The 117517-nt window shown below is 37.8% G+C and overlaps 1 protein-coding gene and 1 pseudogene across 5 annotated transcripts; one reads left to right on the forward strand and one right to left on the reverse strand.

Moving 5' to 3' along the window:
- Positions 1–16476: 16476 nt before the first annotated feature.
- On the forward strand, positions 16477–109304 carry LOC120417976 (zinc finger protein 768-like). Of its 5 annotated transcripts, none has more exons than XM_052709116.1 (7): positions 16477–18136; positions 68280–68317; positions 99221–99866; positions 99948–100680; positions 105065–105624; positions 105694–105795; positions 106506–109304. In XM_052709116.1, exons 3-7 carry the CDS (start codon positions 99405–99407, stop codon positions 107055–107057), a joined length of 2409 nt encoding a protein of 802 aa, XP_052565076.1. In that variant the 5' UTR covers positions 16477–18136; positions 68280–68317; positions 99221–99404; the 3' UTR covers positions 107058–109304. The 5 variants fall into 5 exon arrangements, with proteins under 5 accessions (XP_052565076.1, XP_052565075.1, XP_052565073.1 ...); XM_052709115.1 differs by having other exon boundaries at positions 16478–18136; positions 105694–105798; positions 106506–109303; XM_052709113.1 differs by having other exon boundaries at positions 16480–18136; positions 99948–100770; positions 105694–105798; positions 106506–109300.
- Positions 24886–26764, reverse strand: LOC120417977 (protein LTV1 homolog; annotated as a pseudogene).
- Positions 109305–117517: the final 8213 nt, after the last annotated feature.

Raw genomic sequence — 117517 nt, forward strand, 5'->3', positions numbered from 1 at the left:
GCGTTGTTCCGCCCGTACGGATTAATCGGACCGCGCACTGGTCTCGCAATCCAGAGGTCGCCGGTTCGAATCCTGCGGTGAGTGCCCTATAATTCCAAGTGTCTCAATATGGGTACTCAGCGCCTTTGCTCCGTGCCATACTCTCGTACACTTGGGAGCCCGGGGCGGTGAAGTCCTTGTTGATCAAAGGAAGACAGCTTTTCAGTGATTCGAAATCGAAACCGAAAATTTAGTGTCAAACAGATTTTTTTGTTAAATTGATCGCCCGATTTGATGGCGTACCTACTCAAAATTTCGAAAAAATGTATATATTTTTTCACAAAAAAAGTTCATTTTATACTTTTTGAATCTGCAATAATTCAGTGAGGTGACACAAAAAACATTATAAAATCACTTTACAGGGTTTTTTCTAAGTGTTTAAAAATGTAGAGAAGAAAATTACAAAAAATTGATGTATTCCTCACAAGTTATTTGAATTTCACGATTTTTTTTTGAAAAATTGATGATTGATCATTTTTAACAGATTTTTCTTGAGATTTTCAAAGTTTGAACCAATCGTGTGCTTTTGAAACGATTTTTTGTCGGAAAGTTCAGCAATTTTTGCATAAGATTGACGCATAGACGTTTTTGTGGCCCGTGCATTGCTTGATTGACAAGACTTTGCATACTTATTTTCACATAAAATATAGGAAATGTTAGTGTCATATTTTTTTTTCAAAATTAATGATTGAAAAGCAACTGTACTGATGTGTTATGTCTTATAAAGTATGACCCATAATCAATAGAGAGCCTGGAGATTATTAGAGAATTCAAACCAATAGTACCAATCGAAGCACGAGAACTGTCAAATGGAGGTACCAATCGAGCATAAAACAAAGGATTTTGCTTGATTGGTACCTCCGTTTGACACTGCTCGTGCTTCGATTCGTACTTTTGGTTTGAGATGACAGTTCTCTAATAAGCTCCAGGCTCTCTAATAACCAACTCTAAAATGGTTTAGAATTTTTAAATCCAAGATGGCGGCCAAAATGACGATGGTAACATATTGAAAAAATGCTTTTTTTCAATTCAAAAGGCAATAAATATTCAAATTAGACTATATTGGGGTAGCAGAACTCGAATTTGATATTTAATGTAAGAAAATAAAAAAAAAAACTATGATTTTTTGACGAAGAACTTCGTCTTAGGGCTCTATACAGGGTAGCAATCCAAAATTTCGCGAAGCGAAATGAAACGCTTTGGTTTCACCTTCCCCTCTCGGCAAATTTCCCCTCTTCTTAGCGCACGCTGGTTGGTTGAACAAACGTTTCCCAATCAGTCAATCGAGAGACGTGAGATTGATGTATCTAAAATCACCCCCACTCTACCTCATAATTTTCGGATCGTCGACGGGGCAACAAAACTAAACCTAAACCAACAAAACTCGGCTCGGTCGGTCCCGAAAATTCATTCTGTTGCTGGACGTCGACGAGTCAACATCAGGAGCAGATGGCCTGGAGGCCCGGTAGCAGACGGCTTGGAGGCCCGGGAGCGGATGGCTTGGAGACCCTAGAGCAGATGGCCTGGAGGCATGGACACGCCAAGACATGCCAGCCGGCATGAGCGGGAGTTGATTATTGGAACTGGCAACCACCTGGAGTGGCCGGAGGCCCCGGAGATGTTCCGATAAGGGGACATTTGGTGGAACCATAAGAGTTTTGCAATATGGGTATCAAACTTTAGGGATTTTGATACTGGACATGGAATTTGACATGTTGGCAGTAGTGGCCACCACCTGAAGTGGCCGGAGGCCCCGGGGATGTTCCGATAAGGGGACATTTGCGGAACCATAAGAATTGGGGCAATATGGGTATCAAACTTTAGGGATTTTGATACTGGACATGAAATTTGACATTTTGGCAGTAGTGGCCACCACCTGGAGTGGCCGGAGGCCCCGGGGTTGTTCCGATAAGGGGACATTTGCGGAACCATAAGAGTTGGGGCAATATGGGTATCAAACTTTAGGGATTTTGATACTGGACATGAAATTTGACATTTTGGCAGTAGTGGCCACCACCTAGAGTGGCCGGAGGCCCCGGGGATGTTCCGATAAGGGGACATTTGCGGAACCATAAGAGTTGGGGCAATATGGGTATCAAACTTTAGGGATTTTGATAATGGACATGAAATTTGACATTTTGGCAGTAGTGGCCACCACCTGGAGTGGCCGGAGGCCCCGGGGATGTTCCGATAAGGGGACATTTGGTGGAACCATAAGAGTTGGGGCAATGTGGGTATCAAACTTTAGGGATTTTGATACTGGACATGAAATTTGACATTTTGGCAGTAGTGGCCACCACCTAGAGTGGCCGGAGGCCCCGGGGATGTTCCGATAAGGGGACATTTGCGGAACCATAAGAGTTGGGGCAATATGGGTATCAAACTTTAGGGATTTTGATACTGGACATGAAATTTGACATTTTGGCAGTAATGGCCACCACCTGAAGTGGCCGGTGGCCCCAGGGATGTTCCGATAAGGGGACATTTGGTGGAACCATAAGAGTTGGGGCAATATGGGTATCAAACTTTAGGGATTTTGATAATGGACATGAAATTTGACATTTTGGCAGTAGTGGCCACCACCTAGAGTGGCCGGAGGCCCCGGGGATGTTCCGATAAGGGGACATTTGCGGAACCATAAGAGTTGGGGCAATATGGGTATCAAACTTTAGGGATTTTGATACTGGACATGAAATTTGACATTTTGGCAGTAATGGCCACCACCTGAAGTGGCCGGTGGCCCCAGGGATGTTCCGATAAGGGGACATTTGCGGAACCATAAGAGTTGGGGCAATATGGGTATCAAACTTTAGGGATTTTGATACTGGACATGAAATTTGACATTTTGGCAGTAATGGCCACCACCTGGAGTGGCCGGAGGCCCCGGGGATGTTCCGATAAGGGGACATTTGGCGGAACCATAAGAGTTGGGGCAATATGGGTATCAAACTTTAGGGATTTTGATACTGGACATGAAATTTGACATTTTGGCAGTAGTGGCCACCACCTGAAGTGGCCGGAGGCCCCGGGTATGTTCCGATAAGGGGACATTTGGCGGAACCATAAGAGTTGGGGCAATATGGGTATCAAACTTTAGGGATTTTGATACTGGACATGAAATTTGACATTTTGGCAGTAGTGGCCACCACCTGGAGTGGCCGGAGGCCCCGGGGATGTTCCGATAAGGGGACATTTGGCGGAACCATAAGAGTTGGGGCAATGTGGGTATCAAACTTTAGGGATTTTGATACTGGACATGAAATTTGACATTTTGGCAGTAATGGCCACCACCTGGAGTGGCCGGAGGCCCCGGGGGATGTTCCAATAAGGGGACATTTGCGGAACCATAAGAGTTGGGGCAATATGGGTATCAAACTTTAGGGATTTTGATACTGGACATAAAATTTGACATTTTCACAGTAATGGCCACCAGCTGAAGTGGCCGGAGGCCCCGGGGATGTTCCGATAAGGGGACATTTGGCGGAACCATAAGAGTTGGGGCAATATGGGTATCAAACTTTAGGGATTTTGATACTGGACATGAAATTTGACATTTTGGCAGTAATGGCCACCACCTGGAGTGGCCGGAGGCCCCGGGGGATGTTCCAATAAGGGAACATTTGCGGAACCATAAGAGTTGGGGCAATATGGGTATCAAACTTTAGGGATTTTGATACTGGACATGACATTTGACATTTTGTGGGTTTGTGTGTTGTGTCTTTAACACATGGTTCAGAATGACTCTCTGTAATACATTTTATTGCTTGCAAAATATTTTTTGAAAATTGTTCAATGCCGAAAATTTAACAGAGAATTGATGAAATGATTTCATATAAACTGGCTCGAAAATTTTGCTATTATGATTAGCTGAAGAAGCGTTTGAAAGTTTTAATTGATATCAAACGTCAAAATACCACGAGACCATCTTTAAGCAAAAATAAATAGATCTTACGAAATAACTATTTTGACGTAGACTTACGTCTTTGTCGAAGGTACTGGGGTGCCATTTCAAAAAACCCGGGCCGAAGGCCCTGGATTACTGCGTCATCCGTCAAACGCTTATATCTTCCTTCCCTCTAATCGAATCGACACGATTTATGCGCCATTCGATTCGAAAATTATTCAGCAATTTGCTATAAAACTTTCATTGTTGGCAAAATAGTTTAACTATTGAAACAATTGAATGTTTTAAAATGTTTTCAAAATGCAGAGGGGTAATTCTCCGCCAACTCACACAGCAGTTGCCCCGACCCCTCTTCGATTTGCGTGAAACTTTGTCCTAAGGGGTAACTTTTGTCCCTGATCACGAATCCGAGGTCCGTTTTTTGATATCTCGTGACGGAGGGGCGGTACGACCCCTTCCATTTTTGCACATGCGAAAAAAGAGGTGTTTTTCAATAATTTGCAGCCTGAAACGGTGATGAGATAGAAATTTGGTGTCAAAGGGACTTTTATGTAAAATTAGACGCCCGATTTGATGGCGTAATCAGAATTCCGAAAAAACGTATTTTTCATCGAAAAAAACACTAAAAAAGTTTTAAAAATTCTCCCATTTTCCGTTACTCGACTGTAAAAATTTTTGGAACATGTCATTTTATGGGAAATTTAATGTACTTTTCGAATCTACATTGTCCCAGAAGGGTCATTTTTTCATTTAGAACAAAATTTTTCATTTTAAAATTTCGTGTTTTTTCTAACTTTGCAGGGTTATTTTTTAGAGTGTAACAATGTTCTACAAAGTTGTAGAGCAGACAATTACAAAAATTTTGATATATATACATAAGGGGTTTGCTTATAAACATCACAAGTTATCACGATTTTACGAAAAAAAGTTTTAAAAAAGTTGGTCGTCATCGATCATGGCCGTTCATGGTCACCCGCGACAGACACGGACGACGAAACAAAGAGAAACGCAAAAAGTAACTTTTTCAAAACTTTTTTTCGTAAAATCGCGATAACTTGTGATGTTTATAAGCAAACCCCTAATGTCTATATATCAAAATTTTTGTAATTGTCTGCTCTACTACTTTGTAGAACATTGTTACACTCTAAAAAATAACCCTGCAAAGTTAGAAAAAACACGAAATTTTAAAATGAAAAATTTTGTTCTAAATGAAAAAATGACCCTTCTGGGACAATGTAGATTCGAAAAGTACATTAAATTTCCCATAAAATGACATGTTCCAAAATTTTTTACAGTCGAGTAACGGAAAATGGGAGAATTTTTAAAACTTTTTTATTGTTTTTTTCGATGAAAAATACGTTTTTTCGGAATTCTGAGTACGTCATCAAATCGGGCGTCTAATTTTACATAAAAGTCCCTTTGATGCCAAATTTCTATCTCATCACCGTTTCAGGCTGCAAATTATTGAAAAACACCTCTTTTTTCGCATGTTCAAAAATGGAAGGGGTCGTACCGCCCCTCCGTCACGAGATATCAAAAAACGGACCTCGGATTCGTGATCAGGGACAAAAGTTACCCCTTAGGACAAAGTTTCACGCAAATCGAAGAGGGGTCGGGGCAACTTTTCCCGATTTCGTGTGAGTTGGTAGAGAATTACCCAGAGATTTTGCAAGCAAAATGAGCGCTTCCCACTCACGGACGGGAATGTCAAGTACCTATTTTGAGGGGAAAATCATCCGAGCAACGCGACCGAGTGTCGGTCGCGAAAAAGGAGGGGAAGTAGCCGGCCGAAAGGCTATATAAGAACGCGCGCCAGAGCCCATTCTATCATTCACGTCTCAGACGTCGGACCGGCAGCAGCAGCAGGAAAGCTCAGCCCAGAGCAGCAGCAGCAGGAGAGAGACCAGAGCAGCAGCAGCAGGAGAGAGAGGGACCAGAACTGGAAAAGAAGCGCGCATCGCCTTCTCGTCGTCACCGTCAGCTAGCTGCCTCTCGATGGCCGGACCGTTTGGATCTTTCGTGGTTGCCGTGGTTCGGAGTTGCCCTAGGAGTTGCCTCACTCCCCGTCTCTCGTCCCACCCGGGACGAGGCATCAATGAGATGAGGCGCGCGCCTGCTGCCTTCCTCTGAAGAGCCTCTCGTGGGTCAAGCCGTGGTTGTGAAACAATCAAGACATCCAACTAGCTCGTCGCAGTCGCGGCGAGCGCTTCTGAAATTACGTCGTGTCCAATTCCAAACTGTTGAAAGAGTTGCCCTCATCCCTCGTTCCACCCGGGACAAGGCAGCGAGCTAATTTCAATTTAAATTTCATCGCCTTCTCGTCGTCACCGTCAGCCAGTTGCCTCTCGATGGCTGGACCGTTTGGATCTTTCGTGGTAGGGGGTGAGGATTTCCCAACTCTTCGGAGTTACCTCACCCCCCGTCCCTCGTCCCACCCAGGGCTGCCTTCTCGCCGAACAGTTGCCTCACGTGGGTCAAGCCGTGGTTGTGAAACAATCAGGTAGGGGATGAAGACTTGCCAACTCTTCGGAGTTGCCTCACTCCCCGTCTCTCGTCCCACCCGTGATGAGTCGGTGAAATGCCTTTCAGTAACTAGTGTTGGTCTTCGGGGGTGACGGATTGCACAGCTTTTTGAACCCCTCTCTCCCCCACATTATGGTACCAAACTTTCATTCGGTTCGCGAAAAAATCGTTTTTCGTTTTGACGTAGACTTACGTCTTTGTCGAAGGTACTGGGGTGTCATTCCAAAAAACCCGGGCCGAAGGCCCTGGATTACTGCGTCATCCGTCAAACGCTTATATCTTCCTTCCCTCTAATCGAATCGACACGATTTATGTGCCATTCGATTCGAAAATTATTCAGCAATTTGCTATAAAACTTTCATTGTTGGCAAAATAGTTTAACTATTGAAACAATTGAATGTTTTAAAATGTTTTCAAAATGCAGAGATTTTGCAAGCAAAATGAGCGCTTCCCACTCACGGACGGGAATGTCAAGTACCTATTTTGAGGGGAAAATCATCCGAGCAACGCGACCGAGTGTCGGTCGCGAAAAAGGAGGGGAAGTAGCGGGCCGAAATCATACATAAGAACGCGCGCCAGAGCCCATTCCATCATTCACGTCTCAGGCGTCGGACCGGCAGCAGCAGCAGCAGCAGCAGGAAAGCTCAGCCCAGAGCAGCAGCAGCAGGAGAGAGGGACCAGAACTGGAAAAGAAGTGCGCATCGCCTTCTCGTCGTCACCGTCAGCCAGTTGCCTCTCGATGGCCGGACCGTTAGGATCTTTCGTGGTTGCTGTGGTTCGGAGGTGCTTCAATCCCCATCCCTCGTCCCACCCGGGACGAGGCATCAACAAGATGAGGCGCGCGCCTGCTGCCTTCCGCCGAAAAGCCTCTCGTGGGTCAAGCCTTGGTTGTTAAACAATCGGGACATCCAACTAGCTCGTCGCATTCGCGGCGAGCGCTTCTGAAAGATTTACGTCTCATCAAATTCTAGTGTTGAAAGAGTTGCCCTCGTCCCACCCGGGACGAGGCAGCGAGCTAATTTGAATTTAAATTTCAGGAACAAATTTTGGTCTTCGGGGGCGACGGATTGCACAGCTTTCTGAGGCTGCTCTCGCCCCCAACCCCTATGCCCCCTCTCCCCCTTTCCCCATTCGGCTCGCTAAAATTCCTTCGTCTCTTTCTTTCCTCTCTTTGCCGTTCGTTCGTCTTCGACGGCCATGCCTCACGATCTTGAGCAGTTAAGTGAGGAACATGATCCAATTTTACTCGAGGCTGATTCGTTTGGGGATATTTGTGCCACAAAAGTTTCAGAAAATGGGATTCAAACATTGTTTGTTGTTGTGTATATTTCGCCAAGTGCAACATACAAACAGAAAATTTCTTTCTTGATCCGGAATTTGTTCTGGTATGCAAAGCAGGACATCCGCATTGTTGTGTCTGGGGATTTTAACATTGATATCCTCAAACCGGAAAATTTGAAATTTGTTGATTTTATGAATTATGAAAGAGTACCTCAAGCTTGATCTGCTTTCCAATCCTTTGGGCGCACATGCCTTGACCTTGTTTTTGGTAGAAATGTTCTGACACAGTCACGAAGGTATGTTTCGTATTTTAGTTATCATCGGCCGATTTTGACTTTGGTTGATACACCAGCCTAATATAAATTTCGCACCACAATCATTTGCAAATACTACACGCTTTCCTAAACAACTTTGTCGGTTTCGCATCCATCAACAACGCCAGCACCTGCAGCATCCACCGCGGCCTATCACCCATCTGGACAGAACATCTCCCGGCTGCAGCCTTGCGACCAACGCCACCATCCAACTCTAATCGGTCCTTTTTAGGGCCACCAATTTTCTCACGAAAGAGTTCTTCTTGTTCATCATTCCCACCAAACACTACCACCCCGAAATCCATCTCCCATTCATGATCATACTCCGTAAATCTATTTAAAGAATATAGCTAATTCTTCAAATTAATATATGGAAAACCCACATGTCCACATATCTAAATTTTACGTAAGTCTACGCCATTCCGGTTATGTCTGTGACATAACTACTTTGACTTTCTTGATTGATTTTGTGGCCAAGAAAAGCAAATATTAAAAACTCTAAAAATTTCATTTACTTTTGTGTCCGAAGTTCTTCGTCATGATGGTTATGCCTGTAGGATTACCACTGCACCTTTTTTTATCATGATTCGATTATTTAAAGTCCCATACGAACCTTTGGATAATCGAACTTTGGATAATCGAAACTTCCGATAATCGAGTCTGGACCAGGCTTGCCACACGTACAGATATTTTTGGCACATACCAAACACTCAATCAAGTATAACTTTAAAGAAAAACATTTTTATCAAAAACTAAACAAGTAAAAAGATGCAAAAAATGTTTATCTTTTTAGTGCAGTTTACAAAAACTACTCAAGTGTATTTTAACTGTAAAAATAATTCGTTTGAGTGTTTGGTTTGTGCCAAAAATATCTGTACTTGTGGCAACGCTGGTCTGGACTAATTTTTGTTTTAATTTTCAAGGTCGCGTTTTCTTCGAAACGTCTATACGGCGGGTGCTACAAAATATCTCGGTTAAGCCAAAATCTTCAATGTATTTTTTTTAGGAATTTAAGAAAAAAAAATGTTCTAACCATGCGCAACTTTAATTTTTTATTCGAAAATAGTGTTTTGCGCTGATTTTTTTTTATTTCAGCATTTAATTAAAAAAATATAGTGCATTAATATTTTAACTAGGTATCAAGCTAGGTATATTAGGAAAAACATCGATCACAATGTAAGCTTAGTTGCGAATTTCGTAAAAAAAAATATGAATGGTGTTGTTTTTACATAACGCAATTACATTTTAAATCTTTCAATCAAAATAATGTCCCTCTCTCTCCTCTTACAACTTATATGCCTTCAATTCACGCGCCCATAATCAAAGAACTCGTCTCGTAGACAGATCGAGAGTGTTCGCCGAGTCATGGTGCGATTTGCATGGCTCGCGAGCGCAACACACGCGGCGTCAAAGCCAAGCAGCAAGCCGAAAACCGACCGCGAAGCTGTGTGTGACAACCCAACCAAACTGAACTCACACCGGCTGAGGGCCAGAGGTGGTACCGGCAGGAGGAAATGCCGGCACACGCGGGAAAGAATAAAATGTCTAAAATAACAAATCGAACGCGCATGGTCAGAACGAGCGCGTCCAAACGAGCAACAAAAAATCAGTCCTCGCGAATGATGATGATACTGATTGTCGAAAAAAAAATAAAAATAAAAAAAAACTCGTTCGCCAAAAAGGAACCAACATCGCACACAACAACAGAAAAACAACGCGATTCAGTGCATTAAAAAAAAACGCACACATGTGATGTGTTGCACACAAGTGCAATGCCGCCCGCCGTCTGGGGGTGTATTGGGCAGAGCTGAGATTTGCTTTCGGAGCAGCGAGGAACGAGCAATTTTGGAGCAAAGAGAGCTCAAAAAGATAGAGTTCGGAATTCGGAGAATGAGCGCATCGGGAGCTCAAATTTTCCCCTTTTTGTGTGGAAGCTGAAACTTTTGATGCTCTTATCAGTTGGAAAAAATAAGGATGGTATTCATTGACCAATATAAGCGAAATATATTTGTATACAAATAGCAAACCTTGCAGAATATTTTCCCCCGTCCCTTCCTTATATTAAAATCAAAAAGATCAAAAAGTTTATAGTAGAACTTAAGATATAGAAAATATTGAGTTTCGATTACACAAATCAACATTTTTGAAGTTGGCGTACTTTAACATTACATTGTAGGGGAAATATGCCCTTTCTAATCGAACACCTATCTTCGTCATATGGAGAGTTTGATGCTCGATTAAAGCTCCAAAAATGCTATTTAGGCTATAAACTTACCAGCAACAGTACCGCCTCAAGTAAGCATGCAAATTTATGCCATTTACTAGCCAAAAAGATCAAATTTATTGCACTTTTGATCATAATTTCTATTTTGCGAAAAAATTCATTCACACGCAAGATGATAGGTTAACTGCTTAACGAAAGCTGCCATCAATATCTTTTCTCTTGCGTTAACGATTTCAAAGCGCTTAAGATATAAAATGGCTTCCAACTACCGGCAACATGTTCTTTTGCACATTAGTTTGTCACTCACTTGAAAAATAATCCCGAAACATGTAAATAATTAGCAGGCGCCATAAAAAAACAAACGTGCCAAGTCTTTTGACGTTTGAATTTTGACAACCCATTCGAGAAGCGAAGGTAAATAAAGAACAAAGGGTGGCCACCAACACCACCAGCAGCGCCTGTTGGAGTGAGCCAGTGATGCCAGGAAATTTTCTCTATAAATGCAACTTTTCCTGAGTGTTCGGTAAAATTTCATCAATTTTGGCAGCACTAAGCAGAGCGCTTGAAGAAAAAGAACTAAGCTGAAAATAGGAAAATGGGCGTGGCCCAATGCACTCGACTGATTATAATGCATTTGATAAATTTTATTTTTAAATGCTTTTAAAAGGAATAGCATAACTTTTAATAAAAGTGAAAATAAACAGAAATGTCCACAAAAAGTTGCTCTACTTGTTGGTGAACTTTGTTTTAGTGAATTTCAAGGAACACTCCAGATTATCCAGCATCATTCAAACACGACCACTTATTAGGCTTAAAATGGGTATATGTCCCCTACAAAACTGCAAGTTTAAGAGACTCTATCAAATCAATTAGCAGTCCAGTCAACAAAGGATGAAAGGTAGAAATGTAGGAAATTTTCTCAACTTTTAGAAAATATTTGTTGCAGTGGTGCTTTTTATAGACACACCAAATCGATATCAGAAAATCCGTTCTGATTTCCGAATATTTACATGCCCCTTTTGCATGACCAACCATGTATGAGAAAACAAGTGATACAAAATGACTTTTTTACATAGGTAGTGGATGTAAAAAAAATTGGCTTAATAAAAATACAAATTAAAGTGCATTTTTGAAAACGTATACAGAAGCTCTATTTTGATACGTACTAAACCTATTTAAAGGAAGGAATTGGTCGACAACTGTCTTACGGTTCACTTTAAGGCCGTTGCAAATATTTTTTTGAATTTTATGTCCCTCGACTCTGACTGAAAAAATGAATTTACAGGGTTTCAACATTTGAATGAAAAAAGTGTTTTTAATGCATACACCTGTCCAGTTGTTTTGCATTCATAAGTTACGAAAATTTCCAAGTATTGACGATTTTTTTTTTTGCGAGAAAAAAAGTTTTTGCGTTGCTATACATTGTAATTTCATTAAAGTTCTAAATAGTTTTAAACGAGCCCAAACATGCTATGTATGATAATCATTATAGTTGATTAGACTTCCATTTCCACTGAAATTTTCAAGTATTTTGAAAAAAAAATTAAAAGGTGGTGGGGGGGGGGACATAAACTTTGAAAATTATTTGGGGGTCTGAAACCCCATTTTCATTGTAGCGTGATATAAGATTTCTCCGTATGGTGTGAATTGTGCAATATTGTTTGACAATTTATTTATTTACAACAATTTAGTTTGGTTTTTTTATTGAATACTTCTACAAAACATTTAATTCATTTAATAATTGCCGTATTTAAACCTTTTGGATTGAAATAAAGATTATATTCGATTATCCGAAGTTCGATTAACCGAAGTTTTGTATAAAACTTCGGATAACCGAATCACGAATAATTTTTTTTTTTTTTGCTTGTAACATCGAATTTGAGTTTTGCGACCCAGTCGAATATGATTGATTTTCAATATTTCATCACCATCATTTTGGCTGCCATCATGGATTTAAAAAATCTAAATCATTTAAGAGTAGTTTAAAAGAATAAGACAACGAAAACCATTTTTTCGTGATTCTATTATCCGAAGTGATTTTTTCGGGGCCTTCGGATAATCGAGTCAGAACAGTTTATTAATTTTCCAATCGATAATAAATATTAAAATCAATCTACAGTATGTTAAAAAAGTATTTACACCCCTTGGGCACAATGCACATTTTGTGATAAAACATGTAAACAATTTAAAGCTTGATAGAAACCTAGTACTACGTTTTGTTCAGAAACTCATGCTGAACATTTTGCTACAAAAATCTCATGAAAAGATGATTTCTATAAAAAGTTATATAACAAATACTATCACAAAAATAAAAAAAAGGTACAAAAAAAGTTTGCACACCTCTCGAAAAATTAACATAAATAAAGTTATTTCTTTACAAATCACCATGAATCCAGTCTCCCAACTCCAAATAGGCATCCTTGATCGATTAAAAAAATAAATTTGATCGAATATAAAGTTTTCTTATGACTTAGTATAAAAGTTTATATAACTCTGGAAATTCTATATAAAACTTATCTAAACTTTATTATGTAAACATTTAATTTAACTAAATGTCAATATATTACCATAGAGTTGCTAAATAAACATTTTGGAGTGGGCAAAACATCGTTTTGGGGGTCTTTGTATCGATAGAATAGATTTTTCGTTGGAATTTCGTACCAACCCGAAATCACATCGTCGGAAAATCCGCCAGCATCCGAACCGGTCCACAATTCACAAGTCAACCTATGTGGCATCGTAAAGGGCATAACATTTCCGGTCTTTTGATACTCATACATATAGGTTTTATATAAAACCTACGTTTTTAAATATCTGGGCAAAAACGTTGTTATGGTTTCGTTTGAACAACCTGCCAAAAATGTATGGACTTACGTAATTTTTGTTCTCGTGGATAAAACTTACTTTTTGCCCAGGTATTTAAAAACGTGGGTTTTATAGAAACCCTAGATGTTTGGGTATCAAAAGATCGGAAATTGTATGCCCTTTCCGATGCCACATAGGTTGACTTGTGAATCGTGGACCGGTTTGAATGCCGGCGGATTTTCCGACGACGTAATTCCGGGTTGGTACGAAATTCCAATGAAAAATCTATTCTATCGATACAAAGACCCCTAAAACGGTGTTATACCCCTATGGTAATATATTGACATTTAGTTAAATTTTAGGTTAGCAAAATTCAGTTTGGATAAGTTTTACATAGAATTTACAGAGTTATATAAACTTTTATACTAAGTAGTTGGTAAACTTTATGTTCAATCCAAGTTCAATCCAAATTATTTTTTTTCATCAGTCAAGGATGTCTATTTGGAGTTGGGAGACTGGATTTATGGTGATTTGTCAACAAATAACATTATTTATGTTAATTTTTCGAAAGGTGTACAAACTTTTTTTGCACCTTTTTTGATTTTTGTAATAGTATTTGTTATATAACATTTTATAGAAATCATTTTTCCATGAGCTTTTTGTAGAAAAATGTTCGGCATGAGTTTCTGAACAAAACGAAGTACTAGGTTTCTGTCAAACTTTTTAAATGTTTACATGTTTCATCAAAAATGTGCATTGTGCCCAAGGGGTGTAAATACTTTTTTTTATACTGTACTTAAAAGTAATCTCTGGAATTCCAAATTACCTACTTCTCAAAATTTCTGATTTTGTTATTTTATTGGGTTGTCCCTTTGTCTAAAGAAGCCATCATGCGATCATCAGTTTTTCGAAACAATTATCCATACAACTTTGCGATCTGGTGTTTTCAAACAAAGCGGGTATGTGCATTTCAGAAGGGGTTTCGATTTGATGTCTGCCGCACAGTTGTAGTTTATGATAAGAACTTTTTAGAAAAAAATAAATGCTGAAAAAAACAGATCTCGATTTTCGATTCCCTTTATATCACTAAACAATATTTTTTTATTTTTAAATTTGTTTTATATCAGGGGTGACCAAAGTAAGGCCCGCGGGCCAAACGTGGCCCGCGAGGTCATTTTTTGTGGCCCGCGGACCCATTTTGGATGATCATGTAAAATGGCCCTTTAAGGTGAAGCCGTTGATCATTTTCAAAGATAATTGATCATCACTCTAAAATGCACTGTATTGAATTAAATTTTAGGAAATTCTGCACCAAAATGAATCAGCATGTGCCGGTTGTTGCCTTCTTGAAGCCACTGAAGGAACTTTCGATCTAAATCAAATGTGTTTCAAAATTTATATAATGTTGTGCTACAATCACTGACGTCCTAGTTGGCAATCATTGATTAATGACGATTTCCATAACTTTGCAAGGATAATCGTTACCAAAAGGAATCAGCATGTGTAGGGCACTATTCTAAACAACTTGTAGAAGGAATTTCGTCAAAATATTGATAGGGACGCAAAATTTATATTATTGAACGAAAAATCATGGCAATGATGGAATTCTTCACGTTAAATGATTTTATAATTCCTGGAAATTAAGGTTACGTTTATGCCTATTTTAACACGTTCCGTAACTGGTTTAAATGTGGTTAAAAAGAGTAAATTATGTCAAAATTTTCATCAAACATTTATTGAAATTTTATTAAAATTGGGTACTAAAGCCCTACGTCAATTTTTATGTACAACGGTAAAAAACACGATCAAAAACCATTTCAAATCCCTTTTTTCAATTTTAATGCAAAAAAAATGTCAAGACAACATTTTTTCGATGGATCAACTATGGTTCCCATGAAACGAGGTGTCAAGTAGGAACTTTTCTGTCAAGAAGGACCGCGAGGTTAAATTTTCCAAATTGATTTAAAAATCCATTTTAAACTCTTTGTGGTCGTACAAAGGGTCATTGTACTCAGAAAAATAAGCTTTATCGCTGTAAACAACAATATCAGCAATCTAAGCTTCATTTTAAGACCCAATTGGAGCAATAATTTTTGAAAAATCCTTAAGCAAAATTTTTAAAATAAAGATTGCACAAAATTTAAATAAAAATACACACTTTTACAAAGTTTGTGTCATCCCTTCTGAAATATATTTAAAAAATTAATTTAAAAAAATCAATTTAAATACAACTTTAAAAATAACATTATATTGGTGAAATCACGATTTCAACAATCGTGATTTCACCAATATATGAAAGATTTTATGATTTTTATAAAAAAAATCCAATTGATTGGAGGCTTTTTTGTACAAAACTGTTTATTTTTTTTTGTTTTCTAATATTTTGTTTTTAGTTTTTATTGATTTAAATTTAAAAATATTTTTTTTCTCATATGGCCCGCAAGCTCATGTGAGCTTCAAATTTGGCCCGCCATTCAAAAACTTTGAGCACCCCTGTTTTATATGTTTAAAGGGACCAAAAACGATTTTGCGATAGGACAGTGCACAATCTGGAACAAGAGTTAATAATATGCCTATATTAAACAATTAAAATATTTTGAAAATATCGAACATGTCGTCATTTGAATGTAAATATTTATTCAAAATTTGGGATTTTCGGCCACTTTGACTTCTTGAATTTAAAAACTTCAAATCACTTTAGAGTAGTTTAGTAGCCATGCTTAAAAGCTCAACAATAAAAAAAATTAGATAACGAAAAACATTTGTTTTTGTTATTTAATTATCCGAAAAGATTGAGCTTACGGCCATCGCCTTGTAAGCGGTGGTGGTTGCGATTCCTGGCTGGCTTGGCAAAGTGAGATCCCTTCAAAGAGTTAATTTGCTCAATGGGAATTCTGACAAGTAGGGGATGGGCTTACTAGATTTCCAATCCAGAGGTTGTAAGTCCGATTCTCGTACAAGGAAAATGAAGTAAAAAAATGGAATCGAATCCTTAACCTGCCAAACAGATAAGGGTTTCCCTCTTGTTTTTTGTTATTTAGAAATCACAAGAGACAAAAAGTTTTTTTTGTCAATTTGCATTTTCGCCAACTTTTTGTAAACAAAGTCCTCAACCACTCACTGCAATTGCCTGTTGAAAGTCCTTTCTTGACCCCCCTCAAAAGAGCTCCCCGTTTGGTCGAGAGAACCCCACTCAAGCTCCCCTTTCTCTCTCTCTGTCTCTTTCGAATCTCCCCATGTGAAGATTACTCTTCTTTTTTCTCTCTCGCGAGTAGGTCGCGCGACTCCAAAACAACACACACCGCAACCGCACAACCACAGCTGCATTTTCGCACGTATCAAAAAATCTTCTCGCGCGAGACGTGAACGCGCGTCGTCGCCGCCGCTGCCGCCGCGCAAAACAGTTTGTAATGTACTCTTTATCCGTTCGGTCGTGTCCGGTGTGTCTCCGCACCTTAGGAAAAAAAACTTTTATTATTTTGTTCTGAAAGTCTGCAGCAAAATTCAAACACCCAAATGAAACTTGAATATTTTGCACCATTGAAGAAAGGAAGAGAAGCCGTTTGTAGAAAAGCAGTCTCCGTTTTTCCCTGAGTGCATTTTACACCGTTCATTGTGTACTTTTTTGTGCGCTGAAGAGAGATTTTCCTCCCGTCATCGTCGAGTTTTCCCGTTTTTCTCTGTTTTTCCACACCGTGGTGTGATGCACACAAAGCGTTTTCCACGCCACACCAGTAAAAGAAGAAAAAAAGTGATGTAAAAAAAACAAAATTGACGACGAGTTTTTTCCTTCATTTTCCTGCAAGAAAAAGAAAAGAGGCAGTCTCGAGGAAAAGCGATTTTCTTTTGTTCACCGTGAGCGATATTCCTTTATTACTTTTTGAGGCCATTGGAGGACACACAGCTGAGGAGCAGGAAAAAAATCGAGCCAGAATACAAAAAAAGTTGAGAGTGTGATTCAGCGAGAAAAAAGACCTTCTAACAATCAACAAGAGTGCGAGAGAAAAAATGTCCCAGAAAGCTTCAGGAATAACGCGGAAAATGGATTTGGCACGAAATCAGTACTAAAAATGCGAAATCGCAGCTCTGTATGCATTTGTAGAGCGGACTAAGGGCTAATAAGCACTTTAACACGACGTGAACTTCTTTTTGGAGCCCTTGAAAATGCATCGTTAGTAAGGAGGAAAATCCCCTTGTATGTGTGCCACAAACTTTTGCTCACTGTTTGAAGAAAAGGAAAACCCATTTTCCGACATGGATTAAATTCGCTGTTTTCGAGGTGCATCTCTGTGTGATTTATCGGTTCGGTTGCTCAAAGGTGGAAAAATCAGAAAAATGTAAACAGTTACGAAAAGAACTTCAGTTGAACACCTTTTTTGTTCAGTTTTTGACGCGTTTCGATCATCAAAAGTAAAACAAGGAGACACACGGTTCGGACAAAGTTTTTGTGTTCAGTTTTTAAGTGTGAACAATTTTTGAAGTGAAGACAAAAATTAACCACTTTCGGATACTCAAAGAAACACATTTTGTAAATATAACCTACTCAAAAAAATATCAAGCAAAAATAATCGCTAAGTGTTTGTAACCAACTGTCAAAACTAGTAAACTTTGGCGTCAAATATTATCAGTGTAACTCGTAACGTTTGGAAACACTAACCAAAATATCTAGATTTAGAGGAAAAAAAATAAAAATTAAAAAAAAATCGCAGCATCAACATAATCAACACACATCTCAAAACCCCCAGACAGACCGGCAAAAGTGTACGTGTGTGTGTGTCCAACGTTTATGTACAAAACAATTTCTCGTCTGTATTAGAAGTGACGACGACGACGACGCGTGTCTGTGTCGTGTGTTGATGCTGTTGTTATTGTTGGTTTCGTTGAAATCTCCCGCGCGCGCGGTGTGAAGAAGAACAACGACGACGGCGAAGGCTCTCTGGACAGAATATCGATTTTCTGTTCGCTTGCATGGTTTGAACTTTGCCAAGACGACGACGAAACAGCTGATGAATTAGGCAGGCCAAGTGCGTAGTCAAGTGCAGCAAGGTGAGATGATGGAATGTTTGTGCATGAAATGAGGATGTGAATTTTCAAATTATTTATGTGAACAAAAACCGTGTGATTCTTTTATGAATTTAGAGAATTAAATCTTAGAAGAACTATTTCAAAGTAATTGATAAAAAAATTTATATATGTCAAACAAATTTCAAATTCTCTAAAGTTTAGTTACAGTTCGTGTATCTGCTAAAATAAAGCTCTACAGTAGGGGAAAGTGAGGAGACTTGATCCCCGGATGCACTTGATCCCATGCCTGTATCTTGTCAGCATGTGGGTAAAAAAATAGCTATGTTCTAGAAAGTTGTGAAAACAAAAAAAAATTAAAAATTGTTTGGATTGAGTTACACACATTTTCCTAAAAAGTGCTACAAAAAACCTCCAAGAGATCTTTTTTCCTTGTTTTGATATGTATAGAAATCCATAAAAAATATTCAAAAAAATATGTTTATACATGAATTGTTTGATAAACTTTTCAACTACAAAACCCTTACGCATTCGACGTCAAATTTTCCGTCATACTATTTTTACAATCAATTGCATAAAAAGTGCGTTTTGGGAGACTTGATTCCTCCATTTTTACAGTCACTGGAATCAGCCTCAAGCTTAATGAATTAATTTGGTTTTTCGTACATGGTTTTCTTTAGTATAGTTGTAGATGACTTAGTTGTAGATGACTTTGAAAACGAATATTTTAAGTATTTAAATATTTTACATTCAAGCTTATTATATTTTTAACACAAACGTACAGGTTTTCAAGAAGCCCCTTCAATCAAGAAGAATCAGAATCAAGAAATTGCTGTAAGGGACCATTCATAAACCACGTGCACACCTAAGGAGGGGGAGGGGTCTGAGATTTCAAAAAAGTTTCCACGTGGTTTATGGATGGACCCTAACTTATAGAAAATCAAAAGTTTTGATGAATAAGAAACATTTTGCTTAAGAGCGAGTTTTTCACCGATGTGAAACAGGTCATATCGAGGTGCTCCGATTTGGATGAAACTTTCAGGGTTTGTTTGTCTATACATGAGATGAACTCATGCCAAATATGAGCCCTCTACGACAAAGGGAAGTGGGGTAAAACGGGCATTGAAGTTTGAGGTCCAAAAAACATGAAAAATCTTAAAATTGCTCGCATTTCCGTAAAACTTCATCTTAGATGCATCTCTTAGATGCATTCGAATGGTCTTTTGAAGCCCTTCAAAATGTGCTATAGACATCCAGGATTGGTTTGACTTTTTCTCATAGCTTTTGCAAATTACTGTTAAAAATTGATTTTTTTAAAACCTTAATAACTTTTTGCAACAGCCTCCAACACCCATACTCCCATAGGTCAAAAGTTAGGAAATTTTATTGACTATAAGCCTACAGTATTAACTTTTTGGCCAATCGCAGTTTTTCTCATAGTTTTACGATTTTTCTATAACAAACATTTTACAACGTTGGTTTTTGCCCTGTAGGCTTCCATAGCGGCACATTTTGGTCTCAATGTTAACATATTCGGAATCCTCAGAAAATTTTACAATAGATTGAGGTGTTGGAATTTTGAATTTGATTGGAAAAAATGCCATTTAGAATTAATTAAAATATTATTGAGCATTTTGTCGGATTATGAGTAAAACAGGTTTTCGCCTACTTGATACAGCATTTGACGTATTAAACACAGGGTATGAAAAATCTAACTTTTTTCATAAATGTTTTATTTGATTATTTTCTTAATCAAATTCATAACTCCAACATCTCAATCTAATGTAAAATTTCCTGAGGATTCCGAATATGTCAACATTGAGACCAAAAAGTGCCGCTATGGAAGTCTACAGGGCAAAAACCAACGTTGTAGCAAGTTTCTATCAAAAGTTTTGCAAAATTTGTTGTTTAAATAGTGAAAATGAGCAAATTGGACGAAACTAGGAGCGAGGACATGCCAAACATACTAGAATTTCTACACCCAACCGGCGGACGCACGATTGTGATGCACGGCGGCATGAAAGTATATCAGAATCTGCTTGAAATCTGTCCTCATGCATTTTTTGCGATATAAAGGAGAAAATTGTGACGTCAGAAATGAACTCAAATCACTCAAAGTTCATTTTGTGAGTGACTTTAACATTTTGGCCTAGTTTGACAGCTACCTCGTTCCCAGGTTTTCTGTGGGTGAGAAAAGGAGGCGAATACTTTATGAAAACCATACCTGTCAAAATTCCTAGCCTCAAAATTTTGTCGCGAGTTGCTTTTCTCCTCTATAGGGGTATGACATTTTTGCCCGTTACCGACAATTATCGACATTACCGACAGCTTTTTGGTTGTATTTCACAAAAAAAAACTCTAAACAGAACGAGGGTCGAACCACCAACTTCTTGGTTATAGATCCGACACGCTACCACCGCGCCATGGACGCTTGATGAAATGTGAGTGAAAGAGCACCAACATATGCTTCTCTTTGGAGTGTTGCTCGGGGACGGGCCAGCATTATATGTGTTGGTGAGAACTGCAGATCGCTGAAATGTTTACACGCGGGCAAAAATGAGCTATGAGCTTACTGCAAAAAATGTTATAAAATGTGACATTTTCTGCAGCAAATCCACTGTTGCAGATTATGAGATATATTTTTCCTTTGGGTGTAGGTAATCTCGAAAACACAAAACTTTAAAATTCGATATCTCTGGAACGAAACATATTCATTTTTGTCGATAAGTGATTCTTATGTAAAATTGGCCGGGGAACACGATGGTGAGGTCAAATTAAAAAAAATAAGTTGGGGTGTTTTGAGATATGGCCGTTTAAAGTTTTCAATTGCGCCCCGAAATGGATATCAGTTTGCCAATAAGGTTTTGCATTTGGTCTGTGGGGTGAGATTGGGTCGTACAAAAATGCTGAAATTTGTATGACCTAATCTCACTCCCCAGACCCAATGTCACCCCTGATGACGGTATGTGAATATCCAATTTCTAAGTCTTTGTTTTCTTTGGTTAAGGCCGATGCAAATATTTAAAAATGTTTGGGGGGGCAAAAAAATAAAAAAATATAAAAATTTAAATAACAAGCCATAGTCTTCACATTTAAATGTAAAAAGTGTTTTAAAATGCATTTTACACTAGTTCAGTTGTTTTGCAATCATTAGTTTTCAAAAAATCTAAGATCTGACAAAAACAAAAATTGTATCGAAAAAAAGATTTTGCATCGAAAATTTTCAAAAAATCTTAAGATTTTTTAATAAACCCAAACATGCTAAAAATGATTTTAAACGCAGGAGAATGTATTTTAATTTGATTTCAGTTGGTTGCACTTGAATTTTCATTGAAATTTTGAAGTTTATTGTAAAAAATTTTTTTTGCCCCCTGATTTTTCGGACCAAAAAATAAAAATATTTGTACCAGCCTAATTTGAAAAAAACATCGGATATCCAAATCTAACTAAATCTTGTAATATCAAACTTTCTTTCAAAAGAATTGAAAACAATACCTAAAACTCACCGGTTCTCATCAATATTTCTCTGAATTTTTAATTTCAAAATTGTAAAAATAACGCAGTACGTTGTGATTTTTTGGCTGTTAGAAATTTAAGAATGGGGGCAAAAAATCTAAATTTTCCAATTTTCGCCTGATTTTAGACATTTTGAAACGCAATGTGTCATAAAATCGAACCTTTTATGTTGCAAAATAGCGTTAAATTTATGATAATATTTTTTTCGTTAACATTAGGTTTTGTGCCAAACTGTGGTTTTTAAAGACTTTGTTCAATTTAAAATGCATAAATAATATCTGTACAATGTTTTGAATGATTGGCAATCGATTTAAAGGTAGGTATTTTGAATGATAATCCCAATTGTTTTTTTGATAAATTTTCAATTCTATGAAATTTGTGTCAGATCGAAATGTTGTTTTCATTTGTTTATTGCAATAAAAATACGGTATGGTCATAAATAAATAAATCAAACTTCAACTTAAAAGAGTCTAATCACTCATATTTGTAATTTTTACCTTATGTTATTCTTAATAAAGAAAAGAGCACGGATGGTTGTATCCAACAGTATTTAAAATCTATTAAATGAACTTGAATAAAATCTTCAGATCGACAAAAAACACATAACTTACATGAACTAGAATCCGTCAAATAACTCACGCTCCACTAGCTAGAAAAAAGGATCGAAAGTCTTCCCCAGCCTTCCAAGAAGGCTCAGAAAGAGGCCTCAGTAGACACATTTCACTTTCTCCATCTGATGGTGGGCCACTCATGGGTGTTGGCAGACGCTACGCTTGACCTTTCTCGGAATTTATTGATCTAGACCCATTTTATGAAGAACATGAACGTGATTCGTGTTATTAGATGGTCTGCTCACAATATAACAAATATTTGCTCAACATGTAAAAAAAATGCAAATTTAAATAACAAAGAAATTTATTCCATGATAATCAAATACTGAGAGTGAGAGTCAAAACATCTGTTACCGAGCAGTCCCGGGAGCGCACTTCTAAATCTAGTCTTGAAATTGTAATAAAAAGCTAGTAAAGGGAAGCTTCTACAGCGTCGTCCAATAAACTGTGCAAATAAAGTTAATCAAGTGCACTGATATGGTTGTGGTGAAGCAGTTTTGTACGTACAGTTTGTACAGTTGTGTCACTACAATGCAAAATGTTCAGATTTTTTATGAAGATTGTTTACAAGAAATGTTCGAGTACATATTTTTTAAACAAATAAAACAGGGATTGGGTTTCAAATATCCAAGAAACGCTTAAATTTTCGTTGTAATACTTAAAAGTTTGAAAAAATCACGCCCCTGAGGCCAGTGTGAAATCCAATCCGAAGCATGCCCTCCTCTCCAATATGTCCAACTGCAATTGACCAACTTTCCCCCACACGCACCCTCAAATCAATTTCTTTATCTTGTCGCCAGGGTCCGATCACCTGCGGCGGTGTTCAAAGTTATCGCCGCGAATCTTCCGCGAAAGTTCGCCGGTCCGGTTTTGGCTCGAGCACTCTAATATTGGTCCCCTCGGGTACGCAATGACCACGACCTGGGGGGACAAATTTGCCTGGACCCAGCCGAGGGTCTTCTGGAACGACTGCGCGTTTCCACCCATCGCCGGTTCGTTTTCCACCGATTATCAGTTGCGAAAAGGGGACTTTCTGTGGCAAATAAATCAACCCCAGACCCCGGGACCAGCGGCGAAACCACGAGTTAGCCGACCGCGTGCCGTGCTCTAATAGTGCAACGCCATGCTGGGCGAAAAATTGTCATTTATTTCCAGTTCCTTTTCCATGAATGAAACCATGAATGAATCGAGTGACAACACAAGTGTGCGATTTGCAATGGTTCTTTTTTTTCTCCAACTATGTCCAACTTGTGTATATGAATCGGTTGTACGTGTCCGTAGTACGTTTTCGAATAAATCAAAAGTTTCACCTCATTCTTTGGAGCGTTTGAAACTTGGCACTTTTAAACATTGTAAACCAAATAATCTGAAAAAAAAATGCAATCCAAAATAAAATGAGACGCAGAAAATGTACGTTATCATCACGTAAATGAGAAAATTATTGCTGCCAGTAATACTGTGTCGAAAACCCTTAAATTATGCTTTCGGCAAATATCAATTAGGGGCACGCACAGTTCGGAGAGATATCGCATTGCAAGGAGGAATGTGAAAGGACATGTTAGGAACTGCAACTTTGTTTCGTTGAAAAAGGGTATTAAATTCATATTAGAGATAGAGATAAGGATGAACTGGAATCAAAGCAACTGATTTTATTTTTTATTTTTTAAGGAAATAATAATGTAAAAGAAAAAAGTGTAAATATATGATAATTCCGAAAACAGAAAAATGGAACACAGAACTGAAGATTTATATCAAATAAATCTTCTGCTTCCTCTAAACAAGTTCTTCATTAAAAAAATCTTTTTAAAATACCTAAAAAAAATAACGAAATTTGCGGTGCAATAAGCTGAAAACATTTAAAAATGCATTCCCCTGCGTTGATAAACATTTTCAACATGTTTAAGTTCGTTTAAAAATATATTGAATTATAGTAAATTTTCTATGTACAGCACTACAAAAAGTTTTTTCGCATTTTTCTAAATTAATTATTGAAAACCTACAATACTAGTGTATAATGCATTTTCCAACATTTTTTTATCAAAATGTTTAAATTGTGACTTTAAATTTTAATATTTATATATTTTTCATTTTATGCCGTCCTTATATTTTGCATTTTGAACTAAGATTAACATTTCAAAAGGGCCAAACATTAAATATTACGTCCTTTTGAAATGTTAGTTTTGATACACCCTTAAAAAATGTTTGTTTTTATTAAAAAAATTTGAAAATATTGTTTTCGAAAATATCGGAAAATTTCACGAATGTTTTACTTTTCAACATTTAAAATTGGACCATTAGTTGCTGACACATCGGTATTGAAAACTGGAGAGTTGTTTGGGTTAGACTTAAAAAACTTCAACTTTTCTATTACTTTTTCTTTAAGCCACTTTATCTCAGCAACCAGAGGTCCAATTTTTAATGTCTCTTTGACAATTTAATAGCAAATTTTCTGAACTGGAATAGAATACTATTTTTGAAAAAAAATAGGAAAACTGCAAATATTTCACTGAAATCAAACTTTCGGTGACTAGGGGAAATTCTCGTATGTTTGGCAGGTTAAGCACTTCCCGGGCAGACGGTAATAACAAAATTCATGTCATTTCAATAACAGATTTTGTTAAAATAACAGAAACTGTTATTGAATATTCTTGCAAATAAAATTTGGAAGACAAAATAATAACAGTTTCTGTTATTTTAACAAAGAATGTTATTGGGATGATATTCAATTTGAAATGCGGAATAAGATAATAATAACAATTTATGTTATGTTTTTCTATTTAATTCCATAATAACAGAAACTGTTATTGGTTTGATATTCCATTGGAAATGTGAAATAAGATGATAATAACAGCTTAAGTTATGTTTTTCCATTTTATTCCATAATAACAGAAACTGTTATTGGTTTGATATTCCAATATATCCTTTTCGTTTTTTTGTAACATCATAAATACTGAGTTTGTTAAATTACGAAAATAAAGTTTACGGCTCAGTTATGTTTTTTTTGGGTTTCAAATGTGAAAGTCATTTACTGCACAGGGACTGACAAGAGATCTTGACCCTCGTGTTTCATTAGAATATGGCCAATTGCTATTCATAATGAAACGATTATTTTGTCATTTTCTATATTCCATGTAAATTTTTAAATTAGTTTGGTTTAAAAGTGCGAACCTAAGAATAAAAGATAAAATAGGAAATTAAATATGAGCAATTTCTTACATGTAACACATGTCGACGTCAGAATACTAGTACGATCTCTTTTAAGGGGCCATCCATAAACCACGTAAGCACTTTTTTGAAATCGCAGACCCCCCCTCGTGGAAACTTTCCATACAACACAAATCTTTTTGTATGAAGCCTGGAGCCTGGACAACCGTTGAACCTCTACCCCTAGGTATCCACGTGGTTTATGGATGGTCCATACCTCCCAGCAGCCGTTGCGTTTGAATTTTGTTCTGGCGCAAGGTTTCTTTGAAGTTGAATCAATTCTAAAAAACACTCCATTAGTTTTCTTCAAGAGAAAAGTAAAAAACCATTTGTTTGATTTAACAATGTATTCCATAAATTTAGTGTGTGTAAGTGTATGTGTGTGTGTGTTCGTGTCCTTCACAAATTCGATCCTTACGCCCGCGTTGACGCGGCTGTTCAGTTGTCTCTTCTCCTGCTGCTTCTCCTCATCCTTGACCGTGAGCGTGTTGACCTTGCGCTCTATTCGCCGCTCCACGCGGTACTCCTTCAGCAGTTTCTTGCTCCTCGGGCGATTCGTCTTTTGGCCGGATCGACAACACGCTCAGCGTGGAGATTACACTGCCGTTGCACCGGCCGATGGGACCGGGCGACTTGACCCTGACGGTCGCACCGAGCACGTTCATCGGCAGGCCAGTTTTCGGGTTGATGCTACGCCACTTCGTACAGAGCTCGTTCCTCCAGATCACGCTACTACTCATCGAGTATTCCGTGAAGCATGACTTGGTCTCCTCCTGGTCAAGCGCCAGCGGTCTAAATCTGTCCCGCTCCTCGTCTTCGTCGGACATTCCGGCCTCATTCGAGTCTACTCCCTAGTCCTCCTCCCCTTCACCGAAGTAATCGTCCTCTTCCTTCCCTCCCATGGCCAGTTCAATAAAATTATCTTCCAACGCATTATCCGGGTTCTCGAAGTCAAAATCCTCGTCCGGATCCCAATCCGGTCACAGCCCAGGCCCCATGTGTGCCTTTTTCTTCATCAACCCCTCCACCTTCGACGCAAACATCGAGCTGGGCAGCTTGGTGCTGACCTTCTCCGCCCGGCCGTCTTCGCCGGCTGCACAGGTTCCCAGTAGACTTCGTTCCTTTCGGATTCCAGATGCTGCAGGTAGTTGTAATCTTCGTCAAAATACACCCCAAACTTGGCCTGCTCCTGTTTGCGCTTTTCTAGCTCGACCTTGCTGGCGGAAGTATACGCTCGAGACGGGGCACGCGGATCGTTCTGTACTTTTGATTCGCCAACAGTCAATCCATCCGGAACCCCTCCGGCACGGGCCGGGCACCATTACCTAGTGGCTCACTTCTGGCATCTGCAGCAGCTTTTGACACGAATTATCCCAGACAGCAGCCAAGATAGCAACATTTCACCAAACACTGACGAGTTTCTCAAAAAATTCAAGCACAAACACGGAACGGTCTGCTGGGATTGTTTTGATCTTTTTTTTTTTCTTGACGTTTTCGCTGTCATGCAATTAGGCATTTTTTTTTACAGATTTCTTAAACATTTCCTACAGATATTATATAATGGGCAAATCATTTACCCAATTTTGAGTAATTGATGATAAACTCAGTTTTAGATAATGGTGAATAAAATTCCAGAGTTTTTTTTTTTTGAATAGGTCCTATAAACATATGAAACATAATAGTTTATTGGACCTTTTTAAAAAAAGCTATTGTGTTGCATATGTTTATAGGACTTGATAAAAAAAATTCTAGAAATCTATAATATAAATGTAAAATTGAATAATAAATGTTGTAAGCTAGATTATTAAATAAGGATTGCGAAAGTCTGATAAGTTTTTTTGACGAAGAACTTCGTCTTAGGGCTCTATACAGGGTAGCAATCCAAAATTTCGCGAAGCGAAATGAAACGCTTTGGTTTCACCTTCCCCTCTCGGCAAATTTCCCCTCTTCTTAGCGCACGCTGGTTGGTTGAACAAACGTTTCCCAATCAGTCAATCGAGAGACGTGAGATTGATGTATCTAAAATCACCCCCACTCTACCTCATAATTTTCGGATCGTCGACGGGGCAACAAAACTAAACCTAAACCAACAAAACTCGGCTCGGTCGGTCCCGAAAATTCATTCTGTTGCTGGACGTCGACGAGTCAACATCAGGAGCAGATGGCCTGGAGGCCCGGTAGCAGACGGCTTGGAGGCCCGGGAGCGGATGGCTTGGAGACCCTAGAGCAGATGGCCTGGAGGCATGGACACGCCAAGACATGCCAGCCGGCATGAGCGGGAGTTGATTATTGGAACTGGCAACCACCTGGAGTGGCCGGAGGCCCCGGAGATGTTCCGATAAGGGGACATTTGGTGGAACCATAAGAGTTTTGCAATATGGGTATCAAACTTTAGGGATTTTGATACTGGACATGGAATTTGACATGTTGGCAGTAGTGGCCACCACCTGAAGTGGCCGGAGGCCCCGGGGATGTTCCGATAAGGGGACATTTGCGGAACCATAAGAATTGGGGCAATATGGGTATCAAACTTTAGGGATTTTGATACTGGACATGAAATTTGACATTTTGGCAGTAGTGGCCACCACCTGGAGTGGCCGGAGGCCCCGGGGTTGTTCCGATAAGGGGACATTTGCGGAACCATAAGAGTTGGGGCAATATGGGTATCAAACTTTAGGGATTTTGATACTGGACATGAAATTTGACATTTTGGCAGTAGTGGCCACCACCTAGAGTGGCCGGAGGCCCCGGGGATGTTCCGATAAGGGGACATTTGCGGAACCATAAGAGTTGGGGCAATATGGGTATCAAACTTTAGGGATTTTGATAATGGACATGAAATTTGACATTTTGGCAGTAGTGGCCACCACCTGGAGTGGCCGGAGGCCCCGGGGATGTTCCGATAAGGGGACATTTGGTGGAACCATAAGAGTTGGGGCAATGTGGGTATCAAACTTTAGGGATTTTGATACTGGACATGAAATTTGACATTTTGGCAGTAGTGGCCACCACCTAGAGTGGCCGGAGGCCCCGGGGATGTTCCGATAAGGGGACATTTGCGGAACCATAAGAGTTGGGGCAATATGGGTATCAAACTTTAGGGATTTTGATACTGGACATGAAATTTGACATTTTGGCAGTAATGGCCACCACCTGAAGTGGCCGGTGGCCCCAGGGATGTTCCGATAAGGGGACATTTGGTGGAACCATAAGAGTTGGGGCAATATGGGTATCAAACTTTAGGGATTTTGATAATGGACATGAAATTTGACATTTTGGCAGTAGTGGCCACCACCTAGAGTGGCCGGAGGCCCCGGGGATGTTCCGATAAGGGGACATTTGCGGAACCATAAGAGTTGGGGCAATATGGGTATCAAACTTTAGGGATTTTGATACTGGACATGAAATTTGACATTTTGGCAGTAATGGCCACCACCTGAAGTGGCCGGTGGCCCCAGGGATGTTCCGATAAGGGGACATTTGCGGAACCATAAGAGTTGGGGCAATATGGGTATCAAACTTTAGGGATTTTGATACTGGACATGAAATTTGACATTTTGGCAGTAATGGCCACCACCTGGAGTGGCCGGAGGCCCCGGGGATGTTCCGATAAGGGGACATTTGGCGGAACCATAAGAGTTGGGGCAATATGGGTATCAAACTTTAGGGATTTTGATACTGGACATGAAATTTGACATTTTGGCAGTAGTGGCCACCACCTGAAGTGGCCGGAGGCCCCGGGTATGTTCCGATAAGGGGACATTTGGCGGAACCATAAGAGTTGGGGCAATATGGGTATCAAACTTTAGGGATTTTGATACTGGACATGAAATTTGACATTTTGGCAGTAGTGGCCACCACCTGGAGTGGCCGGAGGCCCCGGGGATGTTCCGATAAGGGGACATTTGGCGGAACCATAAGAGTTGGGGCAATGTGGGTATCAAACTTTAGGGATTTTGATACTGGACATGAAATTTGACATTTTGGCAGTAATGGCCACCACCTGGAGTGGCCGGAGGCCCCGGGGGATGTTCCAATAAGGGGACATTTGCGGAACCATAAGAGTTGGGGCAATATGGGTATCAAACTTTAGGGATTTTGATACTGGACATAAAATTTGACATTTTCACAGTAATGGCCACCAGCTGAAGTGGCCGGAGGCCCCGGGGATGTTCCGATAAGGGGACATTTGGCGGAACCATAAGAGTTGGGGCAATATGGGTATCAAACTTTAGGGATTTTGATACTGGACATGAAATTTGACATTTTGGCAGTAATGGCCACCACCTGGAGTGGCCGGAGGCCCCGGGGGATGTTCCAATAAGGGAACATTTGCGGAACCATAAGAGTTGGGGCAATATGGGTATCAAACTTTAGGGATTTTGATACTGGACATGACATTTGACATTTTGTGGGTTTGTGTGTTGTGTCTTTAACACATGGTTCAGAATGACTCTCTGTAATACATTTTATTGCTTGCAAAATATTTTTTGAAAATTGTTCAATGCCGAAAATTTAACAGAGAATTGATGAAATGATTTCATATAAACTGGCTCGAAAATTTTGCTATTATGATTAGCTGAAGAAGCGTTTGAAAGTTTTAATTGATATCAAACGTCAAAATACCACGAGACCATCTTTAAGCAAAAATAAATAGATCTTACGAAATAACTATTTTGACGTAGACTTACGTCTTTGTCGAAGGTACTGGGGTGCCATTTCAAAAAACCCGGGCCGAAGGCCCTGGATTACTGCGTCATCCGTCAAACGCTTATATCTTCCTTCCCTCTAATCGAATCGACACGATTTATGCGCCATTCGATTCGAAAATTATTCAGCAATTTGCTATAAAACTTTCATTGTTGGCAAAATAGTTTAACTATTGAAACAATTGAATGTTTTAAAATGTTTTCAAAATGCAGAGGGGTAATTCTCCGCCAACTCACACAGCAGTTGCCCCGACCCCTCTTCGATTTGCGTGAAACTTTGTCCTAAGGGGTAACTTTTGTCCCTGATCACGAATCCGAGGTCCGTTTTTTGATATCTCGTGACGGAGGGGCGGTACGACCCCTTCCATTTTTGCACATGCGAAAAAAGAGGTGTTTTTCAATAATTTGCAGCCTGAAACGGTGATGAGATAGAAATTTGGTGTCAAAGGGACTTTTATGTAAAATTAGACGCCCGATTTGATGGCGTAATCAGAATTCCGAAAAAACGTATTTTTCATCGAAAAAAACACTAAAAAAGTTTTAAAAATTCTCCCATTTTCCGTTACTCGACTGTAAAAATTTTTGGAACATGTCATTTTATGGGAAATTTAATGTACTTTTCGAATCTACATTGTCCCAGAAGGGTCATTTTTTCATTTAGAACAAAATTTTTCATTTTAAAATTTCGTGTTTTTTCTAACTTTGCAGGGTTATTTTTTAGAGTGTAACAATGTTCTACAAAGTTGTAGAGCAGACAATTACAAAAATTTTGATATATATACATAAGGGGTTTGCTTATAAACATCACAAGTTATCACGATTTTACGAAAAAAAGTTTTAAAAAAGTTGGTCGTCATCGATCATGGCCGTTCATGGTCACCCGCGACAGACACGGACGACGAAACAAAGAGAAACGCAAAAAGTAACTTTTTCAAAACTTTTTTTCGTAAAATCGCGATAACTTGTGATGTTTATAAGCAAACCCCTAATGTCTATATATCAAAATTTTTGTAATTGTCTGCTCTACTACTTTGTAGAACATTGTTACACTCTAAAAAATAACCCTGCAAAGTTAGAAAAAACACGAAATTTTAAAATGAAAAATTTTGTTCTAAATGAAAAAATGACCCTTCTGGGACAATGTAGATTCGAAAAGTACATTAAATTTCCCATAAAATGACATGTTCCAAAATTTTTTACAGTCGAGTAACGGAAAATGGGAGAATTTTTAAAACTTTTTTATTGTTTTTTTCGATGAAAAATACGTTTTTTCGGAATTCTGAGTACGTCATCAAATCGGGCGTCTAATTTTACATAAAAGTCCCTTTGATGCCAAATTTCTATCTCATCACCGTTTCAGGCTGCAAATTATTGAAAAACACCTCTTTTTTCGCATGTTCAAAAATGGAAGGGGTCGTACCGCCCCTCCGTCACGAGATATCAAAAAACGGACCTCGGATTCGTGATCAGGGACAAAAGTTACCCCTTAGGACAAAGTTTCACGCAAATCGAAGAGGGGTCGGGGCAACTTTTCCCGATTTCGTGTGAGTTGGTAGAGAATTACCCAGAGATTTTGCAAGCAAAATGAGCGCTTCCCACTCACGGACGGGAATGTCAAGTACCTATTTTGAGGGGAAAATCATCCGAGCAACGCGACCGAGTGTCGGTCGCGAAAAAGGAGGGGAAGTAGCCGGCCGAAAGGCTATATAAGAACGCGCGCCAGAGCCCATTCTATCATTCACGTCTCAGACGTCGGACCGGCAGCAGCAGCAGGAAAGCTCAGCCCAGAGCAGCAGCAGCAGGAGAGAGACCAGAGCAGCAGCAGCAGGAGAGAGAGGGACCAGAACTGGAAAAGAAGCGCGCATCGCCTTCTCGTCGTCACCGTCAGCTAGCTGCCTCTCGATGGCCGGACCGTTTGGATCTTTCGTGGTTGCCGTGGTTCGGAGTTGCCCTAGGAGTTGCCTCACTCCCCGTCTCTCGTCCCACCCGGGACGAGGCATCAATGAGATGAGGCGCGCGCCTGCTGCCTTCCTCTGAAGAGCCTCTCGTGGGTCAAGCCGTGGTTGTGAAACAATCAAGACATCCAACTAGCTCGTCGCAGTCGCGGCGAGCGCTTCTGAAATTACGTCGTGTCCAATTCCAAACTGTTGAAAGAGTTGCCCTCATCCCTCGTTCCACCCGGGACAAGGCAGCGAGCTAATTTCAATTTAAATTTCATCGCCTTCTCGTCGTCACCGTCAGCCAGTTGCCTCTCGATGGCTGGACCGTTTGGATCTTTCGTGGTAGGGGGTGAGGATTTCCCAACTCTTCGGAGTTACCTCACCCCCCGTCCCTCGTCCCACCCAGGGCTGCCTTCTCGCCGAACAGTTGCCTCACGTGGGTCAAGCCGTGGTTGTGAAACAATCAGGTAGGGGATGAAGACTTGCCAACTCTTCGGAGTTGCCTCACTCCCCGTCTCTCGTCCCACCCGTGATGAGTCGGTGAAATGCCTTTCAGTAACTAGTGTTGGTCTTCGGGGGTGACGGATTGCACAGCTTTTTGAACCCCTCTCTCCCCCACATTATGGTACCAAACTTTCATTCGGTTCGCGAAAAAATCGTTTTTCGTTTTGACGTAGACTTACGTCTTTGTCGAAGGTACTGGGGTGTCATTCCAAAAAACCCGGGCCGAAGGCCCTGGATTACTGCGTCATCCGTCAAACGCTTATATCTTCCTTCCCTCTAATCGAATCGACACGATTTATGTGCCATTCGATTCGAAAATTATTCAGCAATTTGCTATAAAACTTTCATTGTTGGCAAAATAGTTTAACTATTGAAACAATTGAATGTTTTAAAATGTTTTCAAAATGCAGAGATTTTGCAAGCAAAATGAGCGCTTCCCACTCACGGACGGGAATGTCAAGTACCTATTTTGAGGGGAAAATCATCCGAGCAACGCGACCGAGTGTCGGTCGCGAAAAAGGAGGGGAAGTAGCGGGCCGAAATCATACATAAGAACGCGCGCCAGAGCCCATTCCATCATTCACGTCTCAGGCGTCGGACCGGCAGCAGCAGCAGCAGCAGCAGGAAAGCTCAGCCCAGAGCAGCAGCAGCAGGAGAGAGGGACCAGAACTGGAAAAGAAGTGCGCATCGCCTTCTCGTCGTCACCGTCAGCCAGTTGCCTCTCGATGGCCGGACCGTTAGGATCTTTCGTGGTTGCTGTGGTTCGGAGGTGCTTCAATCCCCATCCCTCGTCCCACCCGGGACGAGGCATCAACAAGATGAGGCGCGCGCCTGCTGCCTTCCGCCGAAAAGCCTCTCGTGGGTCAAGCCTTGGTTGTTAAACAATCGGGACATCCAACTAGCTCGTCGCATTCGCGGCGAGCGCTTCTGAAAGATTTACGTCTCATCAAATTCTAGTGTTGAAAGAGTTGCCCTCGTCCCACCCGGGACGAGGCAGCGAGCTAATTTGAATTTAAATTTCAGGAACAAATTTTGGTCTTCGGGGGCGACGGATTGCACAGCTTTCTGAGGCTGCTCTCGCCCCCAACCCCTATGCCCCCTCTCCCCCTTTCCCCATTCGGCTCGCTAAAATTCCTTCGTCTCTTTCTTTCCTCTCTTTGCCGTTCGTTCGTCTTCGACGGCCATGCCTCACGATCTTGAGCAGTTAAGTGAGGAACATGATCCAATTTTACTCGAGGCTGATTCGTTTGGGGATATTTGTGCCACAAAAGTTTCAGAAAATGGGATTCAAACATTGTTTGTTGTTGTGTATATTTCGCCAAGTGCAACATACAAACAGAAAATTTCTTTCTTGATCCGGAATTTGTTCTGGTATGCAAAGCAGGACATCCGCATTGTTGTGTCTGGGGATTTTAACATTGATATCCTCAAACCGGAAAATTTGAAATTTGTTGATTTTATGAATTATGAAAGAGTACCTCAAGCTTGATCTGCTTTCCAATCCTTTGGGCGCACATGCCTTGACCTTGTTTTTGGTAGAAATGTTCTGACACAGTCACGAAGGTATGTTTCGTATTTTAGTTATCATCGGCCGATTTTGACTTTGGTTGATACACCAGCCTAATATAAATTTCGCACCACAATCATTTGCAAATACTACACGCTTTCCTAAACAACTTTGTCGGTTTCGCATCCATCAACAACGCCAGCACCTGCAGCATCCACCGCGGCCTATCACCCATCTGGACAGAACATCTCCCGGCTGCAGCCTTGCGACCAACGCCACCATCCAACTCTAATCGGTCCTTTTTAGGGCCACCAATTTTCTCACGAAAGAGTTCTTCTTGTTCATCATTCCCACCAAACACTACCACCCCGAAATCCATCTCCCATTCATGATCATACTCCGTAAATCTATTTAAAGAATATAGCTAATTCTTCAAATTAATATATGGAAAACCCACATGTCCACATATCTAAATTTTACGTAAGTCTACGCCATTCCGGTTATGTCTGTGACATAACTACTTTGACTTTCTTGATTGATTTTGTGGCCAAGAAAAGCAAATATTAAAAACTCTAAAAATTTCATTTACTTTTGTGTCCGAAGTTCTTCGTCATGATGGTTATGCCTGTAGGATTACCACTGCACCTTTTTTTCATGACGCGATATTTGTTGTTTGGAACCTCGTTTGGAACCATCCTACAACCCGTGCTCCGCTGAGCTGTCAAAACAATCAAAACAAACTTCAAGCAAAACAATGTAAAGGGGCCAATGTGACTTTGTAAACAAAGAGTCTATCCTGCTCACGTCAGTGGATGTTTACATTAGAAGTGAGCAGGATAGACTCTTTGTTTACAAACTCACATTGGCCCCTTTACATTGTTTTGCTTGACTTCTTGCAAACTTCAGCAAAGATGGCCTCTCGTGTACGGTCAAAGCAAGTAAAGCTATTTGGGAGCAAAACAATGTAAATTGGGTTTTAAAATTTAGCTTAAATGTTAAATAAAAAAATACTTTTGAAATTTATGACCGAATTGATATGGCGATTGTTAACAATTAAATTCATCATTGATTTTTTTTAAATATAAAAACAATTTTACTGCATTTTAATTTTGCTTGCAACGCGCAACACTTTTCGCACTCTCTCTCTCTTTCATTCGCTTCTCCAGCGCGAAACGTCAAAACGGTCACAACAAAACAGAAAATGCGATCGAGCGGATCGAGTCGCGGTTTGTTTATCATCAGTCGGTTTTTATTTCGTTTCGTCGGGAATCGCGGGTGCAGAACCGAGTTTTATTACGGTTGTGCTTGTGTTTACTTTCAGCGAAACCAAAAAACATATCGATCGGTGTGAAAAATTATCAACAATTTGTTGCAGGTGGATAAATTTGGCTAAGGAAACGGTGGGCCGGTACACCGAAAACATCACCGAGCTAAACCTGATCATCTTCCCGGACGAGGGCAATTGCAAGGGTTGCCGGTGTTGCTCAACTTAAAGGTAGGTTCCTTTCGGTTTGATAAAAAGTGTTTTGAATTTCCACGGGAAGCTCTGGCAATAATGCTTTCAAGTTTGAATTGGCCGATGCCTGAAGCGATTTGTTTACCTTTTTCGGCACCCTCCGCAAACGTCAGACCATACAAAAATGCTGCCGGATCTTTTCCGGGAGAGATCCGGAAAAAGATCCGGCAGCATTTTGTGTTGATTTGACGTTTGCTGAGGGTACCAAAAACTTTGAAAATGTTCTTCTTGCAAAAGACAATGGTTCTTTCTTTTTTGCTTGAAAAGTTAACAGCTATTTCAGCTTTGTTTACTTGAGCATCTGGAACGCTTCCGGAAATTAGAAAAAATGGGTGGTTGCAATGTTTATGTTTATGATTTCGCCTTTCTAATTGGTTGCAATGTTTATGTTTATGATTTCGCATTTCTAATTGATTTTCAGATATGGAATAAATCTGATCGCAATCTGAAAAAGTCGCCTTTGGGCCATGACGACAGCTGGCATTGGACGAAGGCTTCGAATAAGAAGAAGACGATCACATCTAGGCCCAAGTGCATCAACCTTTTGGGGCACCGGAGGTAATTTAATAGCGGGCGGCATCTACCTGCAGAACGACTACGACGAAGGAAAAAGGATTTCGAGGTGAGTTGTCTCGTCGGCAAAGCTGCTGGAAAGTAAACAAACTATTATTATAATATATTTTCGATTTTAGATTGGAATGCGGCCATGTCAGCTGGATTCAGAACTATTGGTCAGTCGATAACGCAGACGTTTTTTGCCAGCACAAAGTCTGGAGCTCTTTTCCACGGCCAAACTCGAGCTGTAGTTTGAACTGTCCAGCGACAACATCACTGTTCTCCTGCCGCATATATTTCCGGAAGCTCCGTTAAGTCGCTCATAACCAGCGGCAGCCGAAGAAGTTGGAGTTTGCTTTTAGATAAGTGTATGTATTTAAAGGAACATGACACTTTGTGATATATTTTTTTTCTTTTATAGGTGAATTCAATATTTAACGGAGGATAATATCTCAGCCGGCAGTAAAATTATCTAGCTGTCTACTAGGCTTTCCAGCAGAACATCAAACATTTGGTTTGGGTGAGTAATTTATTCATTTCAATCTAAGACAAAGTATTCTACTTTTCAGAAAAGAAAAAAAAACATGAAACGTGCTAAAAGGATTAAATTAAACTATTGAAACTAAACTTTCATTAATTAAAAACGTTAATTTTATACAACAAACATGCCTTCATTGTTATGGCTTCTTTCTGCTAAGCAAATTACAAGTCAGATCAAATCTGCCTTTAGTAACACATGCCAACAAAAATGGAAAAAGAGTTTACTTTATTTGGTGAACTTCGTACGCATTTTTAACAAAGAGATCGGTGTAATATTCTGCTAGGGATATAGCTTTCCATGTGATAAAATAATAACACTTTTTGTTATGCAATCAATCCATACAAATAACAGTTTTTGTTATTTGGGTGCTCCCCATCCACCGCTCAGAATAACTAACCTTGTTATTGTATTGTTCTGGATTCTATGTTATTAGTATGTTATTGCAATAACAGAGCAATAACAATTTGAGTTATTTTTCGAACAAATCTTTGTTATTGAAATTTGTTATTTTAACAACTAATCCGATCATTCCAATAACGGATTTTGATCTTCTCACAATATCAAAAACTGACCTTCCCAAGTTATTTCCGTCTGCTCGGGTTGCTCCTAACTCCATCTAATCTGCTGATTTGCACTATTTAAACAACTAATTTTGCAAAACTTTTGATAGAAGCTTGCTTGCTCACTTCTTATAGGGCTATTTATTACTCAATTTCAGTTGAAAACGCTTTTAATTAGCTTTAATTTAATGTCAATGTTCTGATCTGCCAACATTAGAGGCACGCTGGAATTAGATGCTGTTCCCCTAAATCTTGCCACTTTATCAAAAATCTGTAAAGTACTTTTCGTTTGCAAATTCGATTTTTTTAAATAAAATATGAATTTATTTTTTTTTCCAAAAAAATACTATTTTTTCAAAAATTCACAGCTTGGCAGCAAATTTTTACCATACTTTTCAATGACTCAAAACCTAAAAAAATACCAATTTTGGAAAATTAAGGTTTTGTGAAAAAAAAATCATTAAAAATCGGCAAGATATTTTTTTCCGTGTATTTATTTTTGTCCGAACAGTCCTTATCAATACAACTTTGCCGGAGTCACCAAATTGATCAGAAAATTCACGGACAGCTGCCAAAATTGTGTGGAGACTTGTATGGATAAACCAAAGACACAAAATGGCTTCTTTGATCAGAGGGAAGACCACGACAAAGTTTGAGCCAAATAAAAAAAATACAAATAAAATTCATTTCTAGTTTTGGTAGAGAATTGCTTATTTATATATTTTTTGGGAAGCTTTGAAGGAACAATAACCTGGTATAAATATGCATTGTTCTGGTTACTGAAAAACATCTTTACATTTTTAAAACCAGAATCTTGGCCTCCGTTTACTTTCAAAATAGTATTATATCAATAACTTTTTCTTCTATCCCGAGCAGACGGAAATATCTTGGGAACAACATTTTGTGATTTTTGAAAATACTAAGCCAATTATATTGTATGTTATTTATAACAAGATTTATTATTTGTCGTTATGATTTTTTTGTTATTCGATTGTTATTGCAATAACAGTAACAGTAACATTTTCAGTTACTCTTCGTACAAATCTTCGTTATTAATTTTTGTTATTTTAACAACTAATCCGATCATCCCAAAAATAGTTGGAGGTATTCTGCCATGACAAAAAATGTTATTTCAAAGTTGTTTTGGCTTTCAATCAATATCAGACCAAAAAAATGTATTGTTAAAACATTAACTGTTAATCAACTCTTATGCAAAATTGATTTATCAAGAAGAATCCATAACAATTTCTGTTATTTTAACAGTATTTGTTATTAAAATGGCATGAAACTATTTCAATTTGATTAATTCGGCAATCCGATTATTATTAAAATTTATCTGGCTTGAGTATCGTTTAGTGTGAATGTGTCTATGAATAAAGAATGTGCTAGAACATTGGTGGTCGATGCTGTTCAATTGAAAAATCTTGAATACTAACAATTTATCATCAGTCCTTATTACCTCTTATGCTGAGATAATAGAACACCGTTTGCTTATTTGTTTTTTTTTTGTTTAATGACTTGTATATTGAATCTGCTTCTTAAATTATTCAAAAAATGCCACAGAAATTTTACAAAAAAAAATAAACCAATTCATCTATTCCAACTCCACGTTTTAATCCGGTTGGAATTCTATTTTGTTTGCTGCGTTGCGTAATTCGAAACTAGTGGTAGTTCCTAACAAGCTGTGATTTCGCACTATAAAGGGAGTTCGCACTTTTTTGTGAGAACTATTAATTTTCCTCCCCACCAAACCCCCCAATTCAACTCTTCCTGTTGTAGGGGTAGCATTCCGGGTCGCATCATGCCTGATAGCAACATCAACGGCAGCAGGCAGATTGCAAATTATTTCCGATATATTTTTCGATCCGAGGCTAGAGACACGAGCGGGGAAAAAGCAACACCGACAAGTTCATTCAATTTATTCGTTTCCAATATTAAATTTATTTTTTTCCCTCGACCTCTCTATCGACCGACCATTCGTCGGATGATGCATTCGTGTGTCGGAACTGGCGGACTCCGGAGTGGCCGACCGTTGCCAGGGTTCATCTCGTTGCAGAATGCCATCAGCAAAGAGTATTGATTTTACCAACCTCCTGCCTCCTGCCACTCTCTCGCGAGTGTGTGTGTGATGGTCAAATCTACAACATGATGAAAAGCAAGGACACTACCTCGTCCCAACCGTTTCCAGGCCCCCTCATTTGGTCCAGTCGAGCATTTTCCCGGGTTTTCCCTCAAAATGCGTATGTACTCTCGCTCATGTGCACATACTCAACATATACCTTTTTATACTTGAGCTACCCCACCTCCAGTGGTCAGTTGTTCAGCTGCCCCCCTCGCGCAAACACCGGGAAACAACCTTCCGCGTGAGGACCATCACCGCGTCCGGATATTTTTTGTGATATTTTATTTCCCGCACACGAAAGCCTGCCCGGTCCAACATATCGATAAACTCGAGCGTTCCCTGATGAGGCGGGAGACTGGGGTGCGATTTAGTGCCCAATTTAAGCTCATTTTTAATAATATACACCAATTCCATTTGAAAAGAGCCTAAACCGAAAAAAAAGTTTATTTTGAGACTTACAATGTTTTATTGCTGTTGTTTTTGGCTTTTTTGTGCTGCATACGTCAAATTCGAGTTCAAATTTTATCAATATTTCAACATCGTCATTTTGACCTGTTTATTGGATTTACAAATTCTAATCACTTTAGAGAAGTTAACGGGTCATAATTCAGCTCGACAATCAAAAATAAGAAAACGACAAAAAAATATTTTTTCGTGATTCAATCAGAGGCTTTTAGAGATTTAGCAACTTCGAGTTTGCTTCCGAATCGATTTCTTCTCCACAGCTCTGAACGCTATGATAAATCATAGATCGCTTTGAAACTTTTCAAAGATTTTCTAACTTTGAATGATCACGAGAAAGATTACTACATATTTCTTAACATGGCTATCTCTTGAACACCTTGAATACCTAACTTTTGTGTGACTTTTATTTGAGGAAAACTCATTTTTCTTCCTCTGTTACCCATTTTACTTAACCTTATACTGTTAATTGTTTTTTAAGGTTTTTTTTCAATTCTCTTGTGTTTAGGGATATTATTTTGGGCAATTTTTGTTCTACGAAAAACTTACCTTCTCTTGTTTTTTACTTATTTTTGTTTTCTTTATTAATTTAAAGTTAGATTTTATCTTGTTGAGTTACATCTATTTTATCATAGTAGAGAAGAGTCTGAATACTTGACCCCTAGCCTGGAACCTCTACACCCAAAATTAGAGGCCGCGAGCGGATAGTCCGCCCGAAAAGATTCGTGAGGAAAGTACTATTTTGCGAGAGTATAGACCTCTCGCGTGTTCATTCGTTCATTGAAACAGTTCATCCCATTGAATGGCTTATATGGACAAATGACCGCCACTTAGTCACCGAACCATGGTGGCCCATACGGCAAAGGTACAGTTCACTATGCCAAAGGTATTGGGTTCGAGTCTCGGTACAGGTACTTTTTATTGGTAGATAAACTTTTTTGATAAATGAACCTATGAGTGAAGTTCTCTCGGTAATTTCGGGATTCATCCTCTCCGTTCACACACAGGGTACCATTTTAGTACCAAACCGTGCTCTTTATCTTCTCGTATGCCGATGTATGTAAACATTAGGGTGTTCCAACCAAACAAAAATGTTCTCAAATTACGGCAAACTGAGGTTCCCTTTGTAGAGAATACCCATAGAGACTCTCATGCTAAATATTAGCCCATTTGGTTGAGAATTGGCCTGTCCCCAGCGGTTTAAAGTTTACATGAAAATTACTATGGGATTTTTGAGCTTTTCGTTCAATCGTTCCTACAGGTCTGGCATGGGGCGTCGTGGTTTTTAACTAGCCGTCATAGCATACTAAGGAAATGTGATGCTTTTGAAGGGTGAATGGTTGATTCTGGAGACACCGGACGTCCATCCAATGCGCACCTTGGGGATAGAATGGACAAGCCTAATTCCTTCTGGAATATGTTCATTGGATCATCCCTTACACACCTGTCTTTATTCCAAGTGAAACCATGTTGCCCCAGACCAGTAGAAACGATTGAACGAAAAGCACAAAAATCCGATAGTAATTTTCATGTAAACTTTAAACCGCTGGGGACAGGCCAATTCTCAACTAAATGGGCTGATATTTAGCATGAAAGTCCCTATGGGTATTCTCTACAAGGGGAACGTCAGTTTGCCGTAATCTGAGAACTTTTTTGTTTGGTTGGAACACCCTAGTAAACCTGTTATTTCAAATAAATGGAAATTATTTCCAAATGTTAACCAGAATCCCAAAATAGCCAACACTTGAAAAGCTATTCCAAACATGGACAGCGAAAACCAAATATGAAATGAAGATCATTAAAAACGGCACTTCGGAAAACAATTCTGGTTTGGCTCAACCAATAAACAAAGGCAAAAAAAAGTCAACTTATTAAATTATAACAAATTATCAAACAAAAAAGCGTCGGAACAATACCACACCGATAGAAATCTTGTAAGCAAATCTGGTAACTCTATGTTTTCGAATTTGTAAACAATGAAATGTTTCCAAAATCATCAACATATTTTCGATATTTCTTTTTCTAAATTGACAACATTGTTGTTCAAAATTGGGAAAAATGTTAACGATTTTGAAAACATTTCATTGTTTACAAATGCGACAACATAGAGTTACCGGGTCAGCTTACAGGATTTCTATCTATGAAGGAGTTGTATCAATCAAAATAACAATAGAAAAAAGTTGAATAACCTTTAGAAACTGAGATTAAAACATTGCGATGCATTTATTAAAACTAAAATCCTTCCCCACTATCTCCTACGATCCACATTGGCCAACGCACACACTCCCGCGCAACCGGGGCAGGGTAATCTGACGCACCCTTTCGCTCACCGTGCATCCCGAGTTGAGTTTTTATTTTCCCCTGCCAAAATCGAGCGGGATGAAAAATAAATATAACAAGCTTTTGCGCGAAAAACACTGAGTATGTGCTCCGCAACCCCCACCCTGAAGTGGGTGGAAAATGGACGCCACGAAAAAATCCGCGGGGTGGTGGCCAATTTCGTGCAACATAACCCTTTCCTCTGCACCCCCACTCCCCTTTGTTGAGCCATGTGCCACTGTTAAAATGATGAATATAGATTGCTTTTAAGTCGTGTGTCCCCGCGCCGAAATTCAGTCGCATGCAATTTCCTCCAGCGCGGGGGTGGTGGCTCATTGATGATGCAAAATGGGAGTGGGGAGGAGGGGGTGGGGGGAACTGAAACAACAAACGGGAAGAGATTGGCAGAAAGAATGACACGGGCTGGGGGTGGGTAGGGGCGTTTAGAGAGGGTGGTTTTGTGCGCGAAAGTTGGCAGGATAAATTGGAAAGGGTGCATTATCGGAAATGATTCCATGTGCAGCTGGATATTTTTATAATTTTATCATTTTAATTATGTGTTTGTTTTTCTCTGTTTTGCATGACTGCAATGTTTTTGCAAACAGATAAATTATTGAAGCAAATGAAATTTTCTGGAGACAAATAAGTTTTCATTATGTGCCTTATAATTTAACAGTTTAACTTACTTCTTATTTCTTACTTCTTACTTCTTACTTCTTACTTCTTACTTCTTACTTCTTACTTCTTACTTCTTACTTCATACTTCATACTTCTTACTTCTTACTTCTTACTTCTTACTTCTTACTTCTTACTTCTTACTTCTTACTTCTTACTTCTTACTTCTTACTTCTTACTTCTTACTTCTTACTTCTTACTTCTTACTTCTTACTTCTTACCTCTTACTTCTTACTTCTTACTTCTTACTTCTTACTTCTTACTTCTTACTTCTTACTTCTTACTTCTTACTTCTTACTTCTTACTTCTTACTAATCTTTAAAAAAAATCATTTCATTTCATTTCATTTTTTATTTTGGTGGGCAAAAAGCTCCCTTGAGCTGTGTCAGAAAAAATGTACGGAAAAACTAGTTTTTCTGCGATTTTATCAGTATCTGGCATTGTTTTAATTTAAATATTATCAAATATTAAATTTGTATTGGGAATTCTAATCAAAAAAGAAGGCGCGAATTTTAATTGCGAATTCTGAACATACCCTAGCGCAGTCAATCTTTCAAAGTGATAATTGAGAAAGCCTTAGGTTAGATTACGCCTAGCTTTCTTCCAGGGCTGTGGAGTCGGAGCCGGAGTCGGAGCCGAAGTCGGAGCCGAAGTCGGTGGAGTCGGGTCTTTTTGGGGACCTGGAGTCAGAGTCGGAGTCGCCAAAACTCGCACAGCTGGAGTCGGAGCCGGAGTCGGCTAAATTTTATGAGCTGGAGTCGGAGTCGGAGTTGGAGCCGAAAATTTCTGGTAACCCAGAGTCGGAGTCGGAGTCGGAGTCGGAGCTAACTTAAATTCAACAAAAAATATGTTTTTTTTTTATTTTTCTGTACTTGCTATAAATAGCTTTATTTACAAAACTTCTTATATGTTTGATTGTTTCTGGAGTTGCATGCACCAAGTTTCCACTTTTTATTTCTTTTATGATATTTAAAAATAAATTTGCTATTAACTAAAAAACTAACTTAATCCACCTATGTGGTTGGAGCCTTCCTCACTCATTACCAACAGTGGCTGATTTGATGGGGTTGTACACAAACTTCATCTATTTTTTAGGTTCGGATTAAGAAAGTACATAAATATCACTTAAATGGCCATATCTCGAGACAGGGTTGCCAGATCTTCAATGTTTTGGACTTGTTGGAAAGGTCTTTTGATAACCTATCCAACGATGGGTCGGATGATGGATCCGGACATAGTTTACATACATTTAAGTGAGATCCGGCTACAAAAAAGTACATAAATATCACTTAAATGGGCATATCTCGAGACAGGGTTGCCAGATCTTCAATGTTTTGGACTCGTTGGAAAGGTCTTTTGACAACCTATCCAACAATGGGTCGGATGGTGGATCCGGTCATAGTTTACATACATTTAAGTGAGATCCGGCTTCCAAAAAGTGCATAAATATCACATAAGTGGACATATCTCGAGACAGGATTGCCAGATCTTCAATGTTTTGGACTCGTTGGAAAGGTCTTTTGATAACCTATTCAACGATGGGTCGGATGGTGGATCCGGACATAGTTTACATACATTTAAGTGAGATCCGGCTTCCAAAAAGTGCATAAATATCACTTAAGTGGACATATCTCGAGACAGGGTTGCCAGATCTTCAATGTTTTGGACTCGTTGGAAAGGTCTTTTGACAACCTATCCAACGATGGGTCGGATGGTGGATCCGGACATAGTTTACATACATTTAAGTGAGATCCGGCTTCCAAAAAGTGCATAAATATCACTTAAGTGGACATATCTCGAGACAGGGTTGCCAGATCTTCAATGATTTGGACTCGTTGGAAAGGTCTTTAGATAACCTAACCAACGATGGGTCGGATGGTGGATCCGGACATAGTTTACATACATTTAAGTGAGATCCGGCTTCCAAAAAGTGCATAAATATTACTTAAATGGCCATATCTCGAGACAGGATTGCCAGATCTTCAATGTTTTGGACTCGTTGGAAAGGTCTTTTGATAACCTATCCAACGATGGGTCGGATGGTGGATCCGGACATAGTTTACATACATTTAAGTGAGATCCGGCTTCCAAAAAGTGCATAAATATCACTTAAGTGGACATATCTCGAGACAGGGTTGCCAGATCTTCAATGTTTTAGACTGGTTGGAAAGGTCTTTTGATAACCTAACCAACGATGGGTCGGATGGTGGATCCGAACATAGTTTACATACATTTAAATCAGTGTTGCAAAAGAGTGATAGAAAAGCTATCAATAGATTATCTCTGCACCAAAAATATCCGAGAGTATAGCGGCCGTCACTATAGCTTGTGAGATCTCTTATTGTGTCTCGTGATTCCCAACGATGTCATTCTCTCTCTATCACTCCTTCCCTTTTCCTCGACTATGCGCTCTCACCGCTGAGTCTCTCAACCTCTCCGAAAACTGCAATGAGAGAACGCGAGATGGCGATTAGGAGCCGACCACGCATGGCGCCCCTTCAAACTGCGTTTGCAAAATTGGTTTTGTGGCGGCTTTTGTGGTTAAACGCTGTTGCGGTAGGATGATCGTGGAAGCGAGAATGAGAGAGAAAAGGAAAATGTCAATCGCGAGTGGGTAAACACAAAAACGTGTTCGGCTATGTTCGGCGCTGAGAATTTCAATGAAGAGAGAAGAGCAGTTGTATTTGAGGCATGAATATTCAGGCGAGATAATTGTAGTTGCTGAGAGGTGATATTTTGATATTTTAACAACCCTGATTTAAATGAGACCCGGCTACAAAAAATACATAAATATCACTTAAGTGGACATATCTCGAGACAGGGTTGCCAGATCTTCAATGTTTTGGACTCGTTGGAAAGATTTTTTGATAACCTATCCAACGATGGGTCGGATGGTGGATCCGGACATAGTTTACATACATTTAAGTGAGATCCAGATATATGTGAAAACACATTTTTATACATAACTTTTGAACTACTTATCGAAACTTCAATCTTTATAAAACTCGATCTATGGGACCCTTAACCAAGTCGAATGCAACAGGTTCGGGTCAAATCGGTTCAGCCAGTGCCGAGAAACATGAGCTAGTTTGTTGGTCACATACATACATACACACACACATACACACACACATACACACACACATACACACAGACATTTGTTCAGTTTTCGATTCTGAGTCGATATGTATACATGAAGGTGGGTCTACGACGTTTTTATACAAAGTTTATTTTTAGAGCAGGATTATAGCCTTACCTCAGTGAGGAAGGCAAAATCACCAAAAAATAAGGATCAACTCGGATCGTATTGCACCCTTAAGCAAAGTTGCAGGGAATTGAATTTTCTACAAGAATTTCACACTTTGACAATTTTAATTCATTTTGGGTGAGACCCGCGCCACCTGGCAAAAAAACTGAAACTATGTGGGTAATTCTCTACCAACTCACATGAAATCGGGAAAAGTTGCCCCGACCCTAGGGTGGTCCAAATCTGGACTTTTTTGGGGCTACCCTCTGAAATCAAAGATTAACCCATCACTAGGCTAAATTCCAAATTTGAGTTCATTCTGACCACGGGAACCTCTCCCTCCAATCGCTTAAAGTTTGTATGGGAAAAATCGTCAAAATGTATGGAGAAAAGCAACTGTTTTACTTTTTTACCTGTGGAAGGCGCCATAGTTATCCGATGCTTACCATTTCTCAAATGTAGAACCTTCATTAAATTTAGACCAACTTTCCCGAAGACACCATATTTTTAGGATTTTTTCCCGCGAAGTTATTAGCGCCCAAAACTGACCATTTTTGCGCGGCCAGCTGTAAGGGGCTACCTAACAACGATGTTTATTTCCAATTCGTGCACGCACGTGCTCTCTCTCAGGTTCAAACTCTCTCACGAGCTTGCTCGCCTGCCTGCCTGCCTGTTTACCTGCAAGCGCGCGCTGTTTCTCTGCTTGGACTTTTGTCGTCGTCGTCGTTTTCGTTTGCTATCCGCTGCGCTGCGTTCCTGGCATGTTTATTATAATTTTCAAGATATATTTCGATATTTATTTCGAGATATAAAATTAAATGTAATATGTGATTAACAATAGATATCATATTATCAGAGCGTGTGTGAGAGAATACAAATATCGATAAATTAGTTCCTCCATGAATTGTCATCTGTTATGTTATGTAATTGAAATTTATTTCTAGTTTTGGTATCATACCAAACTCAAGGCTGGGATTTTAACTCTTCTAGAAAAAATATAAGACTTTGTTTCAACTTAGTCAATTCGCAATTCGCAATTCGCAATTTTCAGTGTAAGAACGGGCCTTGACCGATCTTATGCACTAGGTTCCCAACGAACACGCACTGCCCTTACACCTACATCTCACCCTTGCTCTGAGTCAGTACGAGCAACACGCTAGAACACGCTTTGAGTGTTCGTGCCAGGCATGCACACCTTCTTTTCCGGTTACGCATTTTAACTCGGCCGGGGGTGGTACATTACGTAGGGTTTGATGTAAGTATAAGCGCCTAACCATTTATAGTGTGCCTAACAACTTTCATTAAAGCAAAAACTGTTTTATTTTTAGTTTGAATTCAAAAACTAGTTGTTATTTACTGTGTTTTGTTTTCTCCTGAAATCTTTCCTAGTGTTGAGTCGTGTTTTTATGTTGCTATTTCTTTTGTCGCGGTGTTTTGTTACAATTTTGGTCCTAAGCATTTTATAAAAGTTTTTCAAAAGAACAATAGTAATATTTGTGTTAATTCTTTGATCACTCCAAAAAATGAGTAAGGGCTCGAACCTCATTTGTTTGAAGAAAAGGGTAAAGATTGAAAACAATGGACAGTGAAAGAAATATACTATTTGAAGAATTAATAGTAAAAGAAAGATAGTTATTTATAAAGTAGATAAAGAAATTAACAATAATTAATAAATAGAGGTAAAAAAACAAGCTTAGATTGTATTGAGGGCAATTTATAGGCCCAAATTTGAATATTGGCCCAAAATGAATATTGAATTATTCAAATAGACAAATAAAGAAAAAGCACATGATAAACAAAATTTACTGCCAAATTAAGGATTGATTGATTGATTGATTGGTTGGGAAGGGGGAAAGCAGGGAAAGCAGAAAGTATGTTACAGCAGCATCAATTGGTAAAATAGAGTGAAAAAGCGTTGAGAAATAAGAGAATCAAATGAGTAAAATCGAAATGGAGGATAGTAAACAGAGCCGCGTTAGAAAATCAGTGAAACAAAATAAGCAGAAGATAGGTGGTAGATGAAATGGAAAGAAGAGAAACCCCGTTGTGCGATGTTTCAGGTACATCCACAGCAGTTGACTCAACATACTGCGAATCAAAACAATACCGTCTACAATCACAAATTACTTCCCTTTCCCACATTGTCGCGCCCCTTTCTTTTAGCCGTCTCGACTTTGACCCACGGTGGTCAAAGGTTTACGATCCGTTTCCACAGGCCACCAGCTAGGTCATCATGAAAACCAAGCCAACGTGGAGGTAAGAAAATAGGACACTTGCAAGGAACCAGAGCTATACTGTCTTGATCAAGTATGATCTAACAGGACTACGGACGTAGTCAGTGACGCTCCTTCCAGGATGTTCCTCGCCTGAGCGTCAACTGAAGAGGTATCATCAGCATCATTCGCACTTGGCCTGCTTGTTTCAACTTAGTCAAGTATAGATTTCAGGAAGAACAATACACTTAGACAATTCATCGATTTTGGGAACTGTTTTTTCCACTTTTGTATACCGTAATCTGGGGCGAATCGGGACTACAGTCTGAATAGGGACAGCAGTTTTTAGAGCACTTAAAGCTTTTAAATATGGAAATGGATGTACACATTTTGTTGGTCGGAGTCTGTTCTAACCGAAACCAACCAGAAAAATCACAATATTGTCTTCCAACATGGTTAAAACTGCTGTCCCAATTCGCCCCATGTGTCCCGATTGACCCCAGTTTACGGTACTATCAAACAAGCTTAAAAAGAAAACATTTGAAGTTTTTTCGTAGCCCTATGATCACGATTATTTTTCATTCCATACAAAATATTTTTATCTGCCGAAAATATAAAAAAACTTCCTTACAACAAATTGCGGTATATTTTGCCTTTGACGATTATTAGAAGTTTACGATTCCGAAACATCCAAAAAGTGCAACGATGTCTAAAAGAAAAGCCTCAAAAATAGAGATTGTTGAGCTAGCTAGTTTGAAATCTGTAATCAAATCGCCTTCGAATTGACAAGCAGTTGGTCGGACAAAATTTGTATTACCTGAAGATTTTTTAAAATAATTGAATCATTCTCTCTAATGAGCATATAAGAACAACTGCTTGTAATGCTCGGAAAAACGAACAAATCCTGTTCATTTGCTTTAATTTTTTAAACGAGGCTAAGCCAAGGCCTAAGTCTTTTATTCAAATTATTTTGTTAGTGCACTTTTTTTTTCAATTTTGACATAATCTAAGAATTTATATGCTAAATATATCTCAAAACAAACCTGCTATTTTAGTTGAAAATTATAATAAACATGCCAGGAACGCAGCGCAGCAGATAGCAAACGAAAACGACGACGACGACGATAAAAGTCCAAGCAGAGTAACAGCGCGCGCTTGTAGGCAAACAGGCAGGCAGGCAGGCGAGCAAGCTCGTGTCGTGAGAGAGTTTGAACCTGAGAGAGAGCACGTGCGTGTACGAATTGGAATTAAACATCGTTGTTAGGTAGCCCCTTACAGCTAGCCGCGCAAAAATGGTCAGTTTTGGGCGCTAATAACTTTGTGGGAAAAAATCCTAAAAATATGGTGTCTTCGGGAAAGTTGTTCTAAATATAATGAAGGTTCTACATTTGAGAAATGGTAAGCATCGGATAATTATGGCGCCTTCCACAGGTAAAAAAGTAAAACAGTTACTTTTCTCCATACATTTTGACGATTTTTCCCATACAAACTTCAAGCGATTGGAGGGAGGGGTTCCCGTGGTCAGAATGAGCTCAAATTTGGAATTTAGCCTAGTGATGGGTTAATCTTTGATTTCAGAGGGTAGCCCCAAAAAAGTCCAGATTTGGACCACCCTACCCGACCCCTATTCGATTTGCGTGAAACTTTGTCCTCAGGGGTAACATATCTCGTGACGGAGGGACGGTACGACCCCTTTCATTTTTGAACATGCGAAAAAAGAGGTGTTTTTCAATAATTTGCAGCCTGAATTGGAGATGAGATAGAAATTTGGTGTAAAAGGGACTTTTATGTAAAATTAGACTCCCGATTTGATGGCGTACTCAGAATTCTGAAAAAACGTATTCTTCATCGAAAAAACACTAAACAAGTTTTAAAAATTCTCTTATTTTCCGTTACTTGACTGTAAAATTTTTTGGAACGTGCCATTTTAATGGAAATTTAATGTACTTTTTGAACAAAAATTTTCATTTTGAAATTTCGTGTTTTTTCTAACATTGCAGGGATATTTTTTAAAAGTGTGGCACACACAGTGACACACGCAAGAAACCCTCAAACGCTTAATGAATATCGCCAAAATCAACTTTTCACTTTCGCTTACTTTTTTAAGGCGCTTTCGATACAAAACTGCCCCCAACTTTCAGCAACATGTTCTTTTGCTCATTAGTTGGTGACTCACTTGAAAAATAATCCCGAAACATGTAAATAATTAGCAAGCGCCATCAAAAAAACAAACGCGCCAAGCCTTTTGACGTTTCAACGTTTCAACATTTCAAACCGAGCGAGAAGCGAAGGCAAATAAAGAACAAAGGGTGGCTACCAACACCACCGTATCGCCTGTTGGAGTGAGCCAGTGTTGCCAGGAAATTTTCTCTACAAATGCTACTTTTCGTGAGTGTTCGCTTAAAATTTTATCAATTTTGGCAACACTAAGCAGACCCAAAAGAGCGGTGGAAGTATAAAAAAACTAAGCTGAAAATAGAAAAATGATCGAGGCCCGATGCATTCGTTTGATAAGAATACATTTTGGAAATATTTTTTTCACATGCTTGTAAAAGGAATAGAATAACTTTTGGGCAAAGTGAAAATAAACAAAAATGTTCACAAAAATTTGCTCCACTCGTTGGTGTACTTGGTTTTAGTAAATTTCAAGGAACACTCAAGATTATCCAACATCATTCAAACACGACCGCTTATTAGGCTTAAAATGGGTTTATTTCCCCTATATCATTGATTGTTGAAAAATTTGAACTTTTTGGTAAAAGATCCACTTATATTCTTTAACCACACGCAGCAGGGAAAAATTGCTTTTGCACTCCATCTCGCAACCACCACACCACAAAAACCGATCGCCCACCGCGGCCATTCATTCGCGAATTTATAATTAATGTTATTGCAAATATAATTTCGTTTCATGTTCCACGTCAACTCAACCCGGGACCGACGGTCCAGCATCCAGCATGCTCTCCATGCGTGTGGTGGTGCCCATCAGGAACGAAAAAATAAACAAGTAAAAAAACGGGTTTGCATGTAAATGCTAACGCAATTGGCGCGAATTGGATGGGGGTGGGAGTCTCCTCCTCCCACTTTAACCACACCACCCATGCTATTGATTTTACCCAAATTTTCCTCTCTTTTTTCGCAGCGTACAAACTGCACCTGGAGCGCGCGGAAAAATTTGCATTTGCGTGTGGCTCCAAGTGGGAGGGGGGAGTGCGGGTTGGCGGGGGGTGGTTGGCTCTTCATTATGCCACACCATGCAAACACTGCGACAGGACTTTGACAGTGCAAAAACATCACTTCAGTCGTTGCCGCCACTACCCATTTTCCGGGAGTTTTTTTAATAGGTTAAACACGTTTTAAGGTTTACAATTTTCTGAAATCTTCTTTTGATAAGAAGACAAAGTTTCATCCATTTATTTTTTAAATACAGTCCAGGCTCGATAATCCGAACCATTGCATTGAGGGTTGAGGGAGGTTAAATGTCCACTCCATCAAATGGCTACCCCACCCAACGACCATCCCCAATCAACGCACACACACCCAAACGCCGGGAAAGTCAGCCTGGACGTTGTCGTCGTCGACGTTTTCTACCCTGCTGGCAGGAAAAATGATAATGATGCACCCGGTATATGCATTAATATTAATTGGGAAAATGAAAATCAGCTTATTCTGGCGCGAACGGAATGGCAAAATTTGCGCGGGAGAAGGGGGAAAATAATGCAATGTGGCGCAGAGAAGGAAAAAAAAAGAAAACTGCAGGGGCGCGACATAAATAATAAATGTAAATTAAAATAAAACAAAATTAATTAGCTGCCAATCACGGTTCGAAATGCATATCCGGCAGCAGAATGGGGAAAAAAAACGCCGATACTGGCGGGGTTTGGGCGTGTGTCTGGAAGAGAAGTGCACTTTTGGTGCACGAAATTGGACGGTGTCACACTCGAAAACGGTCCCATGTTTGCACACCTGTCAAACGCATAATGTTTAAAAGCTTTCAACAGCATTTTTAATGAAAGTGCTTCTACTTTCAACGTATGGAAAAATATCCTCACACCTCATTGTCTGATTTATCTTTAATTAACTGAACAAATTTTTATGTCATGTTTTAAATAGCATTTTATGAAAAAAAATGTTAGGCGGAGTTTTGAACGGGGTACGTTTTTTCTTGATCTGTTCAAAATTGTATATCATTTTTGAAAAAAAATATTTCCAAGTTAGATAACGCTGAAAATGTTGTCATTTCATTTATTTCGTTGTTTAAGCAGTACTTGTGTGAAGTTGCTATCCTAAGCTGAGATGTGAACTTCCTTTCAACAGCTGATCAATTCAAAGTTGGGAACAGACACAGTTTGCGGGTGCTTAAAGAATGGAGTAAATGTACTGAAAGAAAAAAGTTACAAAATAACCTTCCAGGCTAAAAATATAATTAATTTTTCCAAATATAAAACGCAATGATAGGTAATAGGTAACCTTACATTTAAACCATTGGAAAAAAAATACCGATTAAACTAAAAAGTTTGGCATTCTTTAAAGATTTAAATCTTTACTTCACAAAACCCAAAAAAAGGTTTTAAATCGAAAATATTCGTGTCAGTAAAAGTGAAAATTTTCTTTCTCTGCCAACTCACACAAAATCGGAAGAAATGCCCAGATTTCTTTTCGATTTGTGTGAAACTTTATCCTTAGGTGTAACTTTTGTCCCAGATCACGAATCCGAGCTCCACTTTTCGATATCTCGTGACAGAGTGGCGGTACGAACCCCTCCCATTTTTGAGCATTCGAAAAAATAGACGTGAGGGTTTGTAAATTTAGTGTCAAATGAACTTTTATGTAAAATTAGACGCCTGATTTGATGGCGTACTCAGAATTTCGAAAAAACGTATTTTTGTATCGGAAACAATACGGAAATAGTTTTAAAAATTCTGCCATAGTTCTGAAAAGTTAGAAAAAAAACACGAAACCTTAAAATGAAAAAAAAATGCTTTGAATGAAAAAATACCCTTTTGGGTTATCACAGACAAAAAAAGGTTATTAAAATGACACCTCCCAAAAATTTTTACAGCCAAATAACAAAAAATGGAAAAAAAATGAAAAACTAGCTTTTGTATTTTCTCGATGAAAAATACGTTTTTTTTCGGAATTCTGAGTACGCCATCAAATCAAGCGTCCAATTACATAAAAGTAAATTTGACACCGATTTTCCAAACCATCATTGTTTCAGGCCGCAAATTATTGAAAAACACGTATTTTTCGACAAAAAAATTTTTGTCTGATCTACAACAAATGAAAAAAATACTCGCTGGGTTATTGCAGAATTGAAAAGCACATTAAATTTCCTATAAAATGTCATTTTTTTCATATTTTTTTTCCAGCCTAATACAGGATTTTTTCTGGTACTTTTATTCTCGACCCTCTCCGATCTCAATGAAACTTTCTAGACATGTTATCCTACGCTTATATAAGCCATTTTTGTGTATATAGAGCCAGTTACACTCGACAATGACATTTAAGAAGGGCGTAAGTGTTTTAAATATTTTTGTTTTTCGTAATTTCAATATTGCTGTATCTCGAAGCCGTTGCATCGTATCAAAAAGTGGTCAAACACAAACTTGTAGGAAATTTGACGAGATTTCCGAAAAAAATACACTGAAAGAAAAAAAACACTCCACTTTTATAAGATTTATTGATTTTTTTTATTTAAAAGTCAAATTTGACGATTTATTTTCGTTCAAAATTTTTGTAAAAATGTTACAAAAGACTCACGAAAAATGCAGGATGGAGCAACTCACCTAAAAAATACAAAAATCATCTACTGAAACTGTTTTTTTTAAAGTGCTCTGAACATCAAAATTTTAAAAATCCATATACGGGAATTGATTCTATAGACAATTTTACATAAAAGTCTCAATATTGATCATTGTCCTAAGTCCAATCCTTGTGAAGTTACAGCGGTATTAAAAATAAAAATGTTGAAAATAATGGTTTTTTGATGGCTTTTGGCAATTTCTTTATGACAGACTTGATTTTTCAGTCTCGAAAATATTTTTACCGGCAAGCTCGTCCAATTTCACATACGTTTGTGTTTGACCACATTTCAATTGGATGTATGGGCTTACAGATATAAGCCTATAAGCTAATTACATTGCTCATAACTGAAAACATAATATTTTTTCAGTGTGGTATAGTAACCTGGATAGTAAATTAGCTTAAATCATCAAAAAACGAGTTTTTTTGAAAAGTGGTCAGAGACAATCTTATGGGAAATTGGAAGAGCTTTCCGGTAAAAATATTTTCGAGACTGAAAAATCAAGTCTGTCATAAAGAAATTGCCAAAAACCATCAAAAAACATTTTTTACAACATTTTTATTTTTAATACCGCTGTAACTTCCTGGGATTGGACTTAGGACAATGGTCAATATGGAGACTTTTATGTAAAATTGTCTATAGAATCGATTCCCGTATCCGGATTTTGAAAATTTTGATGTTTAGAGCACTTTTCAAAAAAACAGTCTCAGTAAATGATTTTTGAAATTTTTAAAATGAGTTGCTCCATCCTGCATTTTTCATGAATGTTTTTGTAACATTTTAGGCTCTTTTCACCAAAATTTTGAACGAAAATAAATCGTCAAATTTGATTTTTTAATTTAAAAATAAAAAAATCTCATAAAAGTGGAGTGTATTTTTCTTTCAGTGTATTTTTTGGAAAGCTCGTCAAATTTCGTACAAGTTTGTCTTTGACCACTTTTGATAAGATGCAACGGCTTCAAGACACAGCAATATTTAAATTACGAAATACAAAAATATTTAAAACACTTACGCCCTTATCAAATATCATTACCGAGTGAAACTGGCTCCGTATACACAAAAATGGCTTATATGAGCGTAGGATAATATGTCTACAAAGTTTCATTGAAATCGGAGAGGGTCGGGTACAACCGATTCGCTATTTGACATGGAATTGCTCAAAGTACTTTTCGATTGCAAATTTAATTTTTCATAAAAAATATTGGGTAAATTTTTTCTTGTATGAAATTTCAAATAAGCACATTTTTTTCAAATATTCATAACTCGGCGGTAGATTTTTTGACCATTGGGAAAGTGAGTTTTTGTGAAAAAATGTTAATTAAAAAATCGGCATTTTTTTTGTGTGCCTATTTTTTCTCAATAATCCTCAACAATACCTACAACTTTGCCCAAGACACCAAATTGATTAGTAAATTCACTCAAAAGTTACAGATTTATGAATATTTACGTACCGTGATCTAGGGTGAATCGGGACTACAGTCTGAATAGGGACAGCAGTTTTTAAAGCACTTAAAGCTTTTAAATTTGGAAATAGATGTACACATTTTGTTGGCCTGAGTCTGTTCTAACCGAAACCAACCAGAAAAACCAAAATATTGTGCGCCTACATGGTTAAAACTGCTGTCCCAATTCGCCCCATGTGTCCCGATTGACCCCAGTTTACGGTACCATTTTTGTATGGACAGCTGCCAAAATTGTATGGAGGCTTGTATGGTTGAACCAATGACACAAAATAGCTTTTGACAAAGAACTTTGTCCTAAGGGCACTGTCTACGGGTGTCAATCCAAAATTTCGCGAAGCGAAAGTGTAACGAAATTGTGTAGTCTTTTAAATGCTTATATCTTCCACCCCATTCAAGCAATCTGTATGTTCTACCTACCAAACGAAAGGGGATGTCTTGAAGTACAAATTGACTACCTCATAAAGTTGATAAAACTTTGTTAAAGTACTCAAAAGTTAAGATGAAAAATAAAAATTCAGGCCGGGAAAATCCCGGTCGCTGATTGGTTGAGCGCAACCTTTCCCGAACACATTAATCAGATTCAAGTATCTAGCACTTAGCAAATTTTGCTCTCGGCCACGCTTCGAAAACGTCGAGCCGTCACAGCCTTCGAGGTTATAAAAGAGCGCCGCGCCGCCGGTCGAAGCTCAAACGAGTCCGAATCTTTGCACGAGGAGGATCGAGAAGCAGCAGCAGCAGCAGCAGCACAGCAGAGCCACCGAGAGGAAGGAGAGAATTGAAAAATTGGAAAGAGAGGCAGAGCAGGCGCGGGAGGGAAAATTGCCGGCAACTTGGAGTGTCATCATCGCATGGTTTTATCATCGTCATAGGACGTTAAAATGGCCCTTTTCAGGGCCAATTCACACGAAAGAGTATTCTTTAAAAATCTGGTTGGGTACGGTAGTGAGTGTTTGTGTGTGCGGAAGGGAAATCGAGTGGCAAGTTTGGGGCTTGAAAGAGCACCAAATTATCAACGCATACACACAAACGGGCTGGGGAGCTTCATTTGTGTGCGCCTGGTTTCTGCCGTGCAACTACCCTTCACGAGTTTGCTCATCCGATCGATCTTGGGGAAAATCGATTTTCGATATTAGTGTGGTTCCGCGAACACAATTTTAGTGTGGTTTATTACACACACACGAGCAAATCCACAGTCGATGGCGCTTTCTTGCTATTTGGTGCTCTAGGTGGTGTTTAGTATGTGTAAAGAGAATGAATAAAAAGATCGGAACCCAAATTTTTGCGAAGCGAAATCGTTACGTGGCGATTTCCCCTCTTCGCAGACTTCCCCTCCTTTTCCTTCACGCTGATTGGTTGAACAAACCTTTCCCGATCATCCTCTCCGAGAGACGTGAGATTGATGTATCTAAAATCACCTCCACTCAAGCTCATAATTTTCTGACAGCCGAGGAGTCAACATCGAGTGGCAGTTGCAGAATCAGAAGGGACAGCAGAAATTTCCCCCGGTCAACGACGTGGAGAGGTTGCCGAAATGGCTCGGGCCGTCGCAGGAACGGGACGGATTGTCGCTGCAGGCCATCAAGGAAGAACGTTAGGGACCGATGTGGTCAAGCTGCTGATCTTCACCCGGAAGGCTCCGGTTAACGGCATCAAGAAGGGGTCTCCGTGTTGATCGAGAAACAGTTCCCTGTGGGTCAAGTTGGTTGTGGTTGCGATAAAGTTTATGGTTTTTGATACTGGACATGAAATTTAACATTTCGGCAGTTGTGACCACAATCCGGAGTGGCCGGAGGCCCCGCGGATGTTCCAAAGGGGGGACATTTGCTGAACCAAAAGAGTTGGGGCAATATGGGTATCAAACTTTATGGTTTTTGATGGTGGACATGAAATTTCGGCAGTAGTGGCCACAATCTGGAGGCACCGGGGATGTTCCGATGGGGGGACATTTGCCGAACCATAAGAGTTGAGGCAATATGGGTATCAAACTTTATGGTTTTTGATGGTGGACATGAAATTTGAAATTTCGGCAGTAGTGGCCACAATCCGGAGGCCCCGGGGATGTTCCGGTGGGGGACATTTGCCGAACCATAAGAGTTAGGGCAATATGGGTATCAATCTTTATGGTTTTTGATACTGGGCATGCATCTGACCATTATCTGAACTTAAGCAGTTAAAATAAATCGCTCATTTTAGGCAGGAAGTAATAAATAAATTACTGCGATTGCCTTTTTATTGTGCCACGGCGAAAATCTGTTTCTGAAAATGTAGAATAACTATTTCGTATTCAATTAGAGACCTTGAAAGGGCAGTTTTAATGTTTGCTGTTGAAATTTACTTTGCTGCCGCCAATTGCTAGCAAAAGCCTTGCAAAAACATTTCCGCATCTTGATAATCTTGATTTCCGCATCTTGATAACTTTCGAGATTTCACCTTGATTTCTATTGCAGCTCCATTTGCAATTTCCGTCCCCTTAGTTCGATAGGACGTTGATATTATGTCTTAAAACTATTCACAAAAGAGTTGTCTTGTGTAATTATAAGGGAATCATGGGGAAATTTGGACCGGACATTCTAATCGAAAATTTCAACAATCATCTTGCAAAGTTCTTTGTCATACTGGTCATGTGTAACATAACCACCTGCACCTTTTTTGGTCATAGGGATGGCCCCCACAAAGTTTGAGCCAAATAAAAAAAATACAAACATTAAAAATGGTCGGAATCGGACAATGTCGTAGAGAATGGCTCATGGGTGGTTAATGTCATCCTCACATTAATATAGTTTTTTTAGTATAATAAAATAAATGTCCGAACTTCAAATGTTCTCTAAATATTAATATCTGTCTATCAATAGGGTTGTCAGATCTTTAATCTTTTGGGAAAGATTGATTTTGCAGTTTTTTTCTCATTGAGGTGAGGAAGGTAACAAAGTATTATTTAGCATTTTAAAAATGTTTTTTTCAGGTATTCATTGACAGTAGAAGCAATTAATCTTATTATCTATTTTTACAGAAATGATTTAGAAAGATTATATTTCAATTTAGTAAAACGGTATAGCGAAATACATATTCATAAAACAAATCAAACGTCTTCAAAAATACCAAGCCGTTATCAGCAGCTGATAAATCGGCCTTTCGACGGCTCATCACAGTCAGTTGAAATAAATTAAAAACCCACTCGCGGCGACACCTTCCGGAGGCATAATTACAAAAGTATACGCTAATTACAAGCTGGGCGTCTTTTAACGGCACCGATATATTATGCCAGGACCACAACTGTGGTGAGGTACAACCTCAGGAGCCCAGTAAAAATCTAGCTGCAACCAGTATTTTTACTTTTTTACTCGTGGCACTGCACAAACAGACTAAATTTATGGAGAAAATAATGCATCTCAAGTGAGGACTTTGATCAAAACTACACACATATCTTCTCATGTCTCCAGATTTAATGATTTTCTAGAATGTCCACAATTGAATGATTCATTGGAAATCCAACTTATAAGCACAGTAGATTTTTTTTTTGTTTGAAATAAAAACGACTTCAAAAAAGTTTTTAAGAGTGTAACTTCAACCAATTCAAATTTTCTTGCAACGAGTGTGCTTCAATTCCGAATCTTCCAGGGGAGGAGTCGCTGAATATATTAACTCTCTAACCTAGGCAGCATCAGCACTTGGTGACTAAGCGTGTCAAATTGGTAGTAAGTTGTTGCCCTCCGCTAGTTTGGCATTATTTATAGTCAACGTGCGGACACGCACCCGCTAATTACTTGGATGCGTTTTCTCCGCTAGGGGCTTAACTAAAGTTAGAAGGGTAACTTCAGCTAAGTTTTGAACAAAATTTTAAACTTTTACTATTTTTAATGTTTTTGAGGTTAGATATATTTCTTAAGAAAATGATTCAATTAAGCGATTCAGACTACAGTACTAAACTTAAAAGTACGACAACTCTTGCATTCCTTAATAAGAAAAAAACTCACCAACTGCAAGCAAAGGAATTTATTGTTCCGTGTGTTTTTATGAGATTCTTGGCTTTGGCTTGTCATTCTTTGTGTGGTTTTAGAGTGCGCTGCAGTTGTTACTACGTAGCTGTGCGAATCGTAAATACATACAAAACGACACGCCGTTGACATGATTCGAGGGTTGGGGGTGGATGAACGAAGTGACGACCTGCGTCCCCTGATTCCCGACGCTCCATGCCGTTAATCAACTTCAAAATTATTTTCTCATCCGTCATCATTGTCATTATTGTGCGAAAAGAGAAGAAATAAACTGGTTGCAAAAATTGGCACAGGCAAAAAGATATTCAAAATTTGAAATATGATTTTTTGGGAGATTTTTTGTTAAAAATGTCACAATACGTTGAATTTAAACTGTTAAATATTTATTCAAACATTCCAACACTGTTTAAATTATGAATAAATGCACAATTTGTACCTGTGCGTCGAGTTGAGTGAATTGAGGGATGTGTTTTTCAAGAAAAAAGTAACACAAAAGACCGTCCTGTTCGGTGATGCGTACAATAAAAATGCAAAGTGCATTAACAGGTTTTTTTTGTTAATCGTTTTAGATTGTATTGCACTGATTCGATTAATGTATTTTTGACGTTTTTGATGAATTTGACGCGCAGAATATTTTGAGAAACTCGTGTGGCTGATAATTTGTTCACATAAGATTTAAGCCTGTACATTGATTAAAACAATTTCCCCTTCACGATAATGCAAAAAATCAAGAAAAAAGAGCGCCACCATCGCAGCGAAGCTTCAAAAATGCTTCACCAGACGATGATCCCAGCTTATTGTCACACGAGTTCGCGAGTTTCGGTTAAAAAAATTGCATGAACGCTCCAATGCGCCATATAAAAAGCACAGGACGGACCGTTTTTCGTCGTTTTATATGTTTTCCACTCCCACACTCCCACTAACTCACACACAGGAGCACACCTGTGAAGGGGTGGAGGGCATACCGTCAAACCCCTTCCCCTTAAAGTGGGTGGGGGTGGGTGCTGGAAAAGCGTTTCCCTTTCGCTGATGGTGCATCTGTTCACCTTCCCAAGCCAACAAAAAAAATCATGTGTCACTGTATGTGTGAGCATTTCATATTTAAAAAAAACTAACTTAATCCACCTATGTGGTTGATGCCCTCCTCACTTTTTATCAAAAATGGGTAATATTAGTGGTTTAAACACATATTTCAGCTATTTTTTTAGATCCAGAAAAATAAGCACACAGATATAACTTAAGTGGTCATAACTCGAGGCAGGGTTGCCAGATAATCAATGTTGTGGACTCGTTGGAAAGGTCTCTCGATTACCTAACCAACGATGGGTCGGATGGTGGATCCGGACATCGTTTGCATACATTTAATTGAGATCCGGCTTCAAAAAAGTACATAAATATCACTTAAGTGGTCATAACTCGAGACAGGGTTGCCAGATCTTCAATGTTGTGGTTTCGTTGGAAAGGTCTTTCAATTACCTAACTTACGATGGGTCGGTTGATGGATCCGGACATCGTTTGCATACATTTAATTGAGATCCGGCTTCAAAAAAGTACATAAATATCACTTAAGTGGTCATAACTCGAGACAGGGTTGCCAGATCTTCAATGTTGTGGACTCGTTGGAAAGGTCTCTTGATTACCTAACCAACGATGGGTCGGATGGTGGATCCGGACATCGTTTGCATACATTTAAGTGAGATCCGGCTTCAAAAAAGTACATAAATATCACTTAAGTGGTCATAACTCGAGACAGGGTTGCCAGATCTTCAATGTTGTGGACTCATTGGAAAGGTCTCTCGATTACCTAACCAACGATGGGTCGGGTGATGGATCCGGACATCGTTTGCATACATTTAATTGAGATCCGGCTTCAAAAAAGTACATAAATATCACTTAAGTGGTCATAACTCGAGACAGGGTTGCCAGATCTTCAATGTTGTGGACTTGTTGGAAAGGTCTTTCGATAACCTAACCAACGATGGGTTGGATGATGGATCCGGACATCGTTTACATGCATATAAATGAGATCCGGATATATGTGAAAACACATTTTTATACATAACTTTTGAACTAGTTATCGAAACTTCAAACAATTCAATAGCGATGTATGGGACCCTATACCAAGTCGATTGCAACTGGTTTGGTCAAAATCGGTTCAGCCACTGCTGAGAAAACTTAGTGAGAATTTTGGTCACATACATACATACACACACATACACACACACAGACATTTGTTCAGTTTTCGATTCTGAGTCGATATGTATACATGAAGGCGGGTCTTCGAGCTTTTAATAAAAAGTTCATTTTTAGAGCAGGATTATAGCCTTACCTCAGTGAGGAAGGCAAAACCAGTGGAAATTCACCGTTTTCGGAGTTTCAGCGAACGGATAAGGTTCAGGGATAAACAGGGTGAAGGGAAACTCCGGATGTCATGTCGCAGAAATTCATTTTTTTCTACTCGAAATACATACGTATCTGTATGGGTGTGTGACACTGGATGCCAGTCGGGTGCAGGCACTTTAGTCTGAAATTCGCGTTAAATTATAATTATGTCCGAAATCATCAAAGGATGCGACTGGCAATTTCCGGAACAATCCGGAGTTGGTTTTTTGTTCCAATCTGGCATGGGTATCGATCGAGGGTGGATGGTGAGAAGCAAAAATTGCAATCATGATTTTATTGTAGAACACGCGTAATAAGATTGCACAGCATGCAGAAGAAATAATTTAATATAAACCATAAGATATTTGTTATTGTTATTAATTCATTTATTTCTGGCAGATTTAAACTTCTTGGTCGTCCTTGTCGTGCATGTTGGGCCAAAGCCCAAAGTTGTTGTCACTTTTCATATGAAAGAAGTTTCAATCTTGTTGTGCTATCTTGACACACCCTGAAAATTGCTGTAAATGCGACAGATGGCCAAAAGAAGTTCATATCAAAACACGTTTGACACACGTACATGCCCGAGTACCATAATCATTTTTATTCATACTCGGGACTCCGGCAATCAAATTCAACCAAACTTTGAGTTAATGCACAACCAAACTAAACGTGTTTGTTATTGTTTACAATAATATAAAACAGATTTTTCTCGGAACGTCAAAAAGCAACGTGCGACAAGACAGCACGACAATGTTAATGGGTAATTCTCCGCCAACTCACACAGCAGTTGCCCCGACCCCTCTTCGATTTGCGTGAAACTTTGTCCTAAGGGGTAACTTTTGTCCCTGATCACGAATCCGAGGTCCGTTTTTTGATATCTCGTGACGGAGGGGCGGTACGACCCCTTCCATTTTTGCACATGCGAAAAAAGAGGTGTTTTTCAATAATTTGCAGCCTGAAACGGTGATGAGATAGAAATTTGGTGTCAAAGGGACTTTTATGTAAAATTAGACGCCCGATTTGATGGCGTAATCAGAATTCCGAAAAAACGTATTTTTCATCGAAAAAAACACTAAAAAAGTTTTAAAAATTCTCCCATTTTCCGTTACTCGACTGTAAAAAATTTTGGAACATGTCATTTTATGGGAAATTTAATGTACTTTTCGAATCTACATTGTCCCAGAAGGGTCATTTTTTCATTTAGAACAAAATTTTTCATTTTAAAATTTCGTGTTTTTTCTAACTTTGCAGGGTTATTTTTTAGAGTGTAACAATGTTCTACAAAGTTGTAGAGCAGACAATTACAAAAATTTTGATATATATACATAAGGGGTTTGCTTATAAACATCACAAGTTATCGCGATTTTACGAAAAAAAGTTTTAAAAAAGTTGGTCGTCATCGATCATGGCCGTTCATGGTCACCCGCGACAGACACGGACGACGAAACAAAGAGAAACGCAAAAAGTAACTTTTTCTAATTTTACATAAAAGTCCCTTTGATGCCAAATTTCTATCTCATCACCGTTTCAGGCTGCAAATTATTGAAAAACACCTCTTTTTTCGCATGTTCAAAAATGGAAGGGGTCGTACCGCCCCTCCGTCACGAGATATCAAAAAACGGACCTCGGATTCGTGATCAGGGACAAAAGTTACCCCTTAGGACAAAGTTTCACGCAAATCGAAGAGGGGTCGGGGCAACTTTTCCCGATTTCGTGTGAGTTGGTAGAGAATTACCCTAATGTATGTTTGAACTCAAATTTTAAAAATGGCCTAAAATTGGTCAACAAGTTCTTTGCACAACTAATCAGACGGGTATTTGTTTTAATTTGCCCATTCGTGGCTCTAGCCAAGCTAGGGTGGTTCTAACTTCGTCTTTTCAATAACACCATTTTAGTACACAAAAAAGCCCAACTATGAGAACGGTGTGTAAAAAACACACAAAAAATCGTTTTAAATAGTGCGTCCAATCCGGGAATTCCCGGGATTTTCCAGAATCCCGGGATTTTTTTATATTTTGTTTTGGGAATTCCAGAAATAGGAGATAATTTGCAAATTGGACGTATTAAAACCATCTCTCTAACCAGTTAAATATACGAGAGTTTCATTTAATAAGATTTTATGATTATTTGAAAAAAAAAACTAGAAGGCATTTTATCATAAACTTTGATTTTTAGGACCACTTTGACTTTACCACTTTAATGGACTGTTTCAAAAATACGTGTTGAATTATTTGACCTATTTCGGGCCATTTGATTTTTTTAGTTTTATATGAAATTATTTTTAACAATATAGAAGGAATTCAAATGCTCAATAAACTCAAGAAAATTCGAAGATTTGCGAGATGATGAGAGGATTCAAGTTTTTTTGAGAATCAAGAGATTAATTTTAAGATTAAGGATGTTTTATAAATTCAATCGATCCAAGAGCATTAAGAATTTTAAAAGATTCTGAAGAATCAATAGATTTGAGGGATTCAAGTGATTCAAGAAAAACAAAGATTCAGGAAATTCCAGACAATTAAAGTTTTTAGTAATTCAAGAAATTTAAAAAATCAATAGGTTAATAAATTTCAAGAAATTTTAAAAATGCTGGCGATTTTTAAAAAATATCAAAGAATTTAAAAAGTTCAAGAAATAATAGAAATTAAAGAAATTCAACAACATTACACCGATAGAAAAATTATGGTAATATTAATCAGAAAATGGTAAAAGATTTTGTGGCAAAAAAAATGTGTTATATTACATCAGAAAAGAAAAAAGAAATTTCATCCGTTTTCTGGTGAATATTAATCATGTTCACATTTTTACACATTTTGTAGATAATATTACTCAAAAAAGAGGTAATATTCAACCTACCAAATTTTCAACATTCCAGAATTCAACTTTTTTTGCTGTGTTCCTAAAAATAATTAGAATATTCTTAGAACTAATTTGATTCGGATGATTCAAAACATTTAAAAGATTAAAAGAATCAGAAAAGGCAAAAAAACGAAAAAGATGAAACAAATGGAAAACTAAAAATATTTGAACTCAACATTCAAAAGTTTGAGAAATTCAAGAAAGATTCAAAGATTCAAAGATTCAAAGATTCAAAGATTCAAAGATTCAAAGATTCAAAGATTCAAAGATTCAAAGATTCAAAGATTCAAAGAAGGTAAGATATCCAAAAAATGGTGATATAATTTCGTCTTGAGTTTGCTAAAAGTTTGCCACGAAAAAAAGGCAAAGTTTTTAAAGCTTTTAAGTGAAATGTGGCCATATTTTTGTTAATCGAAAGAAATCATCGATCAGACTGAAAATAACCCTATCGGTTTTGATTTTTCATTATCATGATATTTCTAGTTATAAATTAATGCTTTTCACAATTTCAAAGAGGTTCGAACGTTTGGCGTTTGGCATTAAGATATTCAAAAGATTTGACACATTTAGTATATTTCAAAATATTCAAAAATTTAAACAGATTTATAAGATTCTTTTATTTTATCAAATCTGACCTGATGATATTAAATCTAATTTGATTCTAAGAAGATACTGCAAAACAACCCGAAGCTGTAAAAAGCTGCAAACCATTGACGCTAAGCCCCAACAAAAGTTTCGTTGACTACCGGTCGTCGTCGTCGTCGCGGTTGAAGCCATCGAGGCTAACAAAACCAGTATAATTAAGACTCCCCAAAAGACCGTCCAGCAATCTCAGTTTAGCCACATGAACTTCAAGGAACAGAGGAGTCACAAAGAACGTGAAGTGACGAAGAAACAAAACACAGAAAAAGGAACGTTGATCCCAAACAAATGCATTATTGGCATTTTTTTGGTTTTCAGGGGAGCTTAAACAAAAGACAAATTTTAGAAATAACATTAAATTTGGGTATTTTTTAAATTACTTAATGACAACAATCAACAAAAAACAAAACAACTATTTGCCACTTTCCAAGTCAACCAGAAATTTATCGAGTTTAGGAACCACTGCAGACATTTCACACACGTTTCAATGTTGTTTATTGCGAAACTGGCTTCTAGTGCAAAGCTGCTTGGCTGGAATGCATCCGTAACTTTTTCATGACTTTTTTGTTCGTTGCTTACTGCGAATTTATACGATGACTTGGTGCATTTGATTTATTCATAATGTTCATAATATCTAATTTAATCTGGTGTTGACATTTAGAATAAAAAAAGAGTTGTAAATTATTCCGTAACAATACAATATAATGGAAAAAAGGTCTTTTCCATAAAATAGTGCAACAAATTCTTAAAGAATCATGCCTTTACATTTTCCACCCCCAACCTTAAATTTAATGTAGAATCACCACGAGGAAACGTAAAACATGTTGGGGTAGGGTCAAAGAGGAAAGCCGAAATTCAATGCATCCCCCTTCTAAAGTTTGCCATGTCTTTTGGCTCACAACTACCAGCAACACTTCTAATACAACCACAAAATGTAAGAGTGGTAAATGTGATGCTTTTGATCTTATAACTTCATTTATAAAAATGAAATGTAAAAAAAAGTATTGTTGTTTTTTTTTATTTAATCCTAGAAAATCTTTAAAAAAAATAAAGAACCCGAAAAAAGTTGTGTTAAAGTAGATAAAAAAGGCATGGAGAAGAAAAGCCCGAGCGAACACGCCAAAAATAACAATCATCACTGATGACGGCACACACACTGTTGCATGAGTGTTGGTGGAGCAAGGTGAGAGAGGAAAAAAGAGATGAAAAACTGACTCTCTTTTCCGGTAGTGAGGGAGGGGATGCACAGCGTCACTCAGTGAAATTGAGTTGTCGAATGAGTGGGGTCAAGGTTCGAGGGATACACACTTAGATTTTTTTTTACCGAATTCAGTAGTTAAAAAATCGGTAATGTTTAGATCGGTAAACCATCTGTCAAAGTGAATTAAATTATACCGAAAAGCGGTAGTAAGATGAACAAAAATCAACTTTTTTACCGAATTTCGGTAAGATTTTTCCAAATTCGGTAGTTTTCAGTTTACCGAACTATTGAGCAGTTTAAAAATCGGTATGATTATCGAATTGGATAGAAAACTGTAAGTGTACAGCAGTTTCTAGAGCACTTAATAGCTTAAAATTGGAAAAACGATGCATTTTTTTTTGTGCTGTGTTTGTAGTAGTAACAAGGCTAAAACAGCTGTCCGAATTCACCCCGTGTATCTCAGACATTTGATTAAGCACATGGGTGGAATAAGAAAGAAATATAAAGCTAAGCCACAGACTTAGATTTTTTTACCGAATTCGGTAAAGTTTACCGAATTTTTTAACTACTGAACAGTTCGGTAAACTGAAGATGACCGAAATTCGGTAATAAAGTTCATCATTTTTCATCGTACAACCGAAGTTCGGTAAAATGATATATATAGCATGGCTGATGTACTCGAAAAAAAGAAGTCTTCACCAAATTTTCACGTCAAATGTTTATATTTTTATCAAAATTAGGATCTCTAACCCAGAATATTGTGTGTCCGTCCATCCCGGAAATTCCTAGAACAAAATATCAGGGATTTTTTGAAAACCGGGAGTTCCCGAATCTTGGGACTTATTTTATTTTATCTCAGTTTTCAGACTGATGTAACGAATTTAACTAGCTGCCTGTGTGGATCAATCGGACCGCGCATTGGACTCACAATCCAGAGGTCGCCGGTTCGAATCCCGGGGCGGACGCAAAAAATTCTAAGTGTAAATATAGGTATTCGGTGCTCTCTCCCCGTGCCCATACCTTCACACTTAGGAGACCCGGGAGGCGGAGTCTTGTCGCAAAAAGAACGATACACGCCTGTGGATCCGTTGACGAAACCGCAAGGTTTAAGAGGGCCTCATTATAAGGTGTTACGTCGATTCCGTTCCGTTAAAATCATTTTTATATATTTTGGTTAAAACAGGACCAGAATTAAATAATTAGAACTCCGATTTATTGCTCTAAAATAACATATTTTTATTCCGCTTGTATTCCTGATTTTCCTCAGTTGCGGTAGTGACTTAATGATAACTCGTAAAATATTTTTAAGATAAAACATCAAATTCAAAACTTACATAAAGTTTAATGTTGACTGGATGGCTTTTATTCGATGCCGTTTTTCATTTTGACATTTCCAATTACATTTTTTAAACTTTTTAAGCCATGTTATAAAAAGATAAGTAAAAAATATATTTATAGGAGACTCATTAAAAATCCAAAGCACAACAAAGAACATAAAAAATCTACCGTCTTCAGATTTGGTCATAGTTATGAAAATGCTGAAATTTGTATGACCCATCTGACACAACCAGTCAATTGAATTTTAAAATAATTGTTTTATTATTTTCATTTTTTACAGTAAAAAACTATTGGAGAAGAAAACAACATTGAAACCTTGTAAGTATTATTATTGTTATTTAATTGTTATCTAGTTTTGATGATCGTGATGCCTTATGAAATTTATTCCTGGGTTCAACTGACTCCATTTTCGCATAAATGGCTTATATCTAGAGTTTTTTTAAAGGTCATATAAACTATTGTGTTTCATATGTTTATAGGAGCTAATTTAAAAAAAAAATAAATGAATTAACAATATCAACCAACATATCATCGAATACACTTTTATGAATGTTTACAAATTTACTTTCGGTCAGCTGTTTTTCTGGCGCGATCCAACGATCGCCGCATCACACGCTGTCTACAAGTTCATAACATTGCGTGCCAAAAAACACTGATCTTGGACAACATACTCGGTTGAACTTGCAAGAACTTGGCTGCATTTTGCGCATATATTTATAGATTTTATTTCCTCTCCTTTCCTCCTCAAAACAGTATTTCTTTTCATTTTTTTACGCGCGATTTGCTTACTCTTCTTCTGGTCACTTCGACTGGCAGGCATTTTTACACTCTTTCTTGAGATTTTATATTCCACCCACAGCTTCGCGCACACGCACTCACACTCCCAACGTAAACAGTGTCGTTTATTTTGATTCTTATTTTTGTTTGTGTTTATAATTTGCATGCGACTGCTCGCGAGCGCCGGCGGCCGACCTCTCCGCGCGAGTTCAGCGTGAACCTGTGCGACTCTTTGGGACTATATCTCTTCGAAATGTGTGTTAAATTTCGCTTTTAATGCTTGTTAATTTAAACGGACCCCATAAATAGTGTACTTTAGTGCAGGAATTGCTTAATTAAGTTGTTATCCGATTTTAAAATGTGAGGTCATCTTTTATTAATTATCTGATTTTTTACTTAAATAAGGTCAACTATCGCAACCTCTACCGAGGCTTACAAAACTACTTCGTGATTATTCTCAATTGCTTGAATCTTTTTGTTATTACCTTCTCCCCCGGTTCAGTTCAAGATTCGAATAAAAAATGTTGATCCCATGCACGTTTTCAAAGTAAATAAATCCCATCCTTCAGCAGGCCCAAAGTCGCAACAGAGCGAGTGACTTGGGTTGAAAATCCGGACCAAGGTTAATATTTTTCCCTGCAGGGTAGTCCCCTAGAGATCAGCTTTGTTCATTTGTTGAATAAAAAGAAAAGAAATTTGTTACTAAAACAAATAAATTTAATGTGTTTTACAAGTCCTTTAAGCAATGTGATTTTCTATGTTTATATGACCTTTTCAAAGGATATCAAATGATGATTTTTATTTAAAAAATATTTTTTATATTCATAAGAATTTAACCTTCAAAGTATTTCTTGATTGTTTAATCTTTTGAAGAAATTTTCTGATCAAATAATGTGTCTCCTGCTTAGTTGAAAGTTAGGATAAACCAGAAAAAATAAGTACTTATTTAATAAGTTATGATTTTTGAAATAGTTGGAAAAATTACAAATCTTCCCAAATAAAGTTTTGTTCACAGTTTTTAGTTGAAAAGCTAAATTAAAATCGATTTTTTTTTTACGAATATGGCAAATGGCAGCTTTAAGGTATTGTTACAAAATACTTTTTTAAAAGATGGGTACGTGCCATTTAATTTAAAAGATAACTTAATCCACCTATGTGGTTGGAGCCTTCCTCACTCTTTACCAAAAATTGGTGTTATAATTTGTTTGGACGATAATTAATCAACGATGGGTCGGGAGATAGATCCGGACATAGTTTACATATATTAAATATCACATAAATTGGCATATCTCGAGACAGGGTTGCCAGATCTTTAATGATTTTAACTCGTTGGAAAAGTCTTTCGATAAACTAACCAACGGTCGGACGATGGATCCGGACATAGTTCATATACATTTAAATGAGATCCAGATATATGCAAAAACACATTTTTATACATAACTTTTGAACTACTTACCGAAACTTCATAAAAATCAATAGGTACATATGGGACCCTAAACAGAATCGAATTCCAAAATTCGACCAAAATCGGTTAAGCCAGTGCTGAGAAAACTGAGTAACAATTTTGGTCACTTTCACACACATAATTACACACATTGCTATAGTTTTTAAAAACAATATAAATGTCTTTGACACTTTCTGCCTAGAGACCTACATAGGGAAATGAAATGTTCAGGGAGAAATTTCAAACACCCAAGGTCATTCAAATTTAAGGTTGAAAAACTTGTAGTTTTTCTTTGGTGTTTGCACTTTTCTTGTACCGAACAAGCCCAAACATAACAAAAACTACCAGATTATTATCAACAACAGTTTTACAATACTTGTGATTGTTAAAAGTCTCGTTTTATTGCCAAAATTATTTTTAATTGATTCCGACCTTGTCCTTGTATGATCTTGTTGCTCGATTGGAACCCCGATTTGACAGTTCGATTGGAACCCTGAGAGTGACATTTCGCCTCTCCATATAGGCTCTCTATTTCTGGCGTGCCAACGGTTTGATGTTTCTTTTTTCAGTTTGTTTGCTGTAACTCGGACTGCCAATTTTTTAAATTGCCAAGAAATTTTAAAATCTTTATCAATAATTCTTATTCAATTAAATTAAATAGAAATGTTTTTGCTCATAGTGAAAAATTGTATAAAAATTTCCGATTTGAACTTATTTAAATAGAGAATATCATGAGACCATATTTATATTTAGTTTACTAAGTTTATAAGCTTTTTAACAAAAAACATACAAATTTTAGGTAAAATTGCTAAAAAGTCGGTTAGTTAACTAACTTTTTAAACTTTTCAAAATTTTATGAAAAGTACCTTTTGAGGTAATTTGAACACTTCTCTATCACGGTCAATATGGTTCTAAACCATTCCGTACGTATTTCAATTGTACTCTTCATTTTGCGGAAAAATCGCAAACCTATCAAAGTCACCCCGGCTATCAAAGTCACCCCGTTTTACGGTACTAAAGCAAAAGAGGGTTAAAAATTTATTTTTATCGAATTCCTTGGACAATTTTCTATAAAATGCAACTTGTAGAAAGTCTTTTAATCAAGTATTTGCAAAGCTATGATTAAAAGAAAAAAAAGTTTTTTAGAAAATTGTCAAAAAAGAGGGCGGTGCCAAAAATAGAGGGATGGTCAGATCAGCACCAAACTTGGGATTTCTGTTAACTATCGATAGATGAACGTTCCCTCCAAGTTTGGTCCAAATCGGTGAAGGTCGAGTCCAAAAGTGTAAACAGTTGACCTGGAATGACCCATATGTATTTATTTTTCTCGAACAAATTTTGGCATATTATCACTTTGTCGTTCAACAGCTACTCATAGTCAATACAAGAGCCACTACACCACCGAACCCGACAGCTCTTTAGTGGATTAAAAAATATATAACGATAGTTATCGTAGTTTTGCAGATATAAACATGCGTGTAACAAAAATCTAGTTGATGTACACCGTTAAAGTTAACTAACTTTTCAACTTCTTCAAAATTTGATAGAAAATACTTGTTGAGATGTTACTAGCCAAGTCACTGTCACCCCAGTTTACGGTACTTTCAATTTGTTCAAAATTAACCTTGACCACCATGTCACCGTTTGCCACGTAAGATAGACGACACTCTCCCTAGACCGGAGGTCACCGGCGTGTCATGGCCTAGATATTCTGGTCCTCCCCCATTCAGTGATGGCCGAGAAGAGTCATGTCTTTCGCACTCACTCACTCGTGACGTCGTCGTCGTCCAAAAGGCCGATTTTCGAGAAAAACAAAACCTCCCCAATGCAATGTCGACCCAATTTGAATTCCATTCAGATTTTTGCTCTGCGTCTGTTTCTTGTGTTCAAAAACTAGAACGAAACAAGGGCAGCTTCAGCGCGCGTCATCGGCACTTTTTGTCCTATGTGCAAGGTGCATGTGCAGCAAGCAAGCAGGGTAGCCAAAACAAACTTGGAAATATGTACCGAACTTTACTCTGTTGCTGTGGAGATGTATGGTCACGGTCTTTTCTAAAAAAAATCGGACGTGCCACGTTATGTATTCTATGCTTTATGTGCATCCGTTATGTGTTATGCTATGCGCCGGGGGTTGATAGCATCGGAAGTTGCCGAGGAACATAACTGTATTCCAGGATATTAGCATAAGGATGTAATCAAATATTATTTTTTCAATTTGTCGCGCCATCTTACCATAAACTCTTAAAAGTTTCGATTTATCAACGGAATTATGTCGAAGGTGACACGAAAGCTCGGCCATCACTCTCCGGCCGCCTATCAGCAAAAGATTGACTGAAGGGTTCCATTAAGCGCGCCCGCGTCTCCCAAAAAGGATTAAATTGAGCCATTCAACCATCTGCCCAGCAGAGACAGACAGAGAGTCCGTGGGACCAATAAATCCGCTTAAAGTACGCCACCGCCTGGGGCCGGTGTCAATCCGCAAGGCAAGGCCGCGAAATTCGTTGCACTCTGAAAAAGTGCAACACACGCTGAATTTGTCCTCCCCTCAGGTGCTGATGATACCTCAGGTGTTACTGAGTGTAAAAAGAAGAATATACGCAAGCTACAACAATAAAGAATGAGACGTGTGGGCGATCGTAAAAAGCAGATCTTAGCAGGCACGGAGTTCCACGTGAAACAAACCATTGCGTTGAATTGGGCACCGTGATGTGTTGTTACTTGGGTTATTCGAAAATTTTATTTTTTTGGGATTTCTCATAAACTGAATTTAAAAAAAATGCAATTCAATATTTTTCTGAAGAACCTTGTTTATTTTTTTCAATTATTACCTAAAGTTCACATTTTCATTGAAAAAAAACTTCACAAATTGTAATGCATTATACATCTACCCAGTTGTTTTGTAAGCATTAGTCTCCAAAATATCTAAGTATTGATTAAGTATTAAACATTCTAAATATTTTTAAACATGCCAAAACATACTAAATTTGATTTTCAATGCAAACAAAATGGTTTTCAGTTAATAAGACTTCTATTCTTTTTTAGTTGTTCGAAAAAATGTTCCGCTTCCCCCTTATTTTTTGATTGTTAACTATTAGGAATATATTAAGTATTTTTAATTAAATTAAGACTTTCAGGCTCTCATACTTATTGAATTATTGTTATTGTTTATAAATTATTATATGTGTAACCTACAAATTTTAAAATTCAGTTTAGAAATTCGTTGTTTTTAATAGTTAGTTTCCCCGGTTTTGCACGCCTTGGTTTTGCATTGCCCAGGTTATGATTCGTTCAGCTGCCACGGCCCAGTGCTTAACTGGAGCATGGAACTCATGGGATTTGGGCTATTTGGGAAACATTGGCTACAATCCTAAAAAAGCTACGTATTTCCAAAAAAAATACTAAAATTTCAGTTTTTCTACAATATGGTTATAAAGAGCGAGATTTTTTTCATACATTTTCTCAAAAATATATATATATTTTCAAATATATATTTTCAAAAAAAAACCTAAAAATTCTGTTGTTTTACAAAACAAATTCCGATCATCTGATACCCATATAGTAAAAAAACATAATTTTTAATATTTTTTTTCGAAAGTACTTAGTTTTGTGAAAATTTTGAGCATTTAGTAAAATCCATCGGGACGTATGAAAAATTCCCAATCATTTCATACTCATTCTGTAGCAAAAGCATAAATTTTGAGTATTTTTACGAAAAACGAAGTTTTGTGAACCATTTGAGTATTTCCAAACATTTGTGTTACTACTTCGAAATGTATGAAAAATCAAATTGCATTTTCAAAATTCAGGAATAATACGTATTTTTGTGCTATCGATAAATGCAATATAAACACAAACCTATAACTTTATGAAGTTTGGATGATTTTTCATAGGATTATAGCCAATGTCTCCCATGTAACCCAAAACCCATAAGCTCTGTGCTTCAGTTATGTACGCCTCGGTTTTGCATCCCTCATATGCGGTGCAAAACCGGGGCATGACTGTATGATTCATTAGCAAGAAATTGAGTTTTTGTTTTTTTGAAAAAAAAAATTCTCTAAAGGCCAATAACTTAAAAACAGTGCACTTAAAAAATAAAATTTGTTTTTTCTTTAAAGCTGTATTTTAAAATTTTGTTTTGCAATATTTAAGATATAAAAAAGATAAAAAAGTTTTTTTTCTAAATTTATATGTCCGGTATAAAATTTCATTGCAAACTCTAGCGAAAAATCTAAAATTTAACAAAACAAATTTCAGGAATTTATTTGATATAAAGTCAAATAAAAATCGAAGTTTTTTGTATACCAGTTTTTTATCTAAATTACTAAGCAAAAAATTTTGCCGAAAACACCAGACCGAAAGACATGGACAAAGTTTTATCCAAATAAAAAAGAAACTACAAATGGCGAAATTTAAGATTCATAAAAACAAAAAATGTTGTTGATGGTAACATAAGGCCGTTGCGTCTTAGAGAAAAATCAAAAATAAAACAAACAAAAAATTACTCAGCAAAAAGCTATGCTGAACACACCAAATCGAAAGACATAGACAAAGTTCCATCCAAATTAAAAAAAAAACTACAAAAGGTGAAATTCTAGAGAACAACTCAGATTCATTTAAAAACATATTGTTGGTGGTAGCATAAGGCCGTTGCAACTATTTTAATTTATGGGCAAACAAACTTAAAAATTTAAATTACGAGCCAAGGTTTCAATATTAAAAGGGAAAACTGTGTTGTAATGCATTATACACCTACCCAGTTTTTTGCAATCATTAGTCTCCAAAATATCTAAGTATTGATTAAGTATTAAACATTCTAAATATTTTTAAACATGCCAAAACATGCTTAATTTGATTATCAGTGCAAACAAAATTCAGTTAATAAGACTTCTATGTCCATTAAATTTTTTAAATTGTTCGAAAAAATGTTCCCCTTCCCCCTTAGTTTACGTACCAAAATGAAAAAAAAAATAACTTAAATAAATTATAAATCATTTTGAAATACTTTAAGCTAACATATTTTGAAAATTAGTTAAGCTCTTATTTCTGCCATTGAAATTGAAAGTGTTGTCCTTCGGCTCTAGTCAAGGTCAAAATATATTTTTTATATTCAAAGCTATAATGATTTAAAACGAAACCAAAGAGTATTTCTCATCTCTTTGACGAAACTTGTTGTATGTTTATATTTTAAATATGAATATTTTCAATCATCAAAATTTAATAATCACTGTAATATTTTTATTTCATTTTTTAAATGACAGCGAATTTTAGAAAAAAGCTGGGTTGAGTTCAATTTCACTCCCTTTCACGGTACCGACCTCTCCACTCTGCGCTCTGACTTCGGTCTACCCGGTCCATGGTGGTATAAATTTCTCGTGACAGCCGAATCGTGGTAATTATGTATCTTGATTAATGCTTTCCTCCGCGGCCAAGACCATCTCAACCCGAAAAAAAAACGAAAGAAAATCGACGTCTCCGGCCAAACTCCATCGGATTAAGTTATTGCTCGGTCAGGACAGGCACCTCGCCAGACAAAAGGACCCAGCGATGGGCCCGTAAAATGTTGAACTTGTTGCCTCGAACAATAACGCCACGGCCTGAACAAAACGGGGCGGTCGAAGGTTTTTTTTTTTGCGGGAGGGGTGGACACGCACTTTGCAGGTCGCGGCTGATTCGGACACATGATAAAAACACTTGAGCGTGTGCTGGCTTGGACGACTGCTGCTGGACCAGGATTAATTGGGCGGCACACTTCAAACACGGCACGACGAAACCGGACAGGGCTGGGGATCCTTACGGGCGAAAAAGAAACCGAACCGAAGCTGGCTGGCGGCACATGTTTTGCTTAATTGACACATCCAGTCGTGGTTCGACAGGATCTGGTCCCTTTTTTGCGTGATTCTTTGATATTTTTTGGGGTTAAGCTGGCGTCTACCAATGTTCGGCTAAGATGGTAGGGTGGACCGATGAGCTTAAGTGGGTCAAACATTGATAGTGTCTAAATATTATTCATACCACTGACTATTCATAAAAAAAAACAATTGTCACTTTATTAAAAATAGATTTATCTGACTATCCTTACTTGTTCATAATCTAAAAAATCTCCAAAAATATCAATTCTACAAACTGTAAGGGTAATTCAAAGCTAACTCACACAGAAATCGCCCCCAAAAGGGGGAGAGAGGGAAGAAGAAGAAAAGGAGAAGATATTTTTTTCTTCCAGCCCAAAGCTTTTTTTTCTCAAAATTGACAACTTTATTGCCAATTTTTAGTAAAAAAGCATTGATTGCCAAAGAAACCCATTTTGTAACATCGTCAACATTGATGTTATAGCCATCTTAAAAAAATTATGTACATCTAAAATAATATCAAAATCGATTTTACCGCACAGCATTTTTTTAGTTCCTTTTGGGGTCCTAAACACAGGGCTGCGGAGTCGAGTCATGTTTTAGACGACTCCGACTCCGACTCCGGCTTTCTGTGTTAAGCCGACTCCGACTTCAACTCCGGCTCCGGCTTGCAGCTTCATACGACTCCGACTCCGGCCTGCCAACTCTAGCCGACTCCGATTGTCTGGCGATTGTCCACGCTCCATACAAAAACGTTTTTTTTGTATGGACAATTGTTCATTTTGCTTACATTTAGGCTGTAATTTGTAAGACACTAAGTAACTATCAAAGTCACCTGGTATTAAAATAAACAGTTTGCGTAACTATTTTGGGTGATTCTCTACTACAGTCGACTCTCTGGCTGTCGATCTTCTCGATATCAATAATTCTCCATCTATCGATGAATTCTTTAGTCCCTTCAATCTGCATACTTCAATTATCTTCATTCCTCGATATTTTCCCTTGCTTGAAGGATCTCTTCCTCGACGGTCCCTTGGATTCTGTTTGCTTTAAAAATCTCTTCCGGTTGTCAATAATTTCACTTTCTCATGGCTTGCATAGACATTTTTCTTGGCGAAACGAAGCTTTGAAGGGTGTTTGACATTAGTTTGTTTTTGTTTGATGGACGTTGCCATGATTCTCTCCCATAGCTGGGTATCAAGAAAAAAAATTCAATCGAGTCTTCATTTTGTATCGTTCTGTAAACTGATGATTCTCTTCCTCGACGGTCCCTTGGATATTGACAACCAGACAGTCGACTGTAACTCACACATCAGTTGCCCCGACCACTCTTCGATTTGCGTGAAACTTTGTCCTAAGGGCTAACTTTTATCCCTGATCACGAATCTGACGTCCATTTTTTGATATCTCGTGACAGAGATACGGTACGACCCCTTCCATTTTTGAACATGCGAAAAAAGAGGTGTTTTTCAATCATTTGCAGCCTGAAACGGTGATCAGATAGAAATTTGGAGACTTTTTTATAAAATTAGACGCCCGATTCGATGGCGTAATCGGCATTTCGAAAAAAACATCAAAAAAGTTTTAAAAACTCTGCCATTTTCCGTTACTCAAGTGTGAAAAAATTTAGAACATGTTATTTAATGGGAAATTTAATGTACTTTTCGAATCTACATTGACCCAGAAGGGTCATTTTTTCATTTAGAACGACGAAACAAAGAGAAACGAGAGAAATTTTTAGATTTGTTCAACGATATTTGTAAGGATCCACACTTTTAGATTTTTGTAGAGAAATAGTAAACATTAAGGAAATCGAGAAATTTTATATATTCAATTATGATTTCAAAATCAGTTGCAATTTATTTTTGACATTTTTTTGTCAGTTTCAAATATTGATAACACGACCTTTGGTTTTTTTTATTTATATACAAAATGAGCATGTTGAGTTCGATTGATATAGGGGAGATTCTCGTATGTTTGGCAGGGTAAGCACTCGCTCCTAACTCAATCCAATTTTACCAATGTTTTAAAAAAAGTTAGTTAAGTACTAATAGGGGAGAGTGGGGAGACTTGATCCCCGGGGAGACTTGATCCCAAGCCTGTATCTCGTCAGCATATGGGTAAAACAATTAGTTTTGTTCTAGAAAGTTGTGCGAAATTGACTAAATCTCATTGTAGAAAACAAACAAAAAATGATTCTTTGTTTTTGTGAAATTTGGTGAAATTTGAATTGAAAGAATTCATAATGACAAGCAAAAGTCAAGCATCAACTGAATATTTAAAAAAACGTTCACAATTTAAATTGTTTATTATTTTATGAGTGATGAAATTATAAACATGGGTTATTGAAATAACACAGTCAGAGCTATCCAACCAAATTGAAATTGCTTCAAAAACAAAGTGGCACCTGATAAATCTCTCGAACCAACACATAAATTAACTGAAAAAAAAAATCATTACGCGGTTTTTAAAAAAATAGGTACATAAAAGTTTTGTAAATTTATTGGCATTATAACAAAAACTGAACAATAAAAAAGTTTTAAAATTATATTGAATTTAAGATAACTCCGACTCCAGCACCGACTCCGGGTTTATTAGAAATTTTCAACTCCGGCTCCGACTCCGACTCCAGCTCATAAAATTTAGCCGACTCCAGCTCCACCTCGAGTTTTGACGACTCCGACTCCGACTCCAGGTTCCCAAAAAGACCCGACTCCACCGAAGAGAGTATGGTGCTAACTTGCCCCTGAAAGAAGACGCGTTTTCGGAAAGTTGTAGAGCATCTTTCAGAGTATTCGAATATGAATCCGGTTTAAGTACAACGTGATGCGTGAAATTTATAAATATCAAAATCCAAAAAATGGTTTTCCCCATACAAATTCCCATTTAAAATTGAATCGCTTTGCGCAAAGTGAGGACTAAATCAATCGTTCCCTAACTTTGGGGAGTTGTTTAGGACCCCAAAAGGAACAAAAAAGTTGCTGTGCTCATTAAATTTGGACAATTTTTTTTCATACAACCATATTACACCCTAATGGCCCATTCAGGGCATGCACTGATAACGGACATCCTATGCAGTGAAAGGATTCACACGGGCTTCTGACCAAGCCCTCAGATCTGCATGCAAGCATGGGTTTCCATCCTCATGGCCCTGCTGGTTCAATCAATTCCCTACAACTCCCGCGTACATGCTGTTTTCTGTCGAATGCTACTGAAAATCACATTTTTATTATATTTCGACTTGTGAATTAATGAAATAGTACGTAATTAATGGATTTTTTTGCCTGCTGACTCCGGATGATAAATTGAACATTGTTTTTCATGTTGTTTTTTGTTGACCATCGTGGCTGCCGAATTGTGAACTTCCCGGTGGGAAGAGTCACTTCAGATGACGGTGGCGCTGCTGGACTGACCCTTCCGTATTTCTGCGCAAAGAGGTCGGAATACCCGCTGTGCGGTGCGATCCGGTCAGTTGCGAACCTTTTTTTTTTTTCTTTGTGCGAAATTATCAGTCCGATCCAGGCAATAAGCGAGCTAATTTGCGGATCCTTAAAAATTAATCCTCGCTTCATTAATTACGACCGACGCGTAGATTTATCACCTTTTTGTTCAACCAGCAGAATAAGTAACAACAACAAAATAAATAAAGAGAAGTTTTGTTAAAGGACAGCGCACCGAATTCATTGTGTCCATTGCATTGTGGACTTATGATTCGATGCGCTTTCTTTTTGGCGGGGTGGATTGGTCCAGTACGGGGAATTTTTCTCACGGTCCAGCATGAATTACTCGCCGATGGTCGTCGGCTTACGCGGCTGATCTTGGACAGGTTGAGCACCAAAATTGGGCTGTAGAGTGTGTGTGTTTTTGATAGCACGTGATGCATTTTTGGACATTAGGGTGGTTTGTTGGTTTAGAAAATGTAATTCTTAATTTTATTTTATTTCACACTATAAAATGATTAAAAAATGGCACACAGTAATGAAACTGCTCTAAATTTTTTTTTTCCAGAAATTCGCTTTTTTTGCGAGAAAGATACTATCGTAAATTGGGTTGACATTGTAAGGATTTCGATTTATTTTTGGAATATTTTCTAACTGTTATTATTCTCAAGATAATTATTTTGAAAACGTGTCATGGAGTAGGCCACACAACGTCCATGCACTGTTTTTGAAAAAAAGTTTTTTCATCAGTGTTTAAAAAAATAGTTACGCTAAAAATTCTTCGTTTGAATTCCGGGGTGGCTTTGATAGTCATAGTTTTTCTTGTTAAAACCAGATTTAAGGTGTTCAAACTATATTTTTACGTCAAAGGAACCATCTCAAAGGTTGTTTTATATAGTTTTTAGGAAGAAAAATCAATGTTTATATTTTGTTTACTAAGTTTATATGCTTTTTATCTTATTATTGCTAAAAATTTGATTTTGCCTGAAATTCGTTAAAAACTAGCTTTGTTTTTAAAATTATATAAAATTATCAATGCATTTTAATCTAATTTCGGATCACGAATCAAAAGTTTTCACATTTTAAAAGAAATTTGTTCAACTGAAAATGCCTATAAATATGGGGTTTTTTTTAATTATGTTTCAAAAACACATGATATTTATTATCTACAAATTTATTTTACCTTCTCCAAGTAGAAATTTGTCTCTAGAATCCGAAATGTATTCCGTTTCCCCATTCAAAATAAAAAAAATAAAAAAAAATTAAACATTGAATTTACGAGCCATGGTTTCAATATTTCAATTAACAAAGTGTTTAAAAATGCATTTTACACCTGCCCAGTTGTTTTGCAATCATTAGTTTCCAAAATACCTAAGTATTGACGAAAATTTATTTTTATTTTTTTGCAAAAAAAAAGTTTTTGCGGTGCTGTACATTGGAATTTCATAAAAATTCAAAATACTTTTAATTCAGCCCAAACATGCTAAATATGATTATAAATGTAGAAAAATGCGTTTTAGATTGTTTTAAGTTGATTTGACTTCTATTTTCATTAAAATTTTAAAGATTTTTGAAAAAAAAAATTTGCTCCCTGATTTTTCGGACCAATTTTGAAGGGGGGCGACATAAACTTTGAAAAATATTTGCAACGGCCTAACTAACATTTTAATTTTCCAAAATTTTATTACACGTTATTTTTGAGGTACTTTGAGCACTACTCTGCCATGGTCAATATGATTCCAGACCATTCCGTACGTATTGTATTTGCACTTTTCATCTTACGGAAAAATCTCAAACCTATCAAAGTCACCCCGTTTTACGATACTTGTTATTTGCAGTTAATCAAAATACGCAACTTTTGATACCCTAACATGTATAGGCCATCGCTAAATTTTTTAAGTAATCGTAGTTTTAGTGAAAAAAGTTTATTTTTTGCCGATTTCGTCATTTTCCTGTTTTTGCGCGTGATGCGTCGAAAAACTCAGTTTTTATTTAAAAAAAAATCATATCTTGAAACCGTACGGTTCGACATCGCCGATTATTTAATACGTTAGCGAAATTTTCCGAGGAATCCGATAAAAATATTTTCAGACATAGGCTCTTTGGTCCAGACACGGTCAAAACGTCATTTTAAGTTTTCATACGACCTTTTCAAATGGTAAACTAGATTTTTGAAACTTCTTACTATTTTTCTCAAATAGCCAAACTAATCACCTTTCTCTTGCGTCTAAGACAGCTAAAATCGGATGAAATGACGCGGAGATATGATTTTTTGACAAAAACAGTGGTTTTTTCCCTAATGGCCAAATGAAAAAATACGGGTCTAATTATTTTGGCCAAGGAACTCCCAGAAAAATGTTGAACCCGATCGGAGAACTTTTTTTCGGTTCAGGCTTTTTTCAAATGGTATTGCTGTATATCCTTTGTTATGTTATCAGGAAAAAAGTTTTTTGTTGTTTCACCCGAGCATGGGTAAATAACAAGGGAAATGCGTAATACTACCTTTCTCTGGTATCAATACCAAATCTTGGTATTCCTGGACCCTTTAAAATTTGTCTTGAGGATTATGCAAGAGCAAAATGTGGTATCATACCAATTTAAGGTATTGTTTTGATATTGCAAAATTGCAGAATTTGTCAATGGTCGAATACCACATATTGGTATTCTTTTGGTATTACTGTGTTTTATCAAATTCCTCTGAAACTATGGGAAAATTTTGACCAATTTTGACAAAATAATTAATTTTGCACTAAAATGATGTCTCAAAGCGAATGCTTTCATTGAAAACCGGAAATTTCAAACTTGATTTTAAACATTTTTGATATACCCCCTACAGAAATGACTTGAAATTGTTGAAAATTTTCTAAGTCAGGATGGCACATTTTGGTATTATTTTGGTATTGAAAGGTATCATCAATTTTCTCTGAAACTATGGGATTTTTTACCAATTTGGACAAGATAATAAATTTTGCGCTAAAATGACTTGAAAAAAAAAACCAAATACTTTGAAAAACGAGTCAATCGACAGATTATTAAATTTAGGTGAATTTAAATCCAGTTTTATTTTAATAACACTTATTTTTCAATCTTGTTATTTTTCAGAATCTTCAAGAACTTCATGCACAAGCCGTTTATCAATGACAAATGCATTCGGTGTGGTGAAGAATATCACTAAGAACAACATGGAATCATCAGGTGAGTAGATTTGGCTGTTGCATATGGATCATTTCCGTTTTTTCACTAACTGCAACTGCTACACCAAAAAAAATACCAAATTTTGGTATTACTTGTGCAAATATCAGCGACCAAAATGTGATCTTGGTTGCCCATAGATGGTAAAATACCATCAAATCATACCAAAATCATGTATGTGGAAGACCACAGGAATACCAAAATATGATTTTCCAAGGGCGCGGGAATACCTAAAATTAAAACCATGACAATACCAAGTTTTGGTATTCAAGCAATGTTCAAAAATCCAGAAGACCTCAACTTGGTATTGAAATGGTTCTATTTTGAGGTATTATTTTACCCTTGGAATAACATGGTTTGGTATTGTTGTGCCCTTCCACATACTAGACTTTGGTATGATTTCATGGTATTTTGCCATCTATTACTGGGCAACCAAGGGCACATTTTGGTCCCTGTTATTTGCCCAAGTAATACCAAAATTTGGTATTCCCGTGTTATTTACCGCTGCTCGGGCATGCTTGTGTGAATTTAACAAAAATTAAATCAGATCTAGATTAAAACAAACAGTGCGCCATTTCCAAGAATCCTACTCCCCAGGGTGGGTCATTCCCCAGAATTACCCATTCCTTAGAAATATTTAGGATCTTGAAACAAAAAGTTATGTTTCCCATCTGGCATAATGATCAATTGACATAATGATATTACAATTTCAACATTAATTCAATCTAAGAATCGCTCATATATAGTATTTTTATATATTGGATATACATATTTCACAAAGAGTCATCTCCCGCAGCCTAACACGTGCAAAACTGGAACGCATAGATTACTTCCTGTGTCTGTTTCAATATTTCAAACAATTTCCTTGAGTTGTAGACCCAAAGAACTCACGGAAAGGATTCCAGGCACATGCACTGCCTGTCGGGAGCTGAGCCATTATGGTGTAGTGCATTCATCCCCAGGAATTACGGTTCTCCGTTCTAGCCCGAGCCATTAATCTCAAACCGAGACTCCAAAGATTTATAATGTTTCATTATAAATGAAAGGTGATTTATTTTTCATCCCGCGCGCACTGCCTCTATTTGTGGAAGGTTCCGAATGGTTGCCGAATGGCTGATGTTTTATATATATATTTGTGCTGGTCGAAAGTCTATCCAAACAAATGGGATCCCGTCGATTGGTCGTTGAAGGCTGAAATGGACCATTTTTTTATCGCCATCCGGATGTTTTTCCTCCCTTCAGTACGAAATGACATTCAAATTTCATATCAACAACTCATCAGGCGCTGGCGCACGCAGTTCTGACGACGCGATTTATTCAATATTCATAAACCATTGAGAAATCATGCACCACGTTTATGCATAAATAAAAAGGGCTCAACCATTCCAATAGGACCATACTGGCTGTCATTTATTTGTTATGAGCTTTGAAACATATTTCCTCTCGTTTTGCAGTTTGGGGCTTGAACCTGGCGCGTGCAGCACCAACAAATGTGTAATAAAATTTTCGGAGTTGTGTCCGTGAACTTCCACCCCATCCCCACTTTATAAAATCAATGTTTTGGGCCACCTCTCGCATCAATTTCATCAAATTCTGTGGCTACAAAAACTGACAAAGTCAAAGTCAATGCACCCCAGCGAGCCCAGCGTCAAAACATTCGAACCGTCATTCGAATGTAACGCTGGGGTAATTTGTAACTTTAACAGTAAAAAATAAATCCTGGAGTATTATTACAAATTTCATGTAAGTTATAGAATGCTGTTAATAATGTAAAAGTTAATCGCAATTAAGATGAAATTTATTGTTAACTTACTATCTATAAAACTTGACTGTTAATCTACAGTGTTTTGAGTTTATTTAATCAGAAAATGCCGCGGTTTTATATTATTTCTGTACATCAAAAGTCTCATTTAAAATAACGTATTTTAGGAATGCTCACTGATCTGTCAACACTGTCTAACGTAACGTCAACGTAAATGAACTTTTCATTTAAATTAAAATTTAAATTTAAATATTGATGAAAATGACTTTAGCATCCACATTGCTTTAAATCGTTGTACGGATGCAAAAATGCCAAACAACTCTACTCTTCGTCAAATTCACTTCAAACTGCCACCAATCCATCAGCCAAGGTATAAAATGAGCTTATTTTTTAACACGACACTCACATCCGAAGCAAAAATCCCAATATCAAATGTGGCGTGGTAGTGGTGCGCCGGTGTCGTTTCTGACGAATCATTCCCGAAAGCTCTCCGTCACTGCCAATATGGGAAATTTTTGTCTCTCTTTTAAAAAGTATTTTTTATTTTCGTTTCCTTTTTTAGTCATTGCATTCTACCCGAAATGCAATTGCCATGCTCCGAATACGCATGTGCATTTCAAATATTTAATATTTACATATAAACTTTAATGACTCCATAACTGCTGCTGGCTGACTGCCGAACAGAAACTGCTCTGCTCGACGACAACCGGTGTGCGATACTGGATCCAGGAAAGAACTGAAATATTTTTTTCCATAAATTCTGGCAGCGTGCATATTTTGATTCATTTTTCATTTGCCACGCACACACACACAAACACTTCAGCGCTTCAAACAAAGGTGCACCTGCACCGGCATCATGTTGGTGAGGGTGGATTCGGGATTTATTTCGGGAAGTGAGGAGCCAATAAATCAGGGGTGACCAAAGTATGGCCCGCGGGCCAAACGTGGCCCACGATGTGATATTTTGTCGCCCGCGAACCTATTTTGAATGATCAAGTAAAATGGCCCGTTGACCATCTGTAAAATAATTTTAAACATTATTTTAAACTTTTAGCACTAAGCTCATGATTAATTTTTTTTATCCTTATTTCAAATATTGTCAAAATATTCATCAAATATTTTTGGAACTGTTAATGAAACGTTCAAATTCGACTTAGGTATAAAACTGGGAGGGCCTCGTGGCGCGGTGGTTAGCGGCTTCGGCTGTCGTTCCCTAAGTTACTATGGGGCGCGGGTTCGATTCCCGCCTTTTCCTTCACACATAACCATTTTGATTGTTTTGCTTTTTTTATAAAGCTGTAATAATAGCAAAAATATAACCATTACATATTAACTAAAAAGTCATTATGACCATTTCAATAAACTTAGCCTCAAACTTACTTTGCACAATTTTACCTCAAATTTCACCTCGGGATTCGAACTCATGACAGTTGGATAACGAAACTGATTGACTACCATCTGATTCAGACAGACCAAAATTTTAAATCGGAGGAATAAGGCGGTTGCAAATATTTTTCAAAGCTTTTGTTATTTAAGTGCAATCAGCTGAAATCCATTTAAAATGCATTCCTCTGCGTTTAGAATCACTTTGGGCATGCTCGGGTTTATTCAAAAATTATTTGAATTTTTGCGCACTTTCGATAAACAACAAAAAGTGTTTTTCGCAAAAATATATTTTTTTTGTCGAATCTTACATATTTTGAAAATTATGATTGCAAATCTAATTGTGTTTTTTTTTCATTGAAATGTTGAATATTCTAGCTAGTATTTCCAATTTTCATATTTCTTTTTTTTTTGCCTCCCCTCGACCATGGCCAGAGTTGAGGGACAAAATCTTTTTTAAATATTTGCATCGGCCTTATTGTTGGAAAAAAAATTGAACCATTTTTCATGAGTGTAACAATTCAAAGATAAAATTATGCCGTAGCATAAATTGATCTGATTTTATGTTTTCATTTTCAAAATATAGACAATACTTAAAATTCAAATGAAAACACAAGTACATTCAATTAATTACCTTTTTTCAAATACCCAAAACAATTATATCAACAAAACTGATGGAATACTGTCATTTTCCGCTTTCTATTATTTTTACATAACGAAAATGTTTAAAAAACAAAAATGTAAAGAAATAATAGATGTAGTTTTTATTCTTTTACGTTTATATAACGTAATTTCATTATATTTAACCAATTTTATACACATGGCCCGCAAGCTTATTTGAGCTTCAAAATTGGCACGGCATCCAAAAACATTGAGCACCCCTGCAATAAATGATGAAAACAAAAAAAACTGTATTGGATAAATATTAAACATTCGTCATCCAATGCCCGGTGAAAGATCGATCTCTTTTCACAACACTAGGTGACAAAGGGTGACACTTTTTTGAAGTAAAAAGGGAAAAAACATGAGATTTTTATCACTTACAAATAACTTGAATTCTTGTTTCAGATTTTGCACAGATTGTTCAGTTTATAAAAAAAAAACACTTAAGAGGCAGTATTTGTAAATTCTGCTCGGTTTGTTCTAGAGGTCGTATCGAGGTGCTCCGATTAGGATGAAACTTTTAGCGTTTGTTTGACTATACATGAGATGAACTCATGCCAAATATGAGCCCTCTACGACAAAGGAAAGTGGGGTAAAACGAGCTTCGAAGTTTGAGATCCAAAAAACCTAAAAAAAATTTAAAATTGCTCGCATTTCCGTAAAACTTCACCAATTCCAACTTTCGTAGATGCATTTAAAAGGTCTTTTGAAGCACTTCAAAATGGGCCATAGAAATCCAGGATCGGTTTGACTTTTTCTCATAGCTTTTGCAAATTACTGTTAAAAATTGATTTTTTTTTAGGTCAAAAGTTAGGGAATTTCATGGACTATAAGCCTACGGTCATAACTTTTTGGCCAATCGCTGTTTTTCTCATAGTTTTTCGATTTTTCTACAACAAACATTTTACAACGTTAGTTTTTGCCCTGTAGGCCTCCATAGCGGCCCTTTTTGGTCTCAATTTTGTCATATTTGGAATCCTTTGAAAATTTCACGTTAGTTAGAAGTATTGGAGTTTTAAATTTGTCATTTAGAATGAATTAAAATAGTTTTTAACAATTTGTTGGATTAGGGGTGAAACAGGTTTTCGCCTACTTGACACAGCATTTGACGTATTGATCGCAGGGTAAATAAAATCAATTATTTTTTTTCAAAAATGTTTTATTTAATTATTTTTTAAATCAAATTTACCACTCCAATACATATAACTAATGTGAAATTTTCCTAGGATTCCATATATGACAAAATTGCGATTGGCCAAAAAGTTAATACCGTAGGCTTATAGTCCATATAATTACCTATCTTTTGACCTACAGGAGTATGGGTGTTGGAGGCTGTTGCAAAAAGATATTGAGGTTTTAAAAAGATCAATTTTTAACAATAATTTGCAAAAGCTATGAGAAAAAGTCAAACCGATCCTGGATGTCTATGGCCCATTTTGAAGTGTTTCGAAAGACCTTTCAAATGCATCTACGAGAGTTGGAATTGATAAAGTTTTACGGAAATGCGAGCTGTTTTAAGATTTGTTAGGGTTTTTGGACCTCAAACTTCGATGCCCGTTTTACTCCACTTCCCTTTGTCGTAGAGGGCTCATATTTGGCATGAGTTCATTTCATGTATGACGAACAAACGCTGAAAGTTTCATCCAAATCGGAGCACCTCGATACGACCTGTTACACATTGGTGAAAAACTCGCTGTTGTTAATTGGTTACAATTTTTAGGTTGCACATGCAATTATTTTCAAAAAGCTGTTATTCAAAATCCTGTTTTAGAAATGGTGGAAAAATAATTATTCTTACACAGAAAAAAAAAAGTTGAATTTTGGAATGTTGAAAATTTGATGGGTTGAATATTACCTCTTTTCTGAGTAAAATTACATAAAAAATGTTTAAAAATGTAAACCTGATGAATATTCATCAAAAATTGATAAAAAATCGTAATTTTCTGGGGTAAAATTAATCATTTTTTTAAACAAAATCTGTCACCATTTCCTGATGAATAATACCATCATTTTTTTTTCTGTGTAGAGAAAAGTGATTTTTATATGTGTGCCTTATGTTTCGCATTCTTGAGTCGATTGCAGGCAGCGGGACCACGCCTTTGCTTGGCAGGATCGATTATGCTTTTGGCGTTCATTTTTTGAGTGATTAACGAGAATTATGTCTTTTCTTCGGTCGATTGTAAGCAGCGAAGCCACGCGGTTTGTTTGTAAAATTCATCGTGTTTTTATGTCATTTTGTCAAGTGATTAGAGTCGATCTCGAGCAGCGTTACTACGCGGGTTTTGCTTTTTTATGTGTATAGTTTTTGATAGAAATATAAGTCGAATTTTATTGCGACAAGCAAGTCGTATTGCTTGGTTGTCTTCCCTACATCATCGTTGATTGGAAGGCACGCCGACGAATATATGTTTATGATATTGCACACATAGTTTTGCCTTCCTCACTGAGGTAAGGCTATAATCCTGCTCTAAAAATGAACTTTTTATTAAAAGCTCGAAGACCCACCTTCATATATACATATCGACTCAGAATCGAAAACTGAACAAATGTCTGTGTGTGTGTATGTGTGTGTGTGTGTGTATGTGTGTGTGTGTATGTATGTATGTGTTCAAAAATCTTGCCAAGTTTTCTCAGCACTGGCTGAACCGATTTTGATCGAACCAGTTGCATTCGACTTGGTTTAGGGTCCCATACATCGCTATTGAATTGTTTGAAGTTTCGATAAGTAGTTCAAAAGTTATGTATAAAAATGTGTTTTCACATAAAACCGGATCTCACTTAAATGCATGTAAACGATGTCCGGATCCATCATCCGACCCATCGTTGGTTAGGTAATCGAGAGACCTTTCCAACGAGTCCACAACACTTAAGATCTGGCAACCCTGTCTCGAGATATGACCACTTAAGTGATATTTATGTACTTTTTTGAAGCCGGATCTCACTTAAATGTATGTAAACGATGTCCGGATCCATCATCCGACCCATCATTGGTTAGATAATCAAGAGACCTTTCCAACGAGTCCACAACATCGAAGATCTGGCAACCCTGTCTCGAGTTATGACCACTTAAGTGATATTTATGTACTTTTTTGAAGCCGGATCTCACTTAAATGCATGTAAACGATGTCCGGATCCATCATCCGACCCATCATTGGTTAGGTAATCAAGAGACCTTTCCAACGAGTCCACAACATCGAAGATCTGGCAACCCTGTCTCGAGTTATGACCACTTAAGTGATATTTATGTACTTTTTTGAAGCCGGATCTCACTTAAATGTATGTAAACGATGTCCGGATCCATCATCCGACCCATCATTGGTTAGATAATCAAGAGACCTTTCCAACGAGTCCACAACATTTAAGATCTGGCAACCCTGTCTCGAGATATGACCACTTAAGTGATATTTATGTACTTTTTTGAAGCCGGATCTCACTTAAATGTATGTAAACGATGTCCGGATCCATCATCCGACCCATCATTGGTTAGATAATCAAGAGACCTTTCCAACGAGTCCACAACATCGAAGATCTGGCAACCCTGTCTCGAGTTATGACCACTTAAGTGATATTTATGTACTTTTTTGAAGCCGGGTCTCACTTAAATGCATGTAAACGATGTCCGGATCCATCATCCGACCCATCGTTGATTAGATAATCAAGAGACCTTTCCAACGAGTCCACAACATTGAAGATCTGGCAACCCTGTCTCGAGTTATGACCACTTAAGTGATATTTATGTACTTTTTTGAAGCCGGGTCTCACTTAAATGCATGTAAACGATGTCCGGATCCATCATCCGACCCATTGTTGATTAGATAATCAAGAGACCTTTCCAACGATTCCACAACATTGAAGATCTGACAACCCTGTCTCGAGTTATGACCACTTAAGTGATATTTATGTACTTTTTTGAAGCCGGATCTCACTTAAATGTATGTAAACGATGTACAGATCCATCATCTGACCCATCGTTGGTTAAGTTATCAAGAGACCTTTCCAACGAGTCCTTAACATTGAAGATCTGGCAACCCTGTCTCGAGTTATGACCACTTAAGCGATATTTGTGTACTTTTTTGAAGCCGGATCTCACTTAAATGCATGTAAACGATGTCCGGATCCATCATCCAACCCATCATTGGTTAGATAATCAAGAGACCTTTCCAACGAATCCAAAACATTGAAGATCTGGCAACCCTGTCTCGAGTTATGACCACTTTAGTGATATTCATGTACTTTTTTGAAGCCAGATCTCACTTAAATGCATGTAAACGATGTCCGGATCCATCATCCGACCCATCATTGGTTAGATAATCAAGAGACCTTTCCAACGAGTCCACAACATTGAAGATCTGGCAACCCTGTCTCGAGTTATGACCACTTTAGTGATATTTATGCACTTTTTTGAAGCCGGATCTCACTTAAATGCATGTAAACGATGTCCGGATCCATCATCCGACCCATCATTGGTTAGGTAATCGAGAGATCTTTCCAACGAGTCCACAACATCGAAGATCTGGCAACCCTGTCTCGAGTTATGACCACTTTAGTGATATTTATGTACTTTTTTGAAGCCGGATCTCACTTAAATGCATGTAAACGATGTCCGGATCCATCATCCGACCCATCATTGGTTAGGTAATCAAGAGACCTTTCCAACGAGTCCACAACATTGAAGATCTGGCAACCCTGTCTCGAGTTATGACCACTTTAGTGATATTTATGCACTTTTTTGAAGCCGGATCTCACTTAAATGCATGTAAACGATGTCCGGAACCATCATCCGACCCATCGTTGGTTAGGTTATCAAGAGACCTTTCCAACGAGTCCACATAATAGAAAATCTGGCAACCCTGTCTCGAGTTATGACAACTTAAGTTATATCTGTGTACTTATTTTTCTGGACCTAAAAAAATAGCTGAAATATGTGTCCAAACCACTCATATTACCCATTGTTGGTAAAAAGTGAGGAAGGCATCAACCACACAGGTGGATTAAGTTAGTTTTTTTTTATTTTGAAATGAAGAATAAAATTTCAAAAGAGCCAAACATTCATTTGAAATGTTAGTCTTGATTAAAAATATTTTTTTCGTAAAAAAAATCAGATCATTAGTTGTGTAACCGATGGCAGTTCCTGACCCAATCGTCACTGTGGCTCTGTTTGTTTCGCGTTAAATATATGTGCTTAAATGCAGGAAAATGCTTAAGTTATTGGGCGGAGCTTCACTACTCCCACTGGCTAGGGCAAACAAAAGCCAAGAGACCCTAGCAGTACGCAGCCAGTTCCATACCCCCACGATTGCTACCCCACTAGAACGAGACTACAGGCGTTGGTAGCAGATTGGTAGCAGCGGATGACAGGTGCCTGGTAGGCGGCAATACCGGAGATGACTTGCAAAGGCAAGAACCGGGATTCGGTCTATTTGCCCGGAAGACCCGTAACCGAACAGACTGACAGTGCCTGAGTCAGTCGGAGAGCAGGACCCCTCAACCTTTGTTTAAGGGTCATCCCGGATGCCCCGGAGATGACCAGTGGAACCCCAACAACCCCCTGGAATGTCCGACGTCCTGGCGCTCAACTACGGGCAATGTTCCGGCCAATCGCCAACACCGGCCGAAGTCCCGATCCGTCAACACATCGGGAAGAGCCCAGGATAACCGGATGGGTCCACGCAGCGCGCGACGAGAACCGCTACCAAGCACCAGGATGCGAGACCGCGGCCGGAGCCGACGGTCGAACCCAGATCGCTGGTGGATGGAGCAGAGGTGACGACGCCGAGCTGGTGCGGCCCCAAGAAGCAGAAGAAAAGGTCAGATAGAATAAGAAAGTGGGACAGTTTGAGGTTAGGAGAAGGAGGAAAGTTAGTAGGAGAAAAGTGGGAGAATAAAGTGTGCACAAACCGTGAATAAAAGTGGTGTTTCGTTTAGTAACTTGTAGTGTTTTCCTGTATCCGTCAAAGTTAGTGTGGATAAGCGTGCCGACCTTGAGGTGTTTTTGTAGAGTCCCTGCATCGAGAAAGGTCTCGACTAACCACTAGTTACACTTTGGCGCCCAACATAAACTAGTCTTACCAGCTAGCTTTGAGGGTACAGTTCGGGATCACTTGAGTACACTAAACACCCACGGAGGTCTCTGGGAAAACTGCCCGGATTCCTTAAAATAATGATTAGCAGTGAGTGATTGAAGCTACTCTAATCTACAATGCACACGAAATTTTCATTTATGTTAGAGGGGTTACTGTTGTCCAAAAGTTAAATGTGAAAAGCATGAAAAAACGATCGTTTACAAAGTGAGTTGCAAATCTAGTCAAATTTTAAATTGTTTCTGTGTTTGTGTTATTGGTCGGAGGGAATGAAAAGACAGCAAAAACCATAGTGATTTATTTTTCAAAAACTTAAACTGTGATATACAATCCAAAAAGCTCATTTAGATATCGAGCGTGAACAAATTTTAGGTTATAAAATTATTTTTCAACGTGCAAAATCGTGTCACTAGGTAGTTCTTTTCAAATTTTATCAAAATTCTTCACGTTGGCCATCCCAACGCAGTTTCTATGATGAATCAGTTGGTTGATGAGTGAATGCAGCAGCAATTATTTGATTGATGGCAGTCCGAGCGGATTTTGGTACCGTTTCGTTGATTTAGCCAAAAGTATTGTGATGAAAAACAGCATGCAAATCTGGAAATATAGAAAAATAATGTTAGCAAAAATATATCAAATTTTGTGAAGTTTTACGAATTTTAAATTGTATGTTGTGAGTGATTGAATGAATGAATATGAGTAATTGAATGATGAATGAATGATGTACTGGAATGGTGAAATATTTCACCGATTTTCCCACCCAATTACCCCCCTGAGAGAAAATGCAAGAGAGCGTGAAAGAAAAACATTGAAATGAGAGAGAATTGAACATCAGTAGTGGAGAAACATGAACAATTTTGAGAGCTTTCAGGAGAAGAGAGCGTTTAGTGAGAGAAGTTATGTTGTAGTGAGAGTCGCTACGAGTATGAGAGAGTTAGTAGTAGGTTTCTGCATAACAAATGTGAGTTTGTTGTGTATGAGACAAGTTTTTAACCCAAGAACAAAATTTTAGAAAATCTGTTCTCTTTTTATTAAGATTCCTAGACTTTTCTGTACCTTGTTCAAATTTGGAGTTAATGTGAAGTAGGAGGTTGAAGTTTTGTTGTGGTCGAGATGACCAAATGTGTTCTCTTTTGGAGAAGAATGTTGATGCTCGGAGAGGCAGAGTGTCGCAGTACTAGGTTACCTAATTCAGACCTCAAACAAGTTGATTAGATCATTTTGGGTCTCTTGTGTGTGTGGTCAACTACACTGAGAATCGATGAAGTTAATATTTCGTCTTTCGTCGAACTTTCAGTAGTAGTGGACAAACCAACACAGAGATGCCATGGATCGTTATGTGGTACTAGTCTAGGAAGGACGATGAAGATCGTTTGTGTTTGTGTGTGAAGTTGTTTTTGTAGGTGTTTGTCTTACCTGTGTGTAAGATGTTATGGGACGAAGGTCCACAAATAGGGTGGTACGCGCTGACGGCCAAATATACCCTAAAAGTAGAGAAGGAATTAGTTGAATTACCTTACGTTGGTAAGAGCAGTACAGTTTGGCAAATAGTCACCTTCTGTTAATATTTCTTCTAGAAGTACTATTCTGTCCATCCACGTACGTCAATGCTCAGCACTGACTAAGGTAGTTGCAGCTAAGTTCCGGATCTAAAGCTGCCGAGAGTAGCAAAAATAAACCTGCAGGAGAAAAAGTAAAGTTATTGTCGTAGGACATTTAAACAGCTGATATGCTGAAAGTTGGATCCAGAGAAAAAGTTTTAGAGCCTGTTCACAAAAACATCTGACGAGATGGTGAGACAGAGTTCGACAATGTTACGGTAGATGCAACTGCGTGCTTGATCGTTAATAAGTGTTTGATCTTGCATTGCGTTATAGTTGATCTAACCTGTAAATTTGTGTTTGTAGTTGTGCCTCGAGTTAGGGCAACTTTTAGAGCAGTTTGGCTCAAAGAAATTTGGTGGATTTTGGTTCTAGGGAGTCATGTCTGTTAATACCTCTTCTAGATTGACTCGCCTTGTTCCAATTATCGCTAATGCCAAAAGTTTCGCACCTGAAAGGCAGGTAAAATGTTACTCCAAAACTCATCCGGAAGAGTGGAGTTTGTAAAAATGTTGTAAATATTGAATTGAATGTTAATTTATTGAAATTTTAGTTTGTTGCATGTTAATTTATTAAATTATGTACTGTTTTGTACGAGGTATTGCTCTGGATAGATAATTGCATGAAAGTATAGAAACATAATGGGAAATCATAGAACACACACAATTTGCCATAAACATAAATTCTTGGAACAAGTAGAACAAAACAAGAATCAGGTGTCTCGGGAAAATACGAAGAAATAATAATCAGATCAAATCGCAACATAATTAAATCAGACATAATTATCCAATCATTTTCCATTGAAACAAAACTTGAGGTTATGAACCTGTTTTCGTTTTCACTTGATGAGTTACGTGATAAAAACTTTGGAGTTTATTTCTCAAGCGAGCACTTGACCAGCATGTTGGTATCTCATGATTTGGAGAGTGTTTACTTGTAAATGACTCATGTTTTTATCAAATATTTCATCGATACTTACATCAGAATAATTTTCATGCCATGCATCATCACATTTCATTTCATTTCATAACAAATCTGTTTGACAGTGACAGATAGTTTGACAGATCTAAGTTTCCCGAACATCAATAACACACACAATGAAGCAGTTGATAAGATTACCTTGAAAAAATGAAGTACTAGAACGAAGTTTGATAAGGACTTGTGTGCGATATTGCATGAGAGTACACGGAAAGTCCAACTTTTGTAAATTTTTGTACAGTTTTGTAAATATTATTTTAATTTATTCCTTATTTATTATTTTAATGTGTAATTTGTTAAATTTTGTTGTAAATAGTAACGAAACTTTTCACGATCGCTTTGACTGAGATTAAAACTCAAACATCGTATCGCTGGAGGCCGGAGTTGAACAAACGTTGATGGCCAGTACACAGGTACAACCTGCTAAACTGCGCGGAGATGGAGGAGGTGACTCTTTTATCGTTGAAGCCTTATGACCCCGATACCGATTGTAGTACTAGTCTCGCATTAAGTGTTTTTCACAAATTTTCTTATGGATGATACGATCTAGTACAGCATGAGTGAAACATTTCGCGAGCAACCGTCGGTTAGTGTGAATTCGTCCGTGCGTTTGTTATTTTACGATGTCAAGGTTCAGAGGTACGTGTGTTTAGAGTTGTGATCTTGTGAGTTAAAAAAATATTTACTTTGTAAACATTTTTTTTCCCGAACTGGGGGAGAGTGTAACCGATGGCAGTTCCTGACCCAATCGTTACTGTGGCTCTGTTTGTTTCGCGTTAAATATATGTGCTAAAATGCAGGAAAATGCTTAAGTTATTGGGCGGAGCTTCACTACTCCCACTGGCTAGGGCAAACAAAAGCCAAGACACCCTAGCAGTACGCAGCCAGTTCCATACCCCCACGATTGCTACCCCACTAGAACGAGACTACAGGCGTTGGTAGCCGATTGGTAGCAGCGGATGACAGGTGCCTGGTAGGCGGCAATACCGGAGATGACTTGCAAAGGCAAGAACCGGGATTCGGTCTATTTGCCCGGAAGACCCGTAACCGAACAGACTGACAGTGCCTGAGTCAGTCGGAGAGCAGGACCCCTCAACCTTTGTTTAAGGTTCATCCCGGATGCCCCGGAGATGACCAGTGGAACCCCAACAACCCCCTGGAATGTCCGACGTCCTGGCGCTCAACTACGGGCAATGTTCCGGCCAATCGCCAACACCGGCCGAAGTCCCGATCCGTCAACACATCGGGAAGAGCCCAGGATAACCGGATGGGTCCACGCAGCGCGCGACGAGAACCGCTACCAAGCACCAGGATGCGAGACCGCGGCCGAAGCCGACGGTCGAACCCAGATCGCTGGTGGATGGAGCAGAGGTGACGACGCCGAGCTGGTGGGGCCCCAAGAAGCAGAAGAAAAGGTCAGATAGAATAAGAAAGTGGGACAGTTTGAGGTTAGGAGAAGGAGGAAAGTTAGTAGGAGAAAAGTGGGAGAATAAAGTGTGCACAAACCGTGAATAAAAGTGGTGTTTCGTTTAGTAACTTGTAGTGTTTTCCTGTATCCGTCAAAGTTAGTGTGGATAAGCGTGCCGACCTTGAGGTATTTTTGTAGAGTCCCTGCATCGAGAAAGGTCTCGGCGAACCACTAGTTACAGTTGCTGAGGCATCGGCATTAGAAAATGAAGGTTTTTTGGGTGAGACTTTTCTTTATCTTCAAGCCGCTGTATCTCAGCTACCAGCTACCTTCAATGTTTCTTAGACAATTTGATAGATTTTTTTCTGAACCTTAAATTTTTTTTATAAGATACTTATGGTCACTATTTTTAAAATCGAAAAACTGCAAATATTTCCCTGCAATCAAATTTTCGGTGACTTTATCTTGAAAACTAGGCACTATGTCAAAAAATCTGTAAAGTAAGTTTTGATTGCAAGGCCCTCTAAAAGTTTGAGCCAAATAAAAAAATACAAGTAAAATTAATTTCCAGAATTGTTCATATACTTTTTGGGTACCAAATGTTGAATCTTTCAATTACCAAAAAAATGGTTTATGAAAATTTCCCTGAACATGGTTAAGGTTAAGCTGTTGGTAATTTTTGAAGAAAATTAATCATCACTCTAAAATGCTCTGTATTTAAATCAATGTAACGAATTTATGCACCAAAATTAATTAGCATGTGCAGGTTGTTGCCTTCTTGAAGCCACCTTCACAAGGAATAGGATAATCGTTACCAAAAAGTATTAGCTTGTGTAGGGCACTATTCTAGACAATTTGTAGAAGGAATTTTGTCCAAATATTGAAAGCGACGCAAAATTTATATCTTTGAACTAAAAATCATGAAAATTTTGGAAGTCTCCACGTTAAGTGTTAACAATTTTTCGTTTGCGTACGTGATTATTTTGAAAAATATGATTTCGAAACACTGTCAGTAAAAATGAACTGATGTTATTCTGTGAAAACATGGTTGGCAAATGCTTTTTACACAATTATAATTGTTTGGCATCCAACATAAAAAGCTTTCGACGAAAGAATAATTCCTAACAATGCAGGAAATGTATTATAAATTCTGTCAACTGAACCAATTTCTTTTTCATTGATTTTTTTTGTGTTTTAAAATGTATAGAATCATGTTTTATTAAGATCAATTTGATAACGCAAATAAAACCTCCAACTTATCTGATCTTTGGAAACACCAAACCAACTGTATCCTTCCCCTTCAGATGCCCAAAACTTTACCACCATCACCAAACCGCACACATACACAACGCTCGCGACTCCACACGACGCTTTGCGATGCTGTTGACAAGCAAAGTTGCACATCGTCGGCGGGGGAATCATTAAAAATTATGATGTATGCAACGGCGATAACGCGAGGATACCTGGCGGTGGCGCACGGGCCTGAAATAATATTGAACGAAAACAAAAAAAAAACTTTTTGTTCATGTCCCACTTGGGGGGAGGAGGGGAGTTGGGCTGGGAGACACTTTCCGCTCGACACGTGTGGGCTCCGGATGTTTTTTCAGGTACCAAATTCCCTCACAATAAAAGGACTTGGTGGTCTCTGGGAAGCTCGTTATTTTAAATTTTTCAGTTTCTTATTATTAGTATTATTTATTTAAAAGTTCATTTTAAAATGAAAAGTAGTTTTTTGTTTACAAAAAAATCCAATATATTAAGATTGAAAGGATGGGCGACAACTACTTTTCGAATGCAATTTTCTAGTGCTCCTCATAGCATCGCTGCTCGGGAGGCATCAGAAACAACCGGACCCTAAGATGACAGTTTTCGTGAGTTGCGCGTATTCACCGACAGATGGCAAGTGGGCCTCGTCGGAGTCCGCCCATCAAATACGCAACTCAAAATTTGCATAGGAAACTTTTTTTCGTGACGGCTTTCGCGGCACGCTCACTTCAACTGTTCTAGACTAATATTTGAACGTGGCGTATCTCTAAACAAGTTTTTAAAGAAAATGATTCCAGAATGCTTATTTTGTCGTTTTATACCAAAACAAGGCAAAAACTATATTTATTTTAACTTTTTCAAAAGTTTGGCTAGATAATATCGAAGGCCGCCATCTTAGGCCCACTGGGCCCCGAAACGGGGTACGCTCAAATTGTATGGGAGCTGTCAACATGTTCCCGGGCTGATCAGAAATCCTAAATAATTTTAAATTATTTGCTAGCGATGGATCTGAACTGATCTCTTGAAAAAGTCAATAAATCAGTCTCATAAATTGAATTACCTAAAAATAATGACACCAAAATCCCAAAGAATCCAGCGGTAGATAGCGCATATTTGAACAGGAGCATCATTCCGAGCCGTTGAGTGTTCGAATTGATAACAGAGGGGACATGCGGCACAGAGAAGGACATGTATTGATCCAATATGAGTGATGTAAAACACGCCAAATATGGGCGGGAATACATCCATTGAAATTTGGGGCCGCTATCATTGTTTGACGCTTGCAATAGCAGACCTGGGCTGTTTCCGGAATGTTGAATTGCACATTTTTGCACTGATACTGATGGCGCTTTGTTTGTTTTCTGTCCATTCTTTTTTGCAGACTTGATGAAACCAACCGTCGTCGCAGCTTTGTCGAAAATGAACCCTCACTAAATCGACTCGACTGGTGGCTCGTAGCTTGCTTCCCCCGGCCGGTGTTCAGGACTCACTTCAGAATCTCGCCCTCCCGGCCATGAGATCGTTCTAATAGCATTTTCAAACTAGATCTCGTTACACTCTGCAAAATGGCCATCAATTTCTCCGCCTCGTTCGCGGCCTGTCTGGCGGCCGGCCTCAAGGTGCCCCGACAGATCATGTACTGCATCTCGCAGGACACTCCGTACGTGCTGTACAAAGACTCCCAGGAAGCTGCCGAGCGAATGGCCGGAGGGCAGTGGGGAGGTGGCGGCGGAGAAGTATATCCGGCGTTGCAGCAGCAGCAAAATGCTCACATCCCGAACCATAACGGAGCTCATCAGCAACAGCAGCAACTAGCCCAGCAGCAGCAACAGCAACAAGCTCCGCAACCTCAGCAACAAACTCCCAACAGTCCTCCGAACCAGGAGAGTAGACCCGGACAGCAACCGGGCGAACAAGCCAACGGCCAACTGCACAGTCCTGCCACAAGTCCATACCCAAGGAACAACAGCAATAACAACAACAACAACAATCCTTCTACGACGGAAATGGAGGAGGGTATCATCAAGGTAACTTCCTTCTCAAGATACATTTTTTTATAATATTTTTATACATTATCATTTTGATTGAATTATTAAAAATTGCTTCAGGCTCAAACCATGCAACAGCAAAACGTCCACCAGCAACAAAACGGACCACAACAAATGCAAACAAATGGTTCTCCACCGCAAAGCAATGACCACCCGCACCAGCAACAGCAACAACAACAATCCAACCAATCTGCTCAACAAAACCAACCCGCTCAAGGAGGTCCCCCTCAACCCGCTGGCCAACAACAACAGCAGCAGCAACAGTGCTTCCCAGAACCACCCCAACCCGAACTGAGTTACTACGCCCAGCGCCACCACGGTCCGCAAGGCGCAATGTTACCCCCGCCCGGATTCACCCCGCTGCACCACTATCTGAACAAGTCCGGCGTGCTGTCGGGAATGCCCGCCGGCATGGAGCAAGGTAACCCGCTGGAACAGTACGCCACCATGCCGGACTTACTTCACGGGAACCAGGTCCACCACGGGAGTTCCGCCGGACCGAACGGACCGCACCACAAAAGCTCCAAGGGCTCGGACCTGCGACTGTTCAAGTGTCTGACCTGCGGGAAGGACTTCAAGCAGAAGAGCACCCTGCTGCAGCACGAACGCATTCACACCGACTCGCGGCCGTACGGTTGTCCCGCCGTCGAGTGCGGCAAACGGTTCCGCCAGCAGTCCCACCTGACGCAACACTTGCGCATCCACGCGAACGAAAAACCCTTCGTGTGTCCGTTCTGCCAGCGGGCCTTCCGGCAGCGGGCCATCCTTAACCAGCACATCCGAATTCACTCAGGTGATAAACCGTTCGGCTGTCCGTATCCGGAATGTGGCAAAAAATTCCGTCAAAAGGCCATTTTGAATCAGCACGTGCGCACCCACCAAGGCGAGCGATCGAATAATTATTGATTATTGCTAACTCCTCTTTCTTTCCTCCTTCTATCTACTTCTATTTTCTATTTTCTTTTTATGTTTCCTATTTTCTAACCAAACTACTTTGCTGGAAAAGCTAACGAAATCGGTTGAAATTCTTTTTCTTTTTTGGGTCATCCATATGGGTTCTCACATAAGTCGTTACATCACATTGTACTTTTAGTACGGGTATTTTTTATCATTTTTGTTATTCGATCAAATTTTAATTCTTATTTTTATTCCAAATAAGTTTTTATTTTGAATAAAAAAAAATGCATCATTTCGACATGTGTTACGAAAATATTAAATGTCATGCTGTTCTGCATGCATTTCATGCAATTTTACTGTAGGATACGTTGCTGAAAGAAAGCACAAGATCCGAAAAAACGCAAGCACATCACCTCTATAAGAAAAGTCATTTGATATCAGCAGAGAAAAATAGGGAACACATAACCCTTAGACAGCTGTAAAAAGTAGTAATCCAACTGCGTGTAAACCGCCTGGATTTAAAATAAATTTGATTTTTTTTTACATTTCATGTAAAATTACATGCAAATAAATTTCACCAATTATTATGGGATATCACCAGATAAATTTTTTTTGTTACGTTTTTGCTTCCTCACCTCAATGAGGAAAGGCTATAAAATCACTCGAAAAATGAACTTCTTTATTTGACCTCGTAGACCAACCTTCACGTATATCTATCCACTCAAAATCAAATTCTGAACAAATGTCTGTGCGTGTGTATGCCTGTAAGTCCGTGCACCGAAAAATATGCACACGATTATCTCCGTACTGTCTGAACCGATTTGGACCGATTTGGTCTCATTTGATCCGTCTTGGGGTCCCACAAGACCCTAGTTAATATTATGAAGTTTAGAAAAGTACTTCAAAAGTTATGCTAAAAAACGATTTGGCCGTAGTTTGGAATATTGTATAAAAGGGTGGTTTTTGTAAGAAAACCCGTCATGCTATATATTGTTAGAAAGGTATTTGAAAGACCTTTCCAACGCGTTCAAAAGATCTGACAACCCCATCAAAAGTTGTGAGCACTTAAGTGTGATTTATACACTTTTTTGAGGCCGGATCTCAAATATTTTCTAATCTAATCTAATCTAATCTAATCTAACCCTAGCGCAGCCAGTCTTTCGAGGGCATCCTGGAAAATGCCTTAGGTTGATTAACGCCTAGCATCCTCTTGTCATTATTAACAATTGCAGTGCCCCAATGCAATAAATTGCTTTGAAACATCACAAACGTTAAAGCGGCCAGGCCAACTGCGTAAAGTTCACCGCAAAGATGATTCGTTGAATTGGATTGAGTTTGAACACGAATGTTCAGACAGCAATACAGTTCTGAATCTACAGGGGAGGAAGAAACGTGGGGATCCCCCGCTCACGTTCCTATTTGAAAAAGCAATGAATCGTTGGGAGCACCATGCTAAGAAGTTTTGGTGCTCCGGGACCCTCAGGGATGGGACATTGTATTTCCACAAATGCCCTGGACACTATTTGCCATGGTTATAGCGCCACAACTCGCTCGAGGCCGGATCTCAAATATTTTGATGAAAAAGTTGTCCGGATCTGTCATGCGACCCATCGTTGGATAGGTTAGCAAAACACCTTTCCAACAAGCCCAAAAGATTGAAGCCTATCAATAGCTATAAGTACTATAAGTTTTTTTTAATAAACTTTTCTTGAGGCCGGATCTCAGACATTTCTATAGAAATATGCGAGGAAGGCACCAACCACCTTTAGGTGGATTAAATAACGTTTTTATGAGTACAATTCCTACAGATTTGAAATATTTTTCAAGTTGTTACAGAAAAATTACATATGAAGCATGTTTTTTAGGATGTAACATAAATGACTTTTTGGCGGGCATATAAGGGTTTGTTTCCGTGGGCATACTGAGCCCAAATCCCAAATATGAGCTTGATTGGACGTAGGGTAGGGTAGTCATCAATGAGACACTTTTGGTTTTCAACATTCCTCGATTATTTTTTTCATCAGCATGTTTTAATGAGCTTTTTGTTACATTTTCTTTCTTTTAATGTGTTCTAACAATAGCCAAAATATGAGATCGATCCGACATCTACAGCCAGAGTTATTCAACTGTCTCATTGTAGACGCACTTGGCAGGAACAATGAGACAGCTAGGGAACAATGAGACACTCTATGAAAATCAATATTTTTCTAGTAAAACTTGAAGTTTTTGGATTGTTCCATAGCAGGCGATTAGCCTTGAACATTTTAGAGCAATTTTGCCAACATGAAAGTTTAATTAACAAAAGTTATACTAAAAAGTATTTAAATTTTGTAAAATCCATATATTTAAACCAAACAAGCTAAACCCGACAAACTTCGTTCTGCCTTTTTTCGTTTGTTGACGTTTTTAACTTTTTTGCTTATTCAGCCTCCTGTGATCAAAATTTGATTTTACGTAACTTTTCCTATACAATCAGCAGATTTTCCGGAATCGGTTCCAGAGTGGCCAAAGTTGTAACTTTTTGGCGTAAGAACCTTCCTTGAACTTATACGAACCCAACGCAACAAAAAGCACCTCGTTCCGCCACTCCGTTTTGAACTAATTCGCGTTCGAACAAAACCGTCGAAATTTTTTATATATATATAAGAAGATAAATTTGTATGTTAAATGAGTTTAAAACTCTATAAATATGCCAAAAATTACTTTCAATTCATGTTTTGAAAGATTTCCATAGATTTTGAAAAGTTTAATGAAGAAAAATCGAAGTGTCTCATTGTTACCCATGGGCTGATATGAGTGGGAAACAATGAGACAGCCCTGGATTATGGGTATATTCTAAATTTTGGTCAAACCTAATGAAAGGACATTGTAGCACAACTCAATCCCTATGGAACGTCGAAAGAAATTTAAAGAAATATTAGTTTTGGTGTAAATGGCAGCCAACGAGCGAAAAAGTATTTTTTGTCCATAATTTACTTTTACACCCCAGAATCAAACATTTATGAATAACTTTGCAAGGGAGCTTCCATAACCAAAGCCACTATTATGGCAGACGTGTATCATGTAGACACACCTTTCCCCCAAATATGAGCCTGATTGATTGAAACTACGACTTGTGAGAGCCATTTCTGGAGTTTTTTTTAAAAGGTCCAATGAACCAAATTTTCAGTTTCTGCTTTTTGGGTGTTTTCAAAACCGCCTTGAGTCAGGGATATTAAAAAACACCCAAAAAGCAAAAACTGAAAATTTGGTTTATTGGACCTTTTAAAAAAAACTCCAGCTTTTATCATTGTTCCCCGTGTCTCATTGATGACTACTCCACCCTATCAGGAGCCAGGGCTTTGCATTTAAATTTTAAATGGGATTTAACCTGTAAAAAAAGATTTTTTCAAAAATGACAATTTTTGAGGCATTTTTGCTAATTGGTTTTTCGGACCTTTTCAAAAAAAACTCCAGATTTATACATGAAGGTGGGTCACCGAACTTTTGATAAAATGTTCATTATTAGAGCAGGATTAAAGCCTTACCTCAGTGAGGACGGCAACACTGTTTCTTTTTTTAAATCTTTAAGTTCAAGCAAGGTACGAACCACCAAAAACCTTTTAATTGAAAATCTTAAATATTTATTTTGAATTTTCAAAAAAAAATACTTTTCAAAATGTACGAAGTTTTTTCGGAAAGAACTTGGAAAAACAGTTGCCAAATCATTACTTTTTCAAAAAAAAGGTTTCCGTAAAATTCTGATACATACAAAGTTTCACAAAAATCAGGCATCAGGGTTACTTTTCCTATTTCATGAGAGCTCGCGAAGAATGAATCGTTGTCAAAAACATATCACTATTTTGATTAATATTTTTATTTCAACAACTGTTTGATACGAGGTTTGAAAGCTTTTATTGATCATTTAATACAAAATTATCTTTGGTTTGCTATCACTTCATCGTAATAGATTTAATAAAATTCTTAAATTATCATTAAAACATAAATTCTAAAAAAAAATAATTTCTAGTGGGATAACTTTCTCGGAGTTTGTGAGATTTTACATGGAATGACCCATTAACCAATTTTCCCTCCTTCTTCATTTATTTCGGGTGTCGTTTCTCCACTTTTCGACATTTCATTTTTCAAAATTTAGAAAATCAAACTGCTCTCATATTGGCCACACACGTTTCGGAAAATTTTACTCAAAATTTCTATACAAAATTGAAACAAACCACCCGATCCACCCCAAATCGTCACACAAGTCTTAACGAAATCTATTTCTTCTCCAAAAAAAACAGACGTTTCTCCGCACCTGATCTTTAAAAATGGTCCACACGCCACCCTGTGGCCCCAGGACGTCCCCTACCCACCGGAACAGGAAGGTCAGCCCAAGGACGAGCAAGCGTTCGGCGACGAAGCCACGTCCCAGGGCGGAACGCCCGAATCACGAGCCTGCTTCTCGCCCGAGGGCAGCCTCCAGTACCCGTCGTACTTCAAAGACTCCAAGGGCGGCGGCGTCAACCACTCGATCTTCGGCAACAATCTGCCCTACCTAAACAACAAGCCATCGGCCAACGGCAAGACCATGCTACCGGACGTGATCCAGCACGGTCGGTCCGCCGGCATGCCGCTGTACGTGCGCTGTCCGATCTGCCAGAAAGAGTTCAAGCAGAAGAGCACCCTGCTCCAGCACGGTTGCATCCACATCGAGTCGCGGCCCTACCCGTGTCCGGAGTGCGGCAAGCGGTTCCGCCAGCAGTCCCACCTGACCCAGCACCTGCGCATCCACACCAACGAGAAGCCGTTCGGGTGTCCGTACTGTCCGCGGTTCTTCCGGCAGCGGACGATACTGAACCAGGTTGGGATTTGGAGAGGCTTTGAATTTGAAATTTAACATTTTAAAATTGCTTGTGGTTTTTTTTTTCAGCACATTCGCATCCATACCGGCGAGAAGCCGTACAAATGTGGCCAGTGTGGCAAGGACTTCCGGCAGAAGGCCATCCTGGATCAGCACACGCGGACGCACCAGGTAGTTGTACAATTGTTACTCCTCAGGAAAGGCAAAGATTACTCCACAGTGCAATCTAGAGGAAACACTAGCAGGAACAGGAAAAATTATCCTCTCCCTGCAAAAAATGAATTTCTGTTTTCCGTTCCGTTATAGAATAGATCTATCACACAAATGTGTATTCTGGATTCCAAAAAATGTTCCATATTGAGTAGAATGAGTTAAAAAAAAAACAAAAAAAAAAATCCGCATTCATTTTAATTTTAAATAAATCAAAAACAATTAATCATAAATTCTGAATCAGAGCATTTCCTCGCCATTTCTTTAGTGCTCGAGTTCATGTCAGAGGTTTAAATATCACGCATCATGCATTTTGCACTCTCATCCTACCACAGGTTTGATTTTTTTTTTTAATTTTGAATGCAGGTGGGAATTCACGTTTCTCGATCTTGTGGTGGCCCTTTTTTGATTGATGGCCGTGTATTGTTCCTTGCGCGACTTACGAATTCGTATCATGTTTAAAAAGAACATGTTTTAAATTGCCTTGTGGTGAACTTTCGATGAGAATGCAATTAATCACAATTTCTGGCTTTGTGATGATTTGTTTGGGATACTTTATGCAAAATTTGCTGACAGAATCGGTCTTATCAACTTAACAATGCAATTACAAATTGAGGACCACGTGGTTACTGCACGACCCATTACTAAAATTACTTTTTTGCTATTTCCAGGGTGACCGTCCGTTCTGCTGCCCAATGCCCAACTGCCGGCGCCGTTTCGGCACTGAACAGGAAGTCAAGAAGCACATCGATAATCACATGAACCCGCATTCGTCGAAATCCCGGAAATCGGCCACAATGGCTGCGGCGTTGAATAATAATAATAACAACAACAACAATAATAATAATAACAATAACCATAACAACAACAACAACAACAGCGCCCTGGAGCAAAAGGTCTCCCCGAACTTCCTGATCGACAACAAGCAGAACAATCTGATCCAGCGGATGGCCGGCCCAGTCAAGCACGAGCTGTACTTCCCCCAGTGCTACGGACCGCCCTTCAACCAACCGTTCATAACGGGTGCGGCGGCCGCCGTCGTAGCAGCAAACCAACAGCCGACGGCCAACGGTGGACCACCTGCCCCTCCGCAGCCGATTGCGGCCACCGCACCGGGATCTACCGCGGTGAATCCCCAGCAGCCCAGCGTGACCTCAGCAGTTCCACCGTCGGTCACAGCGGTCATAACAGCGCCCGCGCCTCAAGCCGTCGTGGCCCAGTGACATCCGCTGGAGGGACAGCAAATGCCGCCAGCTCAGCCGGCTGCGCCGCAAACGCTTCGGCCAGCGACGTCCATCGGACCACCGGCACTGATTGCGATCCATCAATAGGTGGTTACGGTTGGAATCTTTTGGGAAAAAAAGGCATCTCAAACACACTGCGGTTTCTATAAGCTAATGATAAACCAGTAACGAACCATATGGGAATGATACAACAGAAATACTGATGAGCAATTACAGTACTAAGAAGTTTGTGCAAATTTTTCACCTTCCGATTGAAAGATTGAAGCATATGATGACATGAAGCGTGGAAGGAGACGTAAATTGTGATATTCATTTGATGACATACAAATGTGGTGATATTTTGAGTTAAGCGATTAAATTTTCAAGTTGGTTAACCATGCGCCTCCACTAAATCATTACGACATGTAAGTTTTAATGGTGACGCTTGGTTGATGGTAAATGATTTGTGATTTATTCTTGCTTGAAATTAATTTTTTGTTCCGTAATTTCAAAATTTAAAGGTTTTCCTTAGAATTTCAAAATTGCTTGTATCGTCATTCGGGGTTACCGGGAACCGTGGTGTAGGGGTAAGCGTGGTTGCTCTCCCAATCTCACCCCCAGACCCAATGTCACCCCTGATGGCAGTACTTTTGCTACCCTGTTCAGATGATTTTTTTGTAAAATTAGAACATTTCGAGTGTAAAATTGCATCTGACTAAAATTCCCATATAAATTTTGTGATACGAAATATCTGACCGGAACAACTGTTGGTATGACGAGATTTAAAACGAATTTTGTGGATCTGCAAAGGTCGAAAGTTGAGGCCATGAATGCTGCTCAAAAAGGTGTCGATAGCCCAATAAAGCCTAAAATGCACGTGCTACAAGGTGCTACAAGAGCATCATGATCACCACGAACTGATAGTAATAATTTTTGCTTTTGATTTTTTGTCGAATTAAATTTTGACAGATTTGCGATTTTTTTAATATGAGCATTCCCGGGCAGACGGTAATAACAAAATTCATGCCATTTCAATAACAAATATTGTTAAAATAACAAAAAGTGTTATGGAATCTTCTTGAAAAATCCATTTTTGCATAAGGGTTAAATAACAGTTTATGTTATCATAACAAAATTTGTTATTGGTCTGATATTGGTTGACAGCCATAACAACTTTGGAATAACATTTTTTGTTATGTTATACCTCTAACTCTTATTGGGATGATCGGATTTGTTGTTAAAATAACAAAAAATAATAACAAAGATTTGTTTGAAGAATAACTAAAAATGTTATTAGTCTTTTATTACAATAACAATCCAATAACAAAAAAATCATAACGACCAATAACAAATCTTGTTATAAATAACATAAAATGTTATTAGCCTAGTATTTTCAAAAATCAAAAAAGGTAATTCCCACGTTATTTCCGTCTGCTCGGGTTTTTTAGTTGAGTCAATCTCTTAAAATATAGATTGTTACAAAAAACATCGACAACTCGTTTGAAAGACCTGTCCAAAAATGTTGCGTGTCCAAATTCTTAACGAAACTGAAACTTCAAATTTGGCGAGATGTGTTAAAGGAACGTTGGGATAAAATTAAATCACCTTTACAACGATTAACAGTGAGGTGGTGCCGTGCCAGTGATTTTCAAATAAACATTCTGCATTCGACGTTGAAATTTCTATGAATTTAATTGAGTAACATTTATCAGGACAGTATGCCAGAGAGTAAAAAAATGTAATTGGCTCATAACACGCTTAATTGAAACGTGGTTTCAAAAGTGGTATTCGTCCAAATTTAATTAATTTGGTCTTGAAAAGATCGATGAATTTCACTTAAGTCAGGATATCTCATGACGGTGTTGCCAGAAACCCGGGCAGACGGTAATAACAAAATTAATAATATTTCAATAACAAATCCTGTTAAAATAACAAAAAGTGTTATTATTTTATCCTGAAGTTCAACTTCAAGAAGAAAAAATAATAACAGTTTCTGATAAAATAACAAAATTTGGTATTGAAGTGATATTATATTGAAAATGTTTAATAACACGCTAATAAGAGGAAATGTTATACATTTCAAAAACTCTCCTAATAACAAAATTTGTTATTCGTTCGGTATACTGACTTAGAAAAATAATTACCATAAATCGCACAAATGGAAAAGTTTCTAAGTGTCCATAACACAATCTATTATTATTTTTTCTTTTGTTAAATATGTTTAGATCTTTGGGATAGTTTTGTCTTACTTCGTCGGGGTCATTATTTTGGCCGTGAAATGGGGTCCTTAAGCTAAAATTATTCTAAAAAGGTTTAAATTTTGAAAGTTGATTTTTTTAATTATTTGATATACTCCCTAAGGGACTTAGCTAAAATTGGCTAGAACTATGGGATAATTTTGACCAATTTCATCGGGGTCATTATTTTGGCCATGAAATGGGGTCCTTAAGCTAGAATTATTCTGAAAAGTTTAAATTTTGAAAGTTGATTTTTTTAATTATTTGATATACCCGCTAAGGGACTTTGTTTAAAATGGTTAAAACTATGGTATAATTTTTACCAATTTTGTCTGGGTCATTATTTTGGCCATGAAATGGGGTCCTTAAGCTTAAATTATTCTAAAAAGTTGAAATTTTGGAAGTTGATTTTTTTCATTATTTGTTATACCCCCTAAGGGACTTTGCTAGAATTGGCTAGAACTATGGGATAATTTTGACCAATTTTGTCGGGGTCATTATTTTGGCCATGAAATGGGGTATTTAAGCTTAAATTAGTCTAAAAAGTTGAAATTTTGGAAGTGGATTTTTTTCATTATTTGTTATACCCCCTAAAGAACTTTACTAAAATTGGCTAGAACTATGGGATAATTTTGACCAATTTCGTCGGGGTCATTATCTTGGCCATGAAATGGGGTCCTTAAGCTAAAATAATTCTAAAAAGTTGAAATTTTGGAAGTTGATTTTTTTAATTATTTGATATACCCCCTAAAGAACTTTGCCAAAGTTGGCTAGAACTATGGGATAATTTTGACCAATTTCGTCGGGATCATTATCTTGGCCATGAAATGGGGTCCTTAAGCTGAAATTAATCTAAATAGTTAAAATTTTGAAAGTTGATTTTTTTAATTATTTGATATACCCCCTAAGGGACTTTGCTAGAATTGGCTAGAACTATGGGATAATTTTGACCAATTTTGTCAGGGTCATTATTTTGGCCATGAAATTGGGTCCTTAAGCTAAAATAGTTCTAAAAAGAAGAAATTTTGAAAGTTGATTTTTTTAATTATTTGATATACCCCCTAAGGGATTTCAATAAAATTGGCTAGAACTATGAAATAATTTTGACCAATTTCATCGGGGTCATTTATTTCACCATGGGGGATTTCAAGCTAAAGTTAATCCGATAAAATTAACTTTTGAGAGTTAATTTTTTTTATTTTGTTATATTCCCTAACGGAATGGATTTATTTATTGAGAATTTTTGAAGTGTGAATAACAAAAACTGTTATTATTTTCACAGAGCCAGGAAGTCGGAGCCGACGTTGAAGTTCGAGCTGGAGTGAGACCTCGGAGACTGCATCGGATTCAGCAAATTTTCAGCAACTTTTACTTTGAGTCGGAATCTTTGAAGTCGGGTATTTTTGGAGAGCTTAAGTCGTCGTTGACGTCATATCCTGCATCCAGAGTCGGAGTTGTCTTCAAAGTATGGATTCAAAGTCGCTTGGAGGTACCCGACTCTGCAGTCCTGACTAGTACAGAGGAGTTATAGCAACTGCAGGTTTATTTGCGAATTACAAATAAACCAAAACAATAACTTTTTTTGTTATGGAGACATACCAGTTCAATAACATTTTTTGTTATTATGCTGCTACACCTCTCCGCACAAAATAACAAATCTTGTTATTCCTTCATGATTCCTTCTGTGTTATTGGTTTGTTATTGCAATAACAACATAATAACAGTTTAAGTTATTCTTCGAACAAATCTTTGTTATTGATTTTTGTTATTTTAACAACTAATCCGATCATCCCAATAAAATATTTCGATCTTCTCACAATATCAAAAACTGACCTTCCCAAGTTATTTCCGTCTGCTCGGGAAATCAAACCAATCTGACTAACTGGAAAGTTACTTCAACCGATGCAAAAAAGGCTTTTTTTTACAAAAAGAAATTATTATTATTTCATCATTTTCAAATGGATCAACTACAACAGTCAAATCGGAAAAAGCTGTCAAACAAGAATGGTCACGATTCCAATTTTTCAATAATAATTTAAAAAAAAATCATTTGCTCAGAAAAATAAGCTTTATCGTCGTGCGTAATAAAATCAGCAATCTAATCTCAATTTTAGAACTCAATGATCATGTTTTGACCATGTTTTCCCAAAATTTATTAAACTACTAAATTGGTTAAACTTTTTTGGAATATATCGGCTTAGTTAAATGCGAAAAAATATAATGTAATAACTATTCAGAACAACAACACCAAATTGTGTAATTATTGAAATTGAATCTTAATTCACATATCTTCGACTTTCATTCATTAAATTTTAGCTTTTTTGAACAACATTTATTGAAGGTCAACTGGGTTTGAAATTAGTTTCCAAAATTTCTAAGCATTGACGAAAAACTTTTTGTTTTGCGAAACTTTTTTTCTAGTTTTATACATTGGAATTTACCACAAATGCCCAAGCATCCCTAAATATGATGACCAACGCAGAAAAATGCATTTAAGTTTGTTTGAAGTTTGAATTTCAAAGTTTTTTTTTTTTTTTGTAAAAAATGTCCCCTGATTTTTCGGGGCCGACTTAAAATGAGTCAATCAAATGATGAAATATATCGAGAGCATTTTACTCTACACAAAATTTCATATGTTTGGCCGGTTAAATATTCAGTTCTATTTCAATCCAAATCGTCGTTTTTCACTTTTTTATCAAGAAATTTTGCAAAGCAATTGATTCTTGTTGGTTCCATTATATTTACGCTGATAACTCTTTTTGTTAACAATTTTTCATAAAAGTCGCATGTAATTGTAAAACTTATGTTAGTACGCTACCGTCAACTGGGGTGGATTGGGAGGGCAGTTTTAACCAGTTGGTTTCGGATAGAACAGACTCAGACCACCGAAATGTGTACATCCATTTCCAAATTTAAAACCTTTAAGTGCTCTAAACACTGCTGTCCCTATTCAGACTATAGTCCCGATTCACCCCAGATGACGGTATGTGTTGTTAAGCTCTTGTCATAAAACACCACCACATTTGAAAGTTGAAAAAGCACACAAGACCACAAATATCACGAAAGAAAGAAGATTAAAAAAATGCACAGAAAAACGAAACCAAAGACTGACTAACGAGATGGCACGAGATTTAAGATTTTTACTCTCGAATATCAAGATAAATCGTATACGAAACGAGCTTTTCAATAAAAGGGGGAAAACGACGGAGAAATTGACTGAAGAAAGCGAATGAGTTTTTTTTAAATCGTCGAAAGGTGAAAAATTTGCACAATCATCCTCTTAGCACGTGGTCTGTCAAACGTGGACCATTAAATGCATTTTTAAGAAAAAGGAAACTATATGCAAAGCATATTTTATTTTGTGTGTTTTAGAATTAAGGGGACAAGGAAAAGAACATAAAATTATAAACTCTTGGCACAGATCTACTTTACTAAAAAAAACGGCAGACGCAGTTGTTACCAAGAACGAGACTAAATGGCGATTAGTCGGTAAAAGACACACACATACACACAACACATGGATGAGGGTAGAGATGTAACTGTAATACATTTAAAAATCACACTAAACTTAATCAAGTTTAAGGAACAAGAGTGCCTAGCTGTTGTACATTAGGAGTTTACCGGACGTTTCCTGAGGGAGAATTCCAAAATATAAAAATAAGAGGGAAAAAACTAGGGTGATGCAAGCTCCACTTTCGTTTCTCGGCCGAGTGAACCGATTTAAGTAAAACATAACGCAGACGTCAAAGCAAAATACCTCCACAATAAACAAAGAGAAAGAATATGACTGTACATGCATAAAACAAAAAAAAACTAAACAAAACATAGAGCAACTGAAGAAACAAAACATAGGTGTAAACTTCCACAAAACAGATGGTGCTATTTTTATTAAAACTTTTTTAAACAAAACGGGAGACTTTATTAAGTGATTAACAGAAACAGAAATAGTTAATTGATTAATACAATTGAAGCGCATAACCCGAAATGCAATAGCAACAACCAACAGAAACAAACAATAAAACAAGAAAACAATAGGATAATTAAGTTTTACAAACTCATGCACACCAGCCGAACAACAATAGTTAAAACAGAAACAGTAATCAAGCTAGAACAATATGAAATGCAACATTTATTGTTATACTTATATTACCATTGAAGCAGAACAGAAACAATAGAGCCATATAAATACAAACACACACTTACACACAAACACACCGAAGCAGACAGAATGAAACTGTTGTTGCGTGCAGAAAAGAAAGAAAAAAAACAGAGACTACAATCAAATATTTACCAAGGCTTTTTTGTTCAGCAGTAACAGAATTTGCTCGCGAAGCGAAGCAAAAACAAAACGTGATTTTCTACAAATGATTTGCTTTGTTATGCATCACATCTATTGTTTTTGATTTCTAACGCATACTCGCAGAACGAGATTATACACATCAAACTCACACAGACAAGCAGAAACCGCCCTCGCGTAACCGCGTGTGATTTCATTTATAACAAATATCACACACACACACTTACAAACACATCAAATCATTTATTTACAGGTGATAACTAATCAGCAACACAACTCTCACTAACGTCGTCAACTAAGTAAGGTTAAGCATTAATAGTAACTAGGGATGAGAAGGAACTGAACACTGCAGCAGCAAAACAAACAAACAAACAAAAAAAAAGCGGAGGAAGGAAAGTGGAGTTTGCGTTCAAACCGGCGAAATTTGTGCAAATTTGAACAAGTTGGACAACGTTCCGAAGGAAACGGAAGGCAAATGATAGATTTTAAGTGGTTCATCTTGCCATATACTAAGCTAAACAGTGATTTATGTAAGTTCTTTTGGTTTTAAAAGCATTCGCTTCTTATATTTACAGTTAAATGCCGTTGGTTTGAAACTTTGAGAAAGTCCACCTTGATTCAAAATTACTAGATTTCTTTTAATTGAACTGACTCATTACTGAGTAAATCTGTTGATTTTTTTTCTCTTCATCAGCTATAGAGTTATCTACGTGCGCATGTATTGCGTGTACGTACACGAAAAAGATTGAGGTTAAATTTTGTCCGGACAGCAAAATCAAATGGTGCGCTAGTGTGTGTACGCGAAACGTCATAAAGCTCTATTCTCTGAGTAAGTTTAATTGGTATAAACGATAACTCAGTGATTTTGAATGAGTGTGTCAAGCCGTCACCTTTCAACAATACCTTCACTCACACTACCGTTTAGTGGTGTGTTTAAGCGGAGTGTATATTGTCAAACCAACGAAATTTATCAGTATATTAAAAGAAGACATTTACCAAGTCATTTCAATTTTAAACACGTAAAATCTTTACAAGAGATTTAACCGTTGCAAAATCACTGTTATTGACATGCATTGAATGCTATTATGTAAGTGACAACTAGAATAAGAAACATCAAACAGACCAGTTTGAAGTGAAACGCATACAACTTAGTGCTAACGATTAGTTTTTTTTTATTTTTCGTTTTTCAAGCACACCGTGTTAAGCAAAATTTTCGGTTTACGGAGAGCGACTTCTATATAGAGAGAGAAACAAAAAGAAACATTTAGGCATCAAAAAGTAAATCCAAAGAATTTAGAATCTAAAACAAAAATGAAAGAAAAAATTAAACAAGACTTAAGACTCGTGATATCTGACGTTTAGGCCAATTTTAAAACAATAATTGTATTATCCTAATTAAAGCCACGTGCGTTTTTCCTTGTGTGTATGCGTACGCGCGAATGAATAGTGCAGTTCGAATAAAAGACAATCCAGCCGGATCACGAGAGAGAAAGAGAAAAGGGAAGGAGGACGGAAACCAAGGTTGGAAAAGAGCGAGAGAGCACAACATGAGTGAGATTCTTTCCAAGCAATGTGTTTTAAGTTGTACTTCTTTTGTTCATATTTTTAAACATATCGTTTTAAAACAAAAAAAGAGAGAATATTAGAAATTAGGCGTGGAGTCAAAAGAGAAAAACTAAATCTGTGATACAAAAAAATGCTCTAAATTAGTGTTTTTAGTTTTGCGTTTCGGACAAACTGTTTTACCAATTAGTTATACGAACTTTTACGTTGTTGTTATTAAGCAAAAAGAAGAAAAGAGTAAGAAAAACCCCCTTTAGGACAAATTTATATAAAAAAAAACTCAAAGTAAAAGAAAAAAAGTATATCGCGAGTCAGCAGAAAATGTTTTGGCAGACCAAAAATTTAAGAGAAATGTTTAGGCAAGAAAATTAACGAAAAAAATTAATCAAAAAACGAAGTTTAACGAACCAACTGTACTGTAAAGTGTTTTTGTATTACTTTATTTGTTTTGATTTAAGCACACTGCAGCACCACGTGCCATAGTTTTAAAACGTGTTTTTTTGTTTGTTTGTGTAATAAAAACGTTTTTATTTTATTTCAAATAGATTTCAGTCGTTTCTCAGAGTGCCATCGGTGGCAACGCTAGTTCTCTCACGCGAACTAAGAGTTTAACAAACGGTGAAAAGTAATCTGTAGTAGTGCGTAAGAGTATCGTAATTATAGTTGGAGGAGAGTAAAACCATATGCTAAGCAATACATTTGTATACCACCTTAGAGAGAGATATGGGGAAGAGAGAGAGCTATTAAGAATAAAGCAAGCATACTTTTTTTTTGTTTTTGGATGGAACAGAGTTTTTTTTGCCACCAAGGTGGTAATTAGCTAACACAAGAACTAACAGTTTGAGTATTTGCATGTTCTAACGTACTAATATCGATGAAAGAAAAATACAATCCTTTTTTAATCACAAATGTTGAAAGCTTATCAAGCATAAGGAACCATTTTTATTTTTTTACATTGTATTACTTTTCAAACAAATGCATTTGATGCTTGATTTCTTTAAAAATATTGCTCACCATTCATCAATGAACAATTCATACTGGAAAAGGTGTGATCAAAATCACTTCAAACTCTCAAAAAGATATCAATCAGTTAACGATTTGTCACTTATACTGGATAAGTTATCCATTTAAAGCGTCAAAAAAAAAACTTTTTTTTGAACTTTGTTTACAAAAAATCGATAGTCTACATAAAGTTACAACAAGCAGCGTTTGACGGTTCATTTTTGCATGTTTTAGTAAGAATGATTTTATCCCGTAATTCTCAAAACTCATATATTGATCATTCATCCAGATATTCATCGTTTCATTGATATCTCGCGAAAGAGAAAACAAATGTTCTCTCTCGATTTTTTTTTTCATTTATAATACGAAATAGATTGAGACTCTCTCTTTATATTTAATGTTATAGGCGCAAATCGAATTTATGAATGAACCTTTTAGTGGTACACGCACTTCGAAAGGAACCGCTCAAGAAAAATTTTCTTGAAAGGTGCGTATACCTTTAAGTATATTAGCGAAAATAAGAAAATTTAATTGCAATGTTTTCACTAAAAACAATTCCTGAACTTGACAGATTGCTTGTTCTCGTCCTATCTTTCATCTCAAACACAAATAAGTTATTTTCGCTATTTTCTTAAGGGTACTTCCAAAAACTCGACTCGAGGCAGGTTTCCCGTTTCACCTTATGTTTTACATCAAAGTCTCGACATATTCAAAAGAATTTGGATTCTCCAATATTTTTTTTTTCAACGTTTTTCATACAAACTTCAATTTTCGAGCCTCATTTTTGGTCATAAGTTTTACTTTTAGGGAAAAATATGGATGAGGTGAATATCTCAGCTCAGCCTTCTTCTCAGGCTTCTTGACGTGGCCATGAACCGTTACCTTGTTCCAGTACATATTCAAAAACTAGAATTTCATATGCTTGAATTTGAATCATCAAAATCGATTGAATTTTCGCAAAGCAAAGTTAGAGTACTTAAAAGCTTTTGACTTTTGTCACAAAAAATGCCTGTCCCGATCATTTAGTCCAACACCTGTACTTAATTTTTACTCATGATTCATCAACAAGTTTCTAGTCACCCAAGCGGTTTTTTATTGTTTCTGAGGATACTTCATGAACAAAATGTTTTTTTTGAGAAACAAAAATGCCACCACAATAAATGTCACCATCAATCAGATTTATTTCCAATGAACCCTCTACCGTTCAATTTCTAGTTTCATCTTTTGTGCAACGATAAAAAAACTTCGCTTGTTCTATTATTTGCAATATACCTGGGTCAAATCAGGACTACGGTTTGAATAGAAACAGCAGTTTTCAGAGTACTTAAAAGCTTCATATTTGAAAAACGAAGGACTAATTT

This window comes from Culex pipiens, chromosome 2, assembly GCF_016801865.2.
Source record: "Culex pipiens pallens isolate TS chromosome 2, TS_CPP_V2, whole genome shotgun sequence".
NCBI lineage: Eukaryota > Metazoa > Arthropoda > Insecta > Diptera > Culicidae > Culex > Culex pipiens.

Coding starts and splice junctions, on each gene's coding strand:
- LOC120417976 (XM_052709113.1), top strand. CDS start 99,405: ATGGCCATCAATTTCTCCGCCTCGTTCGCGGCCTGTCTGGCGGCCGGC. Junction 99,867..99,947: donor TGGAGGAGGGTATCATCAAG/GTAACTTCCTTC, acceptor AAATTGCTTCAG/GCTCAAACCATGCAACAGCA. Junction 105,625..105,693: donor AGCGGACGATACTGAACCAG/GTTGGGATTTGG, acceptor TTTTTTTTTCAG/CACATTCGCATCCATACCGG.